This window comes from Electrona antarctica (assembly GCF_951216825.1).
Source record: "Electrona antarctica genome assembly, chromosome: 4".
Lineage (NCBI taxonomy): Eukaryota > Metazoa > Chordata > Actinopteri > Myctophiformes > Myctophidae > Electrona > Electrona antarctica.
Window position 1 is genome coordinate 40,171,903 of NC_136809.1, and position 138,283 is coordinate 40,310,185.

At 42.6% G+C, this 138,283-nt stretch overlaps 7 protein-coding genes across 15 annotated transcripts in view; 2 read left to right on the forward strand and 5 right to left on the reverse strand.

Annotated features, from left to right (window-relative positions):
- Nucleotides 1-1,964, reverse strand: part of LOC306922352 (actin-related protein 2-A-like) — a 17,074-nt gene extending 15,110 nt beyond the window's left edge. Inside the window, exon 1 of the mRNA XM_079499883.1 lies at nucleotides 1,792-1,964. Within this exon, the coding sequence (XP_079356009.1) occupies nucleotides 1,792-1,839 (48 nt within the window). The 5' untranslated portion in view covers nucleotides 1,840-1,964. The remainder of the gene's footprint in view (nucleotides 1-1,791) is intronic.
- A 27,784-nt stretch (nucleotides 1,965-29,748) lies between these two features.
- Nucleotides 29,749-34,591, forward strand: LOC306922354 (ras-related protein ORAB-1). Its single transcript, XM_079499885.1, has 6 exons — nucleotides 29,749-29,973; nucleotides 30,755-30,827; nucleotides 31,529-31,624; nucleotides 31,785-31,880; nucleotides 32,887-33,018; nucleotides 33,221-34,591. Exons 1-6 carry the CDS (start codon nucleotides 29,960-29,962, stop codon nucleotides 33,416-33,418), a joined length of 609 nt encoding a protein of 202 aa, XP_079356011.1. The 5' UTR covers nucleotides 29,749-29,959; the 3' UTR covers nucleotides 33,419-34,591.
- A 14,607-nt stretch (nucleotides 34,592-49,198) lies between these two features.
- LOC306921981 (SERTA domain-containing protein 2-like) lies at nucleotides 49,199-58,311 on the forward strand. The gene is made up of 2 exons (XM_079499328.1): nucleotides 49,199-49,334; nucleotides 56,359-58,311. The coding sequence occupies exon 2, from the start codon at nucleotides 56,363-56,365 to the stop codon at nucleotides 57,431-57,433; it is 1,071 nt and encodes a 356-aa protein (XP_079355454.1). The 5' UTR covers nucleotides 49,199-49,334; nucleotides 56,359-56,362; the 3' UTR covers nucleotides 57,434-58,311.
- A 9,890-nt stretch (nucleotides 58,312-68,201) lies between these two features.
- On the reverse strand, nucleotides 68,202-84,208 carry aftpha (aftiphilin a). 5 transcript variants are annotated; one of them, XM_079499756.1, is made up of 9 exons: nucleotides 84,000-84,208; nucleotides 80,078-81,759; nucleotides 78,651-78,817; nucleotides 76,229-76,358; nucleotides 74,249-74,305; nucleotides 73,812-73,934; nucleotides 72,951-73,011; nucleotides 70,421-70,544; nucleotides 68,202-68,883 (listed from the first exon to the last, which is right to left on the reverse strand). In XM_079499756.1, exons 2-9 carry the CDS (start codon nucleotides 81,719-81,721, stop codon nucleotides 68,730-68,732), a joined length of 2,460 nt encoding a protein of 819 aa, XP_079355882.1. In that variant the 5' UTR covers nucleotides 81,722-81,759; nucleotides 84,000-84,208; the 3' UTR covers nucleotides 68,202-68,729. The 5 variants fall into 5 exon arrangements, with proteins under 5 accessions (XP_079355882.1, XP_079355880.1, XP_079355881.1 ...); XM_079499754.1 differs by having other exon boundaries at nucleotides 72,951-73,014; XM_079499755.1 differs by having other exon boundaries at nucleotides 72,951-73,014; nucleotides 84,132-84,204.
- A 1,687-nt stretch (nucleotides 84,209-85,895) lies between these two features.
- On the reverse strand, nucleotides 85,896-89,943 carry LOC306922286 (galectin-related protein-like). Its single transcript, XM_079499767.1, has 5 exons — nucleotides 89,696-89,943; nucleotides 89,198-89,329; nucleotides 88,905-88,993; nucleotides 87,347-87,530; nucleotides 85,896-86,657 (listed from the first exon to the last, which is right to left on the reverse strand). The coding sequence occupies exons 1-5, from the start codon at nucleotides 89,726-89,728 to the stop codon at nucleotides 86,514-86,516; spliced, it is 582 nt and encodes a 193-aa protein (XP_079355893.1). The 5' UTR covers nucleotides 89,729-89,943; the 3' UTR covers nucleotides 85,896-86,513.
- A 3,414-nt stretch (nucleotides 89,944-93,357) lies between these two features.
- LOC306922284 (UTP--glucose-1-phosphate uridylyltransferase-like) lies at nucleotides 93,358-109,877 on the reverse strand. Of its 5 annotated transcripts, XM_079499763.1 has the most exons (11): nucleotides 109,781-109,862; nucleotides 108,380-108,440; nucleotides 106,607-106,722; nucleotides 105,489-105,596; nucleotides 97,615-97,800; nucleotides 97,129-97,262; nucleotides 96,258-96,555; nucleotides 95,952-96,149; nucleotides 95,336-95,578; nucleotides 94,559-94,663; nucleotides 93,358-94,203 (listed from the first exon to the last, which is right to left on the reverse strand). In XM_079499763.1, the coding sequence occupies exons 3-11, from the start codon at nucleotides 106,703-106,705 to the stop codon at nucleotides 94,096-94,098; spliced, it is 1,479 nt and encodes a 492-aa protein (XP_079355889.1). In that variant the 5' UTR covers nucleotides 106,706-106,722; nucleotides 108,380-108,440; nucleotides 109,781-109,862; the 3' UTR covers nucleotides 93,358-94,095. The 5 variants fall into 5 exon arrangements, with proteins under 5 accessions (XP_079355889.1, XP_079355890.1, XP_079355888.1 ...); XM_079499764.1 differs by lacking the exon at nucleotides 108,380-108,440 and having other exon boundaries at nucleotides 109,781-109,877; XM_079499762.1 differs by lacking the exon at nucleotides 109,781-109,862 and having other exon boundaries at nucleotides 108,380-108,564.
- A 638-nt stretch (nucleotides 109,878-110,515) lies between these two features.
- Nucleotides 110,516-119,881, reverse strand: LOC306922285 (malate dehydrogenase, cytoplasmic-like). The gene is made up of 9 exons (XM_079499766.1): nucleotides 119,758-119,881; nucleotides 119,074-119,172; nucleotides 118,613-118,709; nucleotides 117,046-117,221; nucleotides 115,425-115,547; nucleotides 114,385-114,561; nucleotides 113,828-113,941; nucleotides 113,057-113,146; nucleotides 110,516-110,953 (listed from the first exon to the last, which is right to left on the reverse strand). Exons 1-9 carry the CDS (start codon nucleotides 119,758-119,760, stop codon nucleotides 110,831-110,833), a joined length of 1,002 nt encoding a protein of 333 aa, XP_079355892.1. The 5' UTR covers nucleotides 119,761-119,881; the 3' UTR covers nucleotides 110,516-110,830.
- Nucleotides 119,882-138,283: the final 18,402 nt, after the last annotated feature.

Consider the following 138,283-nt stretch of genomic DNA (forward strand, 5'->3'; position numbering starts at 1 on the left):
TATTTCGTTCATATAAACTTTATAGTTTATATGAGAGAACAGTCAATAATAAACATTTTACCACACTGACATTGTTCTGTGCCTTCACTTATGCCTTCAGAAGTGAGGACTGCAGCAGCTGACCATGAAAAGTGCAAGCACTCTGTGAAGGCCTTATGTGCCACAACAAGGCACCACGAAGATGATCAGAACAGGTAACTTCACTTATGACTGTTGAGTGTACTGGGAGGGCAGTTGAGTGGGATGCTGCATCAACTAAATGTTTGAAACTTGCATAATGTTTCCCCTCACTGCCCACAGCTTCCTCCTGTCTCTGTACATGTAAATATACACTTTTAATCTAACTGCAAAGACTACATCAATTATAAGAAACATTCTAAATGTTCTTTCAGGGAACTTTCATTTGACATTAGCAGAGCTGCTTGTTTGGAGCACATACAACACAATGAATGAATAGAGAAAACACTAACGCAAAATAATGGAAAAAAGCAGGTCTTCAACATTCAAACAGCCAACCAAAGCCTAATACCTTGTCATCTCTTGTAGCAGAGGTGGCAACGTTCCTTACATGGAAGAATAGTTTCTGACTTCCTCACTGACAAGTAAAATACTGTTTACTTACTTCACCACATCTAACGGTCTAATTCAACTTGCTTTTATATACTTTGTTTATTATTGGTTTTATTTAATGTTAAAAGGATCCCTGGCTAATAAGACAAATATGCCTTAACACATTATACTTGCCCTCTATAACTAAAATTACAAAGGGCAAGTATAATGTTTTAAGGCATATTTGTCTTATTAGCCAGGGAACCTTTTAAGAACTTAACTTCGGCATCAGGCAATATAGTCCAGGCAATTAGTTAATTCATTCCCTTGACCGCAAATGTTATAGTCAAACACAAGGCCAGTCTGAGGATAATTAGTCGTTTATAATGCCTGCTGATGATGATCTCACTCACACACGCACGCACGCCAAGTATTGTCAATAATAATAACTAGCTGGAAAAGTGATTGAGAAGAATGACATATGAGACAGACAGCAGCTAGTCTGTCTCATATCTCCTTCTATAAACAGTAAACACCTTACACTTGTATGTTATTAGGGATGCATGCTGTGATTATTGTGTGTGTGTGTGTGTGTGTGTGTGTCATGAAAAGTGGAATGTGCAGACAGCATCAAGATTCATGAGCTGCTGTGATAGGATATCGAATGGAACACAACCACCCTAAAGACTAATCGTGTGTATTCCTGCAGATCACTGCATCGAGTGATCTTGGTACATAGAAATTGATTTATTGGAGATTCTGAGTTTCAATTGTACATACATTTTGCTTTGATTGTTCCACTTTTTGCTTTGGCAATTATGTAAGCATGTTTTCCCATGGCAATAAAGCCCATTGAATTGAGTGAGTGAGTGCCACTGCCACCATTGTTTTTTTAATACAGTTAAATAATTATCATGTCTTTGTATATTTAGGTTATTTGTCGTATGTGCCCTGTCCAACTTCAAAGCCTAAAAGCTAAATAGAAATGTATTTTTTATTCATAATATACTCGAATGTTAATGTATTCAGTGACAATTCATCGTCAGGCAAGATGTCATAATCGTGACAGCCCTACAGCTGACACACACATTCCTTTTAACTAAACCCGGTCAGTCGATGCTAACGGCGGTTAGCCGGGCTTGCTAACGACAATACTTCCTGTTTGTGTGATACTGATTATCCCCGAAAAGAAGCGGGATCTGTGAGATATAGCGTAGCAATGCAGTCGGTTGTTAAACTTACCCCTGTTCCATTGTCACAAACCACTACTTTCCGTCCCTGACTGTCCATGTTTGGATCCTGGAACTGAAACAAGCAACAGCTTCCCCTCAACCCCTGCCTGCCTGGCTGCCTGACCTGCACTAGTACTTTCTTGAAGGCGGAAGTCAGCCACACCACACCACCAGTCCAGAGCTTAGAGTTTAGAGCCTGGAGGAGAGTTTGAAATACATTGTTTTCAACGAGGGCGGCGCAAATATCATCAATTTAAATTGTAGGCATGTGTGCAGCATGACAGCTGTTTTAAAATATTGTACAGGATTTATAAAGGGATTTATTTAACACTTTGATTGCTACAGAATCTCCCCAGGCCTATTTTGATGTTGCTACCGTTTAACATTGCACAAAGGCCTTATTCGGGGGCCCACAGCAAAATGTTCTCTTATAGCGAGAATCACACGCATACATCAAAAGAAAGCTGAACTTGTCCACTTCAATTTAAAAAATACATTTTGATTTTACCATGTTCCATTCTGGAGATATTGACCTTTTTGCAACACCTGCTTTTGCCTGGAAGTGGTTATCTTGAACAGCGAGCAGAGTTATGGATGGTTTAAAGTCAGAGACATTGAAAGGCAGATATAAAAATGAACACAATAAATATCCTATACATCCTATACACCGAATGAAAGCCCTGAATGTGTACTTTTACGAGGAAAACAGTACACATTGATCCCATCTACAGTTTGACAGTAATTGGTTATTGAATGCAGCTTGTGCCCACCAGATAACTTCAGAGAAGACATGGACGTGAACTCCTCAATATTCACAAAATAAGGCCTATAGCGACATATAAATACTATATACCGTATGAAACAGAAGACTCTCTGCTTTCATAAGGAAAAAAATTCTACTGTAATAATAAAAATCACACCCCTGTGAAGTGAGCGGTGCAACTCTACTTCTCTACTTATTCACTACAGCTCGCTATATACGGACTGAGACAGAAAGTCATGTAAACCTTTTATTTAAAGTTTGGTCTGTAAACTTCTACTGTAATAATAAAAATCACACCCCTGTGAAGTGAGCGGTGCAACTCTGTTCTCTACTTATTCACTACAGCTCGCTATATACGGACTGAGGCAGAAAGTCATGTAAACCTTTTATTTACAGTTTGGTCTGTAAACTTCTACTGTAATAATAAAAATCACACCCCTGTGAAGTGAGTGGTGCAACTCTGTCCCACAGAGTTGCACCACTCACTTCACAGGGGTGTGATTTTTATTATTATCCTGTTTTCAGGAGGGGGGAGGCTCTCTGTTTTTTGTTCTGATCACGTGAGCGGGACTAAGCAGCAATGACACGGGGATGGTTCTTCATTGTCCGGGTGGGTAAAAAGATGGATACACCGGACGTTTGATTAATTAATAACGTACGGATATGTTGTTCGCGTTCGCTGTGTTAATATAATTAAAGATGGGCTGTTGCCTGAGTCGAGTGCATTCAATTTCAGGACATTGTAAGGCCATGAAGTGAACAGAGTTGTCGTAACTCTGTCTTACTCTATGGCTCTGCCCCAAGCCCCCAGAAAGCTGCAACATTGAGGGGAAAGAAAACCTTAGAGTATAGAGACGTCACCAGATTTCTCCTCCCATCCACCTGCATTGAGTTGCTCACCCAGCGCATGAGGCATTCTTCCGGGTTGGAACAGAGTGCATTCTGGGATTGCTTATGGGCCAGATACGTGAACGCGCTGGGCCGCTGAATATCATTGCGCGCGTTCACGTATAGAGCATATAGCGCGTTCAAGTATGGCCCATAGTGCCATGCATAGTGCCGCTCGAAGCTGCAATACCACTTTCGGCCACCATGTCCATTTCGCTTCAGTATGTGTTTCCTCTCGTGGTCGGGCCTTGTGGAAAACAGCCCACTCACGTGGTTCATGTACTACTATACTTGCGCGAGCCAATGCATTCTCCAATGCATTCCATATTCCGTGTCCCTATTCGCCAATAGAAGTCTATGAAGTATGATGAGCCGCCATTGGACTGGCCCCATGAAGTGAACAGAGTTGTCGTAACTCTTTACTCTCTAAGGCTCTGCCAGAATGGCTGGCCAACATTGAAGCCGCGAGAGTAGTGGTCGAAGCTGGAACTGCACACGGGCCCCTGCATTTAGCACGTCGCAGTCCCGCCCCCAGAAGAGAATTTCCAATTATTTTTTCCCATAGACGTTTCAAAGAGTATTTATTTAAATATCTGTAAGCCTCGCACAAAGCCAACAGCCGAGTTGGGGGTCCCCTGGGGGTCCCCGGAACATCCAGACCAGCAGGAACGTGCCCAGGGGGCTGGCCCGGTTTCCGGCGAGCCGCCCCGCGTCCGAAACGGTCGAGAAATGACAGAGTTACCGTGTGGGGGTCCCTCTACTGTACTGTACTGTACTGTCACACCCGAAATCATCATATATACAGTTAATATGTGCGTGTGTGGGGATGCACACGCAGATCCGACACACCAAAGGTCCGACATGCGGAAACAACGGTCGGACATGCAGTCGGACATGCGGTCGAACATGCGCTGCTCCCGTGCTTCCGGTTATGGTTAGGTTAGGGTTTGAGGGAGGTTGTCGGTCTGCCAGGGATGGACCCAGAGACACACATAGTTCCGTACCATTCAAAAAGGGCAGGGTACAACAGAAAAGAAAAGTCCTATCTAATTATATTAAACAACGTCAAAATCACCAACATTGCAGCTGTAGGGAAAGCTTGAATTATCCTCTTTCAATCTGTAAAGTGTTTGTTTCATAAAAATCCACCGTAGACAATGACATTTTATGAGCTACTTCCTGTCAAGAAATTCCTTGCATGTGATTTTTTCCTTGCATGTGAACTAAGTGTTGGAGTTTGGAAGCGCTCGTTGAATATCACTCAACGGCCCATGCGTACCACCTGTTTTGAATGTGCACATAGTGCAGCAGGCAGCAGGAGGTTGCTTTACTGATAATGAGCGCTTCCATACTCTGATACTTAGAAAATAATCATCTGCAAGGAATTTCTTGACAGGAAGTAGCTCATAACATGTCTACGGTGGATTTTTATTAAACAAAAACTTTACAGATTGAAAGAGGATAATTCAAGCTTTCCCTACAGCTGCAATGTTGGTGTTTTTGACGTTGTTTAATATAATTAGACAGGACTTTCCTGTTTGGAAGAATGGGCTGTCTATATGGGAAGTAGCACCTAGGTATCACCTTGCTGGCAAGATGGCTGCGGTCTGAATATGGCCAATAGACAGCTCTATGTGTGTCCCTGGGTCTGTTTTATAGAAAAGAATACCAGCACTCACGTAGTATCCTGGAAGGATTAAAGCTTTATTTGTCCCTGGGTCTGTCCCTGGGTCCCTGGGTCTGTCCGAGCACGGAAATAGCGTTATAGCGTTTGTTCACAGTCTCTATTGCACAGCCTAACACACAGACAAGGAGGTCTTGTACAGTCTTGTACAGTCTAGTACAGTCTTGTACAGTCTTGTACAGTACAGTACAGTACAGTACAGTACAGTACAGTACAGTACAGTACAGTACAGTACAGTACAGTACAGTACAGTACAGTACAGATTATTTTATGGAGAAATCATTTAACATGCATCTCGATGGGTAACAGAAGGACAGCTTGCCCTCGCAGAGTGGAGTGGGTGGGGCTTAATTAGTGAAGGGCCGCTAATTATAATCTGTGGACTGTTGACTATGGACCCCCATCTGAAATATATTTTGTGTGAGCCTGCATGCACCCTGAGGGTGCATGTATGTAAACACAAACATTGTGCTAACACACACATTGAATGCCATTGATAATGAATGGCCAGTTTTAAGTAATTAATTGTCCCAACACAAACATTAAATGCCATTGATAATGAATGGCCAGTTTCGAGTGTTGAAATAAAGCCACTTTTGGACTTAATTTCTTTGTAGGCATTTTGAAAAGCATGTTGTACTTTTTACTTGTACTTTTTACTTGTACTTTTAGTACTTTGATACTTAAGTACATTTAATGTGAGCTAGTTTTATACTTTTACTTAAGTCATTTTCTTATTGGTTACTTTTACTTTTACTTAAGTAACTTTCAAGTAGAATAACTGTACTTTTACTTAAGTAAAATATTTTAGTACTTTATCCACCAACTGTACTGTACTGTACTGTACTGTACTGTACTGTACTGTACTGCAGGGGTTCTCAACGTTTTTGGCCGGGGACCCCCGGAAATGCTTTGGCAATGTCTCGGGACCCCCGCCCCGCCCCCTCCCGACCCCCAATATAAATTGACTGCTACAATAACCTTAAACCATTTTGGGCGGGAACCCCTTTTGGTGTTTTTTGCATTGTTATATTTTAGCTATTGAAAAATAGCAGATCTACAAGCTCATAGCGCGCCACCGAGTGGCGCGCTACGAGCTTGTAGGTCTGCTATTTTTGAAAAATCGTGAAAATAAAATTTTAAAAAATCTTTTTTTTTCTTTTTTTTTGAAAATAATTTGGGGACCCCCTAAAATAATTTGGCGACCCCTCGAGGGGTCGCGACCCACGGGTTGAGAACCCCTGCTGTACTGTACTGTACAAGCCCTCCTCCCTGGACCTTTTTAAATTACTTGCACAAGCAGAGCACGCAAGTACTGTGGTCGTGCTCGTACGAATGTGCGTATGCTCGGAGGTATATATACTGATGTTGATGGGGACATAATTAAGATATGTTTCAATGTCGGGTTATAACTGGCTGTCGATGGTGACGTAATTAGGATATGTTTCAGTGTCGGGTGAATTAAAGGAGATGTCTGTATGTATACATGTATGTAATCAGAAACCCCACTACATCCCTGTCGAGCAAATCATATAATTGACTTATTGGGAGATCTAAAGGTCAGATGTCCTTTGACGAATTACTGTTCATTTCCGTTTTTGAGCAATTCTCACAATCCTCTAACCATATTGGAAAACGACAGCACAAAGTCCATATTTGGCCAACGCATTGTGCTACATCTGTTATGTCATACATACATATAACATTAATGCATAAAACTTGGCAGAGTTATTTGTATATGATGAACTCAACAATATTTCTGTTTGAAGATTTCACCCTCCAGTGTAGACGATAAGAGAGTCAAGATGAGAGAGCCAGAAAATGATGGGCTTGGGAACGGCCACTCGGACCATGAAAGGACATCAAGATCAAATTGCTTCTTGATGAAACAGGAATTGGACCGCCTCAGAAAAAAGATTTTTCGACAGCAGCAGAACTGGCATGAGGAGAAAAGGCAACTGATTGAAGAGATGATGGGACTGGACAACGTATTCACGACAGCTGTGAATAAAATTGAAAACATAGAGGAGAGCACAATGAAAGAGAACAACAAAAAAACAGGACCTGTCCAAAAGCTGTTGGAGGAGTTGGCAAAAGAGATCACCACACTTAAAGAGGGTCTCTGCATTCAGATAGAGGACTGTAAAAGGAGCCTCTCTGAAAAAGATAAAGACTGGAAAGAGGAATGGACAAAGTTGGACAAATTATGGAAAAGTATGGAAGATGAGTATCCGGTGAAACACATGAGGATGATAGATGAGAAATTGGGGAAGAAGAAAAAGGAACAATTTGCTGAAGAAAGGGAGGCATTGGATAAGAAGATTAGCAAGGCGATGACAGATAATGTTTTTTGTCAAATAGGCCTATTTGACAAAAGGCAAAGCAAGAAGAGCCAGATACAAATTTCAGGCAATATGAGAGGCATACCAATCACAGAACTTGTAAAGAAGTCTATGTCAAATTGCAAACAAATAGATGTTGAATTAAAGAATTTAAGGATTAAGATGGATGTCTGCAAGAAGGACCTGTCTGAGAAAGACAATGCCTGGAAGGAGAAATGTGAGCAGTTGGAAAACCAGGGGAAAATCAGGGAACAAATGTATCAGGAGTTACAAGTAGAGATGATCAGTGACAGATCGCAGAAAGACACACTCATCAGAGAGAACGGGCTACTGCAGTACCAGCTGGGCCAATTCCAAGACGAAATGACAACCAAAGAGAGTCTTTGGTTCACAGAGAAGGAGAAATGGGAGAAGCAGAGAGAAGGACTACTTGGAGAAAATGAGGCCTTGGTTAAGAATAATGAACAATTCCCGAACAAACTGAAAAGCAAAGATGCGCTTTGGTGCACAGAGGAGGAGAAATGGAGGAAGGAGAGACAAGAACTAGCTAGAGAAAAGGAGGCTTTGGCTGAGAAGCATGAACAACTCCAGAACCAATTGTACCTCACCCATGAAGAACTTACAACCAAAGGTAATCTTTGGTTAATGGAAGAGAAGAAATTGGGAAAGGCACTACAGAGAATATCTGGAGAAAGGGAGGCTTTGGCTGAGAAGAATAGGCAACTCCAGAACCAACTGCACCTTATCCAGGAAGAACTGAAAACCAACGAAACTATAATGTCCTATAATGAGAAACAGAAACTAATTGGAGAAAAGGAGATATTGGCTAAGAAGAATGCAAAACTCAACCAACTGGACCTCTCCCAGGAAAAAGATGATCTTAGATTAATTGAAGAGGAAACATGGGGGAAGAAGCTACAGCAACTAGCTGAAGAAATGAAGGATTTGGCTGAGAAAAATGGACAACTCCAGAACCAACTGGACCGTATCCAAGAAGAACGGATAACCAAAGATACTCTTTGGTTTTCAGAAGAGGAGAGATTGGGAAAAGAGCTACGGCAACTAGCTAGAGAAATGCAAGATTTGGCTGAGAAGAATGGGCAACTCCAGAATCAATTGAGTCTTATCCAGGAAGAACTGAGCACCAAAGAAACTCTTTGGTTCAAAGAGCAGGAGATATGGGGGAAGGAGAGAAAAGAACTATCTAGAGTAAATGAAGATTTGCGATCAAAACATACTCATTGGTTAGTTGAGCAAGAGAAATTGTGTAACGAGAGGCAGGAACTTGCTGGAAAGGCATCTTTAGCTGAGATAAATGGAAAACTCCAGAACCAACTGGACCTCACCCAGGAAGAACTGAGAACCAAATATACTATTTGGTTAACTGAGAAAGAGAAATGGTGTAAGGAGAGACAAGAACTAGGTGAGGAAAAGGAGGTTTTGGTTCAGCAACTGGACCTGATCCACGAAGAAGTGAGAAAATGGAGCATGGAGAAGGGAAAATGGGGAAAGGACAGAAAGGAAGTACCTGGGAAAAAGGAGCCTTTGTTTAAGAATCCGAAACTCCAGAACAAACTGGAACTCATCCGGGAAGGACTGAGAGCAAAGGATTCGCTTTGGTCCATGGAAGTACAGAAATGGGAGAAGGAGTGGCAGGACATAGCTGGAAAAAATGCATCTTTGATTGAGAAAGATGAGCAACTCCATAACCAACTGTACATCGCCCAGGAAGGACTGAGAACCAAAGACAGTATTTGGTTAATTGAGCAAGATAAATGGCATAAGGAGAGACAGGAACTAGGTGGAGAAAAGGAGGTTTTGGTTCAGAAACTGGACTTGATCCAGGAAGAAGTGAGAACATGGAGCATGGAGAAGGGAAAATGGGAGAAGGAGAGGCAGGACCTAGCTGGAAAAAATAAATATTTGGCAGAGACATATGAGTGTCTCCAGGTAGAACTGAAAACCAAAGTTTCTCTTTGCCTGGAACTGAAGAAATGGGGGGAAGAGCAAAGGGAACTAGCTGAAAAAAACCTCCAGAACGAACTGAACAAGGATTGTATATCGGGAAATAAGAGCCAGGATCAAGATCAACAAAAGGAAGCTTTGGCTAAGAAAAATGAGATACTCCAGGACCAATTGAACCTCATCCAGAAAGAACTGAGAACCAAACATGCGCTTTGGTGCACAGAGCAGGAGAAATTGGAGAAGGAGATGCAGGGACTAACTACAGAAACTGAGACTTTGTCTAAGAAGAATGGGCAACAACAGAAGAAACTGGCCTTCATCCAGGAAGAACTGAAATACAAAGATATTCTTTGGTCCACAGAGAAGGATAAATGGCAGAAAGAAAGACAGGAATTTTCTGGAGAAAGAGAGGTTTTGGCTAAGAAGAATGAGCAACTCCAGAGCCAAATGATAATGGACCAAGAGAAATGGGTGAAAGAGAGGTCTGAATTAGAACTGAGAAACAAAGGCACCAAAGATCCTTCTTCGTGCACAGAGCAAGAGAAATTGGTGAAGGAACTACAGAGACTAGCTGGAGAAAATGTAGTTTTGGATGGGGAAAATGTGGAACTACAAAATAAACTACACCACAGCCATGAAGAACTGAAAAGCAAAGTTAGACTTTGGTGCACAGAGCAGACGAAATGGTCAGAGGAGAAGGATAAATTGTTGAAGGAAATAGATGAACTAGCTGGAAAAAAGGAGGCTTTGGCTGAGAAGATTGAACATCTCGAGACCCAACTGTACCTCATCCAAAACGTACTAGGCGAAGTAGATCCTCCTTCAAGCACACTCGCTGGAGAAAATGTGGCCCAGGCTGAGAAGAATGGTCAACTCCAAAATCAACTAATCTATATCCAGGCAGAGCTGAGAACAAAAGAGAAGGAGAAGGAGCAATGGGGGAAAGACAGGCAGGAATTAGTTCAAGAAAAGGAGTTGTTGGTTGAAAGGGATAGGGAATTAAGGGGTCAACTGGACCACTCCCAAGACGAAATGAGAACCATAGATAAACGTTGGTGCATTAATGAGGAGAAATGGGACATGGAGAGAAACGAACTATCAGGAGAAAAGGAGGCTTTGGCTGAGAAGAATGGGCAACTCCAGGACCGTCTGGACATCATCCAGGAAGAACTGAGAACAAAAGATACTCATAGGTTCACAGAGCACGAGAAATGGTGCAAAGACAGGCAGGAATTAGCTGTAAAAAATGAGTCTTTAGTTGCAAGTAATAGCGAATTAAGGAATCAACTGGACCACAAGGAGGCTTTGGCTAAGGAGAATGAGAAACGACTGGACCAAATCCAGAAAGTAGTAGGAACCGAGGATACTCTTAGGTACACAGAGCAGGAGGAATGGGAGAAGGAACTGCATGGAGAAAAGGAGATTTGGCAACTCCGGAACGAATTGGACCAAACTCGGGAAGAACTGAGAACTAAAGACATGGAGCATGAGAAATGGGAGAATGAGAGAAATGAACTGGCTGTGAAGAACAGGCAACTCCAAAATGAACTGGAACTCATCCAGGAACAATTGAGGACCGACAATAATCTTTGCACAGAGCAGGAAAAATGGGGGAAGGAAAGACAGGTATTAGTTGATGAAAATAAGGATTTGGCTGAGACGAATGGTAAACTCCAAGAAGAGCTGAAAATTAAAGATACTCGGTGCATGGAGGCAGAGAAATTGGAGAAGGAGAGAAACGAGGCAGCTGGGGAAAGGGACACTTTGGCTAAGGTCAATGGAACACTCCATAAAGAAATTGAGCTCACCAAGGAAGAGCTTGCAACCAAGACAACATTTTGGTGCATTGAGGTAGAGAAATGGGAGAAGGAGAGGAAGGAATTAATTGATGAAAAGGACTCACTCATTGAGAAGAATGAGCAAACTAAAAAGGTAGATAAATGGGAGAAGGAGATGAAGGAATTAGCTGGGGAAAAAGAGACTTTGGCTAAGAAGAAGATGGAACTCCAGAAACAACTGGATCTCAGAAAGGAAGAGCTGATAAACAAGACTAATCTTTGGTGCACGGAGCAGGATAAATGGGCTAAGGAGAGACAGGGACTAGTTGGAGAAAAGGAGGCTTTGGCAGGGCAACTCCAGAAACAACTGGACCTGATCCAAGAACTGAATACCAAGGACACTCTTTGGTTAATGGAACAGGAGAAATGGGCAAAGGAGAGACAGGAACTAGCTATAGAAATGGAAGCTTTAACTGAGAAGAATTCAAATCTACAGAAACAAGCAAAGCTCATGTCGAAAGTACTGCACACCAAAGATCCTCCTTCATGCACAGAGCAAAATAAATGGGCAAGTGATCTACAGAAACTATTTGAAGAAAAAGAAGATCTGGCACAGAAATATGGGCAACTCGAACTTGTCCATGAAGATCTGAGAACCAAAGCTCAACTTTGGTGCACCGAAGAGGAGAAATGGGGGAAGGAGAGAGAGGGACTAGTACGAGAAAAGGAGGCTTCGGCAGAGAAATTCCAGAAACATCTGGACCTCTCTCAGGAAGAACTGAGAAGGAAAGATACTCTTTGGTTCATAGAACAAGAGAAATGGGAGAAGGAGAGACAGAGACTAACAGAAGGAAATGAGGCTTTGACAGAGAAGAATGGGAAACTGCAAGAACAACTGTACCTGAAAATGGAAGAACTGACAACCAAAAATACTATTTGGAGCATGGAGAAGGAGAAACTGGTGAAGGAAAGACAGGAACAAATTATAGAAATGGAGGCTTTGACCGAGAAGTTTTGTAATATACAGAATGTACTGGACACCAAAGATCCTCCATGCACAAAGCAAGATAAACTATCTGGAGAAAAGAAGGATTTGTTAGAGAAAATTGGGCGATTTCAAGACCATCTTAACATCATCCAGGGTGTACTAGATACCAAAGATCCTTCTTTGTGCAGTGAGCAAGAGAAATGGGCAAAGAATCTAAACAAACTATTTGGGGAAAAGGAGATTCTTTCTCAGAAATATGAACTCGGCCTTGAAGAACTGAGAACCAAAGATTATCTTTGGTCAACGGAGAAGGGGAAATTGGGGATGGAGATACAGGGACAAATAGGAGAAAAGGAATCTTTGGCTAAGAAACTGGAATTAGAGAAACTGGAGGTAGAGAAATTGAGAAAGGAGAGACAGGAAATTGATAGACAAAACAAGGCTTTGGCTGAGAATAATAGCCATCTCCAGAAACAACTGGACCTCACCCAGGAAGAACTGAAAACTATAGATACTTTTTGGTGCATGGAGCAGGATAAATGGGAGAAGGAAAAAGACCAACTTATTAGAGAAAAGGAGGTTCTCAATAATCAGTTGGAAGATATCAAGAATGTACTAGAATGTAAAGATGCTGCTTTGGACACAGAGCAAGAGAAGAGAGACACTGAGGCTTTGGTTGAGAGGAATCGACAAGTCCAGAACAAACTGGCTTTAGAAATTGAGGCTTTGACTGAGAAGAATTTGAATCTACAGAAACAAGTGGATTTCACCCAGATAGAATTGAAAAACAAAGAAGGTATGTTGTGTATGGAGCAGGAGGAATGGGGTAAGAAAATACAAGAACTAACTGAGAACAATAAGCATCTCCAGAACCAATTGGAAAGTATCCAGAACATACTAGACACCAAACATCCTTCGGAGGAAGCAAGAGAAATTGAGCAAGAGAAATTGGAGAAGGATCTACAGGAAATGGCTAAAGAGAAGTTGGTTCTGGTTGAGAAGAATTTGCAACTCCAAAAAGAACTGGGCCTAATCCAGGATTATATTTGCACTGAGCAGGAAAAAATTGGGAAGGAGAGACATAGACTTATTGAAGAAATTGAGGCTTTGGCTAAGAAAAATGAGAACCTCCAAAATCAACTAGACTGCAGCGGTAAAGAAATGGAAACAAAATACATTCTTTGGCACACCGAGCAGGATGAATGGGGGAAGGAGAGACTGGGGCTAGTTGGAGAAAATGAGGATCTGGCTGAGAAGAATGGACAACTAAAGAACCAACTGGGCCTCATCCAGGAAGAACTGAAAAACAAAGATACTCTTTGGCTTATGGAGCAGGAGAAATGGTGGAATGAGAGACTTGAATTAACTCAAGAAAAAGAGTCTTTGGCTGAGAAGAATGGACAACTCCTAAATCAATTGGACCACATCCAGGAAGAACTGAGAACCAAATATGATCTTTGGTGGACAGAGCAGGAGAAACTGTTGAAGGATCTTCAGGGACTAGTTGCAGAAAGGGAGGGTTTGGGAAACAAGAATAGAGAAATTCAAATTGAACTAGAACTTGTCCAGGAAGAACTGACATCCAAAGATACTATTTTGTGTATGGAGCAGGAGAAATGGAGGCAGGAGAGAAAGGTACTAGCTAGAAAAATTGAGGCATTGACTCAGAAGAATGAGAATATCCGAATTGAACTGAACCGCATCAAGGAAGTACCAGACAACACAGACACTGCTTCCTGCACAGAGCGAGAGAAATGGGAAAAGGATCTACACACACTAGCTGAGATGAATGAGAAACTCCTAACTCGGCTGGACACTGAGGAGGAGAAATGGGAAAGCCAAACACGGGCACTAGCATTAGAAAGGGATGATTTGACAAAAAAGAAAGGGCAACTTCAAAACCACCTGGACCTCACAAAGAAAGATAAACAGGAACTCGCTTTAGAAAAGGAGACACTGACTCAGAAATATGGGCAACTTGAAAGTGACCTGGAACTCGTCCAGGAAGAACTGAAGACAGAGCAAGAGAAATGGTGGAAGGAGAGACAGGGACTAGTTGGAGAAAAGGAGGCTTTGACAAAGGAGAAAGGGCAACTCCAGGACCAATTGGACCTTACCCTGGAAGACATGAGAACAAAATACTCTATTTGGTGTACAGAGAAGGATAAATGGTGGAAGGAGATACAAGAAGTAATCAGGGATAAAGAGTTTTTGGCTGATAACAATCTGCAACTCCAAAAGCAACTGGACCTCACTAAGGAAGAACTGAGGACCAAAGAGCATCTTTGCATGGATGTAGAGAAATTGGAAAAGGAGAGACAGGAAATAGATGGGGAAAAGAAGGCTTTGTCTAAGAGTAATAGCCAACTCCTGAAACAGCTGAAAGAACTCGGAACCAAAGATAGTCTTTCACACATGGAACAGGAGAAATGGGCAAAGCAGAAACATGAACTAGCTGAAGAAAACAAGGCTTTAGCTGAGAGGAATGTGGGTCTCAAATATGAATTGGACCAAATTCAGGAAATATTTGAGACCAACGATAATGCTTTGGACACGGTACGAAAAAAATGCCAGCAACTTGTTGGAAAAAAGGAGTCTCTGGCTGAGAAGAATTGTAAACTCCAAAATCAACTGGACCTCATCCAAGAGGAACTGAGAACCAAACAGGACAAATGGGGAGAGGAGACACAGAGACTAGCTAGAGAAAAAGAGGCCTTGTCTGAGAAAACCCAGCAACTCCAGAGCCAACTGGATGTCACCCAAGATGAGAGACAGGGACTTGTTGGAAAAAAAGAGGCTTTGGCTGAGATGAATGAGAAACTCCAAAACCATCTTGACCTCACCAAGGAAGAACTGAGAATCAATGACACACTTTGGCGCACGGAACAGGGAAAATGGGAGACAGATAGACAGGGACTTCTTCAAGAAAAGGAGGCTTTGGCTGAGAAGAATGAGGAACTGAAGAAACAACTGGCCCACAGCCAAGAAGAAACGAGAACCAAAGATACTCTTTGGTGCACAGAAGAGGCAAAATGGGGGGAGGAGAAACAGAGACTCGTTTTAGAAAGGGAGTCATTGGCTGACAAGAATGAGGAACTCCAGACCAAATTGGACCTCACCCAGAAAGAACTGAGAAACAAAGAAAGTGCTTGGTGTAAGGAGCAGGAGAAATTGGGTAAGGAGAGACAGGAATTAGTAGAAAACAATGAGGCTTTAAATCAGAACAATAGTCATCTCCGGAAGTCATTGGCTGACAAGAATGAGGAACTCCAGACCAAATTGGACCTCATCCAGGCAGTACTAGGCACTGGAAGTCCTCCTTCAGAAGATGCAAGAGATATGGACCAAGAGAAGTGGGAGAAGCATCTACAGGGACTAGCTGGAGAGAAGTTGGGTCTGGCTGAGAAGAACGCACAACTCCAAAACGAATTGGACATAATCCAGAAAGATATTAAAACCAAACACTCTCTTTGGTGTATGGAACAGGAAAAATGGGGGAAGGAAAGACAGGGACTCATTGAAGAAAATGAGGCTTTGTCTGAGAAGAACGGGAAACTCGGGAACCAACTTGAGCTAATGGAAGAAGAATTGAGAATAAAATGCTCTCTTTGGTACAAGGACGAGGAGAAATGGGGAACGGAGAGACAAGGACTAGTTGAAGAGAATGAGGCTTTAACTGAGAATAATGAGAAACTTCTGAACCAACTACAAATCACAGAAGAAGAACTGAAAAGAAAATACAGTCTTTGGTGCTTGGAGCAGGAGAAATGGGGAAAGGAGAGACAGGCACTGATTGGAGAAAAGGTGTGTTTAGCTGAGAAGAATGGGAAACTTCAGAACCAACTAGACATCACAGAGGAAGAACTGAAAAACGAGCAGGATAAATGGGGGAAGGATAGACTAAAACTAGCTGGAGAAAAGGAGGCTTTGACTGAGGAGATGGGGCATCTGCAGAACCAACTGGACCTCTCCCAAGAAGAAATGAAAAACAAATGTACTCTTTGGGAGAAGGAAAAACATCGACTAGTTGAGATTAATCAGAATCTCAAGAATGACTTGAAATGTATCAAGGATGTACGAGAAACCAACGACACTGGTTTGGGCACAGAGCAAGAGAAATGGGCAAGAGATCTACAGCGTCTAGCTGGAGAAAAGGAGTGTCTGGCTGAGAAGAATGAGAAACTCCAAAATCAACTGGAGTTCATACACAAGGAACTGAAAACCAAAGATACAATTCGGTGCACAGAACAGTTAAAATGGGTTGAGGAGAGGCAGGGACTAGCTGGGGATAATGATGCTTTGGCTGGGAAGAATGAGAAACTTCAGAGTCAACTACAAATCACAGAAGAAGAACTGAGAACATGGTGCTTGGAGCAGGATAAATGGGGAAAGGAGAGACAGGCACTGGTTGGCGAAAAAGTGTGTTTAGCTGAGAAGAATGGGAAACTTAAGAACCAACTAGACATCACAGAGGAAGAACTGAAAAACAAGCAGAATAAATGGGGAAAGGAGAGACTGAAACTAGTTGGAGAAAAGGAGGCTTTGACTGAGAAGACGAGGCACCTGCAGAACCAACTGAACCTCACCCAAGACGAAATGAAAAACAAATGTACTCTTTGGGAGAAGGAAAAACATCAACTAGTTGAGATTAATCAGAATCTCAAGAATGACTTGAAATGTGTCCAGGATGTACGAGAAACCAACGACACTGGTTTGGCCACACAGCAAGAGAAATGGGCAAAAGATCTACAGCGTCTAGTTGGGGAAAAGGTGGCTTTGGCTGAGAGCAATGGACAACTCGAGAATAAACTTGAGGCCGCTCAGGGAGAACTGAAAAACAAACATACTCTTTGGTGCATGGAGCAGGAGAAATTGAGTAATGAGATACAGGAACTAGCTGGAGTAAACCAGGCTTTGGCTCAGCAGCTGGACCTCATCCAGGAAGATATGAGAACCAAAGAGTCTCTTTGGTTCACGGAGCTAGATAATTTGAGGAAGGAGACACAAGGACTAGCTGGAGAAAAGGAGGCTTTGGCTGAGAAGAATGTGGAACTGCAGAACCAACTAGATCGCATTCAGAAAGAACTGACAACCAAAGTTGGTCATTGGTGCACAGAGGTAGATAAATGGGGGAATGAGAGACTTGAATTAGCTCAAGCAAATCAGTCTATGGCTGAAGAGAATGAGAAACTCCAAAATGAAATGCACCTCATCCAGGAAGAAGGGAGAAACAACAATACTCTTTGGCGGGAGAAACTCGAGAAGGAGAGACAGGGACTGGTTAACGACATGGACACTCCAGAACTCCAGATCCAACTAGACCTCATTCAGAGAGAACTGACAACAAAAGATAAGGAGATAGAGAAATGGGCGACTCAGAGACTTGAATTAGCTCAAGAAAGGGACTCTTATGCTGAGAAGAATGGGCAACTTCAAAAGCAAGTGGACCTGATCCAGAAAGAAATTGTAACCAAAGATACTCTATGGAGTATAGAACAGAAGAAATGGGAGAAGGAAAAATATCAACTAGCTGAAGAAAATGAGTCTCTGGCTGAGAAGAATGGGAAACTCCAAAATCAACTGGACCTCATCCAAGAGGAACTGAGAACCAAAGATACAATTTTGTGCACAGAACAGGAGAAATGGAGGAAGGAGAGACAGGTACTACTTAGAGAAAAGGAGGTGTTGACTAAGAAGACTGAGCATCTCCAGAATGAACTAAACCTCACCCAGGACATCACCACCGGCACAGAGCGAAATACATGGCTGAAGGATCTACAGACAATAGCTGGAGAAAGAGCTGTTCTAGCTGAGATGAATGGGCATCTTGAAGAAAAACTGGATCTCATCCAGGAAGAACTGAACAAGGAGCAAGAGAAATTCGGGAAGGAGAGACAGGCACTAGCAAAAGAAAAGGCGACTTTGATAAAAAGGAACGGGGAAGTCCATAAACAACTGGACTTCACCCAGGAAGACATGAGATCCAAAGTCTCTCTTTGGTACACAGAACAGGAGAAATGGGGTAAGGAGCGACTGGAACTAACTGGAGAAAGAGACATTCTGGCTAAGGAGAAAGAGTCTTTGGCTACTAAGAGTGAGCAACTCCAAAATCAACTAGACCTCATCCAGGAAGATCTGAAAACCCAAGCTACTCTTTGGTGTACAGAGAAGGAGAAATGGGGGATGGAGAGACAGGCACTAGTTGGAGAAAAAGAGGTTTTGGCTAATAAGAATGAGCAACTACAGAAACAATTATATCTGAGGGCCAAAGATGTAGAACCAACTTGTAAAAGGGAGGCTTTTACTGAAACAAATGGGGAAAATGAAAAACAAATGGATTTTATCAAGGAAGAAAAGACAACCAAAGATCCTCCTTTATGCACAGAGGTCAGCAAATGGGAGGAGGAAAGACCGGAAGTAAAGGAGACTAATGAGAATAATGTGAAACTCAAAGATGAACTGGACCTCATCCAGGAAAAACTAAATCTCACTCAGGAAGAATTTAAAAACAAATGTGCTCTTTGGTTCATGGAGCAGGAGGAATTGCAGAAGGAGAGACAGAGACTGTATAAAGAAAATGAGACTTTGAAAGAGGAGAATGGGCATTTACAGAAACAACTATACCGTATCGAGGAAGTACTAGATCCTCCAGCATTCACACAGCAAGAAACATTGGTGGATGATCTACAGGAACTAGCTGGAGAAAAGATGGCTCTGGCTGAAGAGAATGAGAAACTCCAAAATCAACGGAACCTCATCCAGGAAGAATTGAATCACACTCAGGAAGAATTCAAAACCAAAGAAAAAGAGAGATGGGAACTAGCCAGAGAAAATGAGACATTGACAGAGAAGGTTCGCCATCTACAGAAACAATTAGACTTTAAGGTAGGCCCCAAAGATCCTCCGTCGTGCACACAGCAAGAGAAAATGGCAAAGGATATACTTGCACTAGCTGAGGAAAAGGTGGCCCTGGTTGAGAAGAATGGAGTACTCAAAAATCAACTGGACCACCTCCAAGATAAATGGCGCAATGAGAAACAGGGACTTGCTGAGGAGTCTTTGACTGAGAAGAATATGCAACTCCAGAACCAACTGAATGTCACTCAGGATGAACTAAAAAACAAAGATATTCTAAGTAAAGGAGTAAAGGAAGAATTGCAAGCCAAATGTTCACTTTTGTCCACAGAGGTAGAGAAATGGGGGAAGGAGAGACAGGAACTAGCTGAGAAGAATGAGCAACTACAGAAACTATTGGACCAAGCAAAGGAAGAACTCTGTGTGCAGCAGAAGATATGGGGGAAGGAGAACGAGCAACAACTGGTCATCAATAATGTAATAGAAAAAGATCCTCCTTTATCCATAGAGCAAGATGAATGGGAAAATAAACTATCTGGAGAAAGAAATACTAATAGGCAACTGCAAAATCAACTGGCCCTCATCCAAGAGGAACTTAGAACCAAGCAGAAAAAATGGGAAAAGAATTGCCAGGGACTAGTTGGAGAAAAGGATGCTTTGACTCGGAAGAATGTGCAACTCCAGAACCAACTGGATTCCATTCAGGAAGAACTGGAAACCAAAGATACTCTCCAGCGAATGGAGCAGGATAAATGGTTGAATGAGAGACAGGAACTACTTAGAGAAAATGAGACTTTGGCTAAGATGAACGGGAAACTCCAGAAGGAAGTCAATCTCATCCAGGACGAACGCCAGAAGGAAGTTAATCTCATCCAGGACGAACTACAAGCTAAATGTTCACTTTTGTCCATGGAGGTAGAGAAATGGGGGAAGGAGAGACAGGAACTAGGTGGAGAAAATACATCTTTGGCAGATAAAAATGAGCAACTCCAGAATCAAGTATACCTCATCCAGGAAGAACTGAGAAACGAGCAGGATAAATGGGCGAAGGAGAAAAATCAACTAGCTGGAGAAAAGGAAGCTTTGACTATGAAGAACGAGCATTTAAAGAACCATCTGGCCCAACTCCAGGACTTAGTAGACGCCAAAGATCCTTCTTTGTCCATGGAGCAAGGTAAATGGGCAAAGGTTATACAACAAATATCTGGAGAAAAGTTGTCTCTGGCTGAGAAAAATGGTCAGCTCCAAAATCAACTCATCCTCATCCAGGGGGAGCAGTGCGTGGAGCAGGATAAATGGGGGAAGGAGAGACAGAGACTAATTGGAAAACAGGAGGCTTTGGCAGAAAAGAATAGGCAACTCCAGAACCAACTGAATCTCACGCAGGAAGAACATGTAGCCAAATATAATCTTTGGTGCATGGAGCAGGAGAAATGGGTGAAGGCAAGAAAGGAACTATCTGAGAAGAATATCCATCTCCAGATTAAACTCGAAGAACTAAGCACAAAAGAAGCCATATATGCTCTTTCATGCACAGAGCAAGAGAAATGTGTAAAGGATCTACAGAGATTAACTCGGAAAATGGAGGAAGTACTTGGAGAAAAGAAAGCTTTGGTCAAGACAAATGAGCAACTCCAGAATCAACTTTACCTCACCCAGGGAGAACTGAGAAACGAGCAGGAGAAATGGTGGAAGGAGCAACAGGGACTAGCTGAAGAAAATGAGGATTTGGCTAAGAAGAATGTTCAACTCCAGTATCAATTGAAATTCATCCAGGAAGAACTGACAACGAAAGAGCTTCTGTTCGTTGACTTTAGCAAATTGATGAGCAGCCATGCGGAGGATCTGCGTATTGCAGTATTGCAGATTGAGAAATGGGGGGAGGAGAGACAGGAAAAGGAAACTCCGGCTGACAAGAATGGGCAATTCAAAAACCAAGTGGTATTCCAGGAAAAACTAGACACCAAAGATCCTCTTTCATGCACAGAGCAAGATAAATATGTGAAGCATCTGCAAGGTCTAGCTGGAGAAATGACAGCTCTTTCTGAGAAGAATGGGCTACTCCTAAATCAACTGGACCTCATCCAGCAAGAACTCAGAACCAAAGATGAATTTTGGTCTACAGAGCAGGAGAAATGGGGGAAGGAGAGACAGGGACTAGTTGGAGAAAAGGAGGCTTTTGGCAAGGAAAATAGGAAACTCCAGAATCAACTATACCTCATCCAAGAAGAACTGAGAAACAAAGATGATCATTGGTGCATGGTGCAGGAGAAATGGGGAAAGGAGAGACAGGGAATAGCTGTAGAAATGGATGCTTTGGCTAAGAAAAACGAGCAACTCCATAACCAGCTTTACCTCATCCAAGAAGAACTGAGAAATGAGCAGGAGAAATGGGGGAAGGAGCGGCAGGGAATAGCTGTAGAAAATGAGGATTTGGCCAAGAAAAACGGACAACTCCAGAATCAACTATACCTCATCCAAGAAGAACTGAGAAACCAACATGATCATTGGTGCATGGAGCAGGAGACATTGGGGAAGGAGACTCAAAGACTAACTGGAGAAAATGAGAATTTGGCTAAGAAGAATGTACAACTCCATTATCAACTGAAATTTATCCAGGAAGAATTGTCAAAAAAAGAGCTACTGTTTGTTGACTTTAGCAAAGTGATGAGCAGCCATGCAGAGGACCTGCGTATTGCAGTATTGCAGATTGAGAAATGGGAGGAGGGGAGACAGGGACTAGCTGGTGAAAAGGAGACTCTGGCTGACAAGAATGAGCTTGACAAGAACCAATTGGACCTCTTCCAGGAAGAACTATGCACCAACGGCCCTCTTTCATACACAGAGCAAGATAAATGTGTGAAGCATCTTCAGGGACTAGCTGGAGAAATGGCAGCTCTGTCTGAGAGGAACGGGCTACTCCTAAATCAACTGGACCTTATCCAGAAAGAACTCAGAACCAAAGATCATTTTTGGTCTACAGAGCAGGAGAAATGGAGGAAGGAGAGACAGGGACTAGTTGCAGAAAAGGAGGCTTTGGCTAAGACAAATTGGCAACTCCAGAACCAATCAGACCTCATCCAGGAAGAATTGAGAAACAACCATGCTCTTAGGTGCATGGATCAGGAGAAATGGGGGAAGGACAGACATGGACTAGTTGGAGAAAAGGAGGTTCTGGCCGAGAAAAATGGGAAACTCCAGAATCAACTTGACCTCACCAATAAAGAGCTGGGAAACAAAGATACTATTTTGTGCATGGAACAGGAGAGATGGGGGAAAGAGCGACAGGAACTAGCTGGAGAAAAGGAGGTTATGTCTGAGAGAAATGGGCAACTCCAGAATCAACTGAATGTCATCCAAGAAGAACTGGCAAAAAAAGAGCTTCTGTTCATTGACTTTAGCAGAATTATGAGCAATCATGCTGAGGACCTTCGTATTGCAGTATTGCAGGTTGAGGACCTAACCCAACTATTGTGAAGAAACTGGATAGAGCATATCTAGTTACACGCACCTCGACAGTAACCTGACTCCGCCTCGACAGTGGGTGCAGGGCCAATTAGGCAATCATGGAAGGAGGTAGGGGCCGCACAACATTCTTTAGGTGAAGGAATACTTTATTGAAAAGAGAAACACGTTTAAATCTCAATGGATCAATGTCAGGTCAGTATAAACCTGGAATAAAGAAAATTGTCTGGTTTAGTGAGACGTAGGAATATATTTTATTTTGGGCAATGTTTTTCCTCATTTGACAGAAGAGTGTAGAGGGACAGGAAACTGCCGTTAGAGAGAACCAAATACACAAAGATGTGAAGCTCTCTCTTTGCCAGAGCTCTATATTAGAAACGGATACCCCTCATCTCAACAAGGGGACACAAAGTGGTGTTGCAGTGTACCTGTGTTAGTGTGGTAGTACCTATTACTCCTCTAAAGGTGGCCTTACACTAGCCGATAATCGGGCATTTTTGACACTCGGGGGGTGCCCGACCGCTCAAAGTGCGATCGGGATCGGCCCGATCAACATCAAGAATGTTTGCTATTTGCTCTGCCCCGCTCCGATTATCCTGTAGTGTGTGGTGCTATCAGATTTCAGATTGAAAAAAATCGGCTAGTGTAAGGCCACCTTTAGTCTCCAAACAAATTTACCTGGATGAGAGTTTATGTGTATGTTTGCTGTGTCTTTTGAATAACCTTAAATGTAATTCAGTTTTCTTATTTTTTGAGGGGTTATGTGATGTCTCGCACTGAATTAAAAGCAGGAAATACTCCACCATGAATTTTCTTTTTCTTTTTTTTATCTGTCTCTAGATTTCTAGTGGCCGGATTTTAGCGACCAGATTTCTAGCGTCAATTTACAATTAGGCGGTAATTAAGCTATAGGCCTATCAAGCAATACAAGAAAGTAGTTCCCTTTCGACTGAAATCCCATCTAAGAACCACAGACTACAGTATCTCACCCGTCTCTGCTCAAGGTTGTTATTTGTTAAGCTGACCTAACATAGACCAAATCTCTTCCCCAGAAATAGCCGGCATTGTGAGCTTGTAGATCTGCTATTTTTGGCAAATGAATATATGGACACTGGGGGTCGACTAGTTAAGCGGGCATCAAAATATTGATCTGGTATGGACTCGGAGTGTTTGCCACCGTCCTATTGCTCTGTCTCAATTGCATTCTCCCCGTCACTAATATCCATATGTTTCTCCTTCATGAAAGGCTTAGTGAGGTGAACTAATTTAGTAGTATAAATCCTGCCAGATTGTATTAAATATATGTACTAATAATGCTAACAAATAGCTTGCTCTGAATATCATTTGTTAGTTCAGATCACTGGTTTAAGGAAGAGATAAAAAGTCTATAGACTAGACTCTGCTAAACCATATGACGTAATTTCAAAAGCCAGACGTTGGAGGGGTTAGCGGCGCTCGTCAAAACATAAACCCCATAGGACATTATTTCATCTTGTTAATGTTTGTGTACTTTATTATATCATATGGTACAGCCATGTCTATGGACCTTTAATGTTTGTTCAGATAACTTTTTGCCTGGCAATGTTTGTTTAGAGCACTTTAAAAAAAACATTAGGGGCCCGTGCCAGAATAAATACAATATGTTCAGTTCACGTTCGCCCAAAATATGAATTAGTTCATGAATGATCGATCGTTCATTGAACACGTTCGTTCAGGGTCAACACTGCAAACAGATGCGTAAAGTCACATGTTGGAGCGCTTAGCACCAAATGTAAATGTAATGAAATTACACTTCACTTATTCTTATGTCACTAGGAAGGGTAATCCACTTTTTGAGACAAACTCAAACAATGTTGGTTCAAAATGCCCCCAGTATGTGGGTATAGTACTGGAGCAGTAGAAATGGGTGTAGGCAAGAAAGGAACTAGCTGAGGGGAATATCCATCTCCAGATTAAACTCCAAGAACTAAGCACCAAAGAAGCCAAATATGCTCTTTCATGCACAGAGCAAGAGAAATGTGTAAAAGATCTACAGAGATTAACTCGGAAAATGGAGGAAGTACTTGGAGAATAGAAAGCTTTGGTCTAGACAAATGAGCAACTTTACCTCACCCAGGAAGAACTGAGCAGGAGAAATGGCAGCTGGAGAAATGGCAGCTCTTTGTGAGAAGAATGGGCTACTCCTAAATCAACTGGACCTCATCCAGCAAGAACTCAGAACCAAAGATGATTTTTGGTCTACAGAGCAGGAGAAATGGGGCAAGGAGAGACAGCCTTATCAAGATAAATGATAAATTGACTGCGTATATAAACCAGATAATGACTAGATTCGGATGGAGCTCAATGTGTGAATGAAAACCAAAGAAATTAGAGTTTCACTGTATCTGCACCTGTAAAAGTCTGTTTTAGACATTACTATGTGATAAATTTCCCTGGAGAAAAACAGTCAAATATAACCTTTTTTTGCCCATTCCAATTATTTTTGTTTTCTTTTTCGAACTGCTCGCATAGTATCTTCAGCAGATCCACTTCCTGAATCTCCTCTTTCCTGCCTGGCAGTGTTGCCAGATTGCGTGAGAGTTACTATGGCCGTTTATAGCCCAGGGAGTGTTTTTGTGCAAAACTAATGCTTTGAATGGATTCAGCATCATGAAAACCCCCTAGTTTGACACGTCACATGCTACTTAAAGCATGATAAAATGTTGTTAATGGTATGGTCAACATATTATATAGAATAGAATTTCGCGGGCCTTCGGCCCGCTCATCCTAGCGCCACGCGTCGCAAATGGAAAGAAAACATGGCAAGCCAAAAGTGCAAACTTGGCAACCTGGCTGAGTGACCCTATTTTTTGTTTTGCTTGTTTTCATTTCCGTATAAAAGCAAGCATGGCAAGTTGCTTGGATGTCGCAAATGTGGCAACCTAGCGGGAATAGTATACTGTGTAAGGACTCACGGTCAAAGGACAAATTTATGGAACAAATGGACGCCATGCAATGAAGCACACGCCACTTTAGCACCCAGCTGGAAAGGGGACAAGGTGAATCTTTTTGAATGGTTATTTGGTCTGAGTTTCTTATTCTTGTGATTTATTGTTGTAGTTTTCATATTCTATAATCTAATAGGTAATAGGCATCAAATTATTACCGTGCAGTCCAGGTAGAAGGATTGCTCAACATATGCAAGTTAGCATCAGAGGCGTATCTACAATAAGGCGAGGGCAGGCGTCCGCCTGTCCAAATCCATTTCTGGCCTGGCCAAAATCCATACAATGAGAAAAAAGAGGACAAAAACAAGACCTGAGAACTATTAAAATGGACAGCTGATTGGCCGTTGCGGTAGAGCGCGACCCTCAATCACCCATTGGAATGTAAATGCATGCCTTTCAGCCTTTGTATCCCACTCGTCTGGCAGGTATATCTCTTTGAAAACCTTTAGTGCTACGATTGTGCTGGGAGTCGACAAAAACGTAATTCCTGGATACGCCACTGGTTAGCATCCGGCAGTTTCTACATGCTGGGGGCCCATACTTAACATTTCTAACATAAAACCTTGGTGTACTTAACATGCCTGGGTTCACATTCTGGCAAGTGGACTACTATTGACACAAGCTGTTTCCGGACCTGGGCAGACAGGCGTGGCCGTTTTCCGCTGTCTGCCGGCATCTCTTCAGGGTTTTTAGACAGCTGGTGGATGGAAATGAAGCTCCATCCACGCGGCAGATTCCCAGAAAAGCTAGCCCCAGCGGCATTCTGCTGCATGCGTGGAGCTTCATTTCCATCCACCAGCTGTTTAAAAACCAAGGAAGCTTTGAGAAGGAAAGGCAATGGTCACGTGACTGGTCCATGACACTTCCATGAGCCAAAACTCACACCGGAAGTTCAATGAATACATGGCAGTGAATGGAGTCGGCTGGACAGCTCATAACAAACACTATTTATGAACAATTGAGACCTTTGTCATATAATTGGTTCAGGAATATAAATTAAGACATATCACAGGTTGTTTTCTAATCACTTGCTTTTCGATTTGCACAGTGCACAGTATATCATTTTATTTGAAGATCTAAACAGCAGCAGGTATCGTTTCTGGCTCGGAGGTATCGCGAGATTGATTGATTTATTAACAGTTTGCAGAATTACAGTACATTACAAGTACAACTCAATACAAAAACTGTTAACTGTGAGTGGACGACACCATAAAGCATTACACTTGTTTACAATAGGGCCCACGATTTTCAATTCATCAAAACATTTAGAGACGCACGAATATACACAACTATATAGTCAAAACAGGAAATCATCATAGGAGGTAAAACGGGGTGGGTGGGGGATTCAGATTTTACGGGGGCCAGTTTCGAATTTCAGCCGTCCATAGGTGCCCTTTGAGAGCAGTTTTGAAGGAGTCAAGGGATTCGCATGTCTTAATGACTGTAGGTAGGGCGTTCCACATTTTGGTGGCATAGGAGCGAAATTAATGTAGTCCCTTGTTTGTGCCGAATCTGGGTTGCACATGGTTTGTTGAACTCCCTCTGGTGTTGTGGGTGTGGACTTTGTTGACATTAAGGACGTATTTATACAGGTACATGGGTATCTTGGTGGTGTAGCGAATCTTGTGGACCAGACCCATTGCAAGGTGCTGTACTCTGTCGTCAACCCTAAGCCATTCCAGCCTGTCAAAGTGGGCAGGGATGAGGTGGGTTCGGGGAGTGAGGCCAAGTAGGAGCCTGACCAGTTTGTTTTGGGAAGTCTGGAGCCTTGTTTTAAGGGCCTTAGAGGTGCTGTGGTACCAGGAGGTGCAAGCATAGTCGAAGAAACCTTGTACGAGGGCTCCTGTAAAGGCTCATACATAGTCTGGATTTTCGGTGGTGAGGTGACCACCGCTCCGGTGGTGAGCTGACCACCGGAGCTGAAATAACATTGAGCGGTGGTGAGTAAAAACAGAGAGAAGGGCTGGGGCGGTGGTTTGCTCTTCACCGCGGCTCGTGACGTCATGTTGTAGTCAGGGACGGATTAATCCCCACGAGGGCCCCTGGGCCGGTACGTTTTGCAGGGCCCCCATAGCACGCGTGCGTGCAACATTTTCATGATTTTCCGTGTTTTTATCATCTTTTTGACCTAAATTTAACTAAATGAATGGCCAATGAAGGGCCCCAGGAGCCCTTTTCAGGGCGTCAAATCTATTACCGTGCAGTCCAGTTTCTCTGAAGGGCCCCTGAGAGCCAAGGGCCCCTGGGCCACGGCCCCACTGGCCCAATGGCTAATTTGTCCCTGGTTGTAGTTTGGTGGTCACCTAACCACCGAAAATCCAGACTATGTATGAGCCTTTAGGTCTTCAAGGTGTTTTTGTTGACCAGTGAGGAGATCCTGTATAGGAATCTTGTTCTTTGGTTGACCTTTTTGTGAAGATTTGACTGACAGACAGGAAACGGTGGGAAGTCTTGCGATACTTTGTACGTTCAGAAAGGTGCTTTGTCCTCTATAAAATCGAAAAGCAACACAGCAGACAATGTGTTACATGTCTTCTGTTATTTTCCAGAAGCGATTAGGCTACTTTACAAAAGGTCTCAGTCATTCAGAAATAATGTTTGTTCATGAGCTGGTCACTGAGCTCTCATTGACTCCAGTGCATTCTGCAACTTCCGGGTGTAGTTTTTGCTCCCATGAAAGCATCCATGAAAGTGTCATGGCGCAGCCCAGTCACGTGACCATGTCCTTTCCTTCTCAAAGCTTCCTTGCTAAAAACCCGGAAAAGACGCCGGCAGACAGCTTATTTTGGCCACGCATGGAAGCTTACACGACTCTGTTCCCCTGGTGATACTTCGCCACCTACTGGTAATATACTGGTACTGTTTTTACACTTCTGCAATAATGAACCCAATACAAAAATAACCAATTTTAAATATTTAGGCACATAATTGACAGCAAACTCAATTTCAGTGAAAATACTGACCAGATGTTTTAAACGTGTAACCAACGCCTCCACCTAGCTACTACGCAAGGCAAGCTAAACTCCTTTAGAGTGAGCAAGCATATCATGGAAACAGTCTATAAGAATCTGATAGAGGGAATCTTGACTTTTAACATGGTGTGGTATGGCAATCTTAATGTAAAAGTGATTGGTGAACCTAGCCTCAAAAAACATTGGGGAGAGACAGAAATAATTTAGTTGTATCTACAAGGAAGTACTTCGGAGGAAAAAAAGCTGTCAAGATAGCAAATGACCCCTCTCATCCACTCTGCAGGGAGTTCGAACTACCAAAAGCTAACTGTAACATCTTTTAAAAATCCTTCATTCATTCCTAATGTCATTAAGGGTTAAGGCACTAAATTATACCATGTCTCGCTAGATTTGTTTGACACTGTTGTCCTGCATTATTGCCATAAAGATAATTGTGTAAGTGTTGTTGCTGTTGATGTTGCTGTTTGTTTTTACTGTTTGAGACCGAAGACAAATTTCCACACATGGACAATAAATTAAACTAACTAACTAACTAACTAACTAACTACTTTGTAGAAGTATTTTGATTATTATTACAAAACATACACTTTAAGTGAACAAGTGCATTTTGGCCATTTAAAACTAGACAATCTACAACTTAACAAGCTAAATGCACCACAATGCGACAAATTGTGAGTAGTAGGCCTAGTCTGTAGTGACTGTCTAGATCTGCTATTATAATAATAATTGGATACAATTTATAGCCTACATTTGAAAACTTGGGGAATGGGATATTCTGCATGAGTATACTTTCTATACTTTGGGGACATTTTAAAGTAGCCTACATTTTGATAGCCTACTAAAGGCCAATTCATAGGTGATAAGGTGACCACCGGAAACTACAACATGACATGCCGTGGTGATAATCTGATTTTAATTCAGGACTTTTACTTGTAACAGAGAATTTCTACATTGCAGTATTGATACTTTACAAATGTGAATACTTTATACCAGTGGTTTTCAACCCTTTTCATATCAAGGCCCATTAATTATTCAGCATTTGAGCCACAGAGCATTATAACAATAGTTTAACAATAGTCAACTCATGAGAGTGTAAAATTTAATTTAATTTTACACTTTTAAAACTCTCCCATCTATTCGCTGGGGACCACCTGGAACCCCCTCAAGGACCACTGGTGTTCCATGGACCACTGGTTGAAAACCACTTCTTTATACTGTACACTCTGACTGTACTGATAACCACTGGACTACAATACCCACCAGCCAGAAGTCTTGTTGGTATTTCCTGGTAGGACAGGCAGCCATATTTGATTCGATTATGCTGTTCTGGCTGCGACGCGACAGCTAGTTTAGCTAGTTCCTGACCAAAACCAAAAAACTACATAAAGAACACGATAGCTTTTCTTGATTAGACAACGAGCTTTAAAGGTTATTCTACGAGGAAAATAGCTGTCTCTAAAAATAGTTACCGTTTATCGTGTGTAGTCAACGATGAATCCCGAATAGTAAGTGGCACATTTATTGTATGTGACGATGACAGGTTGAGGAGCTGTCAGCTTAGCTCAGCTAGCATTTTGGTAGCCTTTAGCCAGTTGAGCTAGCATCAGTTTACTGTAAAATGAACATCAGCTGCTTTGTCTCCTGTGCTAGCTAGCTGGGTAATGGGCTGGGTAGGGCTGTGACTGTGTACACTGTCATGACAGTGAGTGAGCGTGATATATCGTATTTGACCAGCATGTGTTGTTATTATAATTAATTAATAGGCACTGGCTATAATGTTGGTATCAAACTTTCTGGCTAAGGACGTGTCAGGGTTTCTTATTTACCATGTCACCCAGCGAAGAGCTACTCGGTAGTACAACTTTTCAGCCAACATCAAAGTTAACAGTAGTACATAGTTTGGTGGTCCCCTACATTGAATGTCACTGTTTCATTTTGATATCTGTTAATTAAGAAAACGTAATGACTTATTTGAAGGTAGTGTGTTACAGACTGAGAGTGTAGGTTGGTTACACTTTAGCTCTGGTCCATAGCTCATAGCTCCGTCGCAACGGCAGCAAGAGCCGTAAGGCTATGGAACAGAGCTAGTTACACTTGAGCATTGTGTGTGTGTGTGTGTGTGTGTGTGTGTGTGCGTGCGTGCGCGCGCGCGCGCATACATGCATACAGTTAAACGAGTTATGCTGCTTATAAAATCAAATTAGTGACTGGTGCTTATGATATAGCAGAAGTACTGCAGAATATCTGTGTAACACCAACCTGAGGTATTTACTCCCATCTTTACAGTGACTATTTATTCAAACTGCTCCTGATTGGCGATTCTGGTGTTGGAAAGTCTTGTCTCCTTCTCCGGTTTGCAGTAAGTACTAGTATGTAAGCAATAAGCATCATGGTAGAAATGTCACTATTGCATAATGCGCTATAAGGTTACATCAACAACACAGATAGTTGATAACCCTCCCTGTACATATCATATCTACCATGTCAGATAGTACTCAAGTACTCAAGATTATTATCTACCACTTCACATAATAAGTCAGGGGTTGACACTCACACAGGTCTCAGGGACACTTGCCAGTCGGGGAAAGTACAGGTCATGTAAGGGTCATGACCTTACAAAGGTCATGCCCACTTGCCCATAAAGTACTCTTATGAGATGTAACAAATACAATCTTGACTATTGAGTAGGCTTGGGGCCTTGGGCGGTACCTCTCTGATATTTCACATATGTGGACCTATTTGGACAATTCTTGCTGGTTTTAAATACTTATGGATGAATAGATAAGCACCCTTCTTCAATAGATTGAGCATATCTTGGCTGGGGGTCCCGATGACACTTGTTACCAGATGGATATTGAACAGTGATGGTGGATTTGGCTAATAATACTGTAATTGGAGTAATCTCAAGATAAAGCTATGTGGCAATATTTTAGTGATTCCATATCCAGGAGTGTCTGAACGTATCAAGGTATTGAAAAACCATTGATTATGGTATATCATAATACCTTGATACCGCCCAGGCCTACCACTGAACTATGTTTCTTTTGCTCTCCTCTGTAGGATGACACGTATACAGAAAGCTATATTAGTACGATTGGTGTGGACTTCAAGATCAGGACCATAGAGTTAGATGGAAAGACCATCAAACTTCAGATAGTAAGTACACTCCAGTGTCCTATAGTTAAATCAAAGAAAAACCAGCCGTATATTTACAAAATAAGTTGATTCAGGATTTTTATTTTCTTGTCATTTCTTGTAATTCTTCTATTTGTAATTTTGCGATTGCATTTTCTGCATTTTAACTTTTGTTTCACAGTGGGATACGGCCGGTCAGGAACGGTTCAGGACGATCACATCTAGTTACTACAGAGGAGCTCATGGCATTATTGTAGTTTATGATGTCACAGATCAGGTCAGTGCTTCTTCCTCTCTGTCCTCGTTCCCTGATTCTAACTTCTTACTCAAAAATGTGGATGTAATTTGTCTTAGATTCTGATCCTGTTTGCCTTATATACTAGAAACCCATTCCCTAACTGGAATAATGCATTAATTTAATTGAACTAACCTTCAGAGATCAACCAGTAATCTTTCTAGGTTTCTTTTTTTAGTTGAGCACATCACATTTATAATTAATACAAGCATAAAACTGAGTGCTTCAGTATATAATTTTAGTTAGATGTCTATTTTGAAGATGAAGTTCTTAATCGTTTACCCGCCAGGAACATAGGAATTTTAAAACGTAGAATCTTGTAGCCTGCCACAAACGGAAAAGCCGTTTTAACAGCGATGTATTCATTAATGCATGTTTTAATACGATCGTATCGAAATCTACCGTCCGTTCGCTTTGTTATGCTTCTGACACAATGGGCGCGGCCATTTTGAAAATGCGCGCGCATCCACTTACATTGCCGGCTCTGGTTTCAGACGGCTTTATCTCACAGAAGCGACATTGCAGAGGACGCTTTGTCCCAGACAAGCGTTTTCAACGGCCTGTAGCAGGCGCTGTGATACTCGCGGTCCACTTTTTCCACCACCGACCGAGAGAACGAGCACACAGCTTCGTCAACACACACGGAATGGTTTCATAGTAAAATGCGATACGGATATTTGGCTCTTCAAAGTAAGTGTCACGCGTGATTAAACCATGGCAATACGCAATCGAGGGATTAATTAATGGCGGCAGGCTAAGAGTTAAAAGAAAAACAAACCTATAGTTGCTGTCAGTGACTTCAAGTGAATATCCTCTTTTTAAAAAATCAGACCAGTCTGAAGCGAGTGGTGCAACAGCACCCGCTATTGGTACTCTAAACATAGGGACATTGCTGTTCCTTGGAGTGGTTGCACCACTCAAAAATGTTTGGTTGAAGCACGTTCAATACAACTGTACAGATGATTGTCTTCCTACTTTATTTACTCAGGAGTCGTTCAACAATGTGAAACAGTGGCTACAGGAGATCGACCGTTACGCCAGCGAGAATGTCAACAAGCTGTTAGTAGGAAACAAGTGTGACCTTACAACAAAGAAAGTTGTGGATTACACTACAGCTAAGGTAAGTGGACACCACATCAGTGGGTTGGTTAATATTTCACTAGTTTCCTGTACACTTTATCTGTAGATTCACTCCATTGCTGATTCTGATTCTGGAAAAAAATGGCCTGCCATTTTTGCTGTGCGACACCAGGACACAACAAAGTATAACTCTGGCTTTAAAACATTTCGATCACCATCCCCTCCTTCCTCTCTTCAATAAGGAATTTGCTGACAACTTGGGGATCCCCTTTTTGGAGACCAGCGCCAAAAGCGCCACCAATGTGGAGCAAGCCTTCATGACCATGGCGGCTGAGATCAAGAAGAGAATGGGGCCCGGAGCCACGGCCGGCGCGTCAGAGAAGTCCAACATCAAGATCCAGAGCAAGCCGGTCAACACTTCTTCCGGCGGCTGCTGCTGAGGCAACCCCACACTCCACGCCCCCACCCCCCCAACAACCGATCTCAAACGTTATCCATGATCCACAAGGATAGAGAAACCAACAGTAAGAAAGGAAAAGAGAAAGTGAGAGAATGAAACACAGAAGAACTGAGGGAAGACTTTTGAGTGGGTCCAGTTGTAATTGTGTGTGCAGCCACCCCCCCAATAGTGAGCCCATCAACATTCACAGAGCCCACTGGGCTATTTTTGTGCATACTTTACTGAAACACACACACATACTGGAAACAAGGCTCAAAATGTATACAGCAATTTTTAACAGCCTAGTGTGATGTTAACTAATCAAGAGATATCTCAAGTATACAGCTTTTCTTCATTTTTTTCCCTTCAGGTTTAGTAGATGAGTCACTTTTCTAAACATGGTTGTCTTTTTCTTTATTTTGCTGTGTGTAACAGCATGACTTCAGCCTGAATCTCCTCAGATGAATTAGTTAAGGACTTCAAATGAAGCACATGCTTAACCAGCATCATGCATGTTAGCAGAACCGATTACATGCTCTCTTAATGCATCTGGAATGCAGTCGTTAAGCGAGTGAATATCGCACACTGTAAGACCGCGAAAAACTTCACAAATGTCCTTTTATGTCACGTGGTCCAATTTCACAATGGTACCCCCCATTCCCCCTTAAAAACTGATCAAGTGCCAGTGCCTTGTTGGCAGGACTTTTAAATATTATGCCTTTTGGTGCACTGTGTTGTTGGCATATCCCCTAATGCCCACAATATTGAATAGCTCTTATGTCTCATAGGATTGACCTTGTATGATAGTATTAGTCATCATTTCTGTATATATTAGGTTACGTGTGTGCTCTGCTGGCATAAATGATACGACGTAAGCATGTGCTACATTAGGAGGCGCGACGTCGGTCATGTTTATTCCTCTGTGAATATTTCTCAACCAACAGCACAGCAGGGAAAAAATTTATCGCAATCCATGCTATCAGAATAATCTAGAAACTGTATATATTTATACATAAATGTAAGAACTTATTTGCAAATTCTGTAGAGAAGTGACACGAATGACATGATATATAGCTGGAATTCGTAACCTTGGCACATGAATTGTGGCTGCAGACATGACATTTTTGTGGCACAATGTCTACTATTAAACAATGAAGGAGATCTTTGATAACCATTAGTTGTATTGGCATTCTTTTCGGATTTGCACATTTTGCTTTACAGTCTTCAGTATGGCCCTTGTTTTCACAAAGCCACCTTTTTTGTGTTCTACTTCCATAAGCTGTGAGGAATGATGATCTTTGCCCTAGATTCTCAAGCCTTCGGTAAAGGGTGCTATTGCACAAAACTAGTTACACTGGGCCCACCTTTTATACAACGTGGCTATCTAGACTGTAATGAAAACGTTCTCCCTCTAATTGTTTAATCAGCCTGATAAGCTGCATAGCATCTTGTATGCTACCCTCAAACAGTAATTCACAGTAGAGCAGTTAAAGTGTAGCACAAAAGATAACACCTATGTGAAGTGAGGGGCACTTATCGCACATCATACATTATCTCATTCCGGCCAATCAGAATTTGCGTCCTCACCTTCGTCTTCAATGTTTGTGTTATGCAAAACATTGACATTTTTGAGTGGCAAACACTCAAAATTGTAATTTTTTTGTATCTAATTTTTATCCCACGATTTTGCGAACCCATTTTTTCACCCAGTGTGTCAATTATCTAATGTAATCCTGGGCGCTACACTTCCTCTGCCAACCTGGGGGGGGCAGTAGACAGACCTCATGCTTCCTTCTATGCCAAGCTGCTTCTTTTCACCTGACGGGGGAGTCTCCCCGGCTGGACGTAGCGCGTGGAAGGAACATGTTATTCTGACTAGTTACTTTCCCCTCCATTGGGTGCCCTGGCTGGCCAGGGGGAGGTAGTTCAGAGACCAGGTTTACTGCATGTTTTTTGTGAGGGTACCTACCCTAGGGGACACGGGGAGAACATGCAAACTCCACACAGAAAGGCCCTTTCGCCAACCCCACCTTGGGTATGGGCACTGATGACGCGGAGGAGAGAACTCGCCCACAGCGTCCCCAGCGGGAATCGAACCCAGGACCTTCTAGCAGTGAGGCAACAGCACTACCGACTGTGCCACCGTGTCCATTAATTTTCAATGGCATTTAATGTTTGTGTTAGGACTAAATTTGTGTTACACACACCAAAAGCTGGACATAGGAGGGGCTATCGCCAAAAATACATTTGATAAGCTATCTGCCAGTAGAGGTCAGCATTGACTTCCTCAGTCCTGATGCAACGGCTGTGTGGCAGTATATGATTAAACGTTCCCTTCAAGACCATGCAGAATGTTTTGAATTTTCATTTATTTTTTTACAAGAAATGAAAGCTCTTAGTTTGGGAGAGTCTCTTTTCCCTGTGTTGTAGGGCCTTGAGGTTAGGTTTAAGCATAATTTCTGTGAGGTTTAGGTTAATGCCAGTCTTAAATGTAACTACCTGGAATCCCCAATGGCAGTTGCAAGGAGTTACTTAAAATGGTTTGTTGCGACTAGTTGCATTGGTGCGGTCTGGCCTTTAGGGTTAGGCATAGTGTTTGTGAGGTTAGGGTTAGGTTTAGGCATTGTTTTAGACTTTTAGTGAAATTAAATGTTAGTGTTTAGACGCATAATTTGCATAGGGTTGGTGGGTTTTGTCAACCCACGGGCCCCCCCGACAGCCGGCCGTCGTTTCCTCCTCCCGTCAGTGATGGAAGAAGGAAGCGCCGGCCAGCCGGCCGTCGGGAGCCCCCTCAAACTGCCTCAAAACCGTACGTACTATGCAAAAAATATAACAACACCACACCACCAGCCTGGACATAAGGAATATACACAAGACTGGGCCAAAACTTCATATTTACCGTGCTCTGTAACCAACATATGAAAGTTTTCTTTCACATTCTGCACTGCAGCACATGTGATGCTGCTGATGAATGAGCTTGTAGTAGGTAAATATTTGGCCAAAGTAACTATAGAACCGTGCCAGAACCGCCCCAAATGGTCCAAATTACTGACAAATAACGGATTTCCACATTTCATTCAACGGATTTCCATTTCATTCAAAGAACCCATGGCTGATAAAGCCTAATTACGCCACTGTTTAGACGCAATCAAGGTGAAACACCATGAAAGAGGGAGTCCCCTCTTTAGTTTGCCATTTTGTTCCATAGTATGGATAATCAACTAAAGTTCACCTGGTTGGTTGACATATGAGCACTGTCTGTGACCTCAATTGTAGAATCTGTTATACCTTCACAACTACTAGATCAGCCTGAGGTTGTGGCGTGTCAGCTTGTTTTAACATCTGGCCCTGTCAGCAGCCATGTGTAGATGCAAGGCGATTGCTGCTAGAAATCGGCCCCAGCCTAACCCAACAGAGACCAACAGATGAGGCCTGGGCAAAATAAAGAACTCACTTTTGCACCCATCCACCCTTTTACTAGCCCTCTCTAATTATGTCAAGCTTAGAAAAAAAGAAGGAAAAAACATTAAAAGGGCAGTGTGAGGTTGCGTTGGCCTTCTGTTTAACAGCAGCAGCCTTCTCTCTCAAGGCATAACCCCAATTTGCTTAAGTGAAAACAAAACACATTGAGTCAGTGGGCACTGGGCAGGGGACAGCGAGTTAGATGTTGTGAGTTTTTTGAGGAGTGGGAGGTGGTGGTGATGATGTCGCAATGGGAGGGTGGGTGGGTGGGGGGGGGGGACAGGCCTGTTTGCTGGCTTTATTTGTTCTTGGTTGCCGGGCAATGGCAGGGGGAAAGCATCTGTGACAGCTGTAGAAGCTGTAGCCTTTCACCCGCTCTGCTGAAGAAGCCCTAGAGGTGGGAGGCAGGGGAGGGGGAATTGCGGGAGCAAGAAGAGAAAGGGGGTTTATTAGTCCATGTGTGAAGTTCACCCAGACAATAGTGTGCAGCACACTTCACAAATAGGCACGTTGATTTGACTGGTGTAAGATGGACACAGATCCTACAGAAACCGGTTGAGTCTCAGGACTCAGGGACTGTAACTCTTTGCCCTGGGAATATGCTACACATATGTTATGTGTATTTTGCTTACATTTTCAACATTGTCAAATAGCCTGAGGGGTGTCAGTGGGTGCAATGAGCCTGGTTAACGACGACGGGGTCCCATTTAGCCTGGTGAACAATAGCCAAGTGTGCAGCAGCTAGCGCACACAGTTGAATCAGTGTGGACTGCACACAGCAGAATGAACCGCCTGCTTAAACTGCAGCAATTGGCAGTACTGCAGTGGTCCATTTTACCTACAACTCAACTATGAGCTACTCCATTTTTCAAAGCTGTGTATTTACATAGTAAATAACTATTATTACTACATTGTTCTGTATCTGTTCAAGGGTAATATACTGTACGTTTGTCTTCAAGTTTATTTAATTCTACAAAGCAACATACTTTAACTGCTAATAACACTTTCTTGTGTCATTTGCTGGAGCAGAATATTGCCTTTTTGATGATGTACTCGGCTTCCTTCACTCCAAACATGAATTGAACCTAACCCCTTTTTACAAACTATTTTTGAACTAAATTGACACCTGTTTTCTTCAGTGAGGTTATCTAGGGCAAAACTAGCACAAACAAAAGACATCTCATTATGTGTGGTTGGCAATGACTTTACAGTTAGAATAGCAGGGGAAGCCCTTTTTACTGCTGACTCAAGTGTTTATGTAATCTACATTTTTATACATTCCCCCAGAGTATTTACTCAGCTCATAAACAATGGCAATTCCTTACTGCCCCAAAAGAGGATGCTGTTTTCAGTTTAAGGATGGCAGCCTTTTAGTTTTATTACCAGTATTGTGTTAGCACCATGCAATATTACCTTCTTTGATTTCATCATAATTAATTATTGGGTTTGTACAGAGTTTTGAATGTTTGCAAGACAGGATTTTACACGTCTGTAAAGTCTGGAATAAGGAAAAAGAAAGAATTTGTTTAGCAGTTTAAAAATACTACTACATGGAAAATGGATAACAATGTGAATGTATAGGATATCATATCACATCATTAATGTGTAGGGTATGTAAAGGAGAGTCCATTTAAAATACAAATCAGATCAGTCTGTGCATTAAAAACAGCAGATTATTGGTTGCCCGAGTAACCAATGTTGGAACAGTGTTGAGTCAGTTGAGTCTATTAGGTCTTCGAGTCTTACTTGTGTGTTCCGGACTCAGAGGTTTCCTATTATTTCCTCTTTAAACCAAAGTTTAATTCTACCTACCTTTTTTTCTTCTTCTTCTTTCAGAAATCCACAAATCCACCCTCATAGGCAGAATCAAAGTTCTGTGTGACTGCGCCATAACAATATTTTTTAGTGAGTGAAAACAGGAGAGTCCTGATCACTCCGGTCAACTAAAAGTGATTAACCTCTATGAAATCTGCGATCATATGGGACCTGCTTTAAAGTTCATTGGTCATAAAAGGAAATATCTCAACCTTTCAGCGTTGAAATAACCAATTTATCCACATGGTGACTGGCGTACAGCAGCTTGACCTGTAGCAGCCTACTTAACTCGTCATAACAAGAATGTTGAGGTTTGAAGAAAATGAACAGCAGGTGAAGGAAACTGTTGTCTGTGGCAATAGAAGATTCAGTTTGATAAAACATTTAACTTACTGTAGTAAAAAGAAGCACAAACATCGTAAACTATATACTACGTTAATTTGGGTGTAATTGTATAACGTCTAGGGGAAGCTTCCTGTATTGATATGACATGATACATCTCTTGTTCTCGGGTTTCTCAAGCCTGTCAACAGCACATCACACAGAGACTGGAATCTGGATATGCTCATTTGATCTGTGTCAACAAACTTGATAATGAAAGGGCTGTGCTCTGGTGCACCAATACACTGGATGGATAAACACATTTCAAATGAAACAAATCAACCACCTGTTTGAACTGAGCATGGTCACTGTCAGTCAAGATGCTTGCCTGCCTGCCGTGTGATCATAAACGTTCCACAAATCACAGTTAATATGGCTATCTGTTCTTATATCATAATAATAATAAACACATAGTTGCAACACTGAATTAACAATTTCATATATTATTATATTATATACCAGTAAGACGCCTGAGCGCGAGAAGCGACCTCGCGTGCACGCATCCGCTTCGATGACGGCAGACTGCTGGGCGAGCGCTGGCTCTTTCTTTGGTAAGGGGGTCAGATCAACATGGAATTAATTCTGTACTGGCCATAATAGGAACGTGTCTTGACTGTACAGGGTTTGATGAGGTCAGATCAACATATGGAATGTCAGAACAGGTCAGCTCCATACAGTATATATGGGGGTATATAGGGTGGACATTCTCTTGAGTGTACAGGGTTTGATGAGAACCCAGGTAGGGCCAGGCCTTAATCTCCGGGCCTGTTGAGAACTCTAGTTTTCGCCGGCTGCTGGGCACGGCTGCACTAATAACTTTGGGGCAGGCCCGTCTAGAGTTTGAATGGACAGGTGGGCCTGTTGAGAACTCTAGTTTTCGCCAGCTGCACTAACTAGTAGAAATGCACTCTGTCGAGCTGCCAACTTGCGCTTTGCACACAAGTTGTCCATGAATGGCCTACTTGTGCGTGAGCAGAGCATGCAACTTACCTCAACCAAGTTATTGAAACATCTGAGTTATGTCTATATATAAATCCCGTTCCAGATATCCACTACAACTGGTTCTAAATGTTTTAAGTGTCCTATAAGTTTGAAACTCAAATTGGTTACGTCATCCACACATACATATTGTGTATTTTTGGTGGCCCCCTCGGCCTCACCGACATATGCCCCTCGGCCAATCAGGGATTGGCTGATGACGTAACTATGTATGTTTATGTAAAAACGCTCGTTCCTGATTGGCCGAGGGTGTCACCAAACAATCCCAATCCCTGATTGGCCGAGTGAGTCACCGACATACGCAGCCGGAAACAGTACTTGCACTCTGCTCGCGCAAGTAATAACTTTGCGGCAGGCCTGTCTAGAGTTTGAACTTTGAATGGACAGGTATAAGTCAAAAGGGAGACATCGAAGAGGAAGGATAGATGGGGAAGGATCAACATATGCAATGTCAGAACAGGTTCTGACATATATCCATATATGGAGATCTAAGGGTTTGAGGTTTGAAGTCACATGTAGAGTTGCTGGCCAATATTGATGACATCAGGGATCTCCATATACGGGCTTAACAGGTCGCATTTAATATGATATCAGGGTCTCCACATCTCCATCCCTGATGATGTCACGAGACCTGGGCACCATATATGGTGCCTGACCAACACACTGATGGTGCCCGACACACTGACGGGAAATGCACGATTCCATAGTTAACAGCTAAGAAATTGATTATGCAATTCTAAGCTATAATAACAGTATGCCCCCCGGGAGTGCAGTGCCCGGTGTCAAGTCCGTCAGATTGCCGGTTGTCCAGAACCAGCACAAAGGCCTCTGCCCAGGTCTGGACAGGGCCCCTTCCCAGGCTCTGGACAGATCTCCATATATGGAGCTGGCCTGTTCTGACCTGCTCTGCCCTGTTCTGATCATCACAATGATGCACGGCCTCGCCCTTTATTAGCCAATTGATCACACCTGATCAACGTCTATAATCCACATAACTCGAGAACCGTTCGCCTCACCGACTTGAAATTCGACACACGCGTTCCACACCACCACAGGGAGTGCAGTGCTCGGCCTTGTCGGCCGGTCGGACCCACGGTTGTCCAGAAACGCCACAAAAGGCCTCTGCCCTGCAGGCTCTGGACAGGGCCCCTTCCCAGGCTGGTCTGTTCTGACATCTGCATAGACTCCATATTTGGGCATGCATGACAAAGAACTCCATAAATGGGCATAAAAGGGACACAGACGTAATAACTGGCTGGGGCTTGCATTTGACACGTGCGCGTTCCCCACAATGATGTGCGACCTCGCCCTCTATTAGCCAATATCACACCTGATCAGCCCCAACAGGCACTGTTCTAGTTTTTAATAAAGGGAATTGCAATAGGCCTACTGCAGGGGTGGGCAACTGGCGGCCCGGGGGCCACATGCGGCCCCCACCTTCACTTAATGTGGCCCTCAGGTTAATGTCAGAATACTGATATATTATTGGTTTCAGCTGTTACAATTCCACAACATGCAAACATGACCCGCTTGAATTACTTCAGTCTAAATTAGTAGCTCAATGTTCAACACAAGTATAATTAAAGGCATTTGAAATTACATAAAAATGTTCATTTTCAGGATTCCAATTCAAAAATAGCAAAAATTTTAGATTTCAATTCGAATATAGCAAAAATAGCCGATCTACAAGCTCAAAATGTCTTTGAGCTTGTAGATCGGCTATTTTTGCTATGACCGTAATATATGGCCCTAGGGAGTGAGTGTGGAAATATAGTGGCCCTCTCCATCGTCAAAGTTGCCCACCCCTGGCCTACTGTATTGAATGCTGTTCCAAGGGTACACCAGGCAGGAGATACAAATGAGAAGGGAAAATACAGTACAGTGATGGATGGATGCCCAGTGTGGATGAGCCAATCTTTGAAACACATCCAGTCAACTCCTTATCCCAGTGCGGCCATCTTGACTTCTTGTGCTCTTGAAAGCGTAAGAAAGGGGTCTGCAAAAAGTTAATTGTCAATCTTGGTGGTCCTGCTCTGGAGAGGAGCTGTGTTGATATCCATGGCAACAGCGTAAATGAAAATAATACTGCGTGTCAGTCATGTCTTATTATGAAACAGAACAGGCACCAAACTGTCTTGTAAAGTCCCCATGTCTGGTCTAAATCACAATCAGAGTCAGACCTCTTTAGCATAGCCAATCAGATACAATTCATACACAACTATGTACGTTATTTGTGGTGGGAGAGTGGGGAGGGAGTGTTCAATGCTCTGTGTTGGCCTTCATCTTTCAGATTTTCCTTTTTATTCTATTTATTCTTTGCTCAGGAGTTACAGTGGCCGTCTTGGAATCGGAACGTTCCTGGTTCAATCCCTAGCTCCTCCTCGCTTTGTGCCAAAGTGTCCTTGAGCAAGATACTTTAACTGCACCCCCATGCACCTTGCATGGTTTCCTCGGCTGTCTGTGAGATAATGGGTGAATGTAATACACATTGTAATCTGGGTTCCCAGAAATTCTCACCAGCTCTCACATTCAAACGGGAGATACATAAATAAATACATAAAGATATTCATCAAGAATCATAAGGAAGCTCAGAACCATCTGTCTAACAGTAGAACAACTGTACAGTGAAGCTATGAGTATACACTATAGCAGGGGTAACCAAACAGGGGTTCGCGAGCTACCAGTAGCTCGCACGAGTCATTCAAGTAGATCCCGGAGTAAGCGGCTGTCAGACTGACAGGCAGCCAGCCATCTCTACCAATACACAGAACGAAATAAATAGCTTGCAGTGATGGCCCCAGACATGTGTATTGGGCCATCAACTGCGTTTGTTCTATTGTTTGACCGCTATCTCTGGTAACCCCTGTGTTGTGATGCACAACTTGTGCATAATAGTCATACATATCCAGTGTTGGGTAACTAACACTACGTAACTTAATATATTACGTAATATATTACCGGAATACGGTAACTTGTAATATAATACATTACTTAACACAAAAATTGTAATATATTCTAAAAATCTTTCTGTATTACTGCATTACTTTCTGTATTACTTTCTGTCTGTCTGTCTCGTTGCCCGTGGCTCTGTCTTGTGACATTATGTGACAACTGCAGAAGTTAAAGAATTACGTATTTCCGCTCCCCACTAATAGTTCTCAGGTCTGGTGTTTGTCCTCTTTTTGTCTCCACCAGGCCGAAGGCATGGGGAGAGAGTATGTTTTGCACTCCGTCCGTCCGTCCGTGTGTGTGTGTGTGTGTGTGTGTCCGTCCGTCCGTCCTTCCGTCTGTGAACAGCTAATCTCCGGCACCGTTAACCCGGTCGATGCCAGATTTTGCACACACACTCCCTGGATGCCAACGATGAACCTCTGCCCCAAAATTTCCAGAACGGCCTGTTATAGCGCCACCAGGAGGCCGCTTTGTGCAAAACAAGTTTTTGGACAGTACACCTACAGATTTTGTCCAAAAATCACGCAAATTGGTACACAGTCTCTCTAGAGCCATTCAACGAAACGGGTCTTTCAGATTTCTCAGACTCCATCCTGATTGGCTAAGATTGGCTTCCAAAGTTCGCAGGAGTGCTCAGTTTCAAACAAAATGCTGCAAATCATGAACACATCGTGTGATTGTGCACGCACATTCCCACTAGGCCGAGGAGGAAATGCCACATGAACATTTTCAACTCAGCCTCATGGTGGCGCTATAACTGGCCGAAAAGTGTTTTTACCTCTAACTGCACGGATCTGTGGATAACTTTGTATGCCAACTCCCTAGAGGCCAAGGAAAAACCTTTGCCTGGAATTTTTCACATCTGCTCTTTATAGCGCCACCAGGAGGCCGACATATGTAAAACACATTTTCTAATATTACTCCTTCAGATTTTATCCAAATTTCACGCAAATCGGTACACATGCTCTTCATAGTCATGTGATCAAGACGGGTTTGTTTGATTTCTCATAATCCACCCTCATTGGCTACGATTGGCTTCTAAACTTTTCAGGAGTAGCCCGCTTTCTACCCGCTTTGTACAAATCGCCACAACTACTCAACGCAGCGTCCGATTGTGGTGAAACTGTGCATGCATATTCCCACTAGGCTTTGGAAGAAATGCCACTTGACAGTTTTCAAATCAGCCTCATGGTGGCGCTACAACAGGCCAAGCCGCGTCCCACACACACACACACACACACACACACACACAACGTTTATATTGCTCCTAAACATTTTGCCAAACATCACACACACACTCCTATCCTCCTGGTGGAGACCTGTGCCCAGAAGGGCACTTTTTCTAGTTTCAAATGGATTTGGCTAGGCGGCCGTTTGGCCTCGCCTTATTGTAGATACGCCACTGGTCTACGTAATGTATAATTTATAATTATACTAAATATTTAATTGTTCGATTTGAGCATTTAAAAAAAGTAATATGTAATAGTAATATTAATATATTACTCTTGCTCAGACAGTAATATGTAATACAATATATTACTTGACAAATTAAGGTAATAAGTAATAAGAAATATATTCCAAATATAAAGTAATATACCCAACACTGTACATATCAGAACAGAACAGTATAAAAACCCACAGAGCTAAACAGCCTCTCACTCACTACTATACCTACTGTACACAGGCAAGCAGTGACTACTCTACTCTGGCTATGGAGGGTCCGGCGGGGAAAAATCATAATCAATGATGATTTCCACCAGGAATGGGAGCATGCATTGCTGAATGTCACGGCAGACTGCTTGTTTTCTAACCTTAAAAAAAAGGAGGAAATTAAAGCATTGATACAAACGTATTCAAAGACTTGTCAAAATGTGAATACTTTTCACTTCAGTTTGACGAGTCTTGCCCTTATTCCATTGAAAAAAAGGACAAAACTTCGGATGAAATGGAGATTTCTGAACTAGTAAATGACTGCCAACTGCAGGGCAGAGCTAGAGAGTAGAGACCAGGACTTTAGGTCAATTGTGAGCAGAGACAAGTATCCCCTGATTGTGTCGTGTGCACTCAAGCTGCATGCCTACTTTGGCTCCACTTACTTATGTGAAATGGCCTTTTTACAAATGAAAATAATAAACATTATTAGAACTCGTATGACTGACTATCTGACTCACATCTTAATGACACCCTCAGACTGGCAATCATTAACTATGAACCAGATTTCAAAACACTTATAATGTGCAGTCAACAGCAGTCTTATTAAAGGTGGGCTGACCCTGAGAGTATTGTATCTGTCACCATATCTGTTCAAATATATGGTCATGTATGCATTTGTCATTTGAACATCTGTAAATGTGAATATTCATCGAACTGAGAAACTAAATATTGTGCTGTATAAGCAATTCATTTCATGTCCTTTTTGTTTTGTTTTATTAAAAACAAAATAACAAATATGTTTATTGTATAAATTATGTATAGTTCTAATACATTTGTCTTAATATTTAGGCATTCATTATATAACTATCATAATTTATTCTTAAACTATAGTCTTTGTCTGGATGTGTGCACATGCATTGAGCCTGTCAGAAATCGCAAAAAACAAGTGTTTTTTTTAAACATATTTTAGTGGTAGATCATGGCTTACAATTGGGAATAAAATTGAAAAGGTTGGTTACCACTGCACTATAGAGAGTCGCAGTCCCGCCCCCTATCATGACGACGCCAGGCCCAGGAAATACTTCCCAATGCATTTTTCCCATAGACATTTCAAAAAGTATTTATTTAAAGACTATTTAAATAATTACAAAGAAGAAAAACAAGAAAGAAGTGTTGTAACCTGCCGTTTTCTTCTTCTTTCTAATTATTTGTTCGGCCCGAAAGTTTTTGTTTGTTGTCATGATTTCTCACAACTCGAGTTGGCTTTGTACGAGGCTTAAAAGGTCTTTAAATAAATACTTTTTGAAATGTCTATAAGGGAAAATTAACAGGGATTAATTTCCTGGGCCCCGGTAGGGGGCGGGACTGCGACGCTCTATAGAGTGCTGTATACATAAAATGCTATCTAAATTACATAAGTTGAGCCTTTGCATACGCCTGTATAAGGTCATCGAGGCTATAGGGAAAGTTCTATGGCAAGTGCTACGGGCTACGATGAAGTCTGAAGAGGTGAGTTTTCAGACTACGGCGGAAGATTGGGAGTCAGTTCTGATGCAATGGGAAGTTCATGCCATAGTTTTGGAGCCAGAAGGGAGAAGAGTCTGGAACATGTGTGTGGAGCGTTGTCCCGGCTGTTTTAGTGAAGGTTCTGCAAGCCTCCCTGTGTTGGCTGATAGCCATTTTGTCTTAATGCCATACATGAGATGGAGGGCTGTCCTACAATCTATATATCACACTTGTGTGAAGTGAGGGGCTATCTTATCATCATACATCATCATGACATTTCGTGCTCAGCCAATCAAATCATCACATTCCGTGGTACACAAGCGCCAGAGCCATAGAGTATAGACAGAGTTACGCGAACTCCGTTCACTTCATGGGGCCAGTCCAATGGCGGCTCTCCTATTCTATTAGTTTGTCCCTAATTGAAGGCTCCACATAGGGACAACCGGAGGTTTACGGAATGCATTGGAGTCTATGGGCTCGCGCGAGTACATGAACCACATGACCAGGCTGTTTTCTGCCCCCTCAATATCGCAACTCTATGCGCTAGCCCCTCAAAAATCCATTATTTCATACAGAGGGGTGGACTTCCCGCTAGGCCTTGGTCCTGTCGCACCTCCAACAGTGCCCATGTGGACTGCATGGCAGGGGTGTCCTCTTCCCTGAGCCAGGCCTAAACCTGACCACATACCAAAATCACACTCATCTGAAGTGAGGTGTGCATGTTGATCTTCTCATGTCCGTGAAAAATCTAAAATGAAATTAAATGAAAATGAAACGTATTACAAGATGTATTTATATCAGTGAGATGACGTCTATCTGTCATTACTGCACTAAATAAACAATAAATTCAATAGACTTGGCTGGCAAAAGATTACATCATAACTACCCTAAACAAACATTAAAGTCCATAGATTTGGCTGGCAAATAAATACATCATAATTGTCTTAAATAAACATTAAAGTCCATAGACTTGGCTGGCAAAAAAATTACAGCATGATTGATAGCCCTAAACAAATATTAAAGGTCCATAGATTTTGTTGCCACATTACCTAATTTCAGAAAGCCATGCGTGATTGGAGGGGCTAGCACCCCTAAAAAAAGATTGTGTCAGGGTCTTCAGCTAGGGACCTGCACCGTTCATGGATGATTTGGGCAAACAAATCTCTGCACTTCTCTGTCTGGGTTTTACAGCCATAATAAAATATGGAGGTCCCTGAGAGTAAGGCTGAGGGAATTAAGTAACATAGGTCTGAGAGAACAAACTGTAGAAATGCTCCCATGAAGAACAGTGCCCAAATTTCTGTAACTAATAATAACTGTAGGAATATATGGTTAAAGTTGAAAAGGCATAGAAAGATCCGGAACCCCCTCTTCAAGTGGTCTATGTTTATTGAATGTCTGTATACTAAGTTGACTTGAGGTTTGGAGGTGGACATATTGATGCCTGTAACTCAGGCAGTGTGCTGGTAGATAATACAGAATACTGACGAAACGTCCCTTTAAAGGGGGTTACTGTTGTCCAGTAGTATATATGACACATTCAGCCATGCAGCCACAGATGGGATGTGCCATATCTTTTATGTCCTATGTTCATCTGAAAGGGATCAGCTGCTATAGTGTTGGAAAGTCCACTGCTTTTTATTCTGACCATCTGGTAGCAATTATGTCACGCTCTGCCTGACTCGGGGCTAACCAGCACATTACGAAACAGATGCCTCAGAGTGGCACATCACTCTTTCCAGCATATAAGCGTCCCAGCACACAAACATGTGCACACGCAAGCATCAGCATGTGTCTAAAGCGCACACACTTTTAGACACAGGTGTGTGTGTGTGTGTGTGTGTGTGTGTGTGTGTGTGTGTGTGTGTGTGTGTGTGTGTGTGTGGGTGGTGTGTGATTGATTGATTGATTGATTGATTGAATGCTTTATTAGTCATGTAAACAGCACAATTAGTTATAGCCTATATGACATCAAAGCTAAAGGGAAAACACAAACATGTCCAAGGACTTGTTTCCATTGTAGTTCTATTCAATTCATCAACATACTGTAGCATAAATGAACACAATAATAATACACATCATCAACAAATACAAACACTGCAGGCCTACAAAAGAGGTGGGAAAATTACATTTCCCCCCCCTTTTGGTCTCCTGATTTCCAAGGACAATTTTGAAAGACACCTATACACATCCTTTAATTAATGGATGATGGCAGAGCAGTAGAAAGTGTACACTGCCGTATCCTTTGTGTATGATGTGCTTATGAACGTTTTATAACGTTCTTATAAAAGAAACAATAATATGAATCTCTCTCTCTCTCTCTCTCTCTCTCTCTCTCTCTCTCTCTCTCTGGCAATTACCATGTCCAGTGTTGAATAGCTTGAATACTTTGCATAGTTGCGGTTGTTCACTCTCAGCGCCAGCGGGAGAAGTACAGTTAACGATAACGCAATACGGAGAGAGTGGTGTAGGCCTACTGTATAGTGAGAGAGCACTGTAGCCTATTTTGCCAGACCGACTGTATGCAAATAGCCTAATTATAGCCTTCTATAAATTGAACTTTTGTGATCAGGGAACATTAGGGAAATAAGAATAATAGCCTATTATTCGCTATATTCAGGGCAAAAGTGGGTTATGGTGGCTTGAGTTGATTTGGTATAGCCTCTACAGCTGATCTGTAAGCTTACTGTATTTGTAGATCGGATATTTTCGTATTGTGGATTGTAAATGAAGAGGAGGCGGGTCTTGTCGAGGCGGAGCAGCAGATCCAGTCCCAGTCAAACTCTCCAGGATCCACCCGACGTCATATCGGTGGTTGCTGCTGCTCGTCGAGCCGAGCGGTGACACAGTCATCTCTGTCCTCTCCTCGGCCTCTTCTTCACTTCACTCGCTCGCCATTTGTATGTGTGCGTGCGCCGTGAGTGTGTGCGTGCAGATCTGCGAGACGACTGCGACTACACTACACTACCTCTCTGCTCTCTCTCTCTCTCTCTCGCTCTCTCTCTCTGGCTGGGGGGGAATAATGAAAGAAACGTGGGGGGGAGAAGAAACGTGAACATTTGGAATAATCGATGTCCCTCTTCAGCCCGTCTGCTGCCGACGGCGTCTCGGTGACACCGATGCGGGATTGTAAGATCGAAGTACATGTGGTAAGTTATGGCTCCTATATATCCCCGCTATACATGCAACAACATGACTTATTTCACGTGCCTCTCTGGCGTCTAAAAAACACACACACACGGGCATGCATAGAACATAAGACAGTAGCCTATACCGTATGTGTTTGTTTGTTTTTTGTCGCAGATTGTCGCCGATTGGGCTGATCAGATCAGAGTCAAAGTCAGTTGTCGAGTTGTTCCACTGCAGCGCGCCGTCGTGACATTGTTACAACATTGTAACGAGTTATTCTGCTAAGTGGCGCGCCGCTGGCGTTTATTATAGACAGAATGAATAACATTTCAACATTGTCCAGGCAGTCAGTTGTATGATTGTATCCCATAACCGTTTGGTTTGAGTACTTGGTGGCAGGTGGCGGTTAGTAGTGGGACATGATGGCGCCCCCCGCCCCCATCACATTCACAGCCTTAATGTTGTTGAAGCATTCTGCTGCTCTGGAGGTCGGGGCAGCTGTTGTGACAGGTTTAGACAGGGGTCACTCACTATGCTATAGCAGCGCTCGTTCTCAAAGTGGGGTCCAGGGACCATCTGGTTTCATTGAGGGGGTTCCAAATGGACCCTTACAGGTAGGCCTATATGTAGCCAACTCTCTGAGAGAACCAAATGGACCCGGGTCCATTTGCACACTCAGAGTTATGGGGGTCCTGGCAGGTCCTGAAAGGGAGAGTGGAGCAGCACGTATTGCAGGCCGTCGCTGCAAGAATATTTCAGACCTTTAAAGTTGGAGTGGGCGGGGCCTCTCAGCAATGTAACTGAGAGCTGACGTACGTGTGTGTGTGTGTGTGTGTGTGTGTGTGTGTGTGTGTGTGTGTGTGTGTGTGTGTGTGTGAGAGAGAGGGGGGGTGGGGGGGTGGTTCATAGTACAATTGCTACTTTGTGAGTATTATTATGTAAGGACAGGGGATGTCTTAAAATGTCTCACACACGTTCTTACAGTGATCCCTCATCATGATAGGACCATTACTTTTGTGGTCTTTACGATGTTCATAAAGTCTTGCATGCAACAAGGTCCTGTCTCTCTTCGAGAAGTAGAATACACAAAACGCTCACATACAAAAAGGACACTGTAATGCATTGATCCAATCAATGACTTGTTTTTGTATTTATAATTATTAGTTTTAAAATGAGCTAAAACATGTTCTAATCCGGCATTCTGGTTTATATTAAATATGTTTTCATGAGAGTATACAAACAACCAGGATTCATACATGCTGTTGGGACCTTGATATTTGCTGTACAGTAAAAAGAAAAAGGTTAGCATGGCTGACTTTGGACAATTAAAATGTAAAACGTTTGTAAATCAGATTTTTATATTAAAAATGGTGAGCATGAATGTAGATATTGAAGTGACTCATGTACACAGACCACAGCACAGTATAACACCAGTTACACCAATACACTGAAGTGTTGTGAAGACAACAATCTCCTCTGCAGAGAGAGAGATTAGGTGCACACAGTGGCACCAAACAGACAACATTCCATTTCAGTGACTAAAGTCCACCGTAGCTTCCTTGACTCTCTTCACAAACTGGCCCAGTTTCCAGTAAACACTACAGTGTTCCTTTTTCTTTTTTCTTTCTGAAAGAGAGAGCAGAAGTTTACCTAAATATTTCAGCCAGTTGGCTGCAGAAGTGGTCCCTTCTGCAACTGTTTAAAAATAGCTCAACATTTGACTTAAACAAGGCCCAATAATTTAAACCTACCGACTTGCGAAGTCTTGGGGCTGCCAGTGCTCTTGGTTTCTAATATAGAACCTGCATTTTGACACACAAAATCCTGCATCTGCATATTAGACATATTGCTAATTTAAGGAATACACCATTGTAATTTAATCTGGATGTAGTTTTGTGGAACATCAAGGCAAAATCTGAGATGATAACTGAGGGACATGGGATTGTCCAGGCATGTGTTCTTCTGACCGTGCTTTTTCGGAGACTTGGTTAAACACACATGAACATGGCTTTCTTACACAGATATGCAGAATTAACTTAAGCAAGGTACAGAATCCAGAGAGGCATTCCTGGGAATTGGCATTGCAGGAATTAAATGCCCCAAAACCTCTACACTAGACATGCTTCCTTGACTCCACTCACACTGAAGCCTTGCTGAATGTTCTAGGCAGCTGCTTTTTTAAACAGCCACTCTTCCCCCACAAAAGACTGGTATAATGATACCCTGACCTTTCAGTATCAACGCCATTGAAGGCAAAGTGCTGAGGGGAGAATGCACACATTAAGAAGTGCTGTCTGTGTGTTACTTGTGAATTTACTGCATCCTGAAGATCCAGAGAGTTCAGGCAGGGACGTGCACCTCCAGAGATGGGCAGAAGGACGCATGCACTCGTCCAGAGGAGTTGTCTGTGTAATTTGAGCGCCAACAAGCTGTGGGCCAGCTGAGTGTAGTATAGTGGCTGGCAGTGTTGCCAGATTTTGTGAGAAAAATAAGCAACCAGGTCTAGTAAAACAAGCCCCAAAAGAAGCAACTTGAAACCTATAGCCTACTGTACATCGGCTATATTTCATCTTGAAATAAAATTTGGAAGATTTCTTCCAAACAACACAAATCTGATACGGTCCGGGGCTCTCTCCCTGGCACGAAACATTTTCAGATGGAGGTTAGGGACAAATACATGGGCCTATTCATTTCGGGGTCCATAACATAAAAAATCTTTTAGAACCACTACACTTTAGACACAAGTAAAAAAATCAGACCAGTCTGAAGTGAGTGGTGCTGTACTGTACTCGTGCTGTAGTACTGTACAAATCCCTGGCGTGTGTGTGTGTGTGTGTGTGTGTGTGTGTGTGTGTGTGTGCGTGCGTGCGTGCGTGCGTGCGTGCGTGCGTGCGTGCGTGCGTGCGTGCGTGCGTGCGTGCGTGCGTGCGTGCGTGCGTGTGTGTCTTAGGCTATGGTCAACAAACGCTATTTCCGTACTCGGACGGACAGACAGACAGACAGCCAGGGACACATAGCTGTCTATAGGAGTGGCTGTGGCGACTGTGGCTCAAGAGGTAGAGCAGGTCGTCCAATGATCCATGGGTCAGCGGTTCGAATCCCGGCTCCTCCTGGCTACATGTAGAAGTGTCCTTGGGCAAGACACTGAACCCCAAATTGCTCCCGATGTGCTGGTTGGTACCTTGCATGGCTTCCGCCGCAATCGGTGTATGAATGTGTGTGTGAATGTAATGCACAATCTATGTAAAGCGCCTTGGATAAAGGCGCTATATAAATGCACCATTTACCATTTACCATTTACTAGCACCACTCAAAAAAATGCAACCCCCAACTACCAATATTTACAAGCTACTTTACAGAAAAAGAAGCCAGAAGTCGCTTATAATAAGCAGACATGGCAACACTGATAGTGGCTGGCTGAGCAGTAGTGCTCAGTGAAGGGCTGAAAAGAAAGCTTGCAGTGGTGTTGTAACACGACACCATTTCTTATTGTTTGCTCAAAGGAAAGGTATGTGGCTTCTGAGTCCACTGCACCACTCCCTCCCCCAGCACTCCCATGGCCCACTCAGTGTCTTCCTCATTAATCTCTCACTCAGCGCCTGATTTTGTATGTTGTCCAAGTCCCATTAGTGCTGTAAGAACCATCCACTAAGACCACCCCTCACTTCACACGGGTGTGATTTCTTATTTTATTAATCGGTATACGTTTAATAATTTAGACATTAAATGACAGTGAAATAATAAAGTACAAGATTATGTTAAATGCTCACCACACATCACTTGAACACAGGTATCTTGAGATATCAACTGATGTTATTGATTATCCAGCAATACAAAATACAAAATCAAATATGGATCAAATACAATCATTCACATTTTGATGAAGTTGTGAATAGCACTCTATAAGCAAGCATTCACACATATTTATTCCCACCCCTATATATTCCTATTTAGATTTCCCCCAGTCTCTGTCCAAATCCATTGCTACATCTCTCTGTCTCTGTCTCTCTACCTGGCCATGGCTCTTTTCTATTTCTTTGTTTCTCCTCTCCTTTCCATTGATTTCAGCATTGTCAGTCTGTACTATAATTCTGTGTATCTCTCTCCCCATGCCATGTCTTGAGTCAGTGTCAGCAGATGGCAACCTCGAAGGGCCCCACATACAAAGACTGGGTGCAGGAGGAGGGAGCGTTTTAACATGAGCACAAAATACAACTGGCGACTTGTTGGGGCCTTGTGGTTAGCGTACCCGTCCCATAATCAAAACCGGTTTGCTCCACACAACAGCAAGTGCATACGTCCCTCAGCTGTCATACGCTTACAGGACATGTCCTTGAGTAATGCCTCATTTATGCTCTGTCGTACACCAGTGTCACTCGCTCAAAAGAGACGATCTTCAAGTTCACAATGTGCAGCAGATGTGATGTCGCACAACAAAGTATAAATCAGGATTAGGACTTAAATTGAAAGAATTTTCAGCACTACCCAAAACGGATGGTTGGCCGTATGTGGAGCGCACACAGCACACGCAGTCAACCACGTGGATCTGCCTCTCACCTCTCCTTTCATCTTCATACTGCAGCATCAGCTGCAGCCGCACTGGCTGCAGGAGAACCTACCCCCCATTCTACTTTCTTCCACCCTGGATTCCCAGCTGAGTAACAAGCCAGTGCAGCAGTGCGTTCTCTGCACATGTGTATGTGCATTGTGCAAGCATGCACCTGTGTACAGATTTGTTTCATATTGATTATTTTTTTCAAGAGTTGCTCACAAACTGTTCTCTCACTTTGTTTTGATGTCATCCAAATAAAACATTTACAGGGGAATCCTTTCTTTTTCCTGAATCTTTACTTATCTTTTTGCGTGTGTGGTGATGGCAACTCACCGCAGAACCACCTGAAAGAGGCGAGGCTTTTAGAGATTGCTCAATTGGCGTGCTGCTGGGGTAGAGTTACACAGAGCTGAAACCATGCACTCTAGGAGAGGTGTGTTCCGTCTTAGATGACAGTTTGGAGCAGCTCAAAGGCTGTGTTCCCTGTCTACCACAGGTTTCGTTTTTATTATCTTGGCCATTGGCTGCATACTTTTTTTTTTAATTTGTCAGTTGTAAGACAGTTGTGAAAGAACTGTGATTGACTTTCTGAGGGCTGCTGGCCATGGTACGAAGATGATATAAATATACAGCATGAAATTAATTCAGCAAGTTTTTTTTCTTCTAAAAGTTAGACAGATGGACTTGTGAATGGAAAGTTGCTGGAGCAAATCCCCATTCTCCAAATAACTACACCTTGAACCTTGTTGAAAGTCTTTGAACAAAGTTGCTTAAATGCTAAGACGTTCTGTGGCAGTAGTAGTACCCATGGCAGTACACAAGTCTAGACGTCTGTGGTTGTACTGGGGAGCTCCCTGGTGTGGACTGTAACTGTACAAATAAAAATAAATGTGCAGCAGGTAATTACTGTCTGAAGCCATTCATGAATTGGCATTCCTAGACTAAATGTATATACCGATAGTGTACATATACACACATGTGGACAGCATGAGTGTAGATCAGAATTTATTTTGGGTGGTTTTCCTACATGTTTCCAGTCTATGTAGGGCATTGGTTCCCAAAGTGGGGTCCGGGGACCCCCAGGGGTCCTTGATGGAGTTCCAGGGGGTCCCCAGCTAAATCATAGTTTGGAACCAAATGGACCCTTATGGGTCTGTAACTTTGAGAATGTACAAATGGGTCCATTTGGTTCCATTTGTACACTCTCAGAGTTAAATTAACATTGATTTATTATAAATTGGGGGGTCCCGTCCCAGAGATAGAAATGCCATTAAATGGGGGTCTGTAGACTAATTCATGACAAACTGGGGGTCCTTGAAATTAAATGGGTTGAGAATCACTGCTAGAGCCGTCCCTGGCATATCTTTTCAAATGGGGGTCTGCGGGCTAATTAGTGTCTATTTGGGGGTCCTTGACATGGAAAAGTTTGGGAAGGGGCTATGTTGGCTGCCTGAACAGGGGGGGGGGGGGGGGGGGGTCTGGCTTGTGGGTGATAATAACTTAAGGACAGAAGCTTGGCCATTTCCTGTCCTGTTGACACGTGTTGCCTTGTGTTGTGAGGGAGTCAGGAGGGTCAGCTGACTCCTGCTCACATGGGAACCATTCAGCTGACAGAGAAACCCCCCACCTCCCCCGAACCTGTCCTCCTGGTGCACTCCTGGTGGAAAAAGTACCATGAGTAAAAGTATCAATACTGCAATGTAGAAATACTCTCTAACAAAAGTCCAGGATTCTAAATTGACCTGAGTAAAAGTAGAAAGGTATTGGTATCAAAATGTACTTAAAGTACAAAAAGTTAGTATTATCATAATGAGTATTCATTATGCAGAATGTCCCAAATGTATATAAATATATATATAAATATAAAAAGAAGAAAATAGCAGATCTGAGTGTTTTGTAATAATAATCAAAGTCTACAAAGTAATAATTGTATTGGAGTAAAAGTATAATATTTGCCTCTGAGATGTAGTGGAGTAGAAGCAAAAGTACTGAAAATGGAAATACTCCAGTAATATATAAAAAAAACCCTCAAAATTAGAATTACAGTAGGCCTACTTGAGTAAATTAACTTGGTTATGTTACAACTCAGCCCCACACACACCACCATCAACTCTCAATTCAAATGTCTGTTAAGGTGCTGTACTTGCCACCACCAAGTGGTAAATTACATTTAAACTGAAATCCAATGAGTTCCTTTTGTTCGCTTTTCAACTTTTCAACTTTTGTCTTTCCCAGGAAAGATTTGCTAAGCATATTAGCTCAGAGATTCACATTAACAGAGTTACAAACTTTCTTATTTGGGAGCAGCCCAGTTTGCACACTGCAGTTTGTGGTTGAATAGCTTCATTAGAGCGAATGTTGAACTTGTGCCTTGCCCAAGGGCACATCTATTCTTTTACTGAACATTTTTGCTACCAGTTAATTTGTTGCTAATGTGGAACTGTGGAGCACAGTAATGATCTATATTTCCCCCTCCTGTTTCTGCTCCACAGATATATGTTGGGTAACGGGGTGAAGCGGAAACTGAACGAGGACGAGGATGGACTGGAGGAGGGCATCGTGGGCATGCCAGGGGCCGGCACGGTGGCGGTGGTCGGAGGGGGCCTGTCACGGGCGTCGTACGCCCTGCAGCGTCAGACTGTCCTCAACATATCGCTGATGAAGCTGTACGGCCCACGGGCTGGCCCGGATCCAGGCCTCCAGCGACGCGTCCTCATCAACAACATGGTCCGCCACATACACGAGGAGTTCAAAGAGGAAGGAGGGGGAGGCATGCGCGCCCTCTTCTTCGCCGTGCAGCCCGCCGCGCCACGCTCTGCCTCCACTGCCGGCCGCGAGGTCAACGGCGACAACGAAGGATATCGCCAGGCACCCCTCCCTCCTCCTCCCTCCTTCAGCATCCTCTCCTCCCTGGACTCCTGCCTTACTCCCGCCTCACTCCTGGAGGAGGACTCCCCGCTGTTCTTTGCCCTGCCTTCCTCCTCGCCCCACCCCATGCACCATTACTCCGCCCGTCCAACGCCCCCCGCCCCCCTTCCCTCGCCCCCAAAAGACAGCTTCTCCACGGCTCTGGAGGAGATCGAAGAGCTGTGCCCCGTCGTTGTGACAGCGTCGTCGTTGTCCTCCCCTTCGCTCTCTCCCCCCTACAACTCCTCCGAGACCCTCTCATCGCCTCAGACCGATCAGGCTCTGTCGGAGGATGTAAGCATGAAGGAGGTTGGACTGAACTCACATACGGAGGAGGAGGAGACAACAATGGAGAAACATGCTCCTCCTCTTCCTCCTCCCAGTACCACGGACACACCCTCCTCCCCAGCGGGCTTTCTGACTGACTTTGCCCTCGATGACATTCTGTTCACCGACATAGATACGTCCATGTACGACTTCAGCTCCGGCACCGCCCCCTCGGTCACCTCTGCGTCCAAGATGGCTCCCATGGTGATGGCGGATGACTTGGTGAAGACCATCTCCAGCTACGGCGGCCCCGGCGGGAGTTCCCAGAACCAGCCTTTTAAAATGGACCTGGCCGAGCTAGACCACATTATGGAAGTGTTGGTGGGCTCCTGAGGGACAAATGGAACCACCTCAGAGGGACATAAGTTATAGCTCACCAATTGGGTTGTTTTGTACAGTTTTCTACGTGTGTCCGAGAATTGTAAGAAAAGCTAAACATTGTCAGAGACGTTTCTACTCTGTGCATGCTTTTCCAGATGAGAGAAAATGTGAGATGATTTTTTGACAAAAATAATTTATGCATCCGAGTGCCTTCGTCCATGTTCGACCATCAAGCGATTACATTTTTGCTGTTTTTTTTAGCCAGCACACAGAACTACACATTTTCTCTGAAATGTTTCTGGCATACAAAGAATGGACTCGGTTTACAATCACATTTCTTCACTACACTCACAGGTTTGCATAGTCTCACCCAAAATGTTTGCAGTAACACATCAGTTACAATGAACATGCAAAAGTTTCAAATCCATCTAAGGTTGATGCATTTTCACAACTCATCGACTTTGTTACTTAATACCACTACTGCTGGTACAATGTACTGCTACTATTGGATAAAATGTATTTTCTGAAAGATTTTTCGACATTATGCTTTAATAGGTTTCAAAGGCCCAGAGGCCAGGAAACATACATGTGTATGCTAACTGCCCATATTATGCAGGTAAGAAAAAACACCAAACTAGCTGTTTCCAATAGCAGCATTATGACTAGTTTCATCTCCTGTTGCTGGCTTACTTTCGCTGTGTGACCCAGATGGAATTGTTCAAGTGTGAAATGGAAGTGTATCTTTATGAGAACATTTGCACATGCACCAAACACAGAAACAAAACAATACTTTGAATCCTCTATTTCTGATTAAGTTATTTATTTTCTCTTGGCTCTCGTGTACAAATATTTATTATGTAACATTGACTAATATTTTGTTTGTACAGAACATAAATGCATATGGGGGGATTCAAGGTGTACCATGCAATGAGTGATGCATTGCATATTCTGTAAAATATTTTAGCATTTCAGCTATGTCAATGACCTTATTCCAGCCTATAGTCCGTTAGTGTGTGTGTGTGTGTGTGTGTGTGTGTGTGTGTGTGTGTGTGTGTGTGTGTGTGTGTGTGTGTGTGTGTGTGTGTGTGTGTGTGTGTGTGTGTGTGTGTGTGTATGAGAGAAAGGTTTGTTTTGTCGTATTATCCACATTAATTGATTTTCAGCAATAAGTAGTTTCAGTTTTGTGATGATAATGGTGTGGAAAGTATGAATTAAGATGCATTTTACTAACTAGTCGCTAACTACTCGCTGACTAAGATTCACTCTGCCACCTCAGTTTTTATTTTAATTTTGTTGTCTAGCTTTTGTTGTGTGTCCACAAACTCCTACACAAACATTAAATTCCCATTGACAATGAATGGACAATTGTACGTCATAGTGTCTGAGCAAATAGACATAGGGCTCCATTTTCGTCACCGCTAAACCCCTTATCCCTAAACTTCTTTGCCTTTTTTTACTATTTGAAAAACATTTTTGAATAGATTAACTAGCCACTCTACATTGACACGTTGTGAGCTTGTAGACTGGCCATTTTAACTATTCAAAATGTTTTGCAAAATAGTAAAAAAGGCAAAGAAGTTTAGGGATAAGGGGTTTAGCAGTGATTCATGATGATGTATTGTACGATGATAAGAGCGCCCCTCACTTCACACAGGTGTGATTTTTTACTTTCAAAGAAAGTGGGCAATCAGCACTTTACGTGCCTAATTTATGCTCCATCGTACGATGGTATCGCACTCCGAAAACAGCGGATATACAAGCTCACGCTTTGCGACACCGTTGTTCAACAGAGTAAGGCCTTAGCAGAGCAAGGGTGCAGTAGGTCTATGTCGTTTCAGACAGGGTTTGAACTGCTAATGCCATCTCTGGGTACTGGAGTGTTAAACATATCATTGCTGTCTGGCAGAAAACTCTTATCTCCATATTCTAACTTTTTGTATTTCTTCGCCCTATTTGACCATATTACATCGTCACACGAAAGCATCAAAAGTAGCAGATCCACAAGCTTGAAAGGCTGCACGAAGCTATGTGTTTGGAGCTTGTATGTATCTGCTGTTTTTGCTATTTTTGAATTTGAATCCTGAAAAGTAACAGTTTTGGACATATGAGGTTAACCGTTTTCCACCCGGCAGAGGCGATATCCAAAGACATTTCTTTCTGCTGTAGACTGACTGAAAGGAGAATACAGAGCCAACCATTTCTAATCAAAACACATGTCTGCTTCTCTTGCTGGCTTACAGTAAATGCCACTGTTATTTATTTGTTTTTCTGTTTTGTTTGTTTTGTGTTTCTGTTATGATATCTTGCTTCCCATGTTTGACCATACAGACAAAGGTCAAGTAGGTCAAAGATAGGCTATAGGCTATTTTTATTTCTTCCATTGGACATTAATTGTGTGTGTCCAGTGGTTAAATGGTCAGTCAGGTGCTCTGATATTGTAAATTGTGCTTCATTGCTTGCTGACCTTGAATCTGTGCCTTGTCTTATGCAATATATTACATTTTCCTGAAAGATATTTAATGAAATGTCTATAATATGGATTCAATTCTGATGGGATTACAGTTTTATAATTTTATTTTCTACAATAAATGAAAATGGAGACATTGTTGTGTCCTCCTCATCTCTATCCTTACTTCTGTAACTAAATGAAAGGTTCATACAAATAGGAATCTTAGGCATAATAACACTAAATGTTATGAATTTGGACATGGAATGAGTTAGTTTAATTGATTGTATGTGATGTATGTGTAGCATTACGCGAAAGCGGGGATTGAACCCGGTGCTCCCACTCGCCAGACCAACGTGCAATCCATCGTGCCGAGCCCGATTGGCAGGGCTGTTGAGGACTGGGTCTTGGCTGGGGGCTACAATCACCCTCCAGTCTTTGAAGCGTGTCTCACTTCACACCGCGGACCGCCGCACACGATGTCCCTCATGTCCCTCACACGAGGATATCACAACCTGCTGACAATGCCAGATTGTAGCATTACGCAGAAGCAGGGATTGAACCCGGGGCTCCCACTCACCGTGCCAATAGGCCTGAGCCCGATTGGCAGGGCTGTTGCAGGCTCGGTCTTGGCTGGGGGCTACATATGGGTAAACTGTGTAGTAATCTATAGAAATGTGTTTTGCCAAAATCGGCTTCATGGTGGCGCTATAACAGGCCGTTGTGAAAAAAATTGGGCAGAGGTTTGTCGTTGGCATCCAGGGAGTGTGTTTGCACAGTTTGGCCTCGACCGGGCCAACGGTACGGGAGATTAGCTGTATGCAGACGGACGGACGGACGGACGGACACACGGGCAGAGTGCAAAACATTCTCTCCCCATGCCTTCGGCTGGTGGAGACAATGAGTTATTTAGTCGTAGCGCAGCATGCACACACACACACACACACACACACACACACACACACACACACACACACACACACACACACACACACACACACACACACACACACACACAATCTGTACCCAGTGAGCCACTGTCCATGCTGTTCTTAAAAGGCCAAATAGTTAATGACAGAAGAGCCAGAGACTTGTTTCCATTGTGGTTCATAAACATTCGAACGTCTAGAGATAAACAACAGCAAAAGAAACAATAGACAAATCTCCTGTTATTTTATTTTTTGTATTTTATTTTTGTATCAATGTTGTACTCAAAGGGAACAGCACTATATTTCTAAAACTATGAAACATTTCAAAGATTCCTTTTCAGGCAAACATGTCCACTGTAAGATGAACCTAAATAGGTTTGAATGGGATTTCTAGGTGTAAGTATGTAGGACTAGTAGCATGCCAAAGTTTGTGCTATTGCCATTGAGAATGCATTGGGCGTTTAAGTTAAATAACTCCAAAACTCCAAAACATTTCAAAGTAAAAAGTTCCAGCATGTGTCTCCACAGTAAGCTGAATTATAAAAAAGTGTGAATGGAGTTTCTAGGTGAAAGTGATTTTTTGACGTGCCACTATCTGCCATTGAGCCCCATTATACATTTCTCAAATTTAAAAGCACTATATTTCTAAAACTATGAAACATTTCAAAGATTCCTTTTCAGGCAAACATGTCCACTGTAAGATGAACCTAAATAGGTTTGAATGGGGTTTCTAGGTGTAAGTATGTAGGACTAGTAGCATGCCAAAGTTTGTGCTATTGCCATTGAGAATGCATTGGGCGTTTAAGTTAAATAACTCAGAAACTACAAAACATTTCAAAGTAAAAAGTTCCAGCATGTGTCTCCACAGTAAGCTGAATTATAAAAAATCACACCCGTTTGAACTGAGTGGTGTAATATAGCCTGTCTGACGTAATGAAATCATTTCTGACGTAATGAAATCACACCCGGGTGAACAGGGTGAACATAGCAACCATGCTCATTTTTTCTGCACTAACAAAGCCAGTTGTAGGAAAATCACACCCGGGTGAACAGGGTAAACATAGCAACCATGCTCATTTTTTCTGCACAACAAAGCCAGTTGTAGGAGTGGTTTACACCACTCAAAAGTGTGAATGGAGTTTCTAGGTGAAAGTGATTTTTTGACGTGCCACTATCTGCCATTATACATTTCTCAAATTTAAAGCACTATATTTCTAAAACTATGAAACATTTCAAAGATTCCTTTTCAGGCAAACATGTCCACCGTAAGATTAACCTAAATACATTTGAATGGGGATTCTAGGTGTAAGTATGTAGGACTAGTAGCATGCCAAAGTTTGTGCTATTGCCATTGAGAATGCATTGGGCATTTAGGTTAAATTACTCAGAAACTACAAAACATTTCAAAGCAAAAAGTTCCAGCATGTGTCTCCACGGTAAGCTGAATTATAAAAAGTGTGAATGGAGTTTCTACGTGAAAGTGACTTTTTGACGTGCCATAGAGCTGCCATTGAGCCCCATTATAAATGTCTCAAATTTGAAAGCACTATATTTCTAAAACTATGAAACATTTCAAAGATTCCTTTTCAGGCAAACATGTCCACCGTAAGATGAACCTAAATAGGTTTGAATGGGGTTTCTAGGTGTAAGTATGTAGGACTAGTAGCATGCCAAAGTTTGTGCTATTGCCATTGAGAATGCATTGGGCGTTTAAGTTAAATAACTCCAAAACTCCAAAACATTTCAAAGTAAAAAGTTCCAGCATGTGTCTCCACAGTAAGCTGAATTATAAAAAAGTGTGAATGGAGTTTCTAGGTGAAAGTGATTTTTTGACGTGCCACTATCTGCCATTATACATTTCTCAAATTTAAAGCACTATATTTCTAAAACTATGAAACATTTCAAAGATTCCTTTTCAGGCAAACATGTCCACCGTAAGATGAACCTAAATATGTTTGAATGGGGATTCTAGGTGTAAGTATGTAGGACTAGTAGCATGCCAAAGTTTGTGCTATTGCCATTGAGAATGCATTGGGCATTTAGGTTAAATTACTCAGAAACTACAAAACATTTCAAAGCAAAAAGTTCCAGCATGTGTCTCCACGGTAAGCTGAATTATAAAAAGTGTGAATGGAGTTTCTACGTGAAAGTGACTTTTTGACGTGCCATAGAGCTGCCATTGAGCCCCATTATAAATGTCTCAAATTTGAAAGCACTATATTTCTAAAACTATGAAACATTTCAAAGATTCCTTTTCAGGCAAACATGTCCACCGTAAGATGAACCTAAATAGGTTTGAATGGGGTTTCTAGGTGTAAGTATGTAGGACTAGTAGCATGCCAAAGTTTGTGCTATTGCCATTGAGAATGCATTGGGCGTTTAAGTTAAATAACTCCAAAACTACAAAACATTTCAAAGTAAAAAGTTCCAGCATGTGTCTCCACAGTAAGCTGAATTATAAAAAAGTGTGAATGGAGTTTCTAGGTGAAAGTGATTTTTTGACGTGCCACTATCTGCCATTGAGCCCCATTATACATTTCTCAAATTTGAAAGCACTATATTTCTAAAACTATGAAAAATTTCAAAGATTCCTTTTCAGGCAAACATGTCCACCGTAAGATGAACCTAAATACGTTTGAATGGGGTTTCTAGGTGTAAGTATGTAGGACTAGTAAGCATGCCAAAGTTTGTGCTATTGCCATTGAGAATGCATTGGGCGTTTAAGTTAAATAACTCAGAAACTACAAAACATTTCAAAGTAAAAAGTTCCAGCATGTGTCTCCACAGTAAGCTGAATTATAAAAAGTGTGAATGGAGTTTCTAGGTGAAAGTGATTTTTTGACGTGCCACTATCTGCCATTATAAATTTCTCAAATTTAAAGCACTATATTTCTAAAACTATGAAACATTTCAAAGATTCCTTTTCAGGCAAACATGTCCACCGTGAGATGAACCTAAATAGGTTTGAATGGGGATTCTAGGTATAAGTATGTACTAGGACTAGTAGCATGCCAAAGTTATAATTTTTTTCGGACGGCATAATATAACGTTTTTCGTGATTTTGGAGGATTTGAAAAAATGCCCTAGATGAAAATCATGAAAAAACGACATAGTTCATGGTTTCGGACGGCATACTATAGCATGTCGTTTTTCGTGATTTTAGAGGATTTGAAAAAAAGATGAAAATCATGAAAAAACGACATACTATAGTTCATGGTTTGGGACGGCATACTATAGTATGTCATATTTTCATGATTTTGGGACACTATGTCAGAGCCAGGACTTGAACCTGCAGCCTCCTGATTCCCAGGCAGGCTCGTCACACACACACACACACACACACACACACACACTACAAAGACTGTAACAAGTAACTGTAACACAAGATGTTACAGTTACTTGTATTGGAAATTAAAGAGTCTGTGTATTATGCAAATCACTGAGGCTAGACAGTCAATGACACACGACACGCACACATTTTAACACGGTACGGCAGAAGCAGCAGCAGTAGTAGGCCTAATATACATGTCATTTGCTTTCCCTTTCTCAATGGATTTATTCAACCGGGCAATATATTAAATTAGTTAGCAACGTGCTCTATAGCTCAAATGTATACAGAGGTGCAACCACGCAGTAGGCCTACCTGTTCCTACTAAGCAATAGCTTTCATTTTTTTGCGCCGACGAAAATGAAAGCCATGGGCACCGGCTATACCAAACCAACAGACACCCACATTACTCAAAACAAACACTATTTTTAAGTTTAATATATTATTGTTGTAATTTACTATCCATCCATCCATCCATCTTCAACCGCTTATCCGTAGGGTCGCGGGGGCAACAGCTCCACCAGAGAGCTCCAGACTTATTCTATCTCCAGAGCAACATTAGTGACTTCCTCCTGGGGGACCCCGAGACGTTCCAAGGCCAGTGAGTCGATGTGTTTCCTCTAACTGCGCCTTGGTCTGCCCCGGGGTCTCCTCCCAGTGAGATGTGCCTCGAGGCCCGAGAGGCATCCTAACCAGATGCCCACCTAAGCATTAGTTTTGCACAAAAAACACTCCTGTCTCCTTGCGTTAAATTTGGCCATATCCAGTTGCCCAAATGTGCTGACCTCATCACATTGTGGCTATGGCCACAACGGCTAAGGCTGTTTTTAGCCTTAGTGTTTAGTTTTTCGTGCAAAACTAATGCTTGGAATGGATTCAGAATCATGGAAAACCCCTAGTTTGACCATATACTGTAAAGAGTTTGACACGTCACATGCTACATGCTACCAAAATATTCCCCCCCATTTTAGCGAATCAAATCGAAAATCTTAAAACGTGAATAACTTTTGATCTAAATCATTCTGTCCAATTCAAATCAAAGATTATGTTTTAGACGGTGGCACGGAGCCACCTTGAAATAGGTCCTGAAGAAACAAATCGCTGAGCGTCCTGATTTAATGGTTACAAATACTCCTGGGCGATCGGGGTGTTTTAATGGTACGCCAACTTTCAGCAGCTGTCAAAAAATCCCCTGGGGTGGCTGAATAGAAACAAATGTGGGATGTGTTAGTAGACTCTAGGCCTGTCCCGGACTAATTATATGTATAGTCGAAATTAATATGAATAAATTAGCTGTTAGTCGACTGGCAGTCGACTGATCATGTCTTCCGAAACCATGAGCATGTCGTTTTTTCTGGGGGGGGCACTGTTGGGACACGTGGAGGCACTGTCTGGGGAGGCAATTAATGCAGGGACACTGGTGGGGCACTGGGCACTGTCTGGGGAGGCACTGGGGGACACTGGGGGGGCACTGGGGGGGGGAACTGTGTGGGGAAGCACTGGGGGGACAAATAAACAGTGGTGGAAAAAGTACTCAATTGTTTTACTTAAGTAAAAGTACCAATCCTGCAATTTCAAGTTTGTAGTCCAAAATGTGGACTACAAACCATGTGACTTCCATTGGAAATGCATTGGGGCGGCCATGACACTCACAACATTCATACAACAAGCATGCATCAATGTTGTATGCTAGATCGAAAGGTGTGAGTGAGGCCTGTAACTAGTAACTAAAGTTTTCAAATGATTGTAGTGAAGTAAAAGTAAAAGTTTTGGCTCCGAGATGTAGTGGAGTAGAAGTAAAAGTACTGGAAATTGAAAATACTCAAGTAAAGTACAAATACCTCAAAATTGTACTTAAGTACATTACTTAAGTAAAAGTACTTACTTTCCACCACTGCAAATAAATAAAGAAAATAACATATTGGTTAAATAAATGTGCTGTGTTGCTTTTATTCTATTACAGTGTTCATAGATCAATATCTAAAGACATTGCAGTAGGCCTTTTTTTGTTTTGTACCTTTATTTAGACTGTGTCTCTTTTACAAGTGGGAACTGGAATATATGTATGAATATTCCAGTTGAATGTGGTGAGCCTGAACAGTCTGCCAAACACATAATTGTCCCAGGTCACTTGTGCAGACCATCTAAAAAACAATCTGATTTGGGAGAGGATACCCAAAACCAGGACAGTCATGATTGTTGTTAAAAACCCTGAATGATTTTGCTGTTTACAACCGATTGTGTCCAGATAACTCAGTTGGTAGAGCTCTTGCTTCCGGACCACAAGGCCATTTGTGGCAGCGGTGGCCGAACGGATAGCGGCGCGGTCTAGATACCGGAAGGTTCCCAGTTCGAATCAGCCGTCCGACACGTTAAAATTACCACCGCTGAAATGCCCTTGAACAAGGCATCAACCACTACGATGAAATGTGTTCTATGAGCAGGGCCTGGCTGGAAACAAGTTCTTGAGCTTAGCCCAGATACCCTGGGTAAATATAGATTTCATTTCATTTCATTTCATTTCATGGGTTCAAATCTGGGCACTGCCAAGTCAGTGTATAAGTCTTCAAGAACCCCCCAATCAAAACTGACTGCATATTGTTCTTATTGCCGTCCTGCTTAGTCCCGCCATATCGCTGCTTGCAGCCTACACATATATCATTTTTACAATAAGATACGTTTTTTTCTGCCAGCAGCTAAATACTATCATTTTGGGGGTCCAAAATGACATGAAAAGGTTTGAGAAGAACTCATACTGTATAAACATCAGATATCAGAAAACTGATTTAGAAGACATTTGTAGTTTGGCACAGACACAAAGAAGGCAGACTACAATAATTTCTCTTAAATTATTTTAATTTCTTGTGTACACTAAAAGTAAAATTTACACACTTAAATTCTCAAAAGAACCCGGGCATGCATGTTAACCTTTTTACAGGCTCTTCAAGTGATTCAGTTTTTTCCATAGGAATTTTCCCGTACATTTTACAGTCCATAGTTTTACTGTACACAGTCTAAAGCCACAGTGAACTATGATTACATCCATTTCATCTTTACAATGTGCAAAATCCTCCTGGGGACACAGGGCTGACAGTGGTACAACAAAAACAAATAGAAAATGAGAGCCAAAGAACAAAAAAGCACTTCGTATCAGAACAGTGTAACATTATGTAACCAAATGCATCAAAGCAGAAATTGGTCCCTTACTTTCCTTTGACGTGATTCAACCTTCAATTCTAAATCATCTTTACATGTCTCAGTGGTTTCAAACAATACTTGAATCATTCTTAAACTCACTCCCACCCAAAAGAACAGTGAAGAAAAACATAATTATATATTAAACATAAACTAACCTATCAGTGTCATGGTACGTCTCCAAAAAAATCAACCAAAACTTGATTGATCCCTGTGGGAAATTAGGTAACGGTGATATTTTATCAGCATACTGGATTTTTAGATCTGACATCTGAATGATGGATGGCTACCTGTCAAAGTGGCTAGTAGTAGTGTAGACAAACGTCACGGCCCCTAGCCCAAATTCTGCTGCATTTGGCCAGGGTTAGCCTAGTTTTCTACCCTTCTACAAAAGTACAGTTATATTCCATTCTTATGGAAACGGCTGGACTGCACTGAAGGGTGGTTTGAGATAAAAAACAAAAGCAAACTTTAATTACGAGACAGTTAACAACAGCGCATTGTAGCCATGGGTTAAGAAATTAAGTTCAGGATAAAAATCTATGTTCTACGTAGATTAAACAAAAACGAAACAAAAAAAAAGGCCTTTAACACAATAGGAAAAACATTCAGCTGGATTTTGCAGGCAGTGTGGTTTCAAGTTAATATATATATAAATGTATATTTTTATGCTTATATATATATATATATATATATTTATATATACACTATCCTGATTCACTTTTATTTGTCCCTCACTTATAGCATTTACCAGTGTTTCATTTCCTTCACAAAGACATGAGTACACACACACTCCCACCACACAGAGAACCATAAAATAATCTTTCAAAAATTATAATAAAAACAAAAAAGTCAAAATAAACAATTTGTCCCTGATTATATACACGTCATTTCTCCCAAATATAAACGGGACACTTCTTCGAGGAACCTTAAATTAAACGACTCTATAAATAATGATCTCTTCCGCTAGCTATTCTGCTTTAGGAGGTCGCCGGCTAACACTTTCCCCACATACTATATATCAAGACCATTTCCATCTTAGATGGACTATGTTTAAATGCTTCAGTTGATTAAAAAAGAAAAAAGAAATTTAAAATCAGAGGGGGAGGAACACACCTTAAGCCACAACACGTAAGCAAAACACAAACAAACAAACAAACAAACAAACAAACAAAATTAAGCCTCATTTATACTTGGTTGCATTCCGGTGGTTGCATGCAGTAATCAGCAGATATACAAGCTGACCACGTGCAACATTCGTGGCACGTGGTGAGGTTGCAGATCTGCTATTTACTGAGCACGACACCGGCACGCAACTCAGTATAAATGATGCTTGAGTTTGAGAAAGTAAGAGATAGACTAGATGAGTTGAAGTACACGAGGGGTGGGGTGGGGGATAGGGAGGTATCATCAGTCTGGTGTGGGCTCTGGCTCTGCTGTGCAGCCCAGGGGTGTCAGCGTTGTGGGAAACATCAGAACCTTGGCCTGCATGAAGGACAGGTCCGGAAGACCCGCGATCACTTTAGACGCCTCCTCGCTCAGGTTCTCCTCTTTCCTTGGCTTCCTGGCAGTCAACGAGAGGACAAGGAGATGATGATTATCGATTTTCTTTTTCCAGCACACACTCCACACATCCTATTTTAATGAGGAATTTAATGATTGAAAAGTCATCTCTTATTGTAAATATACCAAAACAATGATGCAGAGAAGCCTCGATCTAAATGCAAAACTAAAAACAAAAAGGGTAGAAGACACGTTAAGCAAATATCAATGGATTGGTATTTAAGATAGTCAAAGGGAAAGTGCCCTGTCTAGTAACTTCTCCTCCAAAGTGAGTGACACCCAGAGCCACACCACTAGAGCGGGAGACCATGATCTGGTACCACCAAATTTAGAACAAACATGGGACAATTCTCATTCTCCTACTCTGCCACCAACATGTGGAATGCTCTGACACCATCCATTAAATGATGTGTAGCACTGGTTTCTTTTAAAATGGGCCTAAAACATCTATATCAGGATACCAAAAATGGAGGTAAATGTAAATTCAATGCCACAATTTTCCCTTTTTCTCCTTTTTCTCCTCTTCGCTGTCCAGCAGAAACCAGCTAACAAATTTTTTCATTTTTATTTATTTATTTTTTCATAAACCAATGCTATTGAACACTGTGTCTGTGTGTTGGTTAAAAGCATTAAAAAGTGCTTCTGACAAAACTCCATTCTCAACCTGTCCCTCTTTCATGCAAGTGATTGACAATATATAAAGTCACAATACCATCCACTATTTTCTGCCCGACAGCGGATATATACAGTGTTTTATTTGTTGATGTGTAAATATTATTTTATGCTATGTTGATGAATTGAATACATACATGGAAACAAGTCCCACTCCCCAGTACCTTTTTGTGTTATCCTTTTAGCCTTAATGTCTTACTGTACCACATTCCTGACTAATAAAGCATTCAATGAATCCACGACACGTTGGGACCAGACCTGCTGAAGACAGTTGTGACACGCTTTGATCTCACAGTGACACAATCACGTGGTTCATGCATCATGAAAGCTCTATTATGAGGATTCAATGTTTGGAACTATGGCCAAAATGTGAGCTGTCTTGTTAATATTTCTGGAGCAAGGAATTATTGCGTTGCAAATCTCCTGTCCTTTCATAATGGAAGGTCCAGTTTACTCTATTCTAACTAAGGGAAATAAGAACGGAAGCAATGAAATACCTTTCCTCTTGCTGCCATCTTCCTACTACCTGCTGCTTAGATAGTTCCAGGTCCTTTAACTCTACTAGGAACCTTCCTAAGTAAAAAGGACTTCAAATCCACCCAAAGTCATCAGTATAGTGGGGTTTCGAAAGCAGCTCCCCCTAGTGTTCAAAAATAAATTTGCTCACTGACTTTCTCAGGTTCTTCTAACCATCAGTTGCAATTACAATATAAGCCATGATAGGCGATCATTCAATTTGGAGGCAAAGCATAGTTTGATGTTCGGGGGAGTTATTGGATTCCATTTCAGTACTGTATGTAAGAGACTTGCTTGATAAAGGTAAGTGAACACAATATTTAGTTATAGCTTTCCGTCATTCCCCTGACCTGGTGGATGTGCTGGTCTTCTCCATAGTGGACATCAAGCGGGCGAAGGCATCTGCCACTCGACTGGAGGAGCCACTGGGGTCCAGCTTGGCGGTGGTCAACTCATATAGCTCTGGGTCCACACCTTGGGAGAAACCAAACAACATGATCACAAAGGAGGTACAGAGTTCCACACACACACACACACACACACACACACACACACACACACACACACACACACACACACACACACACACACACACACACACACACACACACACACACACACACACACACACACACACACACACACACACACACACACACACACACACACACACACACACACACACACACACACACACACACACACACACACACGATGTATTTCACATCTGATTGGGGTTTTGTATTTTCAGACCAGGAATTAATTTTGGTAGGGAGTCAGATGATGAGAGTATCTTTTAAATTAGTAGGAAAGTTTTGGGAAAAAACAAGAAGGAAGAGCTAGGAGGCACGGAGACGAACAGTGATGGTGCTTCCGTTCCTCCTGCTGACCTGGTATGGAGGGAGTGCTGGTAGAGCCAGAGTCCTCTACAGGGCCAAAGAAATCCAGGTTTAACAGAGAGGAGCCGCCACTTGCTGCACAGCCAACAGGAGTGAGCAGGTTAAGAGAACAGCAGAGACAAAGAGAAGAGAAGAGAAGAGACCAAGGAGAGAGACATGCAGCTCAGTCAGAGAAGAGTTAACTAACCTAGAGTGTTAATCAGGTACAGAAATTAAGACTAAACATCTATAGCTTGATGGAAATATGCTTGGATGGCACTTGAGATATCAGAAGGTATCAAACTTTGAAATGAAAAAAGTGATTTGACAATAATTATTATAATTGATTAAGGCTAATAATAATAATATAACTGGGGGTCCATGACAATTTTTGAGAACCACTGACATATGCTATGCTATTAATTTGTTGGATCAGACACAACTCCATTTCATAGATTAATGATGTAATTGAATACCGTCATGTCCACCCTTGTCACACGCCTTGTCACAAGACTGGTATAAATTGCAGTTAACACCCTGAGCGGCATAAACAGAGTTCTCCATCCTATTAAATAGTTCAGGACGGAGATTTATTGACATCAAAACCGATCGCATCGCTCCACAGGCTTGGAGAGTCTGTTGGGCAACATTCGATGTAATTTCCGGTTGGGACGTCATCCAAAATGTTCCCCCCATTTTAGCGGATCAGATCGAAAATCTTAAAATGTGAATAACTCTTGATCTAAATCATTCCGTCCAATTCTAATCAAAGATTATGTTTTAGACGGGCCATTGCGGTCCCGTCGCTAGTCGCGTTACAATTAATCATACCTCCCGTTGTTGTCGATCGCCTCGGGGGTGTTTTTTACATCTAGCTGCTTCAGCTACATCCGGGATAGCGCCTGGTGCGTCGCTAAATGTGCTCCGTTGCTGCAAATCGCTGGGCGCTCTGATTTAATGGTCCTAAATACCCCTGGGCGTTCGTGGTGTTAAGAGCTGGCATTGCGGCCCAGGCGGTGGCGTAACCGTCTGGGCACCCGACTGGTAATCCAGTCGCAGTGTGCCGCGGGTTCGACTCCCGAGCCCGACACGGCCTTTACTGCATGTCTTCCCCCATCTCTCTCCCGTTTCCTGTCAGCCTACTGTCTGTCCCTTCAAAAAACCAATAAAAAAAAAGGCGTAAGCCGCAAAAAAATATCTTAAAAAAAAAGAAAAAAGAGCTGGCATTGCTACAGTAGCCTAACACCTGCTTAACCCATTTAGACCTGAGGCTGACTCTAAAACACCATCACAAAATGAAAAAACATATTTTTTTGATAATAATTAAATTAATTTAAAAAAGAAAGTGCCACGTGAAAAAACTGCCAAATGTATTATTATATAAAATGTGACAGAGATTCTGCCAAGAATGAAGGTATAATTATACGTCTTTGGTTTAACACCGAGTTGGCCATGTTAATTCTCTTAGGCTTAAAAAAAAGAAGTATTTTTTTAATGTTTCCCTCGCCTAATGTTTCGTGTAATTGTACATTTATTTTAAACTGAGGTTATGATTTAAGGCAAATAGTTTAGTTTCACTCTGTGTGGCACATTAACATCAGTCAACAGCCAAACGTGCCTGTGTCGGGCAGCTGGCAGGTTTGGCAGTAATAACATCTAGTGCTGCTGCCTCGTAAAACACGGAGAAAGCGTTACGGCTGTCAGGTTTGGCAGCAATCAGCATCTAAAACTCAGTGCCTTATACAAAATGGAAAAGGCGGATGCCGAATTTCTGTAACTGACATTCTTTGGCAATGGGCCCCGATTAACCTCTCCAAGAGACAATAGCAAGTTCAACATGGTGACAGGCAAGGGTTGTTGGTGCTTGGTGAGTGGCGGCGAAGCATGAAGCAGAAACAACAGGCCTGAACAGGAAGTGAGAAGGATTGTGTCAGTGGTGTCCAGAGGAAAGCAGACAGAAGTGGTTAGAGAGGTGGGGGCTGTGGAGGGAGGGTGGACCTACCGTCCAGAGGGTTCGTAAGGCCACTGCTGCTCCAGTCAAACTGGACGGGTGGGAGAGTCTCCTGCTACAGCAGCCATGCGGTAACCAGCCGCAGACATCCACCAGCATACAAGGTGGGGGAGGAGGAAGAGCATGTCAACACACCAATTAGTCATACCTATTATTACACATATAATAGAGCCCAGAGTCTAACCCAGAGATTGGGGTTGCAGCCAAAGGCAGGTAAATTAACTGCTCACACTGGCTGGTGCCATCACAGAATCCAACAGCAACTTACACTATTTCAACTAGGCAACTACATTCTTAGACTACTAGAGCACAGACAGCAAATGATGGGGGGGGGGAGACACAGTGAACTAATTTATCTGCCACAAACTCAATTGCTGGCCTGCCCTGAATTATATATATTGGCACATTATAAAATTGCACAGTTTTGGTTTTGTATTCTCTAAAATAAACAAGCCCTGTCATTTGATATTATAACATAAAAAATACAGTAAAGGCCAGTGTTGCATTTTATTTATTTTGTTGACAAACTCACATCATTACACATACAGATTATGACGGTAACAAGATTTGTTACATTCTATCATGTTGGCATTGTGGTTGCTTTTAATGTTAGTGAGATAAGAATGAAGTTGATTATCTCTGCCAGAGCAAAGGCCCTGGGAGGGGATTAGGTTTTAGCCCCAATCTGTGTGTTTGACAGTCCGGGCCTAATCTCACAAAACCACTTGACTGATCAGCTCCAAGTACAATGTTGTGTTTTTCCACGTTTTATATATTTTCGAAATATTTTACTGAACGCAGCAGATTGAGTTGTTTTGGGTGGAGATTGAGGACCATGTGTCGGTTACCCACCTGGGCTGTGTCGGGCGGACAAGAGCTTTTGGCTGGCCCCACTGGAGGCGTTTGTGCTATGGAGGCGATCATCTCCGCTGCAGAGATGGGCTTCACTGGCTCTTTGGTAGGTTCCAACATGCCCTTCCGAAAAATGACAAATAAATAATAATGTACAGTACATAGACAATATACATGCATACGTTATGGTTTCCATGCCATATTCTTGATTGAATTAATTAAATTAATATCTAATATTAATCATTGATATACCCAAGAAGTCAGTACACAATAAAATGCTCAGTGTTAATTTATCCATTTGTACTTTTGAGGGCATAAAAATGTAACCAAATGATGGACCCTGTGTATACTCTCAGAGTAACGCTCAGGATTGTTACACTACAGTGTAGTTCATTAATCAGTGTCTGGGTTGTCATGTGAAGGAGAGCTGAACTCACCAGGCTGGCAGCATACATGGGGACGATCATTGCCTGCTTCTTCTGCCCTGTGAACAACTGTGTGTGTGTGTGTGTGTGTGTGTGTGTGTGTGTGTGTGTGTGTGTGTGTGTGTGTGTGTGTGTGTGTGTGTGTGTGGAGACAGGGGATAAACAGCAGGTTACAACCCTTTATGCCTGTTGAAATTCTTCCTACAGCCTTCATAAACATTTCATAACTTCATATACATTTGTATACGTTAGTGGCTCAGCCAATGCAGTATAATACAAAAAATAGCACTGTGAATAATATTCCTGTCAACTATAGTAACAATGAGCTTGAGGCTCAGAATGGTTAAATAATTTAAGCTGCCAAAGTTCTGAACACCTTTCATTCAAATCGGACCCCAAATGAAGGTGGTAGAGCGTTGACGAGAAAACACTGAGAGACGGACAGATGAAGACAATACAATACAACCCGTTGTGCAATAAAGGATTAATGAAAACAGTTCCATTCATCCTCTTGCTTTTTTGTTTAGTTTTTACACGAAAATAAAATGTATGTTTGAGCAGTGCCAACTGCTCCAACGTGTGGCTATGTCTGTAGGTGTTTTAAAGTAACTTTAAAGGCAGATTTTTCCAGCTTAATCCTCCTCAGTCTCATATTGAACTATGTATAAACTGTTTGTACTGATTGTTTGGTAGATCATCAAATAGTTAATGTCAGCCTGAAGATGTCAAGCAGGCTGTGCAGGCATATTGTCGCTGGGCAGTGGGCACTATGTTTTTTTATCTCCAGAATAGGTCACCCAATCTTGCATAATTGATGAGATGTGGACAGTTGCATCAATACACTGTCTGCTCCACAAGGTCACTGGAAGAGCTATCATACTTATACTCGCTTCCCTCCCCCCCTTTTTTGAGCGGTGCTAGCCGCTCCAACATGTGACTGTGTGTTTGGGTGTCTGGGAGGGTGTCAATAGACGCCTTAACAGACGACGTCACACTGATAAGCAACAGCATGTGCGCGCATAACGGCAGCAGAAGAACACCACCTCTCATAAGATGCAATGAAGAAGTTCTAACTGCACTCACGTGTAAAAAATGCCCCATCAAACTTTCAGATGCTGTTTTTATCCCAGTGTGGAGGAAGAATGATTAGGATTTGTATTGTGATCTCTCGCCCTGAAACCAGTGCTCCCCAAAACAACAGGTTTGGAGATCTGTTGGGAATTGATTACATGAAACCGCCCAGTTCCAATGTTTGTAAACAAATAATTGGTCTATTAGTTGGTAGGTAGCAGCACAGTTACTGTGCAGTGAAAGAAAAGAAAAAAACAGAAATGAAAACTCCACTGGTTTATGCCGTCTATGGGAACGTAGTTTTAATCTTATGCCGTCTATGGGAACGTAGTTTTAATCTTATGCCGTCTATGGGAACGCAGTTTTAATCTTATGCCGTCTATGGGAACGCAGTTTTAATCTTATGCCGTCTATGGGAACGCAGTTTTAATCTTATGCCGTCTATGGGAACGCAGTTTTAATCTCGGATGTTTGATTTGCGGCTCATTTCTCTAAACGATATGATCCTCGACTACAAACATCCTCGGTTTCACTTCCTGATTCTCGGTGAAACGGCTTTCAGAATAAGATGCTTTGCCAGCGGCAGGGGGCAGGGCCCTAGTTTTGGTCGGGGGTGCCATTTTCGCAATGGGACAAAAGAAAGAAAATGTAATTCTATTGTGCATGTCATGTGCATGTCATCACACCAGATTAGAGGAATTTTCAAAATATGGATAAAAAAAAATAAAAAAAAAATTGCTCGTCTTAACGTCCCTGGCAATCAGTACATAGTGAAAGCGGGCTCGTCTTAACGTCCCTGGCACTTAAACTATTAAATGACTGTATGGCGCTCTGAGCTACCACCAGCTGGCGCTGTTGGCGGTATGAGTTAAACAATGAAGGGTAGGATGGCGGTACACAGATGAAAACTAAATAACTTACAATGTTCCGGATGTCGATGCCCAGGGAGCAGAGTAATGTCTTGTTGCTATGGGAACCACCCCACTGATGTCGGAGCCCGAACGCCCCGTGGATGTCCAGAAGTTGCCACCAAACATCCCCCTGCAATGCCCTGGATAGGGATGGGAGGATAATCGTTATAATCGTTTATCATGATAAAAAAAACGCTCACAATAATCACATCGCGGAAATTTTAATTTATAGTGTAATTGTCCTCCCGTCACACACACGAATGAATTAGCTTTTGTCGAACTGCAAATTCAGTACCACTTCAACAGAGTGCATTTTTGTTTGCTCATTCACTGCCAGAGTAAATACATAAATAATTCAGCACCTTTTTCTCTGTGCTTTTATTTTTTATTTGGACCCTCTGTTCTCTAGTAGTTATTGTCCTTTGAAAATAGCATGTCTGGCCAAAAATGGAGTGCCGAAGAAGAGAGGCGAGAAAATGTTTTTTACCAAATGGGATAACAAGGAAGTGAAGTTTTGCGATCACGTGATCTCCTGTTTCCCTGTATGACTCTAGGAAAAATAAAGAGGAAGGTGCACGGAGGTGCGGCCAGGGCTCCTGCCGGAGGTTTGCACATGTGCAGTGTAAACAGGAACTGCGATGGAGTGTTCCAGCAGAGGTGCTAGAGGTGCATGAGAGTTGCTGACCCTGAACTGAAATAATAAAAAGGATATAAAAAAAAAGAGAATAGTACAATGTTGATTTTGTTTTTATTTTAAAAAGTACATCAATTTCATAACTGTGGAAAAAATGTTGTGTATAACAGAGATAAAGGACAAGTACATTTACTAAATGTTATATTTTATTGTGTGGATTTTCCATGTTCTTTTGATGCTCGCTTTGATTGTAGAACATGTCTCAAACTTTTATTTTTGTGAAATGAAAGGAACACGGATACTGTTCATTCAAGTGCTGTGGATCATATAAAACATTTGAAAAGGGAAGGGTGACTGCTGTTTAATTCTCAACTGTTCTGGATCTCATTATTTACATCACAAGTTATGAGCTTTCTATCTAGCACCTCTGCTGGAACACTCCATCATCGCAGTTCCGGTTTACACTGAGCATGTGCAAACCTCCCGCAGGAGACCGGGCGACACCTCTGTGAATGTTCCTCTTTAATGTTTCTAGGTATGACTGAGGGTTAAATGGTGACTCATATATTAGCAAAGAGCGCCATCTAGCGTAAAAAATAAAAACACAACAGAACTTTGGCGGTATGTTTTGGATTGACAGAGTGCATAATTAATTCTGGGGTGAATGTTCACCCCAGAATAGGGATGCTGGGATTTCAAGTAGTAAACAAAAGTGTCGTTTTAACTTTTAAGCATATTTTGATTATTGCAATAATATCGTAAATTTCAATTATTTTTTGCACAATAAATTTCATATCGTCCCATCCCTAGCCCTGGGATACATGTCAAACTGCTCATTAGACTGAAAAAAATAAAGTTCTTATATTTTTCACTATAACCAAAACATCATGCGCACACGCGCTTTAAAGTTTATTGCTTGCGCAGACCAATACCGGCCAGAGCGGACATCTGGTCACCACTATATACAGTGTTTAATAGTTTTTTACATTTTATTTTAAATTTCCTTGATGTTATCATCCCCACCCCACCCCAAATAGGACAGAAAAACTAAGACAATACAAAGACAGCAAAATTGAGTAAGTAAACAAATAATGAAAAGACAGTAATGTTTTTTTATAGTTATGTTATCAATGAGTGTTAATGCTTTGCCAATTATTTGGGGGCCCACTTGCAATATCCTCATGGCCCACAGGTTGAGAATGGCTGGGATAGAGCGACCAGCCGACAGCCAAATGCTGGTGATGCAGGATGGTTGAATGGTGCCCTGTTTCCTGCCCAAATGGTCGTACTTAGAGAAGACAAACTGTTAAATATAGCCGCATTTGGCAGCACGTAATTTCCCCATTCCTCGTTCAACAAAGTGATTAATGTTTAATTGGGACAGGATTCTTGTTTTCCCCGTGACCACACAGCTGCTGGACCACTGTTGGTCGGTCAATCTGTCTGTCTGAAATGTTTGAATGCCAACCGTACCGAGACCTTGTCAGAGTTTATCATGGATTATGTGTGTGTTTTTTGTTTTGTGGGCAGTTTCTTTTTGTTTTTTGCTTAGTTAGATCAGATAGTAGAGACAGGAAACTGAGGACAGAGACGGGGGAATGGACATGCAACACAGCTCTCCCGCTGGATAATGCCATCATGTTGACAACATACTATCATTGGCAGCTACCAGTTATAGCAGTGGTTCTCAACCTATTCAGGCCGTGAACCCCCAAAATAATCACATGTGGACTGAACATATTTCTCATGGAACAATGAAGCAATGAGGAGGTGAAAAAGACCAGGTTGACTGACTCACCCACTGCTTGGGGAGCATCGCTCCTCCTCCTGTTGCCCTGGGTGTGAGCTCCCCTCTGAGGGCTCCAGCAGGGCCTTGAGGGGAGTCACGTCCTCCCCCACGTGGAGAACCGGAGTTTCTGGAAAGCTACTCTGAAACAACCTCTCCAGACGGCCCGACAGCAACGCCTAGCAACACAGAACGGTTCATTTATGTCTAGGAACATGGCCCAAGGTGTTATGTCATACAAATGGATATTTAGTATGTATGAGTTGGACCCGTTTTAGGTTAGACATCTAAAGCAGATCAGGATGTTTTGCATTTAGCATGCATCATTTAGCATTTCCTGTTCCTCCCAAATGGAATCTATCACTTGTCTGTCCTCACAAGCTTATAACCCTATACACAAGCATTAACCCATTTAAACCTAAATTCGATTCTACAAATGTCTTCAAAATCATGACAGTTTTCAGAAAAACCTATGTTTCTATGTCAGTGGTTCTCAAACTATTTCATGTGAAGGACCCCCAGAATTATATGTAATTGGCCACCGGACCCCCATCTGAAAATATGTTGTTCCAGGGACAACACATTTGTTTATTTTTTTATTTGTTTATTTTTACGATAATCTTAACAATCGGATGCAACTGATCCCACACACAGTGTGTGTTGTCAAAATGCGTTTCAAAACAGTAACCACATCCCTAGTCTCTCTTCATTACAATACTGCTTCCCTCATTTCTTCTTGGCAATGCCTGCATTGACTGGCAGGCAACTAACCGAGGAACGTAGGAATGAGGAACCTTGTCCTGACTATACAATGAATAAACTAATAATAATAAACGTAATAACTAATTGCACATTGAAGTTGTTAACGGGTTGTACAGTGGCTGGCTGGCTGCACACTCAGTGTTAGTTTAATTCTGAGATTTGTCAGTGTTAAAAGAGGAATGTACTGTGTATTAGGGATCTATGTTACGAGTAGAATGCCTCTCTCCAGGTCACATTCCTGAGGGGAGGGTGCTTAAGATTAATCATCACTTGTGCAGGTTAGAATAATGCTACCTCTATGTGCATTCATAGTGCAACAATGATGGCATGTAACTTAAGTTTTTCACAGTAGATGTACTTTACATCCTTGTGACAAATAAACATCTTAAATCTTGAATCTATTTCAGGAATTTCTTGATGCCCGTCTTGAAATAATAGGTCTCCCTTGAAAAATAGGTTCTAAATCTCATTCTCAATGGGGTTTTCTTTCCTGCTTAAATGAAGGCTAAATAAATAGATTCAAATGTCAATGTTCCCTTCTGAACAAAATTACCTCTCATTACAACAGATTAATACCACATGACATGACCACATGATGTTGTATATGTCCACATAGCTCCCTGGACACAAAGAAAAGACTGTGGTTATGACATTGTGTATTACAGCAAAACACTTACTGAATGACTCTCTCCCCTGCTGGTTTGTTTGTTGAAGGCAGGAGTGGCTGTCACACTCTGTTGCCACTCCTCCTCTTTGTTTTCCAGGGGTGCAGCGGCACTCTGCTCCTCGTTGAACACCGCCCAGGACTCCTGCTCTCCTCCCTCACTCGGGTCAGGTTCATCAAAGGCGCTCCAACCTGCATCTGCCCCAGAGTCTCCTACGCCATCAGGAGCCGTGGTAAAATTCCCAAAACTGTCGCTGCACGGGAAATCCGCAAACGTGCTCCCGTCCTCTGCCTCCTCGGAATGAAATTTGGGGGTGTCAAAATCACCAAAGTCATCATCCACCTGTTCATCTGCCATTTCTTCCACAGGTTCATGGGTATTATTTATCCTGTCCTTTTCCTCCTGTGGCTCCAGCTGGTCAAAATCTGCAAACCCCTGGCTGCTGAAGGAGGCTGCATCTCCGAAGTCACCAAAGTCTTCCTCGTCGTCTTCTCCCAGCTGGCTGTGGTCGGCCGGTGTGGCGTTGTCCTCTGGTAGGGGAGGAGACGGCACAGAGCCCGTGGTACTCATGTCCCCATACTCCTCCAGGGCGTCCGTCGACAGCGGCCTGCCAAAAGATGTCTCCGTCTCAGTTTCCGTCTCGTTACCGGACCCCTTCCCGTCCAGCTGCCCCCCCTCACTATCCTCAGCAGTCTCAGGCAAGAGGCCGGTTTCACCACCGCATGCTGCTTCCTGGAAATCGTCCCCGTCAACCCCATTGAGAGCGACCGGTTCCTTAGTGCAAACTGCCTCCGAAGTGGCTTGCTCGTGTGCAAAGGCTATGTCCCTTTGTTTAGAGTCAGCATCTGCATGAGAGCCCCTATCCCCATTACTTGGGTCATCTGGGGCCACAGCAGAGAAAGATATGGAATCAGAGCCGGCCATATTAGATCCGGTTCTGTTTGTGTCCCTGACATTGTCCTCTAAAGTCATTCCCTGTTCTATATTTGAGTGCTCCTGGCAGACATCTTCCTCTAGCCTGGGATTGTTCACATTACCGCTTATGTCTACTGCCTGAACGTGGTGTCTTTCAGCACCTGGGAAAGCGGCAAAGTCTGCAAAATTGTCCTCCGGGCTGCTGGGAGGGAGGGCACCAATATCCTCTGTGGAGTTTCCTTTTTTATGAGAGTGAACAAACTTCTGCAAGGGAGGGCTTCCCTGACATTCAAGCGTTGCAAATCCATTCGTTAGAACCTCAGCGCCTGTGCCGTTGCAGTCGACAATCTCGACGCTGGCTTGGCCGCTCCCGCTTAAATCCGTGGCGTTGGAAAGGACTTTTTTTGTTTCGTTGCCGACAGTTCTATCTGAGGGACTGTGAGTCTGACAGACTCCTCCTGGCACTATGCCATTGACCTTCGAGAGATCGCTCGTCCCATTTGCAGAGGCGAGGCTGGAACGTCCCACCACGCCTCTGTTGCTGAGTTCAGGTGGAGAGGAGGCGGCCAGGCTTTGGGACTGGTTGAAGGAGGTGGGGGTATCAAACTCAGTGAAGCTGATGCTGTTGGGGACGCCGGTAGAGAAGCCGCCAAAGTCTCCAAACTCGTCTTCCTCTTCCTCCGCGCCATCCTCCATGGGCGGCGGAGAAGACGAGTACATGCGGATCACATCTGGCTCCATGGTTCTCAGGCACACACGACGAGTCCTTCAGCTTACACCTGGGAAGAAACAACGACATTGTTAATATTTCATTATGTTTCACTTGTATTTATCATGTACTGGTCTGGTATTAAGTGAATTATAATTCTTGCTCACTAACCAGAAGGGCAGTTCTCAATAGTGCTCCAGGGCCTATTAGCTCGGTCTGATGTGTTGCTACGACACTATGACCTTGCCACAAATGAAGTTACCAAAGCACTCTCGAGCAAAACAGGACAAATTGTTGTCAAGTGGACAGTAATTAAGTGGTACTGGCATTCGAAGAGTAACTGTGATGTAGAAAAATAACTTCTACACATGAACTCTGAGTTCACGTGAACACACAATTGATTTTACAAACTCAAAGTCAAAGACTAACCACATGGCTTGAGCTCTGCACTGTGCATTGATCATGGGAGGCACATTTATGACCCCCTATGTTGATAGCTATTTGGAGGTCAAGGTGATAGATGTAGTCATAAATACAGTGATAGAACTTACATTACACTTTATATTTACAGATAGCCTCCCTGTGCCCTACATTATGTTAACTCAGTCAGGCCTGGGCTAAGAAACTTTTCCTTAGAGCCCCATCCCCCTTCTTAAATATGACAAAAGCTGAGACCCCCTCACACGTGTGTGCAAACACTTTTCATATGACAAATAGCGAATCTACAAGCTTACAATGTGTTGTAGATAGGCTATTTACGACTATTTTAATAAACATAAAACATTTTGAATTTATTTTTGACAATACCATGAAAAACTACCATGTTGGACTACCGGTAATAGGTAGGTACCTTCAAATTATAAAAATGGCCTCGCAAGTCCTCCATGATATTATTTCCGCTCCACTTTTACCTGTACGTTTCCAGGGTTGCATGCTGCTACAACACATGAATTCCCCCATGGGGATAAATAAAGGTCTCTATAACATCTTGCCTCTCAATTTTCAGTCAATCTGTTTGCATTTGTTCCTGCTCAAAAACACTGACAGAGAAATATTAAAAAACAAGAGTTCCGACTTCTAAATAAGCTGTATGTGAAATGAAATGAAATGAAATGAAATGAAATGAAATCTATATTTACCCAGGGTATCTGGGCTAAGCTCAAGAACTTGTTTCCAGCCAGGCCCTGCTCATAGAACACATTTCATCGTAGTGGTTGATGCCTTGTTCAAGGGCATTTCAGCGGTGGTAATTTTAACGTGTCGGACGGCTGATTCGAACTGGGAACCTTCCGGTATCTAGACCGCGCCGCTATCCGTTCGGCCACCGCTGCCACGATGTAAAATGTGTCACCTATAGGTGACACATTTTCATGCTGTTTTACACTAGCCTTATGTTTGTTCTTAACGGTAGCATACAGCTCATAGCGGTCTACCGCTAGCACCTCTCCACAAAACCAACATCACTGATGACCTCAAGCTTCAAAGCCCCGAAGTGTGTGTGTGTGTGTGTGTGTGTGTGTGTGTGTGTGTGTCAAAGGGGGTGACAGGTAGTGCCATGTTGTATTTAATGACTTAAATGCTGGCATGACGGCTGTTTCAAAGAACAATAAACTAACGTGGTCAAGCCAGCAACATCAACTGAGCTGTCAAACAGGTTCTCGTTAACTTAACTTGGCAAAAGAAACGTTCTACTGCAGCCACGTTCGATGACTTTAAGACAACTATCAAGTTAGTCAACTTTCCCATGGTTTCTCTCTTGCCAAACGTTACTGAATGAACCAAGCTGGAAAAGCTAACAAACCAACCAGCTATCAGCATTACGTGTCAGTCAGTACGAACATAGATAAGCCATCAAAACCAGATAACATTAACTTGACGTGTAAATAATAAGGCAAGACGTCATCTCACTAGAACAAGAAAAATAACAATTTTGCTCTGGCTTGCTTCGCAGAGATAGGGGTGGCAACGTTAGCTGCATTACCCTAGCTTGTGCTAGCTGCATGACTTGTTGTCATACATCCAAAAGCGTTAGCCTAGTGTCACTTACTAAAGTTAATGGCAGTAAACGCCGACAGCAATGCACAGCCACCTCAAATACATCAGTCGCCACTGCAAAGACGGAGAGTACCAGAAAGTGACATGAGAGCTGTCCTTGTTTGCTAACTGCGCAGCTAGCTAGGCTATCACTGACAACAACAAGCATCATTCCCCTATGTGGATAACATGGAGCTAGCTGCTAGGCTAACTTATCCAACACATCCGGGTTGGTTGACAGTATAACCATTTACAAAACAAACGTTTGGTGCTAACCGTAGGGTCCTGGCCGCTGGTTTCCATGACTCAGATGGCGTGAGAACGTCCCATGTTGTGTTGAAATTTAAAAAGCCAACAATATGGACAACAGCTCGTAAAACACAAACAGCCGGTTGATGGTCTTCTTACTTTGGCCCCTTCTCCCCTGCCAGTCCAGAATGCTACTACCCAGCATGCACTGCAAAGAGAGAGAGGACTGTGGTGTGGCTGCTTTGCACTGAAACTATGTAATGATGGAATGTGACTGTATTAATGAATAATATATCCTATCAAATATATCCTACAACGTTGGGTCCAGATATAATAGTGAAATGGCAAAACAAAAACATAACAAGACAAGAGTAACCAGAGGTGTGCATAGTTTGGGCTGTGTGTTGCTCATAATAACCAGTTGACCTCAGTGTCCTAAAAAGAAAATGCAACCAGTCTCCTCCTCATGAATAATTCAGAATGTATTAATATTATGAATACACTGGGCAATTTTAATATACCGGTAGTATAGTTAAACTTATTGAAATGTGACCTCCAAATTGTACCTTACCTTGCACCTTCAGAAATGTAGTTTATAGAAAAGAGATTTATTATATAAAGTTGCGTGGCCTTATGTTGTGATTTGACAATGATTGTATTGTCTTTGTAGACAACAGCAATCAATCATAAATACATTTCCCCCAATTGCTACGTATAGTTCAACCATTTACATATTACATCTTGCTTAATATTTGATATCAAATGTAATTAATTTTCCTCACCACCTGGATCAGAAAATATAAGCTAACTTGGCTAAATAAAACTTTATTACACTTTTATTATGTTGAACCACCTGCCATGGCAGTCATAAATTATTCCTGTACACTTAAATGCAAAACATGAAAGAATATTTAAATAGGCAATATTTTAATATTGGGAATATAATTTGGGAATATTTGAAATAGTATGTCCTGTCGGTATAATTCCTATATTAATATTTAAATATTAATATATATTAGTCATAATCACCCTAATATGGCTATGACATCCCAGTGAATCCAGGAAACAACACTGATGATTTGTCCAAGTTTGTTTTATTAACTGGAATACTCTGGTAGTGGAAGTACCAGTGACAACCAGGAACAGACAAAGAGTGTCTTGACATAATCTGGAAAGACAGATGACTGGAGAAACGGCAACCCAGGGTGGACAGGGTTGGCAACTTGGCATGGCAGCCCAAACTACACAATCCACAGAAGTCACTTCTGGTAAGACGCAGGAGGAACCACAGTGCCCAGAGCCTCCTAGTGATGCCAACAGTCACCCGCTGACCACTGCTAACAACTCACCTGCCACCCTAAACCCACAGTGGGGGCAGTAGCATGCCACTTGGACACAGGCCGGGGTCTGATCAGCCTTGTTCGGGTCCCCTGGAGGAGGGTGTCTGTTGCAAGACCCAAACACCCAGTGACTCCATGCAGGAAACAACACTGATGATGTCTCCACGTTTGTGCATCAGATGTTTTATTAACTCAATACTGAAACTTAGAAATACTCTGTTACAAGTAAAAGTCAGGAATTCAAAATGTGCTGAGTATACATGTATTGGTATAAAAATGTACTTTAAAGTACCATAAGTAGAAAGTACTCATTATGCGGAATGTCCCATTTCACAAGTTTTTTTGTAATAAATAATAATAAAAACCTACAAAGTTTACTAGTAACTAAAGTTTTAAAATAATTGTAGTGGCGTAAAGGTACAATATTTGCCTCTGAGATGTAGGAGTAGAAGTACTGGAAACTGGAAATACAGTACTCAATAAGTACTGTAAATAATGACGTACACAATGCTGTACTTAAAGTAAAAGTACTTGAGTAAATGTACTTTCTACCACTGGTACTGCATAACCAGAAGAGCATGCATTCCCAACAGGCATTGTTCCCAACAGGCATCTGCCTAATGTATCAAAATGACAATGACACAAATTATAATTCATGAGGAATTGGTCTTTTATTAAAAAAATCACACCCGTGTGAAGTGAGGGGCGCTCTTATCATCTTACAAAGATTAGGTGATGTAATGATGATGTAAAACAAACGATGTCAAAACAAACATTAAATTCTGTTTATTGTTAATGGGATTTAATGTTTGTGTTAGGGACAAAACAAACAAATTAATTTCTCTTCATTGTCAATGGCGTTTTTAAAACAGACATTGAACTAAAAACAAACATTAAACCCCTAGCGCCCCTCAAAAAAAAATATATATACATTCTATAATTATACTGTAGCTTGACATTCATCACTCATCATGATCCTGCAGATTTGTTGTTTGCAACCTTCACATGTAATTCAAAATCTTGTCACACCACGCTTCAACTTGAAGTCTTTTCCATTGTGCACAAGCACATTATCAGACACAAGTGTGGTCTGTGCACTCTCATCCATATGCAAAGTCACAACCTTTTTGTTGAAGTCTTGTGCTGAATACTGAATTGGCATCTTCTCAGAAGATTTGCTGAATCTATAGAGTCCTTTATTTTAACCCAGTTTTGTAATCCTCATACTGCCATTAATCCATAGTGTATCGATGTCTTTGAGCAACGGCACTCTGTGGTCAAAGTGGAAGAGCTGCTCTCCATCTACAAAAACTCTGAGGCGGCTTTGTTGACATTGGATCTCAATCTGGCAAAGAGACAAGAAATAAAATTTTAGTCAAAAAAAGGTGGCGAGTTGAATCATCAATCTGTCAATAGAACCAACAACAATGACCAACATATTCAACTTTAACATTCTACTCCATTTTTACATTAAGAATGACTGGGTTTTCATCAATATGGTGATCCATACAGTACTTACAACATACATACAACTGGTATGTTAGAACTCAAAATAACTCTGAGAAAGGTAACATTTATATAAGGCTATAGAAGAACAATATGTGAACTTGTATACTCGTCTCACTCAAACCCATGGGCAATGTAACAATTGGGTCACAGTTCAAAACCAGATGGCATTTTCAACACATTTAAAACAAATTAATTTTCTATATCAACGAATTGATGGAAAAAACGAATTGCATTTATTTGTTTTATAATTGACTAAATCTATCTTTTACTTCATTGTGCAAAAACAGTAGATCTACAAGTTCCTGTCGTGCCGCGATGCAAAGCTGTGAACTTCATTTTGAGCCCCCCTTCCACCAAAAGTATTATTTTACTAATATATTCTTTATCTAATAAATTAAATCAATTAGTTTGATTGTGTTAAAATTAAGGCATGAAACATGAATATGTGTTGTCCCACACACAGACACAGAGATGCAAGAAAAAAAAGATGATGAGAAAACATTTCATAACTGATATTGTTTTTACCCTGAAAGGCTGATCTCTGATGAAGGGGAAAAAAGGAATGTCTCTCTCTTTGTTGCCCCAGGTTCCAGACACACGGGCCCTACGGAGGACCTGGCGGTCCTTGAAGCTGACACAGAGCTCCAGTGCAACATCTGTGGGAGGTTCCGTTGAGGTTCCACGTCCACATGTAAGGCCAACGTAGAACCTAGGGAGGTGCAGAGCCAAAAGCCTGTATACAATGCTTCTATTCAATCTGGTTTCCGGCTCATGTTTTTTTACTGTATTGTGTTTATCGAATGCATAATAACACCTAACCTGGCTGCCATAGAATTTCGATAATACTGCAAAATGACCACTGTTTCATTTGGAAGATTGATATGCCACTCTTCTGCACTGTGAAACCAAATTATGTTTTACCATTGGAACAAATTAGCTTTCCATGTGTGCACTGTGCTAATGGGTTTGCTCATAACAATGTTACTATTAATCCAATTGTATGGAGGTTCTGCTCATTTGAAACCATAGTGTAATTGTTAAAGTGAGACACAGACTTAGACTACAGTATGTGTGCACCAATATTATATAGTGAATCTCATTGAACTCTTTTGAAAATTTACCTCAGTATTACATGATTTACTCAGACATGATCAAGTTCAATGGCAGAGCACATGCATAAAAGACAAGATAGGCTATAGAGCAGGGGTAACCAACCAGGGGTTCGGGAGCTACCAGTAGCTCGCACGAGCCATTCAAGTAGATCGCGGAGTGCAGCGGGTGTCAGACTGACAGGCAGCCAGTATACCAATACACAGAACGTGGATTTAGAATAGCTTGCAGTGATGGCCCCAGACATGTGTATCGGGCCATCGACTGCAGAGTTTGTTTGTTCTCTTGTTTGACCGCTGTGCATAATAGTCATGCATATCAGAACAGAACTATGGTATAAAAACCCACAGCGCTAAACAGCCTCTCACTCACTACTATACCTACACAGGAAAGCAGTGACTACTCTATTTTGACTATGGAAAAATACATTTGTCTTAATATTTTGGCATTGATTATATAACTATCAGTATTTATTCTTATTTAAACTATAGTCTTTGTGTGGATGTGTGCACATGCATTGAGCCTGTCAGAAATCGAAAAAAGTGTTTTTTTAAACATAGCCTATTTTAGTGGTAGATCATGGCTTACAATTGGGAATAAAATGGGCTCTTGGGCTTGAAAAGGTTGGTTACCACTGCTATAGAGGGTATGCACATGCATAAAGTGAATGGCAAATCGAGTGGCAAAGTGAGTTTAACGTCATTTAACATTGTTTAATAATACAATCAGATAGGACTTTTCAGTTTGGATGTATGGGCTGTCAAGGCCAGAAAGTCATTTTTTGCCACTCAGTAGGGGTTCCCGCATAACTTCAGGGTATGATGATGATGTCATGTGCACCCTCTATAGGTTTAGAACATTTAGTCACTTAAGTTATCAGATATTTCACAATTGATATAGGCCACATAATATGTTAAGGATGAACTATTCTATCCAACACATTATTCGGTTCAGACAAGGAGGTTTATTTTACCTGTCAGGCCGAGAGTCCACTATACCCATCACCATGACCCTCTTCCCTGGGCGCATCCCACCATGAATGTGGCCTCTGAAAGGAACCGCCTAAACACAGAGTCACAGACAAGACAATCATTGATTGATTGAATACTTTATTTAGTTTATTAGACAGACATGTTAACAGCACGAGCTACAGTCAGACATTTGGGCTAAAAGGATAACACAAAAAGTCCATGGGGGTTGCCATTGTGTTTCCTATACAAAATAAATAATATTAATATAGAGTAGGCTATAAAAATATGATTTTACCAGTGCTGTTGTCTCTGATGCCTGATCATCAGGAAAGGGTGAGCGGTGTTTATTGTCTACAGTTTTGAGACGGGTATTGCAGCAGCCTGCAGCTTCAGTCTTGACTGTTTTGGATGGTGCACACTCTGCCCACTGTGGAAAGTCATTTTATAAAGGGAAACATCAAAATGTGTCTCTACTCTACTGGCAATACGTGGAAGATATACAGGACATACGCACCCAAACTCAGGTCGAATGTGGTTTAAATTAAAGTAGTATTACAGTTTATTTGACACTAAATCACAGCGTGACGTCCTGTGACCATCACGTGACACGTTCACCGAGTTATTTATTGCTTTTACAAGCACGTCCATTGAATTAATGGGGTCGTAAAGGTGTTAATATTTGTCATCTTTATTTATAAATAAGCATTGCCTGATCAGCGTAAATGTTTGAAACTAAAATTGCCTATATTTCGCCAATAGCTGTCAGTCAGTAAGTTGTAAATGCCAGTCTTACCTTTTTTCTTCTAACTGTAACAGTTTCCGCCATCTTGACCTGTTGGGAATGAACAAAGTTGGTCAAATCTCCTAAAAAGCACGCCGCGGATGTTGTCCCGCACCGCAGGTGGGCGGTGATGTTTCAGTTGATAGTGATAACTGACACACAGGACAGCAGGACCTGTTTGTCTGGCTTGGTTTCTCAAGTTGTCTTGAGTTGTCTTAAGTGATGACGTAGCCTGACCAAAGCAAGGTAACGTTGCTTTCCTTTTTGCCTCTACTTAAATCTCCCAGAGAGAACTCAAGAAGTTAGCATTAGTACTCTGGACTTTAGACTGAGAAAAGTCAATAATCGAAGAATGAGGTCATAGTAGACTTCCATTTATAGAAGTTGTCAAATCTATTGTCAAATTTGTCAGGGTTAGCTAGGAAATGCAATTTTGAGTCCAACCAGTCGAGACAGCTCTTATTAACTGCAATTGCTTTCATAATCAAAATACTTAACCTTTATGTAAAATATGCACTAGGCTACTATAGGGCCATTTTCTGCATGGTTCCATCGACACAGAACCCGTTCATTTTTCCCATAGAGATTTCCAGCCTGGAATCCAGCAGGATCCTGAATCATGACCATAAAACGTTTGATTCTGTGGAGAAAAAAAAATATATTATTTGTTTCGTTTTCAATATATTTATTTCTTCACACAATTAAATGTTTTATGGTCACGTACGTTTCACCAGGATCCTGGATGAAATATTTTTGGAAATCTCTGGGAATAATGAATGGGGTCTGGATCGATGGAAGTCATGGAACCAGAAAATATATTAGGTAGGAAACAGTATACTATAGTATACTAATAGTCCTAGTATAGTAATATAGTAACTATATTACTATACATACTATACAGTATGTTATTAGTTCATAAAATATTGTGTACATTTAAACTTCGAGTGAAATTATATATAGTCAAAAATCAATTTAACTGTGGTGGGAACTGGTGGACTGTGGTAGCTCTCTGTCATTATTAAATTATTTTCATATTCTTTAGCTGAACGGGTAGAGATGCCGCCTGGTAAACAAAAGGTGCCAGGTTCGATTCCTGGCCACTGCTTTGCATCATGGTGTCTATGAGAAAAGACACTTATATTACAGTAAACTACTCCCCATCAAGTGCTTATCAGAACCATCTGAGCAGCCATCAGCTGGGTGAAGCTTAAAACTGAATTTCCCAGCTGTGATCAACCGGGTCTCCCTCCTTTCTTTCCCTGTAGGCTTACAATGTAGCAGCGATAGAAAATGTTTACTCTGTGGTAAATAATCAGTAATAAAAGTAATAAATCATAAAAATCAAAGCAATTCAATGCTTGCCATTATCAATTTGTTTTATGTTATTTTTGTTTTTGTACATGGTAGCTCCCAGGTCTCGCTGGTGTAAAGCTGGTAGAGTATGCACAGTCAGCAAACCAGTGGATAAATAAAAGCTATATAAAACATACAGTCCCTCTACAGAGGGTGGTGCTAAAGCATAGGTCTTGGGAAAGGCACAGAACATGTTTGAGGAGTGCATGGAGGAAATGTGCTGTGGATTGTGGAAGAAGATTCAGGGCAGGCAGCCCACAGCCTTCCTACACCCACCATATCCGTATAACTGTAGTAGGTAGAAAGGGCACAAGACAAGCACCCATGTAAAGATAGGAAAAGGATATTGGGACCATCAGTGACACATAATTCAGAAAGAATCAACAAGCTCAAAGACTTACCAAGTCTGCAGTTAGAACAGGATGAGATGAGATAGCTTGTTATACATTATTCCCAAGTCGTCCCCATAAGAGTATCAGCTAAAAACTACAATTGTAAATAAAAAACAACTTCAACTATGTATGGTTTTAACTTTTAACATGAATTACAGTACAACTCAATAACTGCACTGAGCCGACATGTCCTTTTACTACTCCAGGAGGAGGCTTGAACAAAGGGAGGAAGCAAATCTGCTGGCAGAGCACAGGTCAGAGGAAAAGGCTGGGCAAGTGCACAGTAAAATGGACATTATGGGTCCATTTGGTTTCAATTTGTACACAAGCCAAATGAAACACTGAGGATTTTACTAATAGTGAATTGCATTTTTATAGCGCTTTTCCAAGTGCTCGAAGCGCTTTACAATGGTTCATTCATTCATACAATGGGAGGTGAATCGGCGAACAGTCGACGCCAGCGTCCTCACTTCCCACATTCACACACCAATGGTGGCAAGCTCACACCGACCAACTCATTGCCCAAGGACACTTCGACATGTGGACAGGAGGAGCCGGGATTCGAACCGCCGACCCTTGGATCATTGGACGACCTGCTCTACCTTACTATGCAGAAAGAATGCAGCTCTGCCAGGAAACAAGACAACAGAATAGTACTTCGGACATGTTAAGGGTTAGTAGAGCATTAGACTGTTAACCATCATGCTATAAGACATTGTTCATATGAGAATTAACCACTCTCAATCTGGCGTCCCTATTTTGGACATTTCATTATATTGTCAAAAATGGTACAAACAAAAATAATGAACATAGATCTACCAGCTTAAATCATTGTGTGATTTGGTAACATTATGTAAAACACACACATACACAAATCAGCATTGTTAGGCAGCAGACAAGTTTGTGCACGTTACGTTTGTGATGTCCGTCAACCCACCATCCACCCAGAAGGCAATTTGAACATAGGATAGATATGTAAGAATTATGGTTGCAATGTTACACGTCCTGCTTCCACCATCTCAGATCATCTCCACCTCTCCTAGTTACCTCAACATTGTACCATGCCATGTCCAAATAATGGAGTTCCATGTCAGCCTTGCCAATCGCGCGTTGAGCTGCCTCTATAGAGTGCACCTCCAAAATGTGGTGGCATAGGGGCCACCACAAAAGCCACAAAAGCTTTTTTCACTTACAGTTGGTAAGATGGATGTATTAGTGTTGTCAATATTGAGCTCTCTCACTCTTTTTTTGTACATTTTCATGTAGTCATTGATGGGGAGGTAGAGCAGGTCGTCCAATGATCCATGGGTCGGCGGTTAGAATCCCGGCTCCTCCTGTCTACATGTCGAAGTGTCCTTGGGCAAGACACTGAACCCCAAATTGCTCCCGATGTGCTGGTTGGTACCTTGCATGGCTTCCGCCGCAATCGGTGTATGAATGTGTGTGTGAATGGGTGAATGTAATGCACAATCTATGTAAAGCGCCTTGGATAAAGGCGCTATTACCACTATATAAATGCACCATGTACCATTTATGGTGGTCAATAAGTGCATTGCAGTGTAATAATAAGTGCATCCAGAGTATTCGACCCATATGGTCCTGCTACCAGGCATAGGCTTTTTCTTTTTTCCCAGAGGTCTGTGGCGTTATGCTGACCTCTGCTGGGACATGTGGAAAACATGTTAGAAGGAACATCAGATCTGGTTGAAACTTCATGAATAAATTCTCCACAGGGAGCCAATTGAACTTTCGCATTTAACACCCATACAATCAATGGTCAAGATAGATTTGAATTATACAGACAGACCATTTTTGTTAGACACCAGCACACAACTACTGTATATCAGCATGACTAATATAAATATAAAATTAAAATACTCAAGTTAATGTATAAATAGCAGATAATAAAGAATAATAAAACGCCAAGCATAGGGAAAACCCATATTGCACTTTTATTGACAATACTGTAGTACAGCATGATATCCTAGGCTGGCTCAGAGCTTGCAAGGACGATTGAAGTAACATCAAATGCTTCCAATGGGGCTTCCTTCTCAAGTGCATTTGAATATTGTCATTGTCGAGCAAAAACCTTGCATTTCCATAGTTATTTTTATATATATCTAAATAATGCCCTATTTTATACTATGTTGTATGACAGCGTCGCGCAAAAGCAGCAAAAATAGCCGATCTACAACCTCACAACGCATTGCGATGCAACACAATTCTGAGTGAAAATGTTCACATATAAGACATGCCCAAAATAAGGAAGTCATGTCAAAAATAGTTAAAATTGGTTAATATTTAACCAATTAGACGTACATTAATAACTACACTGGATCTATTGGAACACAGGTTCCTTTGACTTTTCCTGAAAAGTAACAGTCTTTGACATACAAGGTTTCCACCTAACAGCAATGATATCCAGAGACCCCCAGGGCCATTTTTAACACTTCTCTTCTGGAGGTCCCTGGCACAAAACATTTTCAGATGGGGGTCGGCAGCCAAATACTATATCAATTTGGGGGTCCTTGGCACAAAAATGTTTGAGAACTACTGATTTATACTGTATGTGTTCTTTCCTCTGTAACAGTCCTGACATTCATTGGTGTAAAGACACACACTGCCCTTTGATTGTGAGTCTCTTGATAGTTCTGTCCACAGAAGGCCTCAGTGATCGAGGATGCGCAGGTTCCCTGAAACAATCTTGTTTTCCAGCAACGCTCCGGCAGGAATATCAATCCTATCACCGTGATTGGCTATGATGATGACTGTTCCCTGATTTAAAAAATAATAATAGTGAGTCAGACCAATGTAAATATTCAGCAGCAAGTCATAATGATTTGAAAACTGAAATGTCCGAAAATAGTAGAAGGCAATAGTAGAATGGTGTGGTGGGTTTACACGCCTTTTACATCAACAATCCAAAGTTAATATGTAAATTTACATCAAGGTCATTGTTTGGGAACTGATGATGATGACTGAGGTGTAAACTGAACATGAAACTATTCGCTATGATTAATACAACCCTATTTAAAAATAAAATAAAATACAGTTTTAAGAGATATTCTGAATTCTAAAAGTTCATAATGATAATGGTTGGATTGTTTTAGCCAGAAGCCAGAAGGTGTACCTTTAAGGAGACATCCTTTCCAAAGGTGACATCCCCAGATACAGTGAGGTGATCCAATTCCAACATGTCTGGTATGCTCTCAAACCTTGTCAGGTAGTCATGAACCTAAAGGAAAAATATCAAGAAATTATTATATAATATTATTATTTAGGGAGACACCATATGGGCACAGAACTGACAGCTGCTGTATCAACCATTACAAATAAAAGTCATGATCTGATCTTGGTTATTTTGTCAGAAGTGAGTGTGTCTGTGAAGACTCACACACACTTCCTCACTCTATGGGCTGTATTTTGCGTGTCTTAAGTACCAGGTCTTATTACTTAACTTAATACCTGGAGGCGTGGTCAATGCTCTTTGGCCACTCAGAATAGCCAAATGGCATTGATCACGCCTCCAGGTCTTAAGTTAAGTAATAAGACCTGGTACTTAAGACACGCAAAATACAGCCGTATGTTTCTTATGTGCTGTCCAAATATCTTTTCCGGTTCGCACTGGGCAAATGTGAGAGAGCTCTCCCCCTCTACCAGTCATGTCTCCCAGAAAGTGTTCCGGTCACAGACACTAATGGACGGCCCAACGTGGCTTGGTGTGTCACAGCCTTAACATGTGTATTTTTTGGTCTGGGAGGAAGGGGGAGCATCCAGAGGAAACCTACAGTACATGAACACAGGATGAACATGCAAACTCCACGCAGGAGTTTGAATCCAGGACCTTCCACCGTGGCACACCTAATACTGTACATCTGTGGAATAGCCTGTGATGTGATCTCTCTACCTTGGTGAAGGAGCTCCCCAGTTTGACATGAGGCGTGGTTTTGAATTCTCTCTTCTTGCTCATAGTGAGTGAACCAGCATCCAGGCTGTACAGGTTGGACATGACCAGCAGCAAGTCCGACGAGGTTTTGACGGGAAGGAAGCGGCTACGTGGAACGTTGACTCCAAGGGCATTTTTGAAGCTTTTGATGGCAGCGCCAACGGCCGTCTCCAGCTGGATGACGTTCAGCCCCCCATCTAGAGTCTGGAGGGAGGGTTTGAAAATGACTCTGTTACTGTAGGTCACCTTCAGACCAAGTGTTTAAAAAAAATATATATCCTCACTTTTAGATCCTGTGAGGATCCAAAACAATGACCTTCAGGTCACAATCCCACCTTTAAAGTCTTTACTAGGAAATACATGTTTCGACAACTACTATGACGTAATGTATAGTCCCTCTTCTCTAGCAATTTCATTGGTTGGTCAACCAAAGAGTCACATTAACAGTGGCTGTAGTTAAAATTGCACACAGAACTCATCTCCTCCAAACAACACCTGCCACAAAGTGAGACAAAGGCTTGTTCAAATAAGCGACCTGTACCGTATATGATCATTGCTGTAGCATTGGTCCTGTCACCTTTGGGTTGACGATGATCTCAAGGTCCATTTCGTTGTGATCGTGCAGTCTCTTAATGGCCGGTAGGGAGATCCACAAGTTATTGGTGTTAAAGATCTTAAACTTGGTGACTGACTTAAACTCGTCCACGTGGGCCTTGGGCACCTGGGCAATCTCCAGCAGCCTCAGGTGGTCATCATAGTTGATGAGAGTGCCACCCTGTGGAAGGAAGACACATACGCATTTAAAAAACTTGAAACATCCGCAGTTTGATTTTATGAAATAAAAAAGTGAATAGTACAAGTTAATTCAGCGCGGTGAAAACACCTTAACGTCAGCCCTGGTCTTGTCTGTGACCTCCATGATGAATTCACAGCGTTTGTCGGGCGGTTGGCTCATCAGGTGGTTGAGGATGAACAGGTCCACGGTGGCTCCCAGGTTGTCAATGTTGGAAACAAAGATGTACTCCTTGCCCTCGGCCAGCAGTGTGTCCAGCAGACCGGAGTTAGAGAAGCTGGCATAAATGTCTCCGTGGCCCGGTGGGTACCAGGCCTCTGCGTTCTCCCCACTCGTCCCCATGTCTTTGGCAATAGGCAGCAAGGATTCCTTGTTGATCCTCGGGTACCTGGAAGGTGGGAGGAGGGGTGGGGGGGTGGGGGGGCGGGGGCAAGATGGTTTAATTAAACTGGAAACAGACTTCTTAGATAGGACCACAATGGGAACAAGTCCCCAGTGCCGTTTACATTTCTATCTAATAAAGTATTAAATCAATCAAACGGCTCAAATCTAGCTCAGATTTTGTATGAATTTGCTCAGACACTATGATGTAGAATTCTCCATTCATTGTCAATTTAATGTTTGTGTAGGACGGAAATATACACTAATAGCTGAATATAGGAGGGGCTAGCGCCCCTCAAAAATAAAAAGATGAGATGGGTTGGGGTTACAGGGTTGAAGGTACATAAGAAAGGGTTAAAAAAAAGTACATATCGTTGCTGTCGGGCAGAAACCTCTTATCTCCATATTCTAACTTACTTGATCATACCACAGCGGCACACAAAATAAGTAGCAGATCTACAAGCAACATTATTTTTAGCTTGTAGATCTGCTACTTTTGCTATTTTTTATATTTGAATCCTGAAAAGTAACAAGTTTTGGACATATGCCCACGATATGAAAGGGGCTAGGGTTACTGTACCTGCTTTGGTTGAAGGTGTGGATCTTGACGCGGTGGTGGGTGTATTTCTGTAGGATCTTCTTGGTGTCTTCGTCTGTGTTGAAGGAGTTCATCAAAACCAGAGGCACGTCCGTATTGAAAGTTTTGTTGAGGTGCTGAGTCACAGAAAAAGAAGTGGAGAATTCATTCCAATTCCAATTTATGTCTTTGGCTACGTTAAAAGGCTTCATGCCACCAACTGATTTTGAGAATGTATCCTCGGAATGAATTTAGATCAAATAAGCTACCCAATGTATATAATGTACACAAAGCATAGGACATGTCACAATACAGACGGTATGTGCCCTTGTGTGCACTTCAAACTGTGACAAATGTTTGTCTACAAGGGTCCATTCGGTAGCATTTATACACAGGAATTTCACATCAGAGAGATGGATTTATAACTAAAGAACTTAAAAGACCCCTTAACATCAGACATGTGCTCTATCCATTTCTGTAGGCTTCTACCTCAATCTGTTGGACGGTGAGGTCCAGGAAGGTGTTCTCGTTGCGGACACTGATGATACTCTTGGGCCCCTTACAGCCCATGCTGGTTCCCAGGCCTCCGTTGAGTTTGACCACAACCAGTTTGTTAAGGCTGTCAGTGATGCTGTCTGGAAGACCTTTGGCTTTGATCTTCTCATAAGGCAGGATCTATTGGCAACACAGGAGAGGGTGGGACAGATAGTTAGCATGGTGTTGTCCAGTTAAGGTTTTACTGTCAATGTTTGATATGTTGTGCTTTCTCTGAGGAGCCACGATAAAGACCACTTTACTCTGGGAAGAATTTCTTGCTCCAATATTATGAATTATGTTCTGTGGAGATTTGAACAGTGAATAGACTTTAAATTTTCATTTGAAAAGGTGTCCTTCTTGTTTAATTATAGCTGTTGGCTGTCAGTAGAGTACTAGTGCGGTTTTTGGGAGCTATATGGTGGACCTGGGCCAGGTGTACTGTCAGTAGCATGAAGCCTACTTTATGCTCTCTAATGTAATATGTCACTTGCCAATAAGATGCTGAACTTGTCGGCAAGAGGTATAAATGCAGTTTTAGCATTTGCTCCAGACCCTTAGTGAGCCATCAGTGACTCATACCAAGGACAGACATGGACGTCACTATAGAGGAAATTGGTAAAGTCCTTTAACTCATTTATCCAAATGTGTAAAATAGTGCATGAGCAAAATAAAGCAAACACAGTTTAAAGGGCTTCAAAACATATGGAATCGGGGAAAAAACATTTGATGAAATCATAGGAAATATGGTGTTCACTGATAGTAAGGTAGATCATCTGAGAGGAAAAAGTGTAAGTTATACAAACACTGTGGTTCAGAAAACCAATATGGAGACAAATCGGGTCTAAGCAGGCAATCAGCTTCAAGTAAACACAAGTCAGTTTGTTCACAGAGGTGAAAGTAGTCCAACTCCAGAACATTAGACTTTAACATTGAATCAGTCTACCACCAAAGAACAACATGTGCATATATAGCTTATTAGTGCCCTCCCAGGTGGGTTGTAAGGAGATGCTATTAAAGTATTAAGTCCCAAGGCCCTATTGGAATTAGAAAATAAAATAGAAAATTATAAATAAAATAACAGTAAGGGCACTCAGGTGGCACAGTGGTAAAATGTCTGCAAGGAGGCAAAGCCTGGGCTTATCCATGAAGTCGATGGGTTGGTTTGGCCAATCAGGGAATCGATGGGTTGGTTTGGCCAATCAGATACTTCACTAGTGGAGGGTCAAGGAAAATGTATTCCAAGGGTCACAGGTTTTGTGACACTAACACTAAAAAATATTTTAGTGACACCTCATCCTAAATATTGAGCTGTCCCAATATCAAGCGGTCCTTTAGATGCCATCAGTGGAGTCTTTGGAGTGCAGGACCAGAACAGAACTGACTCTTTGATCTTTGCTGTCTCCACATCAGCTGATCTAAGAAGAGACAAGCCCTTAGAGATGAAGTGTCTCATATTCATGGGGTCCTGTGTGGTTAACAGCGTGACACAGACAGTACAGGACAAAAAAAGACAGCAGCCATCAGCCATGTATGTTCTATGTATGCAGTATGTACAGTATGTTTGTGTGTGTGTGTGTGTGTGTGTGTGTGTGTGTGTGTGTGTGTGTGTGTGTGCGTGCGTGACACTTGTATCACGGTAATCATTCGTGTGGTTATTTTTAAATGCATTATGTGTGGGAGGGATTATGTATACAATTACGAATATAATATACACAGATTCAAATTTGTATTTCTATACTGCAAGTTAACAAATAGGGGAAACTGGCTAAGAAAGGGAAACGAGACTAAGAAATGTTGAGGGGTGCTAGCCCCTCCTATATCCAGCTTTTAGTGCGTGTGCACAAACTTTGTCCTACACAAACATTAAATTCCCATTGAATGAATGGAAAAGTTTACGTCAGTGTCTGAGCAAATAGACATAGGGCTTTAAAGTGTGCCATGCCTTACCCGCAAACATTAACCACTTTCCGTGAATTATGCATTTAGGAGCTTTCACTATCCGTAAACGTTATCTTGCTGCCACACAACCCACTATACATTTTGCCGACCCCTGTATTTGTGGGTGGAGGTGTGTCTGTAGGCATGTTGGTTCCCTATATTTGCTAGTGTGTCTTCAGACCACCCGTAATGCGAATCCTTCTCACTAGCAAAAGTGAGACTGTGTTGGTCGCGGAGTGGATGACAGATAGTCAGATACTGGACACACAAAACAACCCTCCGTATCATCTATAAATGTATTCCAAGGCAGCACGCTCTTCCGTGGCATGCTCTTCCATGGGTCATAGTAAGATATCACTGGGCATATAATGCTTAATGGATAATGAATCTCTTAAAGGCAATGGCATGTGGCACGGTGATTGGTTTAATTATTGTAACGCCGAAACCACACCTATGCATAATGTAACGGGTAGCGGAGGTGTTTTAAGGATTTAGGCTGTGGCACAAGATAGCCAATTTTACACAATGCCAAATCCCCAAATTACGGATAAAGTGCCTCTGACGCAAAATAGTGCCCATAGTGTCTATTTTACATCATGATGATGTACGATGATAAGAGCGCCCCTCACTTCACACGGGTGTGATTTTTCTTTTTGAGGGCCGCTTTGTCTGTGTGAGTGTGTGTACCACATTTTGTGTGATTTGATTGGCTGAGCCACCAGCCAACCATATGTTGATCTGACCTCATCATCAAACCCTTAGATCTCCATATATGGAGCAGGCCTGTTCTGATATCACAATAATGTTCTGATATCACAATGATGACTGGACCAGCTCAACAGAATGATAGATCTCCAACTGTACCTTCAAAACTCTTCACAGCACAGGACACTGGACAGCAGGACGCATACATTTTCAGGATTCTATACCTTCAAGACAGTAGTATTTTTCATTGTGCATTTTTTGGTCAAATTTTGATCCCATGCCAAAGCGCCAGCACTCGCCCAGCAGTCTGCTGTCACCCCCCCAGCAGCGCGACCTCCACACTCTCACGGAGGAGACTGCTGTCGAGCCGCGCCGCCGTCTAGCCAGGGAACGAGAGCAGGGCCACCGCCCTGCCCTCAGGGCGTCTTACTGGTATTAACATGCTCATAAAGTGCTCTGTGCTCAAAGTGATAGGTGCAAAAACGTAGCAAACGTTTCGGTCATAGGACCTTCGTCAGTGCTACTGTATATAGCACTGACGAAGGTCCTATGACAGAGCACAGAGCACTTTATAAGCATGTTAAAATAAAAGGAGTCTAAGGAGTCTTCCTTAAAAATTCATATAGAGAGCAAGACTTTTTCTGCCCGTTTTCCTTAATGTTTTTGAGACACCTGCAGTCATCCCTGAACAAAGGACAAAGAAACAGTTTACCCTGTACGATACTGTAACACATTACCTATATTATTGTATGTACTGTATTACATCTTTTGTATTTCATGCTGTTCAGTAAGAATTAAAAAACATTTATGTATCCCAACCCCGGGACTGGGAGGTCTGGCACGTGCAAGGACTAGGCTCTGTGGGTTGACTTCTGTCCGGACTCCGGGCCCTCCTACGGCTCACCAGGTCCACTCCTGCTCTCACCAGGTGCAGCGCAGGACCTGTGCATTGCACCAGACTCCGAGCACCAGACACTTCATTCAGGAGTGGCGGATTATTGAGCCGCAATGTTTCCGCAGGCTTCACCGGCAGGGAAACGGTGGTGCTGCAGGCTCCGCTTGCGGCTTGAATGGCCCTCTTAAAGCTGTTGGGCCTCCTCCTCACGGAAGACACCGTCTCGGGCGCCAACCCATACTGCTCCTGGTTGCCTTCTACATTCCGGCTGCCAACCATCTCTCGGGTGGTCACCAGACTATACCTGGTTGTCACATAGTCTATTCCTATGAGTCACTATAAATAGGAACTAAGAACTAAAAAACATTGCATGGATGCACCTGGAACTTATCCTCAGTGATGTATTCCAAGGTCATCAGGGTTTCGTAAACACACACATATACTACCATCATTACCAACCATAATATATTCCGTAGTATGCTATACAGTCAACATGCATAGAAGCTGAAACCCTGCCATGGGAAACTTACTGGCTAGATAAGGGTCCAGATTTGTGTTAGGTTTATGAACCCAGGGTTCAGTGTTATCTTTGGAGTTACATACTATTACAAACAACCAACAGGACAATGACACAAGCCACTGATAACCCCTAACCCAGACCAAACATGTTAATCTAAAAATAAATCCTCTACCATTTGTAAAGAGCTACATCTACTCATTAAATTCATATTTAAGATATTCAAGTATAAAATAGGGTTTTAATGTACACATGGACACATATGCATATTATATAATTTCCTTTTAAATCCAGTGTGATGATTTCAAGTTGATACCAAGTAACAATATACTGTATTTCCTATGAATGAACAAAAGGAAAACATTTCTGGAGCACCATTTATCTTTTGTTTAGCCCCATGTACTACATGCCTGTGTAACTTAACCCACAACAGTGGCTGTGGGTCATGGAGACATTCTAGAGATAAGGTTTCATTATTCTCTCTGAGTGAATAATCAGTGGTCTGTGCGGTGGGACGGAGCGGAAATAACTGGGGTTCCAGCAGTCTAGACTAGAGCAGGGGGTTTTTAGCTCAATACCCAAAAGAGACATTAGACATTTGCCCCCCGGGAAAATGTCTAATTTCTCTAACCTAACCCTTACCCATGAACTAGTGAAAATAGTAGATCTACAAGCTCACAACACTGGTAATCCTGGGCACTACACTCCCTCTGCCAACCTGGGGGGCAGCGGACTGACCTCATGCTTCTATGCATGAGGAGTCCAAGCTGCTTCTTTTCACCTGACAGGAGGAGTTTCCCTGGCCGGATGCAGCATGTGGAAGGAACACGTTATTCCGACCAGTTCCTTTCCCCACCATCAGGCGCCCCGGGTGGCCAGGGGGAGGTCGTTTCAGAGACCAGGATTACTGCATGTTTTTTGTGAGGGTACCTACCCTAGGGGACACGGGGAGAACATGCAAACTCCACACAGAAAGGCCCTTTCGCCAACCCCGCATCGGGTATGGGCACTGATGACGCGGAGGAGAGAACACGCCCAGAGCGTCCCCAGCAGGAAACGAACCCAGGACCTTCTAGCTGTGAGGCGACAGCACTACCGACTGTGCCACCGTGCCATTACATCTTAAACGTTTTGTTTATTTAATTATTTTATTTTCTTATTTTATTTATTAAATACTATAGGAAAATGTTGGAATTGTTTTAATTGATGAAAAGGTATTGTTTAAACTTTTTAAAATCATTTGAAAAAATATACTGTACAATATACATTTTTAAATGTAGGAAACAAGGGGAAAAAAAGGTAGGCATTTTACCCGCGACCATAAAAATTGGTCCGCGACCTAAACATGTGTGCCGAGTCCCGACCCACTGTTTGGTAAACAGTGGTCTAATGTCAATTCAATTCAATTCAATTCAATTCAATTCAATTCAAAGGAGTTGTATTGGCATGAGAAAACATATGTTTACATTGCCACAGCAAGTGTCAAAATACAATGTCACCCTCGTCCAGCCTCGCCTTCATCCACCAAGGCGGACTTTCGAATGCTGGAGAGGTCAAGCTATTTTTAGGCCTAACCTTCCGCCTGTGTATTTTGGGAGGTTTGGGGCTGTGGGCAATGGGGACTGGGGTCTGGGACATAGTAAAATGTCACCACCATGGTGTTCTCAGATCCGATTACCGAAGCTTGTAAATAATTTCTATCTGATGGCACGCTTCTCGTTTCCTTTCCATAGTAATACAAACCAAAGAGTTTGCCTACATTCAGAGAGAAGCGACATCGACACCACACAGAGGAACTCTGCACGATATACCATGAAAGATATGTAGCTAGTAGAGGTTTTATGATTTAAGAGATCTGTAAGGCTATAAACCCAAATAAACGTCCGCCGTTTAGACGCAAATTCAATGAAGTTAGCCTCATCAATATTCCAGCAGGGAGTATCTGCTCAAAGAGCCATAATAGACTCAAAGAGAAGCTGAACAGATTGTCACCTTGCACCGATCTCAAGCTTTCGCCACCTTGCACCGATCTCAAGCTTCCTTCTGACTCTGTGCATCAGCCTGCGTTCTTTGGCTTCTCTCACTAGCTGCTTCTAATCCTAATAATAATGTTTGAGTCAGCTGGGGTTGGGGGGGGGGGTTAACCCCAACCCTGGAGTGAATGCGTGCAGTGGCTGCTGGCCCATGAAGAAGAAATTCAACACTAGTCTTACTGTCCAGCCTGGTCCCCAACATAACATTGCCCTAATCACGCATAGATCGGCAAGTGACATGACTATACTCAAGGACAAACTAATCTCGCTGATAGGTCAAAGAGACCACCATGTCATTCATGAGGGCTTGGATGTTCGATAAAGTCCATTTCGTTTACATCAGACCAAACTTTAACCTAATTCTTTACACCAGACCAAATGCCATTATGTTGTGCTTTCCAGACGTTTATAGCAGCCCTGGCAGCCCTGGGGCTGCACTGCCAGACAAAACAATGTGCATAAGCCTCCCTCCACAATTCCCCAGACCATGGCTGCACAGTAGATAAGAATACATTTCAGACATGTCAGTAAGGATAAAGGAAAGTTAGGAAATGTGATGTGGTGTGATGTGGTAGAAGGTTAGGCTACACTGGTTGGAACGGTGTATTAACCACTTTCAACCTGGCATCTGTGTTTTGGGCAACAATTCTCCTAATAAATCTCAGAAATTGCCAAAATAGCAGATCTACAAGATCATGTAGATCTCACATTGCGAGGTTGTACCAGCTATTATTCCAAAGCACGACACCAGCATACGTCTAAGTATAAATAGGACCTAATAATTATTATTAAGCACTCAAAGGAGCTTTACATAAAACAAAACAAACTAGAAATGCACTCTCTTGAGATGCCAACTTGCATGCACACAAGTATGCCATGTATGGCCTGGTCTACTTGTGCGCAAGAAGAGCGCCCCATGAAGTGCGCTCACCACTGCTAGTACGACTGCTGCTCTAATATCTAAAGCTCTCTGCTGCTGTCTGGGTACGACTGCTGCTCTGAGTCCTAGAGCTCTCTGCTGTCTGGGTACGACTGCTGCTCTGAGTGCTAGAGCTCTCTGCTGTTCTAAATCCTTTAGACCCGTTGACCTTATACCAACCTTGAAGCGTACCTTAGTTACGTCACCAAGAATGTTGGTCCCTTATTGGCTGTTGGAGGACATCGACATACATACATACCCAGACATACATACATACACATACCCCCTATTGACCTTATACCTCTACCTTGAAACGTACTTTAGTTACATCATCAAGAACAGTGGTCCCTTATTGGCTGGTGGAGTACACCGACATACATACATACATACACACACCGACATACATACATACCCAGCTGATCGCAGTACTTGCGCACTCTGCTTGCGCAAGTAATAACTTGATTAAAACATAGAACAAGTAACACCACAGTGTGAAGTGAGCGGTGCCTTTGATCTCAGTGCTGCTGAACCCACTAATAAGTTTGATGATGACGTATGATGATAATGTCTGATGTATTGACCCACATGACATCATAGGGGGCAGAAAAATAAACCCCCAAACACTCACGGTCAAAAATGAAATATGGCTAAAAATAACTCAAATAGATCAAATTAGAATGATGAATGAATTCGATTAGGTGGGGAAGGCAAGTCTGACAAAACGTTTTTTGAGGGCGGTTTTAAAATGGGAGCGGGTGAGGGCAGCTTTGATGTGGATATATGATTTATGAGTCATCAGCGTAACCAGCCTGTACTCACCGAGTCCTCTGGAGGTCTGTGGATCTTGGCCCAGTCTATCGCAGGTCCCTTGACTTGAAGGAATCTGTGGAAGATTTTCTTGAAACCGTCAAAGTCCTTTCTGGAGATCTGCAACCAATCAAATGTCAACAATCACTTTCTGCTTTGAGACGAATAAAACACTAAACCAAAATGTTTTTTTTCTCTTCTGATTAACGACTAAAGTCATATTGCCCAGTCCTATTGTAAACCAAAGGTATGGCACCCCCATATGTTCAAAGTCTGAACCAACCCTACAACTGGCAGAACCTTCACTAAAACATCTGGGACAACGCTCCACACATCTCAGACTCTTCCCCCTTCTGACTAAAGCCTCTGACTAAAGCCAAGCCTCTACGACTTTGCAGGCTTATGCAAAGGCTAAAATATGTAATTAAGATGATACTCTACTGTTAGACGGATGATAGGTTGTTAGTTTACTTATGATCCTAGATGACTATCCCAATGCATTTGATTACCTTGTGTTGTTCTTGCTTATTGTAAATCAATCTGGATTACAAGCGTCTGCTAAATGCCTAAATTGTAAACAGCGCGGAAATTGGATGCTTCATTGGCGCGTTTAACCGTTTTAGCGATCCTTCACCGGCCTTTTGGCTTCCGTTTGGTGCCCCCCCTTTCTTTTCTTAGGTATTAAAAATGTCCTTAAATTGTCACTTCACTGTTATCTGGGAGGCCCCGAAAATCATGTGGGGACCCCCCTGAGCGTCCCAACCCAAAGGTTGAGAACCACTGCTGTAGTTAGTCTCACTGACTAGTTGCAAGCATTTCCTGTTATTCCCTACCTAGGGTTGGGATTTTAACGATTACGGTTCCTTAACGATTCCCCTCGGTCCGATTTCTTAATGGTCCCCTTTAACGATTCTTACCGGTCTGTAATTCTGAGGGTGTACACATTTGTACACTCTCAGAGTTATGATGATATGAAGTCCACATAGAGCTCTGACAGTGTGATAAAACCGGTTCCAGAACCGGTTCCAAATATGATAGAACCGATTCCTCAATGTTGGATCCGGTTCCTACCGATTCCAGATCCAAACCCTAGGGCCTAGAACCAATACCCCGATAGCAGGACTTCCTACCTCAACCTCTGGTCCCTTGGCCGTGGCCAGCAGCATCTCCAGCTCATTGTGCATGGAGATCTCATGCTGCTGACGGAGCTTCTCCTTGAACTCTGTCATCTCTCCTTTAGTCAAGTCTGAGCAGGAGGTAGAGAGAGAGAGAGAGACACACACACACACACACACACACACACACACACACACACACACACACACACACACACACACACACACACACACACACACACACACACACACACACACACACACACACACACACACACACACACACACACACACACACAGTGTTATTACAAAATATGAAATTAATATGAAATACATTTTCAAATCTAAAGTCATCAAGTAAAAAAAATAAAATAATAATAATAATAATAAAATAGACTACACAAACGTGAGCATATGCCTTAAGATTTTGTTTTAATAACTAGGCCTACATTAAATCCATGATTGTTGCCAGGACACGCTTCTCAGGCAGCGACAGGGGGTTCCAAATGAACTGTGAAGACCCAATTTCATCTGGTCCTTTGTCCAGAAATATGATTATGTTAGGGAATCTGCTGATCCCATTAAGAGTAAGACCTGAAGCTGACTATACAAATGCCTTCTAAATCAGTAGGCTAATTCTCACACTTTCAAAATGTTAAAAAATAGAATACGTACAAGAGCTTGTAGATCTGCAATTTTTAGCCAACGCAAAAATCTAAAATGACACATGCTTTCCTAGTTTTTTTTTAATGGGTTACAATCTGGAGTGTTCACTCAACTATGTGTGAAAAAGTTACCCATAAGGATCCACTTACTTTTCAAGACAGCATGTGTAGGACTATATATATACACAGATTTAATCAAAACTAAAATAGACATAGAGAGTAGGCCTATTACCTATACATTATTGTGGGCTATTATTAGTGCACTGTTATTACACTGGATCTGTTGAAATAAAAAATATGCGACTACACAAGTAAAACCATTAATAGTTGTCTCAGGGTAAACCATAGCATCTCTCAGAGTTCAATTAACTATCTGGACACTTACCAGCCACGGTCAGTGACATTTTAAAACGCTATGACAAAAAAAAAGAAAAAAGATAAGAAATCAAACGTGTCCGTTTAAAAGCCCGTCACTTGGCAGTAAGCAGAGATCAAAGGCAGCCCTGTCCTCTCCAAAACAATGTAGAGGTTTTTGTCGCGGTGTTAAAACGGCATCCTCGCCTCTGCTTTACAGGACGGATAGGAATGTAAGGCACAGCTCTGAGTCTGGACCAACGCGCCTTAGCTGATGACAGCTAAACGACAAAAAGGTTTGTCACTTTGTCCACGGATTCGGATCTGTTATTTGGGATCGGGTTCTTCAAAGTAGTACGGGGGGAAAAGGGAGAATAAGGACTTTATTCATGAGGCGGACGGACAGCACGCCCCCATGGATGGAGCCAAACGTCACTTAACTCGTGGTCGTCGTGGACACTCGTTACTTTGACCATTTCATCAGTGACTACAGTCAACACAGCCAATGATGACACGCACGCACGCACGCACGCACGCACGCACACACACACACACACACACACACCACACACACACAATGGTTACAAGTTACAACTGCAGACAAAGTGCAAGTGGCATCATGCCAGCCATAATGCCAGCAGGAAACCACGGACGTTGCTTTTTTCCCCCCTTTTTTTTTAATAAAAAAGCCACACATTTTTGCAAACGTCACAACGGCCACCACCACAGGACAGGACTGTTTATAACATGTAGCTATAATGCTACCCACCTGCAGATTTCCTCCAGTGGACACAGTGCTTTGATTAGACAGGCCAATGAACCGGTTAAATCTGAAAGACGACAATTGAAATAGTTAAAAGTTGTGTCATCGTCCCTCCTCTGTTTTTTAGACAGTCCTTGGAACACATTCAACACAACAGTCCAACTGAATGTCCGCATGCCTGAGCCAAGGCAGCTAAGCAGCAAAGGACCTCCCAGTCCCTGAGGACATCTAGGAGGACATCAAGGATAGTCTAAGAAGGATAAGACGCGAAGACCGTACGGGCGACGCCATGTTGCTTTGGAAGGAAAGAAACATGCGCAATGGGCTATATGCAGCCAACACTTCCGCGTTCAGCTTCCTTGGTCTCAACTGCGCATGTTTCTTTCCTTCCATGGAGCACCATAAGCAACATGGCGTCGCCCGTACGGTCTTCGCGTCTCATCCTTCTTAGACTATCCTTGGAGGACATGCGGAAGTGAGGAAATAAAACTATTGGTCAATAGCATCAGCCAATCAGGTCATGAGAAAAGCTGTCCTGTGTCCTGCCCGCGATAGCACGTGGTCCTGCCCTGTCTGGTCCGAACAACTACATGTATTCATCATAACGGGGGAAGTTCTTCTCAACGACTCCACCTCCATACGTCTGAGAGTGTAAACACATGTACACTCTCAGTTACAGTCAGACCTTTAAGTATACTAAGGGTCCATTTGGAATCCCCGGCTCAAGGTCAAAGTCAAGGAGCCAAAGCTCCCTGGACCCCGCGGCCCACCTTTGAGAATCTGATCTAGAGCTAAGCCTGCGTGGGCTGAGCGGTGGGCGTGATTTTCTGGCACCACTGAACAATCGGATATTCATTTTTCCATTGATATAAAATACTTATATTCAATTATTTTGAGCCTAGAATCAAGCCATCCAGGATCCTGGTGATTTTTCTTTTCTTTTTTACATTTAATTATATACTACATTTAATATATATATGCATTGTTGACCTTTTTCTTCTCACAATATCAAAGCTTTTATGGTCATGATTCACCAGGATCAGTTAAGGATAAGTCTCTGGGAAAAATGAATGGCAGATTTGTTCAGTGGTGCAAGAAAACCATGCCCACAGCTATGTCCTATATATCTAGTGAATGTAATACACAAACATTTTTCTTTGAAGAAATTTCAAACAAATCAAATTTATTGTAATTTTACACCTAGCATTACTGCAGTCAATTGTATAGTATATAACTTTTCATGTGTGTTATTCTACTCTTCAGATTGCATGCACAAAATGCTCTTCAAATGCACTTGCAAGTCTACTGTACATGCACACAAAATGCTCTTCAGGTTGCAAATCTACTGTACATGCACACACATGTAGTTTACATTGTTTCAACTTAAAATGTACAGGCAGATCTTACTTAAATGTCCAGGCAGGAAGCTTACTTAATGCCTGCTCCTCAGAGGTAGGGTAACAGCCACAATACTGCTTTTCCGTTTGCATCACGAGTTAGTGACACTTTGAAACTTGATAAGTGAAATAGGCCCTTTTCAAATTGCCTTGCAAGTACTACCCCCGTGTGGAAGGATTGATAATTGCACACCGGTAAAACTTGACAGTAGCAGCTAAACAGATTGAACACAGATCCTGCAATGCCAGAATGATTGGATTTAGATTTATGTGATGATAGTCATTCATTTGTTAATGTATCGTTTAAATAATTTGCAAGACAGTCAGTCAAAAACCAAGTCAATTTGCTAGTAGATTTGATTATTGCACTTGACTTGCCACATCAACATTCTAACATCAGCAAGGTATTTTCTACATGGTAAAATAATGGACAAGTCTTGTAAATAATTGAATTAAAGAAAAACCTGGAAGAAAGACAAACTGCCTAAAGGCATCATTCACAAGTTATTGAATTAGGATATTAACTTTGCTTTGGATTTCAAATGACAAACCTTTGATTTTGATTAACATGGAAACGATAGCTTCCATTATATAATACTAACTTTCCAGACTGCAGTTTCTATTGGCTTCGATTTAGCATTGATGAGGCAGGTTTCTGAGCAGTCCACAGCCCATTATATGAAGAAAGTTTGGAAGTAGGTGAAGTAGTCCTTTAATGAGACCCTTAATAACCAGTAAACATTAGTTGGGTTCATCAGACATCTTGTTTTATTATTGTTGAATGACATGTTCCCATACAGTTTCTGGACAGATATTGTGCATTATAAACTACCAACACGGACATCCTCTCAGTGGCTTCCCAGACAAAAGGCCAGATTGTGTTCATTATGCAGGTTCTTAAAACCTGAAGAGGTGGCCGACTGAAACAGACACATTTACACACAGAGAGAGGTGACTCGCAGACACCAGTGGAACGTTAAGATTGGAGGGCTAACTGTCACAGCCGCGAGCTGGGAGCATGTGAGGGATCTAACTGCTGTGGGTCAGAGGGAGATGAGAGTCACTGGGACAGGAAGGCCATTGCGGTGTCTCTCTCATCCACCAGTTCGGCTGCTGTGGCGTCCATCTTGGCCTGAGAGAAGTCGTTGATGGTCAGTCCATCTACCACTTTCCAGGTCTTGTTCTGCAGATGAGAAGAATTATTAGATCTATGCAACTCTACTAAGAGACGTTTTGCAATGTTATCTGCTTTATAAAGCGGTGAGCTTCTTGCTGCAATGTCGATTGACCAAAACCTAAGCATGTTACTCTTATATTGGATCAAATCTGGAATCTTCTGAACACTCCTCCTGCGAGTAATGATTAGGCATTTGTTTTTGATTTGATTTTTTCCTATATACAGCTTTTGGTGTGTGCACAAACTTTGTCCTACACAAACATTAAATTCCCATGGACAATGAATGGAGAATTTTACATCAGTGTCTGAGCAAATAGATAGTCAATTTTACATCATGACGACAAGAGCACTTGTCTGAAATGTCTTTATTAGGAACAATCCCTTGAGATGAACCATCTCACTCAGGTGTGATTTTTTCTGACGCTTGAGAAAGGCACCAACTTATCAATGGACTTAATGGGATGAACTTAATAACGCTGCACTAGGTGTCTCCCTTTGGTAGTGGTTTGATTCCCATTGATGCCACTGATACCAAACATAAAAGGGTGTCATCAATAACTGGTACTGGGAGGTTCTCTGGATAAAAGCTTCCACCCAGTTATACAGAATATGCTTCTTACTCAGAGGTTGAATGGATTTACAACAAAAAGGGTTTTCATCTGATTGTGAATGAGGGACCACCACCCTGACTTAGAAGCAACCTGGGGACCACTGTTGTGTTGGGTGGGGATATGGTGTAAGATTAGTGTTTTTGTAACACTTGCTATGTGTTATATACTGTATAGTGTATGGTCTTGCTATAATGATCATGCCATGGTTTTCCTATAGCCTATACTATATCATGACAGGAGATGGTGCTGTTGGCAGTTTGCCAGGTTCCCATGGTCATGTTAAATGGGTTCACTTCCAGGTTGCCAGGGGTGATGGAGAAAAGTAGCCATATTGAATCCCACATGGTTTCTGTATTGTTTGATCTGCAAATCTGATATAAAGCATCAAAGACATAAAGACTGAGTTTGTGCCTTTCTTGATGTGAAGTTACCACATCTTTTTAGCGACGAGGATGGGATCCGAACCCACGCGTGCACAGCACAATGGATTAGCACAAAGTAGCCATATTGAATCCCACATGGTTTCTGTATTGTTTGATCTGCAAATCTGATATAAAGCGTCAAAGACATAAAGACTGAGTTTGTGCCTTTCTTGATGTGAAGTTACCACATCTTTTTGGCGACGAGGTAAACTGGATTACTTTCTTTTGCTCAAGCTGGATGATGTTTGTGCTCAAACTGGATGAGTATGAGCAGCAGTAGCAGTGACTCGGCAGAGGACGAGCAGAACGGAGACGTGGGACAGAACGTGGCAGTGGCCGGCGAGCAGCGTGTTCAGATGGCAATGTTCGGAGCTATTAGTGAGTTTGTGGAAGGAAACAAGGACTGGACGGAGTATGAGGAAAGGTTGGGACACTTTTTCTCTGCAAATGACATTACTGAGGAGGCTAAAAAGCGCTCCATTCTCCTGAGTGTGTGTGGGGCGAAGACTTATAAGTTGATAAGGAACTTGGCCACTCCACGGAAACCAGGAGATATTTCCTATGATGATATTGTCCGGCTCGTGGCAAACCACCACAACCCAAAGTATAGCATCCCATGTGTATACATCCCACTGTTTCTCAACCAATGGTCCATTGACTACTAATAATTTCCTGATAATGACTCAGACAATCGAGTGCACTTCCCTCTTGAGATTCTAACTCCCTTTTTCTGTTGAATTTCTTGACCTCCAACTTGTCAGTAAATGACTACATGGATGGTCAATAGGTCATTCAGTTCACTGCTTCTCAACTAGTGGACATATATATATTTCTTAAATCAACAAATCCTACATTACTAAATGAATGGTCAGGGACCACATGCAATACTTCCACGGACCACCAGTGGTCCACGGACGACCTGTTGAAAACACCTGCTCTACACCCATAATTCATGAGCAGCTTAATGCCAACTGTTAAGTGTAGAGAACATTTAAAAATGGTGGATATAGTATTTGTAAACAAAACGAGAGAAACATTTGTTGTGAAGTCGCTTGGCATCTGATCATAAAACTCACATTGATCTCGACAGGGAATGAGTAGATGAGGTCCTCTGGGATTCCATAAGAGTTTCCACCAGCGTACACACCCATGGAGATGAACTCGCTCTGTTGAGAGACAACCATGTACAGTCACTATGCAACCAGGCTTCCGACAGACAACTACAGTAACAACTCTGCAAGAACAGGTTGGCATCTTGCATGGCTGCCCCCAGTGTGAATGGGATTAGTTTCCTGCAGAAATTCTGTAATATTTCTTGTTTCTGTGACAAATCTGGTAGTATCCATGTAAAAAATAACCGTAACAGTTTTAAATCAAAAGGCCTTGTATCGGATTGCTTTACTTGGATGTTTTGTAATCATAAAACATGTTCTGGATTATTGTACAGATGATTATCATGATAAACTGAGCAGGCATTTAGAGACTTGGGCCTAATTTTTTACCATGCACACACAAAAAAAAGGTTAAAAGATTTAATAGCACTTAATTCATATTGTATTGTTGCATCTTTCAGTGCTGGGGAGACACCAAATGTCTCTTCCGAGTCTCTTGGTGAAGAGGTTTGTGAAACACTGATCTATATCTATCACTGGCTGTCTCAAGTCCTGATCTATATCCATCACTGGCTGTCTCAAGTCCTGATCTATATCCATCACTGGCTGTCTCAAATTGAAAACATGCTGCGTAAGGTTAGTAAGACATAATGGTCAGTCCCATTTAGTGTGGGGAAAAAGAGAGATTCAGAAATCCAAAGTCACATCCTACACTCTCTCTATGAGTAGACTGACCTCTTTGGTCCCAAACCAGATATCTCTCATGTGATCGCAGATGGCCTTGGCGGCAGACATGGCGCTGGACAGCTTCCTGGCCTTGATGACAGCTGCTCCACGTAGCTGAACCGTCTGGACAGCAAGAGGACAAAAAGGAACAGGGAATGTTTAGAAAAAGAACAAGGGGTTGCTTTGTAGTTTAAAATGACAAAGCTACACTAAGCCAGCAGATATACATTTTAAAATATATATTTAATTTTTAAATAAGCCCAAATATCTTTTGTATCTCCCTTTAAAGAGTACCCCCGCCCCCCCCCCCCATCTGAAAATTCGAATCTTATTCCTTTTGCCATAATTGTGTTTTCCTCTTGCCAGACTACCCTTGCAAATTTAGATTTATTTTTAAGCGACCTGCCAGGCAGGCAATAATGAATACATTTTATCAAATCGGTCATAATATATCCAAGAACATCCCAGAAACTCAACTACTGTAGTACTTGCACTACTGGATGGAACTTTATAACATTAACATAAACCATTCTTGTAATGCTACATGTAAAATGAATTCCACTGACTGAGATGAAGTCCCCTTTGAGCCAGGCATCATCATTGACGGCATCGAAGGCTGACTTTTCGCTGCCCTGCACGTTGACCTTTGCATGGTGGACGTCGGGATACTGGGTGCCGGAGTGGTTGCCCCAGATGATGACGTTCTTCACATTGTTGGCAGGCACACCACAACGTATCGCCACCTACAGATAAATGTCAAGAATTGCACTGGAGTTACACAACAGTTGAGGCTCGTAAATCAGCCATGTGTACACTCGTCATGAGTGTGCACAGTGAAATCCACAGCGTTCATTTAAGTCTGAAAGTGTAAAGATCACACTTGTGTGAAGTGAGGGCCACTCTTATCATACATCATCACTTTACGGCCAATCACTTTTGCCGTCCTCAATATTTAAGCCCTCAGCCGATCAAATCATCGCTATGGGTACACAGACATACAAAGCTTAGAAATACTGATATGGCAATAATGGCAGCGTCATATGGCAGCCAAGTCTATGGGATTTTTAATGTTTGTTAAGAGAACTTTAACACAAATCTTTTTCAGCCACGTCTATGGACGTTGAGGATATTCCACGAATGTTTGTTGAGGGGCGCTAGCCCCTCTTATACACAGGTTTAATGTTTGTCTTTTCTTGACAAACATTAAAAACACCATTGACAATGGATAGAGTTTAATGTTTGTTTTGTCTCCAACACAAACATTAAATGCCATTAACAATGGACAGAGTTTAATGTTTGTTTTGTCTGTCACTGAGCAAATCAGCATGTCAGAGGAAAACCTCGGCCAATAAGGGACCACGATTCTTATAAACTGCTATTTTGTGATGTTATGTGATGTCATATGCGATGTTGTTAAAGCGCCCCTCACTTCACACGGGTGTGATTTTTTTAATAGCACTTATGACCTGAATCATTTGCCAGCCAAGTCTATTGACTTTAATGTTTGTTTAGGGCATTAAATGACTACTTAAGACGTCATGTTGATGATATAAATACAGTGGGAACCCCTCACAAAAGTGTGAGGGGTGAGTGTTGGTGCTCTAACCTGGGATGAAGCCCGGTTGTGGTCCAGGCGAGTGAGGCAGGAGAAGTTCTCCTTGGGGATTGAGGGAGCGGACTTCGAGGCAATCAAGCAGTTTGTGTTGGCAGGGTTTCCCACCACCAAGACCTGGTAAAAGCAGATGGAGGAAGGTAGTACGGACAAGCTTTTCTAACATTTTCTGGGCTGAACTGAAAGAACATCTCCATCACAAACCTACAGTGTCTGTTGTATCCAAAACCAAACAGCATCTGTTCAACTATTCTTAAAGAACAAGCATTTAATCCATGATAAGCTGCAACCAGCTCTGTTTGCGACAGACCCACTAACCAAGTAGCTTATACCGTGTGGTTGCAGCTAAACATGGATAAGAAAATGTCATGCTCTACATTTAGCTTTTACATAACTGATCACATTGAACACATCATCTTACTTTGCTTGTATAATAGTGTATGTTATTGACTTGTTGAGGAACACGAAACTACAGCAATTACTGCACAATGATAAATGAATGTTCTGAAAGCCAATGGGGGTTGGACGGTGGACATGTATAAATATCACAGCTAAATACCAAATAAACAAGTATTTCCTGATGCCTTCCAGTTTGACACTATTTAACAGGATGTATGCTACCTCCCCACGTTCATTGGAAGGTGCTGTAGCATATATGGGCCATTTTGATTTATTGTCAGCCACCTGAGTCAATTAAGTGGCTATTTGTGAGAACTGATCTGTCACGAGAACAGTAGATCTTTCGATTTTGATCAGTAATGCACATCCCTAGGCTAGTTACAATTACATATTGGGATTTAAAGGAGAACTTTGAAGACTAGCCCATTCCATATACTCCACACATTCCTGGCCTGTGAACGGTATGACCTTGGTCACTAGGGAGGTGAGGGTTATATCATCATACTGAAGCTGGGTTGAAACAAGGACATTCTGTAGGACAGGGGCCCTCATGACGCCGCAGACTTCTGTGTTGTGTACTCAATGCGTACAAAATTACGCACAGAGAAACTTTGATCCTTTAGCTTACTACACACAACATTACACACAGGGAAACTTTGATCCCTTAGCTTTGGTGTCCTGACATTCCTCTCAGGTTTTTAGCTGTGGAAATAAGTGGAGCTGTTCCAACTCAACATGCAACATCCACTCAACCCAACATGAACTAAGTTAAATAGGGTTTCCTTGTCAAATTTAAGAGCTTTGTCTCTGGAGACAGAAACAGTTGTGAAAGCAGTTTCATTTCCTACATCTTCAGGCTAGCTTAGGTCTGATTTGGACAAAAATAACTTTTGCTTTTGTCTCAACTTTGTCTGTGAAATAAATCAGATTTTTTTAAAGGTCATTTTCTGTGTTTAATTAATCTTAGTTGATATTTATTCACCGCATAACCATAACTGTAGCACTTTGAGATTAAATTTCAATGAAAAGATTTATTCAATTATTAAATTGAATATTAATAGTATTACATTTTCCAACCTAGAACCTGCGTGTTCCATATAGAGGTTTCCCTTTTGCTATTGTCTCCTACCTCCATCATCTTTATTATTCACAGGCTCCTATTTGGAGCTCTGCCCAGGCAGTGCGACGGTGGACCTCGAATAAACACTCAAGTCACCTTGACAGTCTTCTTGGCGTATTTATCCAGGGCTGCTCCCTGGGTTTTGAAAATGGCCACGTTGGCTTTCAGCAGGTCCTTCCTCTCCATTCCCTCCTTCCTGGGCATGGAGCCCACCAAGATGGCTGCATCCAGGTCCTTGAAGCCCACCTCTACATCAGAAGTGGGGATCACCTCTGTAGGGCATTAGGTAGGGAATCATTAACTTGGATTACTTAAAGAGGAATGGTTTGATTTCTGTTACTCTGCATTGGATGTTAATTATCTACTAGCAATCTATTATCATCATATATGTTAGAATTCAATTGCTTTATTATATGCTTTTGATAGACAGACAGCAAGCCCGTAACCCATTAAAACTGGGAAAGCATCCTTTCAAGCCTGTTTTCCCAACTCGCTGTTTTCTGCAAGACATTACTCTATAAGCCACATCTCCAAAACTGGTGGGTCAAACTGAACAGTAATGTCAATTTGAAGCTATGATTCCCTGCTTTCATGACATGAAAAAACGAAAATTCCCCAGGGGACTGCTTGTGTTGATAAGTAGAGTTGGGTGTCTCTCTACTAGTCATTTGTGATGAACCGTGGTGTTATCTGATCGGACTGCAGCCCGGGTTCACTGGTGCAGGAAATGGCCCGAATACCCACTCCCTTATTGTTGTCCCACCACTAACACCATTGGCTGGAGTTTCCCCCCATGAGGCTTTAAGAACCGACCAATAGGAGGCCTTGCAGCTGACACTCCTTTCTACTTTCAGAGCGAGAGGCTGCATCTTTAACATGCTAGATCAGAAATCCTACATATTTGCACTAATGTTCATGCGTGCACGCGCACACACACACACACACACACACACACACACACACACACACACACACACACACACACACACACACACACATACATAGCCCCTATGCACTTTATTATTTCTAAGCATCCACCCTCCACCTATTTGTGTGTCAATATGCAATTACGCATCCACCCTCCACCTCTGTGCGTGTGTACCTAGACAAACATGGGTACACACAGAGCTTAGGCTACACTGTGTCCAACTGTCCAAAGCATCCACATGTTTTACCAGATGGGGAGGGAGGAGGATGGGGGATGGTGGTGCATTGCAGATAGCCATGCTAGAGTACATACCAGATCCATGCAGAATATGATGGCAGTATTATCTTTAGGGCTGCAACTGCCGATAAGTTTCTTAGTGATTATTGTATTGATTAATCAACAAGCATGCTTTTTTTATCCAATTAAATAATTGTTATATCAACGAATCGATTAACACTTTACCGTGTCACTCAGCAATAGTGGAAATAGCTGATATACAATCTCAGAGATTGTAAAATCAGCCATTTTCCACTAATGAATTTCATTAAAAAATAAAATAAAAAAAGTGAACCGTACGCCTATAATGATGTCCAAAATAGGGATGGATTAATATATTATTTTATTAAATTATCTATTATTTCTTATAATCAATTAACTGCTACGCCCCTACACATGTTCGCCATGTGTTGCCAGCCAATGACTAAGCAGAATATTAGTGTGCTGCACATAGCTTGCCTCTCAGGAGTGGGAGGGCACAGTCCTGCAGTTCCATAACAACCCCATCCAGTACCGGCACCATGGGAGGGATGTCCAGCAGGACCAGGATGATAGGCTGTGGATCACACCAGACAGATGCAAACATCATTTCCGTATCACTTTATAAGCCCATGCCATGTGAAGGTAATGATCACAATGGTGTCATTTCCAGGCATCATCTATCTAATCATACATTCATATACACTTGCACATGGTCCAACATTCATTGCAAGGAACAGTGAAAAATATATACACACACACACACACACACACACACACACACACACACACACAAAGCTGTAGCCATGTAACAAAACACATTTATTATTCACACTGTTATGTAACATAGTTGGCTACTACCTAGCTGTTTAATCTATGGACCAAAGCTGGTTTAAAAAGGAGTGTACAGTAGAAACAGTCCTCTATAATATAATTCTTACTTGATCGAGTCCGAACACATCTCCCTTGGCGATGCTGTACAGAAGGGAGTATGCGATCTGTCCAGCAGCACCGGTCACCACAACACGGATAGGTTCGGCCTAGAACAGAAAATAATGCCATGATGATTTGACCTACATAGATGGAGGAAACAAAGCATCCGAACGCACGTGTTCATTCATCTTAATTGATCGATAAATGCAATTAGCGTTTGTTTGTGTCGCCCGCACGTGTTACCAATAGCCTATACTGAATTATACTCCACATAGACCAAAATTAGGCCGCAGAAATGGTATTGCCGCTTGTACAACGTGTCCTACCACTTTGTTTTATTCATCACCTTCATTCATCCTCTTCTTTAACTGGGCCAACAAATGCGGTTTAAGTATACTAATGTCACCTCTGGCAAATGACGCATGATGCAATGGAGAAAAGTCTCAGCTTCCAAAATGCCTTCAGCAAACTTTAAATCGTCATTAAAATTGAGATTAACATACAATGATGTGGATGCCCGTCGTCGTCCTCCAGTTCAATGTCAACTACTGGTCGCTTTCTTTATAACATCCATGCTTCATTGTTTCATCGTCAATAACATTCGTGCTCTGAATCTCCCCAAGGCATAATTTTCATTCAACACACACATTCTTCAATGTGTCAGCCATTAAACAAATTAGCATCCATCTTACCATTTTGTTAGCGGATGATGTACTGTCTGTTATTATGACTGCAAGGACTGCTCTCCCTCTCTGCACTAGACAGAACACTGGGGTCACCTCTATGGACGTATTGAATTGTCGTACGGTAGGTGACCGGCTTCCAGTCTCATGCTGGGATTTGTAGTCCTTTTTTTATAAAGAATACACTGTGTTTTAGCTCCGACTCACGCAAAAAAACTCAATCCCCCATGGTAGACTGCTTCCTTGTTCATATCAAACCACGCCCACCTCGTCCATATATGGCAGATACTTATGAAAAGGAACAGTAGCGAAAGCTCCGATTTCAAAGAGTTGAGAAATGTAACCTAACCTTTCCTGGCACCTAGTGGTTGACACCAGAACTGCACTGTCTGTCTTGGAAGTTGCAGCAGGTAATGCATACAAATGACTACAATGATTATGCACTTTACTAAAAATCAGGACAAATCCAATGTAAGTAAATTTAGTCAAGTAGCCTACTGTTTTAATACTTTTACTTCTACTCCACTAATCTCAGAGGCAAATATTATACTTTTTACTCCACTACTGAAAACTTCGGTTACTACTTTGTAGATTTTTATCATTTCAAAACATTCCACTCATTTTCAACATTTTACTATGTCATTAATGTGCCTTAGAGCTGTTGTGTGGAAATAATAAAAACATTCCCCCATTCTGTGTTTCCTAGAACTGGAGGTCTGAAAAAAATCATTAACATGGTGAAACACATCTTGATGATGTCATCAAGATGTGTTTCACCATGTTAATGATTTTTTTCATAATTACAGTTCTAGGAAACACAAAATGGGGGGACTTTTTATTATTTCCACACAACAGCTCTAAAGTATATTAATGGCATAGTAAAATGTTGAAAATGGGTGGTTTTCCCCTTTAACCACTATGTAGCCCTATGTAATGTATACTTCGGCTATTTGAAAATAGCCAATCTACAAGCTCACAACACATTTTTATACATTTGGAAACATGTGAAATGGGACATTCTGCATAATGATGAATTGAGTAGCCCACAAAAGGACCCCAATGGAAACAAGCCATAGAGGCTTTCTTGGAAAAATCCTTTTAGCAGACCTCCATGCAAACAGGGGAAGATTATCTAACCGGCCTGTTGGGCCCAAGCCCAGTGGCCTCTGAAGCTTAGGGGCCCCCAAAAAGTGCAAAGTTAATAACAGTTATTACCTTCAAACTTTTTGCCAGTAATGGGCTTATCATGTCAATAAAATAACCCCAAATGACCTAAACCTGCAGTGGCTATGCATCCCATGTGTATACAACATCCCACTGTGTCTCAACTCTCAATCAATGGTCCATTGACTAATAATGTCCTAATAATAATGACTCATCCATTCCGGTGAATTCCCCCCCCCCCCCCCCCCTTTTTTTAATGTGAATACTTTTGTACTTTTATTCAAGTACATTTTGAATACTACACTTTTATTATTATGTATTTCTACTTTGTGGAAATATGATAATTTTACTTATAAGTAAAAACAAAATCACACCCGTGTGAAGTGAGGGGCACTCTTAACCAATCTAATCATTGTACATCATCATCAAGTAAAATAGACACTATGCCTATTTGCTCAGACACTATGACGTAAAAATTCTCCATTCATTGTCAATGGGAATTTAATGTTTGTGTAGAATGAAGTTTCATATATTCACTAAAAGCTGAATAATGGGGCTAGCGCCCCTCAAAATGTGAGTACTTCTTCCACCACTGGACAAAGCATATAGTGGCGGTCATTTACTGGTTTCATCGATCCAGACCACATTAATTTTTCCCCATAGAGATTTCCAAAAATATTTATAATATCAATTATTCTAAGCCTAGAATCAACTAATCTTAGCCATCCAGGGTCCTGGTGAATCATGACCATAAAACATTTGATTCTGTGGGAAAAAATATATAGGCTACTGTAGGATATAACATATATTTAGGCTAATTTAAATAGGCCTATATGATATACATACTATATTCATTATTGTTTTGCTGTTTTCAAAAATAAATACATTTACAGAATCAAATGTTTACAAACGTCACAGTTTGCGTGGGTTTCAAACCACTAACCAGTGATCACAACACAACAGAAATTAAGAAACTGTATATGCATAATCAGAGCCTTATGGGCATAAAATATATAGCTACAACAGATGACATCAATGCAAGAGGCTCTTCCAAACACTGCAGAGTATATAGCCTATAGCAGCCCTACAACACTGGTTCTCAACCTTTTTAATTAAAATATGCATATAGGCCTGGTCTGGCCTTTGGCCATGGTCGAACATAGCCTAATTTCACGAGTTGTTGTTGCTACAAGTATAATTAAATGGTTCTATTTGCTTCCATCTGTGCACTCTCTGAGTTTTATAAACATAGTCCATTTTGGTTCCCATAGGTCTACCAATCATTTAGCTGGTAGTCCCTGCCTGCATGGAACTTTTAGCCATGCACTTGAACTCCATGCAATGTGCATCCATATCATGTGGGGACCATTGGGCAAAAACAGCAGATCTAAAAGCTTAGCATTGTTGTGTGAGCTTGTAGATCGGCTATCATTGGCAAAGGGATTTGCTGTATAGGAAAAAGTGGTCAGAGCCAACTCAGTCATTTAATAACATAGCGTGTTATATGTATTAGCTATGCTCCATAACATCCAACGACCATAATAACATATGATCATCATCATATTTATACGACTCGGCTGCTTGGGAACTGGTGGTGCACATATGTAGACAGTGAGGGCTTAATTAATCTGTATTCATAGCTTCAGATTCAAGCAAACGCTCGCTTGTAGCTGTCTTTCTTCTGTGTAGTGTATAGGCTCTGTTATTTTTGGCAAGCGACACTGACGTCGTACTGCTTTGCAGTTACGGAGCTGTCCTTAGTACTAGTAGCCTACTCTGTGCAATGAAACACCCGCGCCGCGGCCACGGTCAAAGACACTCAATGAATTAATGATGACGGGGGTCACGGTCACCCACAGTGACTTTTATTTTCTCAGGTGGACGGCTGGACGCATGCAGGGTTCGTAGTCGTAGGCCTACATTATGAATGAGGGGGCCCGTAACATTGTTTTATGCTTACTTATCAGGCGTACACTGGCACCCACTGGTCGTCACAATTAAGTACACCATCTGCTCATCACCGTAACATTACGCATTCTTTCTGATTCAGTTTAGTTTGCATGCCTCTCGATCAGGTCCGTTTCCTCTGTTTAGGCTATAGAAGTATCTTACCTCCGACTCCGAGGACACCACACGCTCCACCACCAAATACATTGCTGTAAGCAACGTCAGCATATTGTCCACTCCGATTGTCCTCAACTCCAATAAATAACCTGCTGTATCTGTATGCCTGGCGTCTATTTGAAAATGTCCAACTGGCGGCGGCAGGAGTTGGTGAGATGATGGGAGACAGTCAGACAGACGGGGGTGCTATTGAGGGTGCTATTGAGGGTGACAGGATAGCAGAGTGGAACGCCTGGTGACGCGAGGTTTAGGACAGACAGAGAGAGAGAGAGAAAGGTGCGTCAGTGGCAGAGAGAGCCACAGGACGGAAAGCGAGCTACCGCTTTGCAGTTACAATTGCATCCTCTACCGTCCTACAGTATCTCTCTCTCACCAAACACGCAGTCAGTCACACTGACTCACCCCCCTCTCTCTCTGCAGTGTGCCTGCAGTACAGTCTGTTAATAAGCTTTAGAGGACACAAATAGATTAGGCTGCTGTAATCTTTTGTTGCATGTATGATCACAGGCAGGTAGGCTACACATATTAATAGTAGAGAGTTATTGAGGGAAAGGTAAGGGATGGATGGATGATGACATCACCACACCACAATTGAGAGCTGCAGTATAGCATGTGGGACTAGAGGGGTGACATAAGGACATACTGGCTGTAGCCCAGGATGTTGCACTTCTGGCATGAATTCAAGTAGCACCGATGTAAAGGACTGCATTTGTATTACATTTACATTGGTGCAGAAATATATCAGCAACAACATATAGCACAGGGAGGGACAATACAAAAACAAAAAAAAACAGTATGCATTCAGGCAGCAGTCTGTCACTATGCATTGAAGCAGCATGGTTCTAGCATGGGAAAGTGATTAGTGCCGTTTGGGAACAGTGCATGATTAAATAGAACATAATTGGAGCTATAAGCGTAATGTTTGATTGCAATAACCCAAAATTCAAGTGTTGAATCTCAGTTTGAAGCCCAAAAGCCAGGCCACTGGAGGATTAGTTCCCTCTTGAGTGATGCCAGATGTTTGGCTTTATAAGCCTCGCCCCACGCCCCCACGCAGGGACTCCGGGTTCGAATCTTGTAGGCATAATGGCAGTGCTTCAGGGGTTGTAGCGGCCGTCTGGGAACTGAAAGGTCCCTAGTTCGATTCCCGGCTCCTCCTGCTTGCAAGACACTGAACCCTATAGCTGCTCCTGATGAGCATCATTGGAGCCTTCTTCTGCCGTCAGTGTATGAATGGGTGAATATTTTTTAAGTGCACTACTGCCCCCCCCCCCCCCGCTATAGGAATTGCAGTCAATTTGATATAAAACAAATATAGTAAAACTAAGTTTATATACCGTAGGCACAGTAAACTTGTTTGTTGTTTAAGTGTCCTGTCATCTGTCTTGTAAATTGTTATCATCCATGTTTCATGTGACACCAGAACAAGTCCAGAACCAATTATTTGATCTCCTACTGGCCCCCCACACACACACACGCACGCACGCACGCACGCACGCACGCACGCACGCACGCACGCACGCACGCACGCACGCACGCACGCACGCACGCACGCACACACACACACACACACACACACACACTTGTATACAAAATTGCTTACTCTGCGATTTTGGATGAGTGTCTGCTACATGCAAACATTGAAAACTATAAACACTGTCTGCCTGTTATATTTTCTATCAATTACACACACCATGAAGCCTTGAATTCATGGAGGTTTTTGGTTTTTTTGTCACATTCCTAAACAAATAATTTGAGTCTCTGGTAGGAGACTCAAAAAGTATCCTATAGGCCTACTCTATAGTCTCCTATACTCTAGTTAGGTAAAGTTAGCGAAAGTTGCTGCAAATCTGGAAAAGAAAATGCTTACCACTAGCTTTCTTCACAAATGTGTTCATAAAGGTGTCTACTATCACATATCAATTTGTTCCAAGCCAACTCCCTTGGCAAACTTTGTGGGAGCCAATCAAAGTTGGGGTACCCGGAGGGCCTAAGCTAAAAGCAGGACATTTAAAAATTGACCAATATGAGCTTTAATGTGAGGTGTGTTTTTTTTGGAGTGCTGAATCCAGGGGTCGTATATTAAAATATAAAGAGCATTTTATTAATATATCACAATCACAACACACAAACAGAAAATAAAATAAAAATATAGCTGCAAGCAGCGATAAGGCGGGACCAAGAAAGAAGACAATACGCAATAAGAACAATATGCACAAATAAGAATCACAGGCTGAGTTGTCACTACCTGGATTTGAACCAGTGACCCTGTGGTCCAAAGGTGAGAGCTCTACCGACTGAGCTATGCAGACACAGTCAGTTAACTCATTCTAAACGGTAACATCATCCAGTATTTTTGGTAACTGTCCTGGTCTTTATTCATTACTACAGTGTGTTTTCACGTACAAACTTCTCTTTGTACGCTTTCAGTGCTATTTGGCCTGACCCTCTACTATACTATAAAGTGACATAAGCATATGACGCTGCATGTGTGTATTATGGACAAAACCAGACATTTTCATTGGCTCATAAAAACTTCATTTTTTGACTTAAAAGAAATGTATTACGATTATTTGTCCGTATAGGTCCAAAGTTCGAGTGTAGACGTTTTTGTGCATTTTTATCAAAGATCCTGGGGGAGATACTGTACATTTTAACTGTTTTTCATATAATTAAAAATGGCGGGTGATCTAAAGGTCAGAGGTCAAAAGTCAGAAAAGTAATGGTTGGAATGGATTCAGCGCCCCCAAAAAACCCTATTTACACACCTCACAAGCTGATATTGGTCAATTTAAAAATGCCCTGCTTTTAGCTTAGGCCCTCCGGGTACCCCAACTTTGATTGGCTCCCACAAAGTTTCCCAAGGGTGTTGGCTTGGAACAAATTGTGATAGTAGACACCTTTATGAACACATTTGAAGAAAGCTAGTGGTAAGCTTTTTTCTCTCCCTTCAGATCATTTGCCACAACGTTTGCTAGCTTTACCTAACTATATAGACTCCTACTGAATTTCCTATTGACCTGCATCAAATGATTGTCTTGGAATGTGACAAAAACAAAAAAATCTTATGAATTCAAGGCTTCATGGGTTGTGTAAACAAGTCATGTTTTGGGTGAACTACTCCTTTAAAGTAGTTACACAAATATGATTGCCTGTGTGCGTACATATATGTTAATCTCTTAACCGTCATTTGAGGACTGTGTGTACACTGTACAGTATTTACTTGTTTTATCGCACGTTAAGACAAATGCCATTAAGCATGCTCTTACAATGACTCACTTTGTTTAAAGACGGCGCTTACCTTGGATGACCCGTGGTGTGTGTTTAACTGTTTATTGTGTCATTATTGGCCAGCATAACAAGGCCCAGGAGCTCAAAGACATACAAATACTGGCTGGATGTGAGGGACAGGGAGGTGGATGAGCAGCATGGCGGTGTAATAACCTCTCCTGGTACAAATGTTGGATTGACATGGTTGAATACGGCACCAAACCTCCTCCATGACGACTCAGCAGTTTCATGGCCACTAAAAAGCCATATGTCATGTTTGAATGTGTTTTTGTTTTGTTTTGTTTTTCTAAATACAGGCCCTGCACTGTAGTGGTGGTATTACGGTGTGTGTTTGCATGTGCCTTGACGGAGTGGGAAGGTAGAGAACCTGCGTGCCGGTTGTGGTGGGCCGTTCTGTTCTGGACCAAAATGTCAGGGCCAATTTTATCTTGTAGCAACAGATTGGGTTTTGGTTATGAAAAAAACAAAAACGTACAAGCTACAACTACACACACACACACACACACACACACACACACACACACACACACACACACACACACACACACACACACACACACACACACACACACACACACACCCCTACTATGTGTTCAAGTATGGTCATGAAGTGTGGGTCATGACACGAATAAGGTCGCGAATACAAGCGGCCGAAATGAGTTTTCTTCGACGAGTGGCTGATCTCCCTTAGAGATAGGGTGAGAAGTTCAGTCACACGAGAGAGAGTAGAGTCGCTGCTCACTGGGAGGAGACCCCGGGGCAGACCAAGGCACAGTTGGAGGAAACACATCGACTCGCTGGCCTTGGAACGTCTCGGGATCCCCTAGGAGGAAGTCACTAATGTTGCTCTGGAGAAGTCTGGAACACTCTGGTGGAGCTGTTGCCCCCGCGACCCGTCTACGGATAAGCGGTTGAAGATGGATGGATGGATAGTCCTACTAGACCCCAAGAAATTACATCTGGCCATAAAGATCACGGGATCTATTGAATGTGAAAGGGGAGGTGCCAAACAGACATATTGAGCCTAACGACACACAGTATGGCTTCCCCTTACTGTTTAGCTATATATGGCCCAAAGGGCACTAATCCATGGAGCAGTGATGTAGGCCAGGTGTAGCTAATACGTTAATGGTACACCTCAGTAATGGCCACGCTCAGGGCACCCCTCTGTGGATTCGTGAATACGATGCATAGCCCGTACAGTATACTATATACTAGAGGTTTGCGGCGTTGCCCTCACATCTAGAATTGTGTGAGGGAATTGTGTGAGGGCAATTCCAGATGGCCACACCTATGTCGACCCGCATGATTGCGTCAAAGGAAATCCTCACCTTTGACTTCTATGGAGTCTTCCCCTTCTTCTGTGTTTGTTGCCGGTGAACGGCAGTGATATCGCGGGGCACATCTGCGTGGTTTCACTTCGTCTCGCATGTGCAGTAGTGTCACCTCCATGCACAACCTTATGCGCACCATCTTTCTGGCCCCAGCTGTGGTAAGCTGCACTTCCAGAGTTGAAAGAGACGTTGCAGAACAGCCAAAAGATACGCACAAACTAGGTTGAGTACTGGACATTGTGTAGACAGACATTTTTTATGCAGTGTGACATCCTGATCCCACACCTGTGACCAATCAGTCCCAAATTATTATCTCAGTGTATTATCATCATACATGATTAAATACATACTGATCAGTAAATGGGATCAGTAAACCACTCATAATTTCCTTTTGTCACGCTCCATCAAGGGGTGTTATGAAGCTCACACTCCAAATCTGAGACCATGTGGTCTATTGCTCCAACACAAACGTCTTAGGGCCGATTCATACTCTTATTTTACCGCTGTAGTGCCGAAATGATTTCGGCTCGTCAGACATTTTCAGTTGCACCGAAGAGCCGACTTTAGGACGGTACCCCCCCGAACCTCAAATGACGTCATATTGTAGGCTCTACAGAGCCGAACCGACTTTCATTCGGCTCTAAAATAGGAGTATGAATCGCGCCTTACGGAGCCCTGCCTATCACCCAAGGAGTCTCCCTCCAGAGAAGCCTAGAACCGAAATTCCTATGCCTCCACCTGAGGCCCGTTGTTTTTTTGAGGGGCGCTATATTTAGCTATAGTATAGATTTTTGTCCTAACACCAACATTAAATTCCCATTGACAATGAATGGAGAATTTACATCATATGTGTGTGAGTAAATCAGTATTTTTGTTCAATTCCCATTGACAATGAATGGAGAATTTATGTCATGTGTGTCTGAGCAAATCGACATGTTACGTCATGATGATGTAACATGTATTTCACACAGGTGTGATTTTTGAGGGGCACTAGCCCCTCCTATACACAGGTTTAATGTTTGTCTTTAGTTCAATGTTTGTTTTGTAAACGCATGACAATGAAGGGAAAATTTACATAATGTGTCATTTAGGGAAGTTGTATTTATACAACGCAGTTTCGGGAGAAGAGACCTCCTTCCGCTTGACCTTAACCACTCCTCCCTCATTATCAACAACTCCTCCCTCCTTATCAAACTTACCTGACTTTCATTATCACCTGGCCAATCCCCGGTGCAATCACCACAGTATAAATACACCTTTTGTACAAGTGTTCAAGTGCTCCAGCCATTTTCTAAAAACCTCAAGCAGTTCACTCTGAACGCCTCCTTCTCCCTAAACGCCTCTGACGAAAAGCGCTTCTGAACAACACCTCCAGCCATCACTACCATACAGGGGAGTCAACTTTATTTGACTTTGATACTGTTTCAGTCTCCAGTCTCTAAGCACGACATTCTTGCATCTAACGGTTCAACCAATTGTTTTGTGCTATAACATCCCTGCTCAGCCGCAGCTTGAGCTTCACTCTGACTCCTCCTTCTACCTCACCGGAGTCCAGCCTCTCAGCCGAAGTCCAGGCAGACCTGTCTCCCGGCCCTTCTCATCCCAGACTCGAGTGGCTCCACTCACACGGACCTCACACACGACACGTGTGCCACCATGCTCCCCCCTCCCTCCTCCCTCCCGAGCACTTCCAACCTCCCCCGCATTCTCTCTTGGATCAGCTCCGTGCTCCTCGTCTGGCGAAGTCCGCCTCCCTCCCCCCTCCAACCTCCCCCCTTCCATGGATCGGCTCTGTGCTCCTCGATCGGCGACGTCCACTCTCTCACCCGGAGCCCACCCAGCGCCAGGCTCGCCGCCGCTCACCACTCTCTCACCCGGAGCCCACCCAGCGCCAGGCCCACCGCCGCTGCCACGCTTGTCGCCAGGCTCGCCGCCACTCACCACTCTCCCACCCGGAGCCCACCCAGAGCCAGGCTCGCCGTCGCTCACCACTCTCTCACCCGGAGCCCACCCAGAGCCAGGCTCGCCGTCGCTCACCACTCTCTCACCCGGAGCCCACCCAGAGCCAGGAGACCACGGAGGTGTACCACAGAGACTGGTTTCGCCACTCCTGGCTCCACCCAAGTCCATCTTGACTCCTACATCACTCCTAATCTGGGCACTCGTTCTGCATTGGTGTCATTCCTACCACACCACACGAGCCCAACTCAAGACCATCTCCTCACAGAGACTGGTTTCGCCACTCCTGGCTCCACCCCAGTCAAATCTTGACTCCTACATCACTCCTACTCTGGGCACTCGTTCTGCATTGGTGTCATTCCTACCACACCACACGAGCCCAACTCAAGACCATCTCCTCACAGAGACTGGTTTCGCCACTCCTGGCTCCACCCCGGTCAAATCTTGACTCCTACATCACTCCTACTCTGGGCACTCATTCTGCATTGGTGTCATTCCTACCACACCACACGAGCCCAACTCAAGACCATCTCTTCACAGAGACTGGTTTCGCCACTCCTGGCTCCACTCCAGTCAAATCTTGACTCCTACATCACTTCTACTTTGGGCACTCGTTCTGCATTGGTGTCATTCCTACCACACCACACGAGCCCAACTCAAGACCATCTCCTCACAGAGACTGGTTTCACCACTCCTGGCTCCACCACAGTCAAATCCTGACTCCTACATCACTCCTACTCTGGGCACTTGTTCTGCATTGGTGTCATTCCTACCACACCACACGAGCCCTTCAGATCATCCGGCACCCCCGGTCGATGGTCATCCCAAACCTACCACAATCACGGCAGTAGCAACATCCACAACGCCCATCCCCATCCAGGATGACTGTAACGTGCCGCATCATCTTCAGCCTGTCCGCCCCGGAAGGGGCGGACATCCTTCCAGAGGTTTCTTCCTCTTTCCTCAACCCAGCTTAGAGGGAGTTTTTCCTCGCCCAATTGAGGGTCTAAGGACAGGGTGGATCATGCGACACGTTGCCCTAGCTTCAAGACCTTCGGTCTCTACCTCCCAGCCATTCACACCTGCGGGCCAGCTCTTTTGGGGGCAGTGACGGAGCAGAGACGACCAACCGCTCATTCCGAGTAGAGCAAAGATGACCGTCAGCTCCAGAGACTACGCCCTACCTTGGGTTCCTCACTCCACTCCGCATTCATCTCATTCTGTTTCAATAAACTGTTAATCTTGAGCGAAGGTGTGGTCTCTTACTAGTGAAGGGAAGTTGATACAACGCAGTTTCGGGAGAAGAGACCTCCTTCCGCTTGACCTTAACCACTCCTCCCTCATTATCAACAACTCCTCCCTCCTTATCAAACTCACCTGCCTTTCATTATCACCCGGCCAATCCCCGGTGCAATCACCACAGTATAAATACACCTGCGATCTCTCAACCAAGTTGTTTGTTCTGCTCCACGACAGACCAAACATGGGTTGTGAGTACTGCACTTGTAGATCGGCTATTTTCACTATTCTTCAAAATCGCCATCCTTCTCCACCCCAACTTCCTCCTTCCCCCTCGATTCTCTAGGAATCCAGGGGGGGCAGTGCCGGAGCAGAGACGACCAACCGCTCATTCCGAGTAGAGCAAAGATGACCGTCAGCTCCAGAGACTACGCCCCCACCCTGAGTCTCGCCCTAGGGTTCCTCACTCCACTCCACATTCATCTCATTCTGTTTCAATAAACTGTTCATCTTGAGCGAAGGTGTGGTCTCTTACTAGTGAACGTCATATTGTCTCTTTATAATGGCATTTAATGTTTGTGTTTGTTTTACGTCAGCATTACATCAGCTAATCAACATGATTTGAGTTTAATATATTAGCGCCCCTCACTTCACACGGGTGTGATTTTTATTCTCAGGATCTGTAAAACCCTCCCCAATGGCGTTCGGTATATTCCATCAAGGGGCCTATCATTCTCCTAGTTACAATATGCTCCGGACAGGGATTCTGTACGCAGAATTCTTCAGAAATCTGGTGGCTTATAGTATGATGATGATGATAAGTCTTAGTAACATGCCTATAGACGCCTTATCAGACGAAGTCACACTGATAAGAAACGGCATGCGCGCGCATAAAGGCAGCAGAAGAACACCACCTCTCATAAGATGCAATGGAAAAGTTCTAACTGCACTCACGTGTAAAAATGCCCCATCAAACTTTCAGATGCTGTTTTTCTCCCAGTGTGGAGGAAGAATGATTAGGATTTTTATTGTGATCTCTCGCCCTTGAAATATATAGTCCTTGGTTTCTGTTGTGTTTGAACAATAATAGCAATTCAAAACAGTTGTCCTCAAAACCACACCTCCAGTCGCTGTCATAAGAACGGGAGGTGCGCTCATGAACACGGCAGCAGAGCCTATTTGTGCACGGCTGCACGCGCACCTGCAGTCCATCAAGTATAATTTATGCTTCGTCCCGCGATGGTGTCGCGCACGCAGACCTCTACCTCACAACAGTCGCATCTGCGATGCGATGTGAGCTGGTATATCAGCTGTTCTCTGTGCGCAATACTGTTGGGCTTTGAAGTATAAATGTCTCCTATGGTGCATCTCACTAGCCAACTCACAAGAGGAGGTTGAATGGACTGAAACCAGCGCTCCCCAAAACAGGTTTGGAGATCTGTTGGGAATTGATTACATGAAACAGTCACCCGTGCGCCCAGTCGGGTTTGTTTATGGTTATGTCTGAGTCAGAGTGTAGCAGTAGTGATTCAGAGCCTCTGCCTGATGACCAACTGAGGTGTGAACTGAGCGGTAGAACTATATTATTATTATAACTATATAATAATATGTATTGTTATAGTTACTGTACTCTACTGTGCTATGTACTGTATTGTGTACTGTGTGGGGGTCCCCGGAACATCCAGACCCCCAGGAACGCGCCCAGGGTGCCGGCTGGTTCCGGTGAGCCGCCCACGTCCGAAACGGTTGAGAAATAACGGAGTTACCGTGTGGGGGTCCCCGGGGGGTCCCCGGAACATCCAGACCCCCAGGAACGTGCCCAGGGGGCTGGTCCGGTTCCGGCGAGCTGTCGCGCGACCAAAACGGTCGAGAAATGACAGTTACCATGTGGGGGTCCCCGACGGACCCAGGGCTCGAACTCTAGTGTACTCTCTGCCACATTACTCTGTGCTGTACTGTACTACTCCGTATTGTACTGTACTGTACTGTACTGTACTACTCCGTATTGTACTGTACTGTGTGTGTGTGTGTGTGTGTGTGTGTGTGTGTGTGTGTGTGTGGATGGATGGACAGACAGACACAGAGACACACACATACTGTAGCTGTGTGATGGAGCGGAGGCACCGCTCAATAAATGTGTGTGTGTGTGTGTGTGTGTGTGTGTGTGTGTGTGTGTGTGTGTGTGTGTGTGTGTGTGTGCGTGTGTGTGTGTGTGTGTGTGTGTGTGTGTGTGTGTGTGTGTGTGTGTGTGCTGTGCTGTGCCACTCCGTACTGTACTGTGCTGTACTGTGCTACTCCGTACTGTACTGTGCTGTGCTACTCCGTACTGTACTGTGCTGTGCTACTCCGTACTGTACTGTGCTGTACTACTCCGTACTGTACTGTGCTGTACTACTCCGTATTGTACTGTAATGTACTCCGTATTGCACTGTACTGTACTAATCATACTGTACTGTGCTAATCGTACTGTACTGTGCTGTATGTACTCTACTCCTCCCTTGTGTGTGTGTGTGTGTGTGTGTGTGTGTGTGTGTGTGTGTGTGTGTGTGTGTGTGTGTGTGTGTGTGTGTGTGTGTGTTATATACGCTATATAGAAAGAGCCTCCAGACACTGTAATATAGAGATCCAGAAAAGTATATAATTTTCATTTTTGAGGAGCTGTGACCTGACCCTATGGACCTGACACTGACTGAACTGGGCCAGATGCAGCTACTTTTATATCATCCACCAGCAGAGGTCGCTACGTGCATGAGGAACGGCCCTTAACAGAAAATAAGGCTCATCTCATGTCAACAGTCCACACAAGACTCTGCTGTGGATACCCAGGTGGTCCCTACTGCCAATAACCTCATCAAGACAGCTGTCAACCTTTGCAGTTCCGTCCGGTATTAATCCACACGTGCTGTGGAACTGAATATGATGATGCATTCTCGCATTATGCATTTTATTGAATCATCATAGAAATAAGTCCACGTAAAAAACGTGGTGTCAAAGTCAGGTGCAGGGTTAATGTGATTCAAATGACCGAATCAACTTGTCCTTACTTGAATCATCCACAGAACCTGAGTGTTGGTCCTTTGACCGGGAGGTACATTTCGGCATTCCTCAACACACTCATCATTGGCATAGAGTAGACAATGCCTGATTAGGCAGCCTTGAGTAGTTCGCTCAACAGGTTCCAACCTGCCAAATAGTCAGTCAGTCAACGATAGAGTGTGTATTACTGCACATTAGATATTGTGATAATGAAGCGTGCGCACGCACACGCACACACACACACACACACACACACACACACACACACACACACACACACACACACACACACACACACACACACACTCTCTAGCAAGCACTCATGTGTGTATTCATGCACACATAGACAAATGCACTCTTTCATCCATACTGACACACTTATACACATACTCTCTCACACACACCTAGGCACTCCCAGCATGTTGTCATACACATGTAGGCATGCATGCGCACATAAACGCTGCAGAATCACTCAGCTGCACGTTGGAAATATTAATCATCAACTGTGAGCTTTTTTCTTCTCTGGAGCTTTTTGACAGCTGACGCTGACACAAAGCACCGGCTCCATCCAGCTGACATGTCACGTTAGCTGCAGAGCAGCGATGCAGGCATGGCCTAGCCTGTTTACTGCATCTCTCATTACTCCGTATTGTCTGCTCTCCCTCCCCTCCGCTTTAGCTGTCACTCAATGACACAAGCCTGAGGAGAGGGGGGCGACTGCAGTCCTAAGTTACCCTGCCCTTATCCCCTGCCCACCTCGCTAAAAGCATGCACGACACACACATTATGCCACTCACTCACACAAAGAAGGTGCATGTGTGTACACACAAAATAGATACAGGTGTGACTGCACACACTCAACAGCGTGCACACAGTGAGCACACACAACACACTTTATGCATGCGTTAATCGATTAATGCATGCACACACATATGCAAAGGATTGCAAATGTTCATTTGTAAACACACTGAAATTACCACACGGTATGCCCCAAATACATGTAATACAACAGAAATAGATGTTACAGGGTCAAGAGAATGGTCGAATGAGGACCAAATCTGCAGCAGGTGACTGAAAACACTCAGCCCAGTACACATTAATGTAAGGATACATTCTGAATTCTAAGATTGAAATAGAAAGGTTTCAATAAGTTTAGGTCAGAAGGTATATTGTCTACTTTTAATAGACACACTTATGGGTAAAGGCACGTCGTACAGTAGAGACACACAAATTCACACAAGCACATGCACAAATAATACATTTACATATTAGAGATAGATACACACATAAAAAACACACACACTTCATAGAGAAAATGGCTTTTGTCAATAACGATTTCCTCCAGCCTTGATTGCCGGTAATTACAGCCGTCACTGAAATTCTCTTTCAGCAGCACAGGCTTAGGCTGACAAGAGAGAGCAGGAATGTGGAGAATGCAACGTTCTGACCGGTGAGCTGGATATTAGCTCTAGCTTTCATCGCTCTGCAGTTGAACTTATATGGACAAACAGGTCCTTTGGGTAGTCATGAACCAACTGTGACCGTTTTCAGGCACCGCCAGCAAACAACCTATCATTGCATGATTGTTTGTTATGTCTGGCGCACCACAGCAATGTGGGGATTATGAATATTTTCAAGCCTCACGGGCACCACAACAATATGCGAACAATTCAGACGACAACAGAGGGGAGAGACGATGGTATCGGAGCTGAACTGTTTCCCCCGATGGTGTGGTTGGTATTTCTGTGTGTACTGTGGAAACAAGGGGCATTATGGGAGTTTCTCCTGACATCAGGTTGAACCCGGTGTTGGTGATCTCACCTGCGATGACTGGTTATCTCCTTCCCTGTGAGACTAAAGATAGCAGTTCCACGGGAACAGCGGGGACAGGCGGTCCGGCATCTCCTTTGCCCTCATGAACCCAACACTGATCCGCCATTTCGCCGCCTCTCCCGTGTATATACTGTAGTGGCCATAGTAGTCTATTATGGAACCTGGAGACGAGTGGCTTTGTTCATTAGCTCCACGAAGCAACTCTGCAGTCAATGGCGGTAGCCACCGCTGCATCAGTTGATGCGTTATCTCAGGGAGAGTACAACATACGCACAGTCACATTCCAGTGGGGATTTGCAGAGTGGATCGGGGAGGCTCATCTAAACCTAAGGATTAAAAGTGTGGGCCTGTTCAGATGCGCTGATAGCGAGCAACCCTCTCACCAGAGTCTGCCAGATACCGTCAGAACCGTTGGCCACGGCTACGTAGCCGTTTTGTGTTTTGACCACAATTGGTGGAACGGTTGGTGGCATGCATGATGGCGTCACAGGCCCTCGTCCCCTGCGAGACGTACATTACAGACATCTGCCAGTCGGACCGCCACCGCCTGAAAGTCTATCACTGGCTCCTCAATCAAACCGGCTTGGAAAACCTTGTCAGTATGCCAGTGCTTGGCAACCCTATCGGATAATTAAGAGCGGTCACGCCCCACAATAACCCCCCCCTCTCTCCTTGGCAACACTATCTGCTCTGTCGCTGTGTCTTCCTCTATTCCTGCCAATCACACTTATTCCACCATCTGCCTGGAATGGCACTGATAGAAAAGTGCCCTTAAGTACTGGTCCGGAGCCAGAGCTGGCTGTTTATACGCTGGCTAATGGTTAAGGATGGGACTGGCGTAGAGTAGGGAGAAAGGCAGGACTCTCTCGAGTGTAAAACAGTGATTTCTCTCCCTGGTGCCCCTCTAAAAGACAAGGCCTTTGCCCTGAGATGAATGGAACAATGTTAGGAATTCTCAGACTGTCACTTTGGATCAGATCGCTACATTAGTTTGGCTGAGAATACTGGTCGGTGTGTATGAGTCAGTTAAAGCCACATTCCTTGGTTCTCCCTCCCCACAAAATTACACCCCACTCCCGATGTGTCCCCTCTGAGTCTATGTGTCAGATCATGTTGATGAAAAGAACAGCATGAATTTATAGTTTCACTACTTGGCACTTATTTCCTGCGAGCTGCTTGCTGTTAATGGCAATGGGAAATCTCTGTTGGCTATGTAAAATACACCGTAACGCATTGTTTTATGTAAGCCGGAGGACATTTTCCTCACAACAGAACGATAGGATTCGGGTCAAACAGTGGTGAAGTTGCACTTTAAGACTCTCGCCTGCGGAACTGCATGTAACCCTGCTGGCCTAGGATCAAATCTCACCCCAACCATCTCTCCAGTGTTTCCCCTGCTCTGTCTCGATCTCAGCTTCCCTTACTGTTCGAAAAAGAAGAAAAAAAGTCTACTCTACATTCAAAAGAATTACCTTTAAAACTTTTTCCTGAAAATGATTTGACCTAAAGCAACATAAACCGTCTCACTTTACACTGTAAACCACTTACTTGTGCAGGTTCTATTATTTGTCCTCTGTCACCTAGCTGGGGCTAATCCTCTCTCCCCTGTCCTGTCATCTTCTCATGTTTTTGCTTGACTGCTTTGCTCACCTTTCTTCTCCTTATTCCATGGATGAACTTTTCAACCCTTCAACTCTGGCCTTGTCCTGGGGGACCGGGGTGGTCCGGGATGGATTCATCTCTCTCCCTCTCTCTCTCTGTGACCTTTTAAGACTGTCGTCTCACATACACAGGCACACGCCCAAACCATCATGTCACCTCTTGCCTGGCTGCAAGTCCCGCGGTCATGTTGGATATACCTAGACTCTTGGTCCCGTCCTCATGAGTGACAGACACAGACAGACAGACAGACATAGATGCACGCTCTGTCATGAGTAAGTTTGCATAAAGAGGTAAAAGATGTTTCAGATGAGTTCAACCATCTGCTGCTCTTCACTGTCTGTAATGTGGTAGAAATGTCAAACACGGAAGACGGAACCAAATTAACAAATTCATAACTAACTAGAACAAGTGCTCCTCGAAGCATAGGTCTCTTCCAGGTCAGGTAGATTATTGAGGACCAGCAATTCACTGTGTGAAGTGAGGGGCGCTTTACCAACATCACATATGACATATAACATCAATTTAACATCACAAAATAGCAGTTTATAAGAATTGTGGTCCCTTATTGGCAGAGGTTTTCCTCTGACATGCATATGCCGATTTGCTCAGTGACAGACAACACAAACATTAAACTCTGTCCATTGTCAATGGCGTTTTTAATGTTTGTCTAGACAAGACAAACATTAACCCTGTGTATATGAGGGGCCCCTCAAAAATCACACTTGTGTGAAGTGAGGGGCGTTCTTATAGGCCTAGTCCTACATCATCATACATCATCATGCATCACATTCCGTCCTCAGCCAATCAAATAATTTCAAAGCTGGGCACGCCCCTCAAAAATCTGACAGATATGTTTCATTTAATGAGTATAGTGATACTGTGTGCAGATTTGC

Bases quoted from the DNA above. Each gene is read 5' to 3' on its own strand.
- LOC306922354 (XM_079499885.1), top strand. The intron at 30,828-31,528 runs GTAAGTACTAGT...TCTCCTCTGTAG, and splicing joins GTCTCCTTCTCCGGTTTGCA to GATGACACGTATACAGAAAG. The intron at 31,625-31,784 runs GTAAGTACACTC...TTTGTTTCACAG, and splicing joins AGACCATCAAACTTCAGATA to TGGGATACGGCCGGTCAGGA.
- LOC306921981 (XM_079499328.1), top strand. From the start codon at position 56,363: ATGTTGGGTAACGGGGTGAAGCGGAAACTGAACGAGGACGAGGATGGA.
- aftpha (XM_079499754.1), bottom strand. From the start codon at position 81,721: ATGGAGCCAGATGTGATCCGCATGTACTCGTCTTCTCCGCCGCCCATG. The intron at 70,545-72,950 runs GTAGGTCCACCC...GTTTCTCCCAAG, and splicing joins CCTTACGAACCCTCTGGACG to GTGTGGACCCAGAGCTATAT. The intron at 68,884-70,420 runs GTCAGGGGAATG...GTTGACTGCCAG, and splicing joins AAGACCAGCACATCCACCAG to GAAGCCAAGGAAAGAGGAGA.
- LOC306922286 (XM_079499767.1), bottom strand. From the start codon at position 89,728: ATGGCGGAAACTGTTACAGTTAGAAGAAAAAAG. The intron at 88,994-89,197 runs GTAAAATCATAT...CTCTGTGTTTAG, and splicing joins CATCAGAGACAACAGCACTG to GCGGTTCCTTTCAGAGGCCA. The intron at 87,531-88,904 runs GTAAAATAAACC...GCACCTCCCTAG, and splicing joins GTGGACTCTCGGCCTGACAG to GTTCTACGTTGGCCTTACAT.
- LOC306922284 (XM_079499761.1), bottom strand. The intron at 105,597-106,606 runs GTAGGAAGTCCT...GATTGGTTGCAG, and splicing joins CCAAGGGACCAGAGGTTGAG to ATCTCCAGAAAGGACTTTGA. The intron at 95,579-95,951 runs GTGACAGGACCA...CCCTCCCTCCAG, and splicing joins AGATCATCGTCAACCCAAAG to ACTCTAGATGGGGGGCTGAA.
- LOC306922285 (XM_079499766.1), bottom strand. The intron at 118,710-119,073 runs GTAAGAATTATA...TGTGATCCACAG, and splicing joins ATGTGTTCGGACTCGATCAA to CCTATCATCCTGGTCCTGCT. The intron at 115,548-117,045 runs GTGACTTGAGTG...TGCTTTTACCAG, and splicing joins ACGCCAAGAAGACTGTCAAG to GTCTTGGTGGTGGGAAACCC.